General features: G+C 41.3%; 1 protein-coding gene, 1 long non-coding RNA gene and 1 pseudogene across 6 annotated transcripts; 1 reads left to right on the plus strand and 2 right to left on the minus strand.

The window, feature by feature from the left end:
• Positions 1-3017: 3017 nt before the first annotated feature.
• On the minus strand, positions 3018-50140 carry BEND4 (BEN domain containing 4). 4 transcript variants are annotated; one of them, XM_074324620.1, is made up of 7 exons: positions 49954-50140; positions 49078-49790; positions 40822-41388; positions 31310-31401; positions 24668-24908; positions 20830-21015; positions 3018-5672 (listed from the first exon to the last, which is right to left on the minus strand). In XM_074324620.1, the coding sequence occupies exons 2-7, from the start codon at positions 49550-49552 to the stop codon at positions 5623-5625; spliced, it is 1611 nt and encodes a 536-aa protein (XP_074180721.1). In that variant the 5' UTR covers positions 49553-49790; positions 49954-50140; the 3' UTR covers positions 3018-5622. The 4 variants fall into 4 exon arrangements, with proteins under 4 accessions (XP_074180721.1, XP_019609717.2, XP_019609718.2 ...); XM_019754158.2 differs by lacking the exon at positions 3018-5672 and having other exon boundaries at positions 14579-21015; positions 49954-50134; XM_019754159.2 differs by lacking the exon at positions 3018-5672 and having other exon boundaries at positions 14579-21015; positions 24739-24908; positions 49954-50133.
• On the plus strand, positions 49174-83208 carry LOC141569979 (uncharacterized). 2 transcript variants are annotated; one of them, XR_012493736.1, is made up of 4 exons: positions 49174-49294; positions 50348-50430; positions 81899-82261; positions 82711-83208. It is a non-coding gene; the product is annotated as an uncharacterized LOC141569979 (long non-coding RNA). The 2 variants fall into 2 exon arrangements; XR_012493735.1 differs by having other exon boundaries at positions 81899-83208.
• Positions 83209-140749: 57541 nt separating this feature from the next.
• Positions 140750-142087, minus strand: LOC109459582 (large ribosomal subunit protein uL4; annotated as a pseudogene).
• Positions 142088-144179: the final 2092 nt, after the last annotated feature.

The raw sequence follows: 144179 nt of genomic DNA on the forward strand, positions 1-144179 counted from the left end.
TTCACTTCGTCAGGACATTTAAAAATGGCGGGGGGCGGGGGGGGGCGGCCCAGCCCGGCCCAGTGGCTCAGGCGGTTGGAGCTCCGTGCTCCTAACTCTGAAGGCTGCTGGTTCAATTCCCACATGGGCCAGTGGACTCTCAACCACAAGGTTGCCAGTTTGATTCCTCGAGTCCCGCAAGGGATGGTGGGCTCTGCCCCCTGCAACTAAGATTGAACACGGAACCTTGAGCTGAGCTGCCAATGAGCTCCTGGATGGCTCGGTTGGAGCGCGTCCTCTCAACCATAAGGTTGCCGGTTTGACTCCCGCAAGGGATGGTGGGCTGCGCCCCCTGCAACTAGCAACGGCAACTGAACCTGGAGCTGAGCTGCGCCCTCCACAACTAAGACTGAAAGGACAACTTGACTTGGAAAAAAATCCTGAAAGTACACACTGTTCCCCAATGAAGTCCTGTTCCCTTTCCCCAATAAAATCTTTAAAAAAAAAATAAAAAAATGGGTGGGGATGATTTGAAAAAAGCTGTTAAGATAAGGGGTAACTTGTGGAACCTGTGGAATGTCCAGGGCACACCCAGATCCTGCTGCATTCATCACAACCTGTGTCCTGATCACAACCTGTGTCCTGGGAGAAACTGAGCCAGGTATGGTACCTGGAGGAGCCCACTTCCCTGTCTCAACAAGAGCAGCTCTTGCAGAGCCTATTGGTGAGAGCCCAGTGACAGCTGCAGCTGGTGTGAAAGGCGCCCAAGTGTCACCTGAAAAGATCATAATACTCTTCCTCCATATCCCATCTTTTTTCCGGTGATAGGGAACTGGAGACCCAAGGACAGGGCCCAGGACTGACCACTTACATAGTGCCTAGCAAATTAAACTCTTAATAAATGCTTAAGACAGAAAAAAAAAGGAAAAAAAAATATAAAATAAAATGGGTGTTTGTCTTCAGAGAGCTCAAAAGGGAGACGAGAACTAAAATTGGTTTTTGTTAGTTGTTGGCTAAGAACCAGAACAGGAAGAGACAAGAAACAATGATTTTAAAGTTACTTTGGAAAAGCACGATCGTTATCTGGTTACTTGTTAGTAAAAGTAGCTTCATTTTAGGAACAAATTTAAGTGGCCAGATTTCAAATATTCTCCCCAAGTATTTTCATGGCTAGGCACTTAGTACCTAGGCAACAGAAACATCTGCTTGCTGAACAGACATCATTGCACAGAGTAAAGGCACTCAAACAATTCCATTTGCTTTTCTGATTAGAGCAAAGGGGAAGGAGAGGAGGGCAGGAACATGCAGGGAATGGTGTGGGTGGCTGAGTCTGGGGTGTGTGCCTGCCTGTAATATAAATGGGTAGGCTTGTCTGGCTAACGAAATGGGAAGTATTGTTTCTAGACTGGAATAATTGTCGTTAAAAATGTTTCCTTATAAATATTTTTATTAGTATACCATAAAGATTTTAATATGAAAGAACCCACCAGATTAAGACTTGGCATAATTTTGAGAAATATATGCTCTAGTATTTAGGGGAGCAAAGATGCTTTGTTTCAATGATTGTAGCACAATGCTTTTTTAATAGTAAACTTTTCATTTTTCAGAACAGGCTCATCCATTTGTCTTTCCAATACCCTCTTTCTAGACTAATAATTTGAGCAATTCATTTTAACATTTTAAAGCAGTATATTATATTCCAAAACCTTTCTATGTAGCCAACAAATGCTATAAAAGAAACAAAACTAAGATAATCTGTCAGATAAAAAGTGATTCTGAGCAGAGGAGAAGTTTCCAGATTAGGAGTTCTTAACATGGGAACCCTGGATAAGCTTTAGGGAAATTTGAAATTTTGAAATTTTCTTGAAATTTTCTGGAAAATTCTGAGTGTATGTTCACCAAGGGAGAGTACACAGTTCTCATAAGACTCTCAAAGTGGTCTTGACCCAAAAGTTAGAATCGCTTCTGTAATATGGTCAATAATAGACTCAGTTATGCTGCGGTAACAAGTTAACTCCGAGACCTCAGTAACTTAAAACCACAGTTGCTTCTTACTCCTTAAATTACTTCCTCTTCCAACGCTTCTCAGATAACAGATATTTGTTCAGAGCTTGCTCTGCTCAAGGCTCCTGACTAAGATCCCAGAGAGGGAGGGGTCGGATGCCCTAGACATCTCATGAACTTACTTCTGGGCAAGTTCCTAAGTTTTCCTTATCCATCAGATTCTTATCTTCGCATAGACAAAGAGGAGATGGAACCCTGGTGGGGTTGAGAAGGTAGATTCCATATGTTGGACAAATAGCTTGAAATGTTTTTGTTGGTGTTGGGGAACGGGGGCGTAGGTGGCAGAGAGGGGTGAAGGAGATGTCTTATTTCTGAGGTTAGCTTTTGAACACTACAATTTATGTTCCGGGAAGCACTCTAATATACTTATTATCTGTACTTCACCTATTTCCAGGTAGAAATAGACAGCTCCTAATAATAAAGCACTATTACAATAAACTTTCAAGAATAAATGCAAAGACAAGAACAGAATGATGGTGGTAGAGAATAAGCATACCAGAAAAGATGAGCTAAGGGAAGCTGTAATTGAGATAGAACTTAACATTGAACTTCCTGCCAGCCAAGGAAAAAAGGGAGACACCAATAAGAAATTTGGACAAGTGGTTATAAAAACCTTATAGTTCTAGGGTACAGTACTTTTTTGATATCCATTTAGGTACTGTTAGTAAATAGCTTCATGAACTTGAGCAAGTTACTAGAATTTTCTGGGCCTTACTTTCCTGTAAGTGATGGTAATTGCCTGATGAATTAGAAGATCTTTAAATTCCTTTTATCCATAATTTCTCAATTATTAATGACACTTCAAAGTAATGGCTTCCTTTAAACCTTTCACTAAGATTGTACACTTTTTCATAATTGAATGTTTGTAGTTAACTGTAGATTCATGAGATTTCCCCCATTAAGTACACTTAAAGAGAAAGGTGACAGCATTACCCAATCAACCAATTTTTATTTTATCACGTGTTTCATACATCACATGTCTTGTTTTGGCTTTGACATTTTTCTGCAGTCACAGAAAAAATGGTCTATCCAAAAATATACCAGAAACTGAAAGGGTAATTATTTAGCTCAAAATGTTAATAGAAAACACAACACAATCAAACACAATTATGTTTTATCAATTGAATTGAAAATGCTTCTGCGTTGCCAGGAAGGAGAAAGAATTTTGTCACTGGCACAAAAAAAGAGACAGACTAGAAGACATTTTCATATCCCTGTTCCTCATATCTTGACAGGGCCTGAGTTTCTTTCTAGAATCTATGGAGTGTGAAAAGAGTTTGCATTTTTTTTTTAAACTTTTATTTATTTAAGTGTGTTTTGCCAGGACCCATCAGCTCCAAGTCAAGTAGTTGTTTCAATCTAGTTGTGGAGGGTGCAGCTCACAGTGGCCCAAGGGATCGAACCAGCAACCTTGTTAAGAGCATCACGCTCTAACCAACTGAGCTAACCAGCTCCCCCAAGAGTTTGTCTTTTAAGTCTTACTTATTGCTGGAAAGTGGATCCTAGGTTTTAAAAAATGTCTTTATTTATCATTACATTCCCTTTGCTTCTATTCATCCAAGCAGCCTACTCTTCATTATATTTCATTTTCATTTAGTGGTATTCTTAAATATTATTGAGCCATGATGAAATTTGATTTTTAATAGTAAAGATGGTAAAAAAAAAAATCAAGATTAACCTGAGCCCTAACATTTTTATGAAATGAGAATGAATGTTTATCTTTTTGTTTGTTTGTTTCAGATGTACAAAGCAATGTAATAGTTAGACATTTAAAACCCTCGTACAGTGATAACCCACCCCCAAAAGCTACTACCTCTCTGACATCTTATACAGCTGCTACAATACCATTGACTATATTCCCTATGCTGTGCTCCACATCCCGTGACTATACTTCACCTTTTCCCACCCTGCCCCCAAACCTCATTCCCATCTATCACTCTGATAGATCTAGTGCCTATCTGGCACCATACATAGTTATTACAATATTATTGACTATATTCCTTATGCTATACCCTACATCCCCATGACTACTGTACAACAACCAATTTGTACTTCTTAATCCCTTCCCCTTTCACCCATCCTTTACCCCCTCTCCCATCTTAAAGAAGTCCCTCTAAGATCCCTTGTAATACTGGTTTGGTGGTGATGAACTCCTTCAGCTTTTTCTTGTCTGGGAAGCTCCTTATCTGTCCTTCAATTCTAAATGACAGACTTCCTGGGTAGAGCAATCTTGGTTGTATGTTGTTGCTTTTCATCACTTGGAATATTTCCTGCCACTCCCTTCTTGCCAGCAAAGTTTCTGTTGAGACATCAGCTGATAGTCTTATGGGGGCTCCCTTGTAGGTAACTAACTGCCTTTCTCTTGCTGCTTTTAAGAGTCTCTCTTTGTATTTAATCTTTGACATTTTAATTGTGATGTGTCTTGGTGTTGGTGTCTTTGGATTTATCATGTTTGGGACTCTCTGTGCTTCCTGGGCTTGTATGTCTATTTCCTTCACCAGGTTAGAGAAGTTTTCTGTCATTATTTCTTCAAATAGGTTTTCAATTCCTTGCTCTCTCTCTTCTCCTTCTGGTACCCCTATAATGCAAATGTTGGTACGCTTGATAGAGTCCCGCAGGCCTCTTAAGCTCTCCTCAATTGTTTGGATTCTTTTTTCTTTTTGCTGTTCTGGTTGGGTGTTTTCTGCTACCTTATCTTCTACATCGCTGGTTGTATCCTCTGCTTCATCTAATCTGTTGATTCCCTGTAATATATTCTTCATTTCCATTATTATATCCTTTATTTCTGACTGGTCCTTTTTTTATGGTTTTCATCTCTCTGATGACATTCTCCCTGAGATCACTGAGCATTCTTATTACCAGGGTTTGGAACTCTTCATCTGATAGATTGCTTATCTCCGTTTTACACAGTTCTTTTTCTGAAGCTTTGTTCTGTTCTTTTATTTGGGACATGTTTTTTTTTGTCTCCCTATTTTCACTGCCCTGTGTTTGTTTCTGTGTATTAGGTAGGGCTGCCATGTCTTCCAGTCTTAGTAGAGTGGCCTTATGTAGTAGATGTGCTATGGGGTTCAGTGGCGCAGTCTTTCTGGTCACCGAAGCCATGTGCTCCAGGTGCATCCCCTGTGTGGGTTGTGTGTGCCCCCCTCTCATAGTTGAGCCTTGGTTGATAATTGTACATCAGTGTGGGGGACTGATCCTTGGGCTCACTGGTTGTTAGGACTGGCCTTGACTACAGTGGAAGAATTGTTGTGCAGGGGCTGATTCTACGGAGCAGGATCTGCCTCTGCAAGACCCTGGTGCCCGTCCAATCCACGCCTTGGTTGTGTTGTACTTGGAGACGGCTTGGTGATGCCCCAGCTCATTTTGAAGCTGGCCACTGGGGGCACCAGCCCCAGGATCACCTTGGAGAGGACCCACTATAAGTCTACTTCAGCCACAGCCTGTGCCCCACCTGGGGCCATCCAGTGGGAGCCAGAAAGAAATCCACAGATGTCTGCCATCCATGCTGTGCTTGGAAGAGCCTTGAGAGGCCAAGCCGCGAACCAAAGCTGCCTGCTGCTAGTGCTGACGTAGGGCTGCTCAGCCAGAAGTACAGGACACACTCAAGCCAGGTGCTGGTTGTCTGGGTCCTGCAAAACAGGAAAAGGAAAGTCTGCAGCTTGAGCCAAAGCAGGTGGTCTGCATGAAAAAGCCACTGAAAGCAGCCTGCATTGGCCCAAAAGTTGGGTGGGACCAGGTCTAAAATCGCCAGGGTGGGGGAACAAATGGCAGAGACTCAGAAATAGTGGCCACCTTTGTTCGCACACCGGGAAGGGGGGGTGGTTTAACAACAAAACAACGGCCTCCACCAGCTCCTCCATCCAGGAGAAAGCCGCCTCTCCAGCCCCCGTCCCAAGCCAGACCACTCAGTTCCCCACCATATGTCCCTGCCACCTTTCCAGTTGCTGCCCTAGTGCTGGCGCTCAGAGTGAGTGATTCTGTTGGTGGGTAAGTCCGCATGCGGTCCCTTTAAGAGGAGCCCCTGTGAGTGCAGCCACACTCAGTCTCACTCAGTCACAATGTCTGCTGGTTTTCACAACCAAAATTTATGGGAATGTCTTTCTCTGGCACTGGAACACTGGGCTGGGGTGAGGTTGGGATCTCTCGCTCCTCTAGAGGGTGCGGGGCGACACCCAAAGCCGAAATAGCTCTCCCAATCTTTAAAGGTCGCACGCGGGTGTGGGACCAGTCTGTTCCGTGTCTCTGACATTCCTACCAGTCTGGAGGTGGCTGCTTCTGCACGTCCTTAGTTGAAAAGCTTCAGTTCAGCTTGATTTTAGGCGATTCTCATTGATGGTTGTTTTGTAAATTAGTTGTAATTTTGATGTTGTTGTGAGAGAAGGTAAGCACAGCGTTTACCTACGGTGCCATCTTGGTTGTCTCCCAAGAATGCTTACCTTAAAACTATTTCAAAACCATGATTTAACAATTTCTTAAAATCTGATAATTGATAAGTACAAGGACCAAGATACTTTATTTTAGATGTATTTTATCCCACTTCATTCATTCATTCATTCATTCATTCACTCCTAGAAACAAGAATGTTTCTAAAAATCAAGACCAATGAATACAGAGCACTATTGGTGAGGGCATTGAGACTATATGTCTATGTGGAGCTTTAGGACTGAATCAGAACCAAGACTCACCTGGAACCCAGGAATTGCACTAATATTCATCTGTGCATTTTTTCAGGATTTTTAGCAGCAGTCTTCTCAGGCCAAATTGAGAGAAAAATTCTAGTTTTCTTAGCCAGAGCTGGGTAGACTTAAAAGATAGTAACTTCTTGAGCCTTGCCTTTGCTTGGGTCTGCTCCAAACCCTTTGGAATGTACTTTTTCCTCCTAATAATGCCACCTTGAGCCATTGAGCCCTTTGGCCCTTTTGAGCCTTGCTTTTGCTCAGGGCCTGCTCCAAACTCTTTGGAGTGTACTTTCTCTTGTAATAATGTTACCGGAGAGTGGGCCCTTCTCGGCACGATGTCCAGGTTCTTGGCGTCTCGAGCAAAGAATTGAACGAGATAATGAAGTAGTGAAAAAGCATTTTATTAGAAGAAAAAGTACACTTCAAGTACACTTCAGCCTCACTGTTGTAACTTTTCCTTCAGTCTTGAAAGTCTTATAGATAATGCCTTCAAACGTATGTTTTACTGGAGTGGATAAAACATGGGCTTTTCTCCTGGAATTGGACAACCTGGATTAGTATCTTGGCTTCAACCCTTCACCACTACTAGTACTAGCTCTGTGACCTTGGGCATGTGTCTAAGCATCAGTTTACTCATCTGTAGAGTGGGGATAATATTAGTTTATCTTCTTGGCTCATTAAGAAGATTCAATGCAATAATGACAGTGAAGCATTTAACCTACTGACTTAAATGTAAACTATTCAAGTTACTAAGAATTAAGAGGTCATTTATGTAAAGAAATCAACGCTCAGGATTTCAGGGAGGTGGAACCGCAGGTCATCTCCATGATCAGTTGTGCCTACTAGCTTCCCTCTTTCCCTTCTTCACCTTGCTCATGTCCTAGGGGGCTGACCTGTATGGACATCAGTGGGTTCTCTTGTCCTCTGGTTTCTGCTTGCTTTGGGCTAAAGGGGAGCATCAGAAGGAGATAGGAGGGAGGAGGGAAGTCAGAGTATTGATTGCCCTGGCTCCCTCCCTGCAGGCTCTGCAGTCTGTTCTTCACATGTGGATCTCATTTCCTGACAGGCAGCTGTCTCTAACTCCAGTGCTACCAACCACTCACTCACCTCACCCCTTCAGGCTGATGACAGTGCTTGCTGGCACTAGTCTGGATACTATACTCACCCTTATAGTTTCAGGCCACCCTGCCCACACCTTTGTTCCAAGTGTCTTTATTAAACTCTTCTCAAATCAACTGTGCCATCTGTTTCCTGACAAAGTGGCTGAGACACCAGGTATGTTTTCACTAACTGTGTCTATGGGACACAGACAACCATGGGAGGTCTGAACCACAGATTTAAGAGGGGGAAAACATGAAAAGAAAAATGTATGATTCAGCCAGGATTTAGGAGTACACAAAATCAGGTATGAATAATTCTTTTCCTGAACTGGCATGTACTTTTGATACGGGAGAGCTCCCTTACTACAGAAGTTTAAAGTCTCCATCATTAGAGAAATTTTAAGTCCCCTCAATATAACAATTTTAGGTCTCTGTTTCCCTTGTTTCTTAGCTCCTTAGCTCATGGTTTTAATTACTCTTCTAACCAGTGTCTCAATCCTAAACTCAAGATTACTCCTAGCCTGTATCACAAAATGTTTCTCACCCCTGCTTCAGATAACTACTTAAAAGCCTGTGACTGAAGCTTGTTAACTGTAATCATTGTAGCCCAACACTCCCCCAGCCATTCTGGACCTAACGCTCAGATAAACAAACCAAATGAGTTTTTAACACTCCTTCAGGCCAGTCCATACCTAACCCCTGGGTGAAATCAAGATAATTGGGCTTGAGTCCTACTCCTGGGGCCAGCGCTTTTAATTTATTAACTTACATCTGTTTCTACTCATCTAGGGGCCATCAGGATACAAGTTATGTCCCAGCGAGGCCTGCAGTGCACCCCGACCAAGGAAAAAGAGACCCCCTTTTTCCTTATTTAAGATCAGATAGGGTGAGAGTTCCATGAATCCCCAATAGGTAGGGACCGCTCCCTTTCTCAGCTTGAAGCAGATACAGAAGAGACCTCCTGTCCCTCAACTCCCCACAGAGATTTATGGGGATCACGTTTCTCAGGGAAAACTACGGCAGGCAGATAGATACAGGTAATGGGGTCTCTGCATTCCTGCATGTCCAACACAATCTATGGGAAGCACCTCCTGGAGACCTCCTGAATTTTTTTTTATCTGCCCTAAGCATTAGCCACTGGTAGAGGCCACCATGACCTCCATCTCACCCTAGCCTCATTACACCATCATTACAATATCATACATATGCCCAGTAGTTCATTAATATCATTATAACAGACTGAACTCTGGGAAGGGACATGAGCAGTCTAAGAGGTGAGGTAATAGCCCCTTATCAATCACAGGTGTCAATCAAGCATCCCACACCCAGAGGGCAACAGCCCATCCCAGAGAAATCAAAATAACACCCCAGGCTCCTGCAGCCACTGCTTTTTGAGCCTTGCCTTTGCTTGGGTCCATCCCAAACCCTTTGGAATGTACTTTTTCTCCTGATAATGCCACCTTGAGCCATTGAGCCCTTTGGCCCTTTTGAGCCTTGCTTTTGCTCAGGGCCTGCTCCAAACTCTTTGGAGTGTACTCTCTCTTCTAATAATGTTACCGGAGAGTGGGCCCTTCTCAGCGCGATGTCCAGGTTCTTGGTGTCTCGAGCAAAGAATTGAACGAGATACCGAAGTAAAGTAGTGAAAAAGCAGTTTATTAGAAGAAAAAGTACACTTCAAAGAGGTAGAAGTGAGCCCAAGCAGAAAACAGTGGCTCAAGGCCATTATTAGAAGGGAAAGTACACTCCACAGGGATTGGAGTGGGCCTGAGCAGAACAGGCTCAAAAGGCTCAAAGGTTCAAAGGCACTGACTGGCGAGAACTTGGAGTTTTTATCCCTTTTTTTCTCTAGAATGGGCTGTTCCTTTCCAGTCTTGGGACCACTTGATTGACACCTGTGATTGACAAGAGACTATTACCTCATCTCTTCAGACTGTGCATGTTCCTTCCCAGAGTTCAGTCTGTTACGATATTAATGAACTTCTGGGCATATGCATATTATAGTGATAGTATAATGAGGCCCAGGTGAAATGAAGGTAGTTGTGGCCTTGACTGTGCAGGTGTGAGTGACCGATTTAATCTAGTTGGGTATTTTGTACCCATTTGTTTTCCCTTAAGGGTAGATAATTACAGTGAAAAGGGGAAGATTTGGGAGGAGAGGGGAGGTCTTTTGGGTGGTTGCATACTGTGGGTTGTGTTGGACATGCAGGAATGCAGGGCCCGATGCCTATCTCTAACTGCTTTCTCCTTGAGAGACAGATGCCCATAAAATCTCTATGGGAAGTTGAGGGACAGGAGGTCTTCTTCTGTATCTGCTTCCTGCTGGGCAGGGGCGTACAGCTGTCCCTACCGTGTGTCCCCGAAAATAAGACCTAGCCAGACAATCAGCTCTAAATGTCTTTGGAGTAAAAATTAATAGAAGACCTGGTATATATTATTTTATATTATGTTATATGTTATATTAAAGACCCGGTCTTATAGTTTAGTAAAATAAGACCAGATCTTAAATTAATTTTTGCTCCAAAAGACATATTAGAACTGATTGTCCGGCTAGGTCTTATTTTCAGGGAAACTACCGATTGGGGGATTCATGGAACTCTAGCCCTGTCTGATCTTAGATGCAAGGAAGGGGTCTCGAGATCCGCCTGGAAGACCACGCTGGCTTCTTTGGTTGGTACTGGTAATCTTGCTGGGGTATCATTTGTATAAGGAATAAGGCCCTTGAATAAGGAAAAATAGATTTTGGTTAAACAGAGTTAAAAGTATTGGCCCAAGAAGCAGGACCCAATGCCATTGAAACAGGGTGGCTGTGTGATAGAAATTCTTTTTAGCTTCGTGGAGCCTGTGGTCTTTTCCTCTGGTTAATCTGGTCATTCAGGTGCCGGTGTTCACCCAGGAGCTGGGCCTGGAATGGCCTGGAGCAGGGGTAGGGGACTTCCTATGATTCAGGCTAGGATCAGTCTTCTGTTTAAGATTAAAAAGCTGATTAAGATCAGGAACTAGGGAGCTAAGAAACTTGTTTGGCCGTATCAATAATAATGCCACTTCGAGCCCTTGAGCCTCTTGACCCTTGCTTTTGCTTGGGTCCACTCCAAACCCTTTGGAGTGTACTTTTTCCCCTAATAATGCCTTGAGCCGCTTTTCTTTGTGCTCGGCCTGCTCCTAATTCTGTGGAGTATACTCTCTCTTCTAATCAACTTCTTTTTCACCACTTTACCTGTGTCTCATTCAATTCTTTGCTTGAGATGCTTGGACACCGTGTGGAGGGCCCTAGCCCTGGCAACGTAGCAGTTAGAATTCCCACTTCTTCTCCCCTAGGCCGGGGTACAACCCCTGGGTGTGGGAAGCTAGCCCAGACTCTGCCCGGTTTGACCCCTGGTGTGGAAACCAGCCTGGGCATCGCGCCGAGAAGGGCTCCACTCTCCGGTAACGTAACGCTTCGGCTGAGATGCTCAAATTGAATTGCCTTGGTATGATAGAGACTCAGTGGTACTTACTTCCTCTCATTTTATGCCTTATTCAGTTTTTTTTTTTTTTTTTAAGATTTTTTTTTATTGGGGAAGGGGAACAGGACTTTATTCGGGAACAGTGTGTACTTCCAGGACTTTTTTCCAAGTCAAGTTGTTGTCCTTTCAATCTTGGTTGTGGAGGGTGCCGTTCAGCTTCAAGTTGTTGTCCTTTCAGTCTTAGTTGTTGAGGGCGCAGCTCAGCTCCAAATCCAGTTGCCATTGCTAGTTGCAGGGGGCGCAGCCCACCATTCCCCAGTCGAGGAATCAAACTGGCAACCTTGTGGTTGAGAGGACGTGCTCCAACCGAGCCATCTGGGAGCTCAGTGGCAGCTCAGCTCAAGGTGCCGTGTTCAATCTTAGTTGCAGGGGGCAGTGCCCACCATCCCTTGCGGGACTCGAGGAATTGAACTGGCAACCTTGTGGTTGAGAGCCCACTGGCCCATGTGGGAATTGAACCAGCAGCCTTTGGAGTTAGAAGCATGGAGCTCTAACCACCTGAGCCACCGGGCCGGCCCCCTCATTGAGCTTTTTGAATACAACTTTATTTGGGGGAACAAGTTGCTCAGTGGAAGTTGGGGTTTTCTCACAATTTATAATAGGTCTTTGTTATTTTTCTTCATATAAGTACCAAGCGATTGGTTGTATTACTTTGATTCTCAGGACATGGTATGCACATACAGTGCTAAGCACATCAGGCTTTCAGTAAATATATTGCATGACTGTATAATTAACTTTATAGGGATTATATCATAATACATTTGGTTCCTTAATTATGTAAACTGTGTACTGAGCAATGTTTTCTAAAATTTGCCTATTTTGACTATTCTGGACATTTCATATAAATGGAAACATGAAATATGTGGCCTTGTTTTTTCTGGCTTCTTTCGTTTAGCACGTTTCAAGGTCCCTCAATGTAGTATGTATCAGTATTTCATTCTTTTTTATGGCTGAATAATATTCCGTTGTGTGGATATACATTTTATCTGTTCATCAACTAATGGACATCTGGATTAGTTCCACTTTTTTGAGTATTATAAATAATGTTCCTATAAACATTTGTGCACATTTTTGTGTAGACATGTTTTCAATTTTCTTGGGTCTATACTTACGAGTGGAATTGCTGGGTCAAATGATAACTCTATATTTAGCATTGCAAGGAACTGCCAAATTGTTTTTCAAAGTGACTGCACTATTTTACATTCCTACCAGCAATGTATGAAGGTTTCAATCTCTCCAGGTTCTAGCCAACATTTGGTAGTGTCTTTTTCATTTTAGCCATCCTAGTGAAGTGGTGTCTTATTGTAGTTTGATTTGCATTTCCCTAATGCCTAGTGATGTTGAGCATATTTTCTGTGCTTATTGGCCATTTTTGGATCTTCCTTGGAGAACGTATATTCAGACCCCTTACCCACTTTTAATTGGACTATTTGTTTTTATTGTCAACTTTAAGAGATCTCTATATGCTGGCTTTAAGTCTCTCATCAGATATGATTTCCAAGTATTTTCTCCCATTCTGTTTTTTGTTCTTCATGGTGTTCTTTGAAGCACATAAGGTTTTCATTTTGAAGTCTAATTTACCTATTGTTTTCTTTTGTTGCTTGTGCTTTTAGGTATCTTCGTGAAGAAATCATTGTCTACGGCAAGATCATGATGTATTCTCATGTCTTTTTCTAGGAGTTTTATAATTTTAGCTCTACCATTTAGGGTCTATTTTGAGTTATTTTTTGCATATGGTGTGAGGTAGGGGACCGCCTTCATTCTTTTGGTCTGTTGTCCCAGTAACATTTGGTGAAAAGACTATTCTTTGTCCATTGAGTTGTCTTGGCACCCTTGTTAAAAATCAACTGACCACAAATGTTAAGGATTTATTTTTGTCGACCATCTGAGTTCCTTGCATTTCCATATGAATTTTCTTTAAAGCTTTTTAAAATTTGAATGTTGTTCCAATCTAGTTGTGGAGGGCACAGCTCACACTGGCCTATGTGGGGATCCAGCTGGTAACCTTGTTGTTAGGAGCACTACGTTCTAACCAACTGACCTAACTGGCCACCCCCATTTTAGGATCAACTTGCCAATTTCTACAGAGAAGTCAGCTGAGATTTGGATAGGAACTGCAATAAACCTGTAGATCAAGTTGGGGAGTATTACCACCTTGACAATATTAATTCTCCCATTCCATTATCATGGGAGGTCCTGCCATTATTTTTAGATCTTTTGAAAATACTTCCAATGATGTGTTGCAGTTTTCACAGTGCATAAGTCTGGCACTTATTTTGTTAAATTTATCCCTGAGTATTTTATTCTTTCTGATATTATTGAAAATGAAATTGTTTTAGTTTCATTTTCAGATTGTTTATTGCTAGTGTACAGAAATACAATTGATTTCTGTATATTGATCCTGTATCCTGCAACCTTGCAGAATTTGTTCCTAATACTTTTTTGACTTGTAGTTTTACCTTGTGTGTCCTGCTACAAAATATTAAAAGAGCCAAGTCACTTAATAATCCCCTTTTACTGTTTAAGAATAACAAAATAATTTTAATTTAACTTTAATTGAGATCCCAATTCGAAGCCATATTATTTGGACTAAATTCTTGCTCTTTCATCCAAAACTACCAGTTAAAACATTGCATCTTCTAGTGCAAAAATAAAACATCTTTATATTTTTCCTAAGATGAAACTATGTGTTTTACCTTAGTTTTTACTTAGTCTGATTTATGAAATACTTTTTTCAATTTCGCTGTTCAATAGGAGTTGATATGTCACTTACATTTTATGCAATAACTGAAAGTGAGAAGCCACAACCACACTCCCTTATTCAGCCATAGCTACTTTGCTTTTGTACTCAGATCACTGCTGAAAACCCATAAACAACCAACATTTGTTTATTGTTAAAGGTCATGAGTAGCAGCTGTAGGGTCTCCCCCCTCCATATTAGAACGCTACTGTGAGTAGGAAGCATGTGTGTTTAAAGTGTGAATGTACAAAATTCTGGATGGAAATCTTGGATTACATGTCACTCCTGGATTAGCATTGGTTGTCCCTTTCATTCACTAAATCAAATGAATTTTTTCGACGATTTTTGGCCAGTTCCCTGACATAACTATCTTTCATTTGGGTATTAAGCATGTAACATTTTCTTGGCATTCAGAGACCAGCAAAAGCCTTAGTATCAGGGAGAAAAATGTAAAAAAAACCCCAAACAAACCCAGAAAATCACCTTCAAAGAATTGGAGAAAGATGCAAAAAGTTAAAACACTTAACAGAGACTTGACATTTATTGTGCAATTTTTATCTCCAACAGAACATGTGGCATTCTAGAGGTATATGAGGTAATAAAATCAATACTCCAATTAGAACACCTGAAATAATTGGCTCTAGTAACAAATGTTTCTTATAATTAAAAATATTGAATGTTTAAAAAACTCTTATAACATTTTAAGTTCCTAAAAGAAATGTGCCTAACACTTAAAAAACAACTTACTCTTCTATATAAATTGTTCACAAAAAAATCTTGCTATTCTATATTACACTATGCATTTATAGTTTTATTAACATATCCCTAGTGGGTATTAACTCTACACAGTACAATCAAATAGAAATTATTCATAGAGAATCAACAAGACTCCAACAATAAAAATATTAGGATCAATGGATTTGTCACAGTTTCTCCACAAGTGTTCATCATAGAAAATAGAGTAAAGGCAAGTTGGCCCCAGTGTTAGGCTGCTACATGAAGTTCCAGAGAGAAGAGACATAAAGGCAATGCTTAAATTGGGCAGGGTCAGGCTGGACCAGTGACCTTGAAAGTTTCAGGACCCATCTCTAGGTCTGGCATGCCCTGTTCCCAAGAAGCACAAGCTAGGCCCTCAAGGACGCGGCATGTTCTTGAACTTAAACACAGCCAGAGGTGTTAAAGCCACTACAGGGAAGAATCAACAGATTACTGTATTTTCCTACAAAATCTTCACAACAGTTCTCACAGTGACATCATAAAGTAAAACCCTCTCTTCCACATCTGACTCATCAATTCTAAGGCTACAAGTACAACGAATGTTAAAAGTGAATGGAACATTGGCTAACTGATGCCCAGTGCCACTTCTGATATCTAGGAGTTCCAAAAATATATCAATTCACTCAGTTCTAATTTTTGCTTTTATATCCCTGCGTGTTTGTACTGGGAAAAAATCTGAATATGTGATTTTAATATATTCACTGCTTTTAAAATTTTTTTCTACTCTTCATCATGGGATCTTACATAAGTCAAATCTTATGCAGAAACCTTGGCAGTTCCCAGAGGATATGATTTATATGCTCCTACTTAAGTGTCAACATACTTTAAAGGTGGTTTTTAGTAACACAAATAGCAACTTTCTCTTAAAGGCATAAAGAAAACAAATCCATTCCAAAGTGTTGACGGGCTTTGAGAACTTTGCTTTGACTACTGGGGAAAACTCAACTAGTCATTCTGCCTGCTGAGCCCAAATCGATCCTTTCATTAGCTGCGGACCTTGGGCAGCAGTCTTATCTATAAAATGGGAATAACAACAGTAACAGCCTCAGAGGGTGGTTGTAAAGTGCTTAGCAAAGTACCTGGCAGACAAGAACTCAATGAGTATTAGCTATAGTTACTACTCTTGTTGCTGTTAGTGGTTTTGGATGGGCCTAGTTTTCCAACATGGCTAAGGCCCATGTGCCTACTGGTATTGGTGCCATTATTGAGAATGAAGTGGTTCTTGAATGAGTCTCATTAGCAGATGTACTTTTATTACAACCTGGGGAATTTTGATTCAATGAACACCTAGTCAGCTATGGATGGTCATGAGGAAAATCAATCTGGTCAATTTTACCACAAAATTTGGTAATTTAGTGCTTTCAATAGCCAAGCTAAGCTGGTCATTAGATGAGCAAAGTACAGTCCTCTCAATGTTTCTTGCAATTGAATATACTGTGGAGGGTGAAGTCGTCTCCAATGTGTAAATGTATCAGTTCCAGTTTTGAATTTTACATATTAGGAGGCAAATACTAATGGGTTATTATTTTTGCACTCCATGTTGTCTGGTATCAATTCTTCACTCTCATCTAAAAAGCAACACAAACAGAAGAAGCAATGCCATTGGCTGGAAATGCAAGTAAATTTACAGAGGGCCATCAACTGGGTGACATTTTCCTGTATCATTCCAAGTGAAGTGGTTATTTTTATCCAGTACTTACACCAGTGAAAGAAGCCATCACTATGTTTACAAAAATATATCATAATGAGACATACTGCTGTTTAGACACATTTATGTTTGAGCTCTGACTCAAGCGTTCTGTGTGACATGTTTTGCCAAGCAGGTTTGGTAATGTCGCCACACACATCAGCAAGACTTGCACCATATGTGCAAAATCGTTTTCTATTACATTTCTAAAAATTTGTATATAAGAGCTGTCAAAAATTACACAGCTCTGTACTGTGAAATAACATAGCACCGAATGAGAGAAGTTAGACTTAAATCTTTTCTAAAAACTGAAGTTATCTAAGAGAGATTTTTAAAAATAACTGAAATCTAAGAAAAAACTAAGGAGGTAGTCAGCGGGTATTAGGTTAAGGTTCTAGAGTACAGAATGAATGACAGACTCCAGATGAGGGCAATGTCATGTGTGGTTTTCTGAAAACAGTGCATGTTTAACCTTCTATGACGCTCCATCCGTTTTTCTGACAGCAACAGAAGGGAGGAAAAGCCATTGAAGGTGGCAGGAAAATGTAGAAATCATGATGCTGAAGATCCCCAAGTCTGGATCATTGTCTAGACTTGGAAAAACATCTGATATTACAAGAATAATCAGTGAACTGGAAAAACCATTCTCTGACACAGGGAGTAGCTAGATCAAATAACAGAGTGTAATAAATTTTATCTCCCTGTAATCCTAATGAAGCTGTCTCTTAGCTCAATGTGTTTATGACTAATGAAGGGCTAAGAAAGATCCAGAATATAAAATCATCCACCCGCTCTATCGCTGTGAAGTAGCTACACACATCTCTCAATTCCCCTACCAAAGAGATGGTAACAATTTTCTACAGATGCTCTAATATCCTCTACATTCCTTGTGAAGCCTTATGAAATACAAATGGTGACAAGAACCTAAACGCTATGATGAAAATGAGGAACAAGAGTAATGCCTGGGTTAAGGGTTGGATGAAATATTTTCAAGTAAAACCGGATGGTACAAACCGTAATGTTTAGTTTTTTCCCCAAAGTACTTGACACTGAGGTTAACCATAGATTCTGAATGTGATTTCAGTACCCACTCGCAGGACAGAGCTCCCCTCCACAGTACAGATCACTGAAGGGTTATCCTGAGCCCCGTGGGACTGTGGTTGGAGCTTCAGTTCACTGTGAAAGCAGGTCTGCTCTCTGTGGTGAGATTCTAATTTGGGATCCATCAGGCACCTCACTGCTGTAGGCATGGGCTCTTCTGGGAGCTGGGATGCTGGCCACACCCAGTCACTGACAAAAAAGTCAGGTTTAGTCTTTGGTGTCAGGCCAGACCTGCGACCTCCTTCTTTCACCAATGAAGTGGAGCACAACTGCATCCTGAGCTGTTTTAATTCAATCTATCTTACACTAATGCTCAAATGGCTAAAGGAAGATCCTAAGAGCTGACACGAGTCTAAGTTTTTTGTCATGACAGCAATTTGTCCAATTGCAGAAAAAGATGGAGAAACTTAAATCAAGAAAATAAGCTACCTCTTCAGGTCTCCAAAGAGATCAACTGAAAGGCTGACAGAGGAGTGACAACATTCAATCTCCTTAGTTGTGAGCTTTTAACCTTGCTACACAAAGGCTGTACTATGTAGTTTTACCAAAAAAAAAAAAAATAAAAAATAAAAAAATAAAAAAATCAGTGAACAATCTTTGTAAGCCCTGATTTAAAAACTCAGGTGACTGTGCAGGCACCCACCACGAACCAGGTAACACCCAGCCTTACAGGTGAAGCCCCTATGGCGGCATGGGACACGAACTGCGGAGAGCAGACAGCAGAAAACCTAAGCAGATCCTGTGCAAAGCGCCTGCGTCGGGCGGTGGGCTCGGCTAAAGGAACATGGCTACACAGTGAAGAGTTCACGAACACTGGACCGGGGTCAGGGGGTCGTACGTCCTAGATCTAGGAGAGGCATTGGAACTGGCTGTGTGACACTAAGTCACTCATCTTTATGGGCCAACGTGTAGTAAGCAGTTCCAGCGTATTGCAATTTGTGAAATACTGGAAAACAGCTGGTAGAGAAATACTTCACCCGGAAAGTGGTGGGGAGGGGAATGTGAGAGGCGACCAGGTGTGCCTTTGGAGAACGTTAGTATGCAACCACGTGGTCTGAGCACAACAAGACGAAGCAGACCCGGTGATGCTTACATGTGAAGATGTGTGGTATTCTCAAGCTTCCAGGAAAATGTTTTGAGTTGCAAGTTTTTTGCTTTTTAAAGCAGTGGTCAAATACTGCTGCTACTGATCAAAAAAGGACACGTGCTCAGTCAGCAGTAAGGATAACTGAAGTCCAATGCAAAAAAAAAAAAAAAAAAAAAAAAGATGATAGATGAGATTATGGTATTTTCCTTCTGGCCAAGATTTAACGTCACCAAGAACCTTGTTAGATATTGACTTCCTAGACCTCTAAAGTCTTCAAGAAGTAGCTTTTCTCTTCCTCGGCTAGCCAAAGATTAGTTGCCCGGTTCCCATGCGCAATATCACATACCTGTAAGCAATATCCCATAAACAACATTTGCCTTTATTTCTTTTACCTCCAAATTTTAGATAACTTGCCCAAAACGGGATTGAAATATTTGTTCTCCCCACACCAATTAACAGATCTGACAAATGACCATCTCTATAAACATTAAATTTTTCAATGGTTCAACTAATAATCATTACAAAAACGAAAGAAGGACCTATTTCTAGGGGTGTACATATAATTGCTGCTAATTATTGAATGTAAAGGGTAATTAAAAATGGCAGAAAAAACCCTGCTTATAAATGGATGCTCATAAACTTTAAATGAATTTCCAACCAATTTCCAAAATCCTTAGTTACGTCTACAGATGACATTATAGCCTTCAATAAATGCTTCCCATGGAGCCCTTTGCTTCCAAAGAATGCAGTAATCTGGACTGGTCTCATAAATGACGCTTCTCCTGACATCCAAACCCGAAGCCCTCAGAAGTAGATTCTACCATCGCTACAGCATTTGTTGATAAGAACTGTTTCCAAAGACACTACTAATTTCACATATGGAACTCACATTAAAGCGGGGAAAGTGGGTAGGAGTGATCCAGTGTGAACTTAGCCAGAGCTTGCAGTTCAGGGGAGCGTAGGGGGAAGGAGGCACACAACAGTTGGGATGAAACATTTTCATCAGTGACAACGAGAAACATACGGTTTATGCAAATTCTAAAGATCAACTCAGCACAGGAAGGCCCTCAAATTTCAGAGAAATTTCAGAGAAACAGACAAGCCCATTGCATAGTTGTCAAAATGGCCTTGAAGCTATGTGTACACACTTCCAGAACATCTGGCCAATTCAGTGAATGCCATCAGTCACACTGCTTGTTTGGTCTTCAGTGCACCAAAAAACTAACTGAAATTCTCATTGTTCAACCCATCACTTTGGCACTGTGTCAACAAGTCTGATTGAAGGTTGTGGGAATTGTGGATCTAAGAATCTAGAAAAGCAAGCATTTGAAAATGGTTTTGGATCTTTGGATGTTTCTTGACTGACATAAAGAAAACTATTACTGTTTGTAAACTCCACAGATCACATAGTGTGCCTTCCTGATCAATAAGGTAGGATTTTTTTTTTTTTTTGGTAAAAAATAACTGAGAAAAACAGGTGACTTCTAATTAATTACTGTCTAGAGGTGGCCTCTATTCCCTAGTTTCTATTTAATAATAGGCTCTGTCAACGGATACACAGCATACTCGTATGACATCACCTATCCTATGTCTTTGCTGAGAAGTATGAATTCAAGTCTTTGGAAAACATAAAGACAACTTATTTGAATTAAGAGAACGCTTGTTCCTTGTCCCTTTAAATAATTCCACGTCTCCACCTTTGCCATGGCCAGGAACACTAACCCCATCTTCTGTGGGGACCAGCTCTGCTCAGGAAGCAGACTAGCTTACCTGAAGATTTCAGACAGGTGACCAGCTCACCTATATATTTTTTTCACCCTCACTGTCTAGCTAGTAATCATTTAAAGTCAATGGTAGTTTCTTCTTTTTATAATATTCTGAAAATCTGTTGTAGGCTTCACAGATGCCCCAAACAGCCCTGAAATGGATTTCTATTTGGGAACTGTGGCAGTAGGTTAAGGTTTCCGATGTGTAAAGTCTGACAGAATGACATGCTTTGGACTCTAAAGTGATGGTAACAGGACATTCACAATTGGAACTCTTGAGAGGACCGGCTGCTATAGTGGAAAGATTCTGTCCACTACTCCCCAGACCCATCCTGGGAATTCTTACTGAAGACTTCATCCTGGGAAGCCTGGTGATCGATCCCTTCATAAAACGAGCCGCCATTGTGCAGGAAAGTTCCCACCGCTCGCCCCTGCCGGGCATGTCCCACGGCATCGCTGAACACTTTGTTGATTTGTTCCTCTGAGGGCATCCACCAGTCGGGGTTGGAGGTACAGTGCATCCTAATGAATTCTGTGGGAATACATACAACAATAAAAAAAGAAAGAGAGAAAAAACAGCTGGTTTTTGCAGCAGGGGATAGGAGAGGCTGCTTAAACTTGAACAGAAGCTCTGTAAGAAAAGCTTTATGGGAAATCCAATGCAATGCCATGATGATGTCACTCATTAGACCCAACTTACTCCATATACATTTTCTACTCACGTGCAAAAGTAAAAGTCACGCAAGTGAGAGCAACATTTGCTACTGAAACGAAAGGTACACTTGATTTGTAAGACATGGTAGGCGCCATGCTTGGTGAAAGTTACAGAGTACATTTCAAAACCCCTGTTGTTACCGCCTCCCATTTTTAGAACATTAACGGTCTCCGGAAGCAGAGAAAGTGTCATTTGCATGGTATTCCTCAACCAGCTACTGGCTGGTAGGTGAAGGGCAATAAAATAAACTCTCAATGAGTAAGAAACTTCCTAAAGTTTAGTTCAGAAGAGATTTCCACATTCTTAAAATGTTATATGCTAGGCTACACTTGTATCTCTATTTCTGGTGTCTATACATGCACTGACAAATATTTTTAAAATGAGATTTCCTGTACATATTTAATTTCACCAGAAAGCAATTAGCATACCTGGAAGAGTGAATATACAAAAAGTAACTAAGACTCCAATGAAACAAACTGCGCCTCCTTTGGATTGAGCCCGTATTTCCCCTTTCTCTGTTTTCTTAGGGGGTTAGGGCACATACATAATTGTTATGTAGCTATTTTCATATGAAGAGTTGTAAAATGAAGTGAGCGTTTTGGGAAACGTTCTAAGTCAAACCGCGTTTTTTGTGCACAGCTGATAGCAAGTTCAGAATGACTGCCATTTACACACCATTTCCTCTCTAGCAGCGCTCTCTGTCTGACACAATCATTAATAGTGCTGATGACAGGACTGGATTTGTCTGAAACTTCTTGTAAAATTCTGGCTCTACCTACCCTTACGAGAAGCTAATGCTTTTAAGTCCCTGGACCAGAAAAATCTCAGGAACTGAAATGTCCCCATCGCAGGAGAATTTAGCTCAGCAGAGAAGCACGGAGTCAGTAGGCACCCCTTTCCATTTTGTGCCTGTCGTGAGAGACTCACTTGCCTCACCTCAGTCCCCGCGCTAGTGGCCTTCCTTGGGGGAAAGAATTGTGCTCGTCACCTCCTCAACCTGCAAAACTGCCAGGAACCAGACGGCTTATTCTGGGGTGCAGGCCTGGGACACACGGGAGGATAATCCTCAGACCTTGGTCACGGTCATTACCATGCTGGGCAGAGAGAAGAGACATATTCCGAGACCTCAATGGCTCAAATATTGAGTCCACTTTCTGTTATTCTCCCTGTGGTTGCAGCTATTCGGTTGTCCTCCAATCATCTCCAGCCAGACTGTCAGCTACAGAAGCCAGGGATTCTGTTTTCTATTCCTCTTCTGTCCTCTTCCAGTTCCTACTGTATTCACTAAGTATTCAGTGACTGTTTAAGAAGTTCCCCTATCTCTGTTCAGATCCCCAACTCTCATATGAACACAAGGAGAGGAAAGACTCATGGGATCAGCGAGAGGAAATAAAAGCTAATGGATGAGGACGCTGCAACCCTGCCACTCTGAGAATGTGCGGCTCTGTGACACCTCCCACCCCCACTGCCTCAGCAGTGCCCAGTGCAGTGACAGGAAGGTCCCTAACACCGTGGCAGACTATTAAAAGCCCAAAGCAGAGCTCATTCTGTTACACAAATATGAAGCATCTTCACAGGCCTTCTTCCCTCTAAGGTTAAACCACCTTCAGATTTGATTTCCTTCCCAGAAGCCCCTGCTTTCCACCACTAAAGTGTCCCACGGTCTGACGCTTCCCTGGCCGCTGTAATCTTGCTCAGCACAATGAGAACGTCTAACCCAGGAGTCGCCAGGCCTAAACCTTTAGGGAGGGAATCCCATGTAGGTCCCAGGAAAGCCCCAGGATTTCAGCCTTTGGGACAGACCTGCAAACGCTCTAGCCAGCTCCCCTGGACACAGCCAATCCCCATTTCTCGCCTATGTAGTCTTCACCCAGGGTTGGGTGGAACCCAAAGAGGCATGAGCTGGAGAACGCAGATCCTGGTGAGGCGCCTGGATTGCATCAGTGGCAGGGGCTCTGGCAGCATTCTCAGGGCGGCAGCACTGCTGCTCTGGGACGCATGTTAACCCCTCAGTTTTACCGACTTGCTACGTAACATGTAAAATGTTTAGTAAAAATTTCTGGAAAGGGATACCACTGAGGCCCATCATCCTGATCCCCTTAGAAGCCTGAGGGCAACTTCCAGGGCACCCTGAGAGTCCTTTCAGGGGATTCCCCAAACTCACCACTGCCTCTTGTCACTCTTGGTGAATAACTCTGTCAGCTCTGATGATGATGGAAAATAAGGAACCCTATCACTAGGTGACTCAGACAGATCTTGGAATTTTCCATCACACCCAGTCACTCTGAGTAAGTGAAAATTTTCGGACTGGCCAACAGGGGGGGCTCTGGAGCCCCTGGGACTAGTTAGTACTGGTGTTTTGTTCCAGGTGGTTTTCCGACATATGGGCCACCTGCGTCAGGGTCACCTGGGTGGTTGTGAGGTGCAGCAATGCATGTCTCCCCGTCCCTGCCCCAGACCTGCTGAATCAGAAGCTCAGGGTGGGCCTGGGAGTCTCGGCTGCTAACAAATACTACGCATGTGCCTTCGGTAGCCCAGGGGGAGTGCAGGAGTGAGTGTCCCATCCGATAACCAAGGCCTGATCGGTGATCATGTTTCTCACTGTTACTTCCTTGCCGGGAAATATTTTCATCCCTGTCCAGAGCAAATCATTACTAGGTCTTTCCAAACAATAAAATTACTACCGAATTATATAGGTTAATATTTGAGCTTTTTGACATGAATTTTTCAGGTGTGAGCGGTGTTTGTTGGCACTGTAATGTTTCTACTTGTTTATGTCTGTGTTTACTTGCACCTGTTCAATTAACTGCGGACCTCTTGATTCTTCCCCCTCACCCTCTGCCTAGTATACCAAGTGTGGATCAGCTGCAACACAGTCAGCTGTTAATACTGATGGAATGGTATTATCTAAGCAGTATTTTTAATACAAAAGCCCTTTTTTAAAAATAAAAATTGAAGGAAGGTTGACGGGGCAAAGAATACTCCAGATACTAAGGAAAATTAACTCTAAAGAAATTTAAGGAATTAGGGGCAAGTACTCCTCAGAAGGCAGCTAGGTGAAATGGGGGAGGGGGTGGGCCACAGGCTGCACATGGAAATGGGCTGTATCATTTTACTAATTTAAAAAACATACAACATCTTTCCTTCCTCTGTGCATTTCCCAACGCTCCAGTTTTGCTGGAGGTGGCCTTCCCTGGCAGCAAAGAAAAACTGGATTTGAAGCGTGAAACATGAGATGCTATGCAATGCTTATGTGTGCCATTCAGTGACAACACCAAGGCTAAAAAGCAAAGGGAGATTTTTCTAAAGAACTTCATGATCCCAAATAGATGGGCCACCTGAACCCTACACGGTCTCAGTGGACAAAAACCCCAAATACAGTAAAGGCTGAACACTTGCACGGGGGAGCCACAGCCAATGCGGTGAAATGAGATCACAGATGGTGACACTGAGCGGAAGGATGCAGTACCTCGGAGGCATGTTACTTTAACTGGATCCAGAGGGCGTCTTTCAGGACCTGTCTCTCCTGACTGCACTGACCTTTTCCTTTTCCCAAGGCCGCATGAGTACTTAAGCTCATCGGTTGTGAAAACAAATCTGATGAGGTATCGAAGGAGCCGTCGCCCATCTTTCTTTGAAGAGTTTACAGCCTCGTCCCACTGTTTGCTCGTTATGTAGACAGGATAGTTGTTCAACAGCTGCTTGCTTCCCTGGAAAAGTGAAATATTTTCTCATTACCTACTTAGCCAGCCAGCCAGCCAGCCAGCCAGCCAGCCAGCCAGCCAGCCAGCCAGCCAGCCAGCCAGCCGGCCGCAGAGGCCATCTCCATTTCAAAGGCTAGCATGCTTTCTAACCAAGTGGCTGATGCTGACAATAAACCAAGTATTGAAGAGCACAAGTAATTGCTCACACTCAGAATGGGCCCGGTTCAAATTACATTTGCATTTTCTGTAACAAGAGCCAATGAGGTATAATGAACACCTTTGAAAGAGGAGCTATTTATAACTTGCATTTTAACAGGTAGGTTAAAAGGTGTCAAGATCCAATGACAGGGAACAATATTTAAGTATAACCCGGAACTTTCTTTTTCAATCTATTAAAATATGTAGAAATGACTTTGAAGAGTGTGATCAAAAGGTCTCTGCACCCTTTGCTTGGCAGTTAAGTACTCTGAGAAACGACGCTGGTGGTCTGTTTTCCTTAAGGTATAATTTGTGTTTACGCACCTAACATCTGATAGCCATTGATCACATTACAGTGGAAACAACATTAAAAAGTAAATTTAAAAAAGGGAGAATTGCGAAAACTCAAAAGAAATCATTAATGATAATGCAAAACAGGTTTCTTCAAATTATAGCTTCTTCAAATGCCACTATGTCAACTGAAAATTTTTCTTACCTTTTCACCTTCATAATTTATGTCTGCTATAAAATTCCCTGGCTCAATAGCTGCAGTGGGACTAATTATGGGAATTTCTGTAACATTTATAAGTTGTGTTTAGTCAATTGCACCTGTACAACCATTACTTTAGTTCTGGTTGTCCATAAAATTCTACAGTCCAGGACAAATTAATTAACCCATGATCTCTGTTTTAATGTACTCCTTTCCCAGTAATTAAGGTGTACAAAATAAAGGAAAACACATTCAGTTTTTACAAGTCTGCAAATTTACTACAGGTTATAAATTTGGGTCTGATAGGGTTTTATTTCAAAAAGTGTTCTGTTCAGTTAAACACTGAGAAGGGTAAATGGCACAGGAGCCAACAGGAAGGAGGCAGCTAGATTTGGCTCTGACTCTGTCACCGAATTATACCCTTTAAGAAAGGCCTTTTAACGGTGTATGGCTTGTGACTGAATTTAGAGTCAGCTTGGGTTTGAACTGAATCTTGGTTCTGAGTCTTATTTGTTGTGTTTCTTTCTTTCTTTTTAAATTAGTTTCAGGTGTACAAAACAATGTAATAGACATTTCACCCCTCACAGTGATAACCTCCCTCCCCCAATAGATTACCCCTCTGACATCGTATATAGCTGTGACAATTCCATTGACTCTATTCCCTACAATGTGCTTCATATCCTGTGACTATATATATAAAATTATAGTTGACATTCATTATTGTTCAGCTTCAGCTTCAGGTGTACAGTGCAGTGATCAGGCATCTACATCATCCCTGAGGTGGTCTCCCTAACAAGACAAATGTCTATCTGACACCCTACAAAATCTTTACATTATTGATTACATTCCCCAAACTGTCTTTTGTATCCCAGTGGCCATCCTGTGGTTACCGACTGTGCTTTCTAATCCCCTCACCTTCTCCCTCATCCCATCCTCCTCCCATCGAGCAACCCTCACTTTTTCTCTGTATCTCTCAGACTATCTGTTTAGTTTGCTCACTTATTCAGTTCTTTACATTCCACATTTATTGTGTTTCTTGAGCAAGTTATTACTTCAACTTGTTGGACTCAAGTTCCCTGTTTGTAAATGGAAAGAACTAAATTATCAAGGGTTTAAGACACAAGTATTTGGGAGCACAAACCACCTCGGGCTCTGTGTACTATAGATAATCACATGGTCAGCAGGAGCCCAGACGTCCGACAGGGTCCCTCAACGCAGGCAATGGAGGGATGACTCGCGTGTGTGGCCAAGCAGATGGAGAAGCGAGCGTAAGATATGGAATCAAGGGGTCAGGCAACCAATTCAGTGAGTCGGGGTGTTTGTGGGAGACTGAGGAGTCAAGATGATTCCCAGGTGAAATGGTGGCGCCCTTCACAAAGATAAGGAACAGAGGGTGTGGCTGGGAGGAGGATGAGGCAGAGAGCAAGGGAGAGCATTCCACTGATTGCCTTGCACAGGGTGGGAAGGGGTTCCACGGGTTCTCATTAGTTGACTCCTCGGCCCTCAGGGCGGCCGGTGGGGCCTGGGGCACGGTGGGATCCAGGGCTGGCTGCCTCAGACGGTGAACTGTGTCAAAATATTTCTGTGGAAGAACCTTACTAGTTCCAGTTTGTAGGTCTGCGGTGAGGAGTCCAGCAATCTCCCCACCTGAACATAGTCCCATGAGGACTGGGGTTATCATCTGCTTTATTCAATGTCCTACTCCCAGGGCTGAAAACAGTGCCTGACACATAGTAGGTGCATACACATCTATCAAATGACTGATGCCGTAAACACTACATGGCTGGCACAAAGCAGACACTCAACAATGGTGCTACAATGAAGAGTTATTTTTTTGTGTGTTTTTTTTTAAACCGCTGTGGCACTGGGACATTTGAAGAGCTTCTCAATCATATAAATTGGCAAATTTAAAGAACTTTAAGGAGAGCATTAAAGACAAGGGGCTATTAAAAAGGGCTACTGAAGACAGAGGACTTCCACCATCCTTGATTTAAAATCATCCTCCCAGTTATGGCCCCTGTATGTACACTTGTCAGCCTTAGAAAAGGAGACTGTACAGCTAGTTTTCAATTCTTTTATTATTTAATGCTGTACAAGTTTTAAATCCTTTCCCAAGTTCTCACAAGTCAAAAGGCAGAGCTGGGAACCCTGTCTCCAGATCCAAGAGTTCACCCCTCAAACCAGAGTTCAGTCTATTTCAAGAGATAACTGAGATGAGGGAACTGATGATCCAAGGAGCTTTCTCAAACCCTTAAAAAAAAACACGCTACTCAGACAAAAGAGCTCTACAGGATTTTCTAAAACATAGTTCTCCATAAAATGTAGCCCTCGTACAATGTGGAAATACCATTTGGAGGTATTTTTTTCCCCCCAAAAAAGAAAAAAAGAAAGTAATTTACAGCTGAAAATAACTCAAAATGTTCTCTGTTGAGGATGAGATTTATCATATATAGTTAATAGAAATAAAATGTGATTAATACTAATGAGAAAATGCTCATATGCCTGATATGACAATAAACTAATATAGCAATAATGAAGATGATGGGTAATTACAGGGTAATAACCCTATCCAGAGGAAATGGAGGTACTTCCCCTAGTTTTATGCTTTTATAGAATTCTGATCTTCAATTAGCCACCAACAGGTTATTAAACTCTGACTTACTGTTGAGTCAATTTTGAGAAAACTAAGATGAACAGTGTTCTTTTTATGCCTTCACATACTCAGAACCAAATGGAAGATACAGGTATACATTGATTTTTAAGTAAGTTCTGAATCTTATGAACAACATGCTCTGTGAGCAGAGAGTGGGTATGACAATCAGGGAGAGCTTCTTGGAGGAAGTGTGCTTTCTGCACAATAGAAAAGTGAAGTTAAGAAATTGTAGACCCTATTCTAAGGAGCAAAGGATTTGAATCATGTGACATTTATTTTGGATCTGTATTTTAGAAAAATAACTTCAGTGGGGAGAATGGAGAAGACAGAATCTGGTGCAATCGTCCAGGTGAAAAGAGAGTGAACTAGAGAGAGGAGAAGCTATTCCACAGGCCTGTAAAATAAGTGGATGTCAGAAATGAGGAAGAGGAAAGAGTCCGTGATGCCTCAGAAGTTTCTGCCTGGGCTTGGTGCTGCTTTTATTGCAGAAGAGAGGAGTACGAATGGGTATTAAGAGGACGTGTCGTGAGTTCACGGGCACACGGACATTCCACAGCTGGCCAGGCAGTTGGACACACTAGCATTGAACCCTGGGGACTGGTGGTCTAGCTCTAGTTTGGGGGCTTGTTAACCTACATGTACTTGACGTTCAGAAAGAATGGAACTGACCAGAGAAAGGCAGTGGAAAGCAAGAGAAGGGGATGAAGGATAAAATTGTGGAGAACAGTAGGTGGAAAACTTCTTAAAGCATCCTGGTAAGAAAAGGATAGGGAACCAGCAGAGTCCTGACACAGCGGAGAGTCCTGACACTAAGGACAAGAGAAAGGTAGACCATGGAGGAGGGTGAGGGCTGGCAAAGCGGCCCCTGGGCTGACAGCTGGGAAAGCCAGCAGAGTCTGCTTACAGAGCATTCTGACAAGTAGGGGAGGTGGAGCCGGATTACAGGGGTGGAGGAGCAAACGGAAACTAAGAGGGTGGAGAAAACAGACAGACTAGTCTTTCAAGTGTTTAATCACTTAAAAAAAACGGGGTCACCATTCGGCAAGTGCCTTCAATGACAGGCACTGGGGATGCCAATGGGGATGAGACCTGGGCCTAACCTTCAAGCAGCGTGATGTACTGTGGTGTAGCAGGAAATGTGCTGACAGAGGATGCTTTGGGTAACAGAAGGAGAAAGAAAAGATAATAATTGAGAGAGGGAGCGAGGGAGAATCAAAGGGAGGCTTACTTTCAGGATGGGAAGACTTGAGTATATTTGGCACTCAGGAGAAATGACCCATTAACAGGAGAGAAATCAGTGCACAAGATGAGAAATAACTGATACCCAAAGTCCTAGAAGGGGAAGGGCAGTGCTGGGTGAAAGGACAGCTATGGACTAGCTGGCACTGGCCAAGGGGGAGTGGCACTGCTTCCCATGGGGCTGTAGGGTATGCAAAGGCTGAAATAGTGTGGCGGAACTCAGCAGATTGAATTCAATGTGGTATCTCTAACTTTTTTGCTGAATTCGAGAGAGGGAGGCTGGTAGGGCTTTGGGATAGGCTAGGGCTGGAGGAAAGGGGCAGATGCTGAAATCCCTACTCTAAATTACAGGGAAAGGGGGCAGCTTCCAAATAAGTCTCAGGCCCCCCCGAAGATGAGAGAGTCTGAATCTGCAGTGGATTGCCTCCACCTTTTTTATGTGCAGGGAACTAGAAAGTTGTGTGTTTTTGTATTTCTTCAGGAGACAGGCATGGGGTCAGGTGGGAACAAGTGTGTATTTGGATCTACCAAATGGTAAGCACAGGGATGGAACTTTGATGATTTTAACTAGACACAGGGAATGCCAATGGATATATGACCACAAGATGACAGAGGGTCCATTTCCTACCATTACTAGCATAAGTCACCTGTTTAAATAAAGAAAATTTAACTACTTAAATAAAGCATTATCTATTATTATCAATCCTAGACATTTATAACCCCAGTAAGGTACAGTGCAGTTGCTTCTTCCACTGGATTTAGGTTCTAAAGTCCCTACTGTGTTTCCCTGAAAATAAGACCTAACCGGCAAATAAGCACTAGCATGATTTTTCAGGATGCTTGTAAAATAAAATAAGCCCTAATGTGTCTTTTGGAGCAAAAATTAATACAAGACCCGGTCTTATTTTCAAGGAAATACGGTAGGGCTTATTTTCTATTACGAGCATCCTTGGGGAGGCTGGATGGCTCACTTAGTTAGAGCGCGAGCTCTCAGCAACAGCGTTGCCAGTTGGATTCCCACATGGGCCAGTGAGCTGTGCCCTCCACAACTAGATTGAAGGACGATGACTTGGAGCTGATGGACCCTGGAAAAACACTCTGTTCCCAATATTCCCCAATAAAGAAAAAAAGTATAAAATATGGTTTTTTAAAAAAGAGGTTTTTTTATATTACAAGCATCCTGAAAAATCATGTTAGAGCTTCTTTTCCAGTTAGGTCTTATTTTTGGGGAAACACGGTAACATGAAAATAACATACACTCAAAACTGAGCCTTGAAAATCCTGTAAAACCGTACCATGTTTTAACAGATATACCATTACCATCAAAACAGACCACGTCTACCTGTTGGAAGAGACAGGTGTAAGGTTTCTTCCATTGAGGGCCAGAGGAAGAAAATGCTCGTCTTCAGGGGCCCTAATGCATGGAAAACACCTATCTAAACACTTGAGAATCTCACTCAGCGTGGGAGATGCCCCAGAGAAAGGCATTCTGGAACACTGGCTCTGCCTGAGTGAAGGGCAGGTTGGTGGCTCCCATTTAAAGACCCCTCTGTGCCAAAAGAATGGTGGAAAAATTGCCCACACTATTTTCACTGCCATTTCTCTTTTATTCCCCTCAGAGTACACAGTTGAATCTTTGTGAGTTAAATACATGCACCATCTTTTGGCACAGTCTGTCTACTCAGGTAATAGACCCCAAAACCTCACAGAGTCCAAAATGTTATTTTGCTAGCCAATCTATTCCGGTATATACGGGTAAGCCATTAAGATGCTTCATCTGAAGGAAATCCCACATGGAACGTCTATCTTTTTATAGTAGAGACCTACCTCGGTTGGCTGGTCAGCTGGCTGTGGGGTCATGAGTTGGTTGTGATGCTGCAGCACTGTCTTCAAGTAATCTAAAACGGTCTGGCAGGGCACTGGGGGGAAGACATTGCAATGATTACACGTGAGCTCTTCTGTCACAAGAAGAAAAAACACTTTCAAGTCTAAAGATTTTTTGCTGTCATTTCTAAAAACAAGACTTACTTGCTAAAGGAAATAGTCTTCTTGCATTTGACATCCACAGTTATTTCAGTTTGCCAATACAAAACAGATGCTATGTTTTGGGGAGAACTTTCAAGTCAAACTTACTCTAGGATGGATCTGGGTCAACGATAGTGATCAATGAACAACTCACAGACTCACAGAAGAGACACGGCTTATCTTCCCTGACTCACGCGGTAACATTAGTCACCAATGATGGGTTTTAAAATGAAAGCACTGAAAACTAATGTTTGACTAGTTTTTAATCAATAATAAATACTCATTTTTAATGACAGATTTATGTTTAGTTCTTTAGGAAGCCAGAATGCCCTGCAATTTAGTCCTGTTTCCCAAAAGGAATATACTTGACCACACGGTTCTTACTGGAAGTGTCCCATTCTCTCTCCTTTTAAGAAACTCAATTTATTTGGTCCAATTCAGAGTTGGTTATTATGCATTTCATTAATTGTGGCACTATTTTTTTGAGGCTTAGTCTTATAAAATCATGAATAATTACAACAAAACTGAACAGCTAGTCATTCAACAGAGCCTGACACTTTTTGTGCCATTGCATAAATAATTCCTACATCTTGAAAAGATTCATATTAGAGCCCTTTCAGGAGTATTAACTAATTATTTTTAAATGTCTTGGTAGCTTAGTTAGTAACCTAATTTATACAAATTGATGCCACTCTCGTCTTAGCTATGTGTTTTCTTAAGATGTTTTTGTCAATTAAAGAAAATAATATTTAACCTGAGCCCCTATTTTAAAGTATCACCAGTGAGCTTTCTTCACTTTTTCCCATAACTTTTTTCAAAGATGGCAAACAGAAATTATCATCTTTATCCACTGCTAACAGCTTTGGTTTTTTTAGGCAATATCACATTGTGACAACAAATCAAAAACTGTATCAACATCTTTTTGAAGAATCTGAATGATGGGAAGTAGGAGTAGGTTAGGGAATTTTTCTTCTTGCCAAAAAAGTATCTTCTTAAATAACCATCCTTACAGACATGTGTCTTGCAGTCCTGTGTCACAGGCCACTCTTGAATAGTCATTTAAATATATTCTTCAAATTGGAGAAGGCTCTGCTCAACAACCACAAAAATCAACAAAAAGAAGGCATACCTGTATCACTCTGAAGTAGGCCTTTTGTTAAACCAAAGTTTAAAAATGTTTATTAAACCAAAGATTAATAAAACCTGTCAAGTAAGTACCTCTAATTCCACCAGTCTATTCAAAGTCTAACCCACTTTACTGATTCCATAGTAAGTGAGAATGAATCTTCTGGCGATGGGCACCAATTACAGGAAAAAAGCAGAAGACCTGAGAAGCTAGTGGAGACAGGAAAGAGGTTTGTATCTGAGTTCTGGTTTTCACTACCTGTGGCTCTGGGACCCCATTTAACTTCTGTGTCTAAGTCTCCTCTCTACAGGAGAGGTTTTTTTAGGCAATATCACATTGCCTCTACAGGAGACTTAGACACAGAAGTTAAATGGGGTCCCAGAGGCCACAGTTAGTGAGATCCCAACAGCAGGACTTTGTCCTCATAGTTTGTGGTTAGAATCAAACACAACTGTACATACGTCACTGCTTTGCCAAATGAACACGTGCAAGGCATTACTTTGGATTTAGTTTGGAAGTTTTGGTAAAATTTGTCAACACTCATTGATTGATTAGGATTTGAATGAAACTTCTTTTGATCCTTTACCCATATTTTAGTTATTAAGATATTTATGAAAAGAACGTTTAAATGAAGCACAAAAATGCTTACAAAACTCAGTATTTGGTAGGACTTGAATCATGTCAAAAATAATTACGTACATAGAGAAGAGAGTGGAAAGAAATAAGCTGAAGTGTTAATAATAACTAATCATGATATTTTAGTAGCAGAATTAAGGTAATTATTACCTTTATCCTTTACCATCCTTGTAAAAACCAGTTTTAAAAGATGTCTGTAGTGGGCATGTATTGTAATAATTTAAAAGTTGTCTGAAGAATGTCTATACAACTGCTGTCTCCCCTTCCTTTGCTGTACGCTCCCTTCAGGAGAATGGCTCAGAGGCCGACGCTGCCATTCTCTACACCCCCAACACTTAGGCGGCAGTGCACAGCCAGCAGCAAGGCCCGCTGACTCAAACGTGTGAGGAGAAAATGGCATTTCCGGCGTATTTACTGCCTGCAGGGGGCGCTATTTAAGGCAAATGGGTTGCACAGGTTGATATCTGGGCTTAAGGCTGAAGGCCAAGAAGACTGAAGAAAAGGTTCATACCGTATTTCCCCGAAAATAAGACCTAGCCGGACCATCAGCTCTAATGTGTCTTTGGAGCAAAAATTAATAGAAGACCTGGTATATATTATATATTACACCTTATATTATATACCTGTTCTTATATTAAAATAAGATCGGGTCTTATATTAATTTTTGCTCCAAAAGATGCATTAGAGCTGATGGTCCGGGTAGGTCTTATTTTCGGAGAAACACAGTACTTAGCCAATTGTTAAAAAACTGAAAGAGTCACGGCCCTGGGCCCTCTGAGTTTTGCGCAGTCCAGGCCAGACATTGCTCTTTTGGCCTCCAAGGAAAGAGAGTGAGGTCAGGGCTTGTGGCAGCAAAAAGATCTACAGGGTTGGTTCTCAAGGAGCTGATTATGCCCCAAAGGACTTTATATCTAATGTCTCCTCGTGCAAATTATGAATTTTAAGCGTCACTCTTGCTGATGGAGAAGCTACCACCTCAGACCTACTGGGCAGGTTTCATTTATTCACTTACACATTCTGCCAAAGGAAGTCAGATGTATCTAGTAAGTTTAATGAGAAAATAAATGAGGGACCCCAAACTGTAGTTACTTCTTATTAAAGGGAAGGGAGGATAGAATGGTACCCAAATGTCCTTAGCACCTATCCTGATATTGATATTTATCATTTTTCCCTCCTCTATGTAGTAACATTTTACAATGTGTATCAGACAATCCTGGAAAGAGTATAAAACACCTGCGAGGAAAAACAGCACAGTAGGAAGACCAACAAAGTAAAAATTGAGAGGAACGGGTTGCAAATACTCCACCTGGTACCTAAGTGGTCTACAGGAATGTGCTGCTCTCACAAACAAAGATGCCCTCTGGCCTGGATGGCTTGTTTCCGTCAGCGTAAGTTAGTTACATCCACACAGACAGGGGCTTTAAGACATTCTAAGATAATACTAGTACCTGAGTGCACTGACAAAAGACGGGGGATTGGTCCTTGGGTCATTCCTGGGAACTATTTTTTTTCTTAATGTATCGACTCTGGCACTTATGAACAGTGTGATCCTGGGCAAGTTACTTAGCCTCTGTTAGCGCACCTGTGAAATAGGAGTATTACCTACCACACAGTTATTGTGCGGATTAACTGAAATAATACATGTAAAGCAGAAGGCACCCAGTAAATATCTAATGTAAGCTATTGTTATTTTAGGACTAGGAGCCTCGTGAATCCTTGGAGAGGCCACTTAATGGACTTGCTGACTTGCATGTTGTATTGTCTGAGTGACTGTTAAGGTTCTTCCAAGGGAACTGTTCCAATTGTTTTTGCCCATATTCAGAGGGTCTCATTTTCACTGCTGATCACTGCTTGAAAGTCCTGGTCAGAGTTTCTCTTCTCATTCCTCAAGTCTCATTTACCTTGCTATATAACTGTTTTTAAAACTCAAACCATTTATCTCAAACACATACAATTTTATAGGGAGACTGAAATTACTAAGTTGGTGCAAAAGAAACTGTGGTTTAAAAGGTTGAAAATAATTGCAAAAACCGCGATTACTTTTGCACCAACCTAATATTTGTCCTCAGATGACCATGCCATCTGTGTGCTGATATCATCTTTAAGTGTCCTAGTCGCATCGTTTCTGTGAAGTATAAGCTCCTGAGCTGTAAATATCTAGAAATGAATGATGGGCTTTAAGTATCACTCAGCCTGCAGATGCACGGTTATGCTTTTGATAAAGACAAGGTTCTGTCTCTGCTTAATTTAACTGACGTGTAAATGCCACATACCTGACACTGGGCTAGGAACTGGGCTACAAAGATGACTTTGATTTAGACTCTGCCCTCAAGGGCCCTACCTGGACTGTCTCTCCTTGTATCAGGCCATGAGGAGAGACAGATCCACAAAAAGTAAAACCTTCCCGATACCAACTTCAAGAGAAATATGCTTGATATAATATGGAACGTGGTTACTTTGCCTGGGAATCGGCAGAAAGGTTTGTTACAGAAGAGAGTATCACCTGAACTAGGTCCTGAAGGGTGAGCAGGAGTTTCTCAAGTGGAGAGGAGAATATGACCTTGGATTGAAAGGAATAGCAGGAGTGAGTGAGGGAAGACCAGAGGCACAAAAGTGTATGGCTGCTCAGAAATCACAAACTATCCAGTGGGTTGGAAAACTTGGCGTACGGTGGGAACCAAGGGTCAAGTCTACAAAAATGGGCAGGCAAAGATCCACGCAGTGAAAGACCGAGGGTGCTGGGATTTATTTATTTCATAAACCATGTAAAGCAGTCAGAGGTTTTTTTGGCAGGGGGTGACCAGGGCCTTTTCAGTGGGGAGAGCCAGGTGTCTGGAAGAGTGGTTACTGCAGTAGCCCATGCTGTGAGATAAGCCCAGATGAAAGCAGTGGGGAAAAGGTGGACTCCAAACTGGTGGATATGTATGAGGTAGAATCCACAGGAGAAGAGAATGATTGGAAGTAAGGGAAAGACATGCTTTATGGATAGATCTGAGATTCTTAGCCTGGGTAACTAACTGAATGGTGACCTCTTTACAAGGTAAGAACGCCACTTATAATCTATGAAAACTACTTACAATTCCTGTATTACTAGGCACAGAACAGTCTCCCTCTCTGTTTCTTAAAGTCCCCATTTATTGAGTACCTACCAGAAGACCTCGTAGGCACTCAGTTGCTACTTAATTCCAACATTCCTGTAGTATTATTAACTTCAGTTCACAGAAAGGGGAAACTGAGGCTCCGAATGGTTAAGTGATTTGCCAAAAATCACAGCTAGCAAGTAGGGGCAGAAATCCAAACCCAGGTTTGACTCCAAATCCATTCTCTTCACGTCACGTTGTTCCATCTCCCTCCACCTCGCCAACAGCTATCGCAAGAGTTGTGATGACTTTTACCAGATTCTATGTAAAGGAACTCAGTTCTTTATTCCTCTCTGTTCCTATCATTTGCTCTAAGTTTCTATTCAGAACATATTTACATCTCTTCACTGTCCTTACACACCCCACCTAAAATATGATCAGTATGTTTCTCAGGACCAGAAGTTAATCTGAGCATTTTCCCACAGGCACTTCTGGGCGTGAGTTGGGAGGCGGTTGAGAACACTGGAGGGTATCAGCAAATTTATACTGCATTTACTCCAAGGGCTTTTTGTTCTGGCAAAATTACTACTATCCAAAAACTGACACTATTGATTTCTCTTTTTAAAAAAATCTTATTTAAAAAAATGACAACTGTGGACTAATAGGTTCAGAACTGCATTATCCAAAGTTAGTTCTCTAATTTGTAGCCTGTTGAGTTCGTATAGTCGATCTTCATTACTCACAGATTCCGAACGTGCAAATTTGACAACTCTCTAAAATATGTTTGTAACAATCAAATCCAGCTTCGTGGGGCTCTTGCCGTCTTTTGCAGACTTTTGCAGATCACTGAAAAATGTGAGCAGCCTGATGCACACATTCCCAGCTGAGGGTGAACAAGGTAATGCTCTGCCTTATTTCAGCTCTCATATTATAAACAAGTGTCCTTTTCATGGTCTATTTAGTGCCACATTTTGCACATTTTTGTGCTTATCGTTGGTGATTTTGATGTTTAAAATGTACTCCAAATGTAGAGGTGAGTGCCCTCCAGCGTTCCCAAGTGCAGAGTTGCTCAACAGATGACTCTGGAGAGGTAGAGAAGTGACTGCAGAACAATGTCTCGCTCTGACCTGCGGCAGGTGACCCCATCTCCATGTGAACCTTATTTCTTCTGCTAACTGCTGGGTGCTACTATCTGCTTTGTACTCATCCATCCTGCTTGGCTGTAAAAAAAAAAGTGATCCCACATCATAAAGGTAGATTGTACCAGGAGAAAGCGCCAGCTCCTTTCGTAGAAACAGACTGCCCCAGTACAGCACAGGCCTGCTGGGGCCAATGGGAAGCGGTGACACTACTTAGAGAAAATCGATCCCAAATTATACTGGAGTTACTGCTTGCAAAATAGTTTTATTACATGCAAAACCAGAGTATTACTTGCTGTATTTTTCTTTAAAGGGGTATCTAAAAATAACAGATTTTCCTCCTCAAAATGCATAGCTAATAGAGTGAAAAGTGGGTTCCTGGGTGATTACCTAGACTCCGATTTGTTGTTTAGCCAAAGATGGAGGTTGGGAGGTGAAGGCAGGAGGGCAGTGATTTCTCTTTTTGATTCAAGTTTTCATTTCTAAGTGACACTTTTAACTTGATGCTTAGTTAGTTCTAAGGTGTCCCTAGGTAGTGAGTACATGTGTTAAGTAATCCCAAATCAACTGTTATTTCCTGCATTTTAAACTGATTTTTTTTCCTATTCATAATCGAAAAACTGATTTTCATCTATATAATTGGGTTTCAGTATGGACCATTAAAGCAATAATGGCTAGTGGTTCAAGTTCATGGAGATTATCAACAGGGCTGAAATGTTTACACTAATAGTAATTAGCCTGTGTCATTTCATATCTGACCATCAAGAGGACTCAAGAAATTGCAGCATTTTCATCTTTCTGGGAAGTAGAGAAAGATAGCGAGTAGTGGCAGGCCAGTGATAAGTTATCCCTAACACAGACACTTCATCTGGTACGGATTCAGGAAGCTGGACTGAACCCCAAACGTGCGTAAGACTTACTAAGGACAGCTGGTTTGCCAAATAGTTAGGATTAGGAATTCAGCAATACTCCTTTACATTTGTCACACCTGTCCTTGCATGCGAATAAAACTCCATCCACAGTTCTGAATAGCTGATGTAAGTACGTATCTGTAGTTGGTTGAAAACAGTGTGCAGGGCACTATTTTCCTTCCCAATGAAAGGAAGAATGGGGAATACAATAGAAAATACCCCCTGGAGGGGGGTAAATCCCACACGGTGTTAGCTGCACCCACATCGCTCTGACTTGGAGAAACCAAGCACTCTGATTCTGTTGCACTTTTCTGGGTTCTACCCACTCTGTCTCCAGCAGTCAGTGCTGGCCTGGCTCGGGAAGGAAGAGACAGTGACTCCGCATCTAGCCCCAGGGCTCAAACGCAAAAGAAGAGAATGGATTTGCTTTTACCTCTTGCTTCTCCCCTATAAGACAACTGCACTAAATCTAATTCCAAAATATTCTGAAGCAAACCTTAGGTCTATTTGGGGAACTCTTTTATTTATTTATTTATTTATTTTATAGTGGTAAAGGGGTTGTGGATGATTTTATTTTTTAATACTTTCTGACTTTTCAAGAAAAGTCTATGCAGGGAGGTAGAAAGCCAGTGTAAATTCTCTCTGGCGAATTCTTTTAAATCAAAGGATGAAACGAAAACACATTTCTGATCTGGCAATTCTTAAGGCTTGTTTTTGCTTTCTATGTGTACTAATAACAAACAAGTGGGCACCTTCCTTCAACATTTCCTTCTTTCCAGATCAGGTGCCAAACTAGATGGTGCAAAGACACCGAGTTAGGAAAAGAATGTAAATTCCATTTGTATTGATGTATCATCCTTAAAAAATTTATATTTACTACGTATGCTTTGTTTTGAACATGATATATTCGTATAGTGAACCGTGTGTAATTAACCAATAAATGTGTATATTGGTGGATGCATGCTCAAAATTTTTTATCAATTGGCTGCATGATTAAAAAGGTTTGAAGATATTGTTCTAGCTAATGATCTTACTATCTTTTGTAAGCCACAGTCATGTAGTAATGAATTCAAAGATATAAGCAAAATCAGTACCTTTCCAAATAGTGAAAAAACGGCTTTGCAACCCAGAGAGTATCTTGCCATAATGATGACTTTTCTACTTTGCAAATCTAGTGTTTCTAAGAGTCAGGAAATGACTCTTATTTAGCCAGGGGCACAAATAGTTTGGGATCAGCCTAATTACTGGTCTGTTTTTCATCTATTCCTTTTAGTTTACAGTTGCTTATTAACTTTAAGGGGGCATTTGCATAGTAACAATAGACGACACATGTTGAAACTTGTCAAGAAAAGTGAGAAATCAATGGACTAGAAGAGACCATTTGTTCAGCACTAGTAGGGTCTGTCACTGAAGGTGTCATTTTATTTTAATATCTAGCACTGATTAATAAAACACATATATCAAAGTCTTTAAAAATACAAAAGCCATTTTAAATGAATGGGCATTTTTTGAGGGAAGCTCAGGAGCACAGCACTTGGCCTATTTCAAGCTCACTGCACCACATACAGGAATTGCTTTCCTACTGATAGAAACATCTTTTTTTTGATTCAACATAACTTATTTTAATATTTTACTCGAGTATCACCAATTTGTCATTGTGGAAACGTCTGTAGTGTGGGTGACAGTGGGAATGGATTCACAGTCTAGAGACCAATCTTTGCTTAGCATCGGTGGACTGTATTTTCTGAGATTGACTCGTATAGCAAACTCCTTGACTGGTTAATTTTGCTAATGAAAATGGGAACCAGGATTGGGAGAGAGAATTCATTCATTTAATAAATTATTATTCAGCACCTACTTTGTAACAATCACTATGGTAGATAATGGGTAAACAGCACCAGAACTTAAGGTATAATAGGGAAGCAAATTCAACAAATTGCAAGTAAGTAAACAATTATAACGAAAGGCATTGGATGCTATGACTGAAGTAAAGTTTAACAGACAAAGAACAATTTCAGTTCAGCTTCCCTTTGCAGTTGCTTTTCCATTATTGACGTTGGTAAATGTAAAGGTAGAAAATACTAGATTAAAACATTTGGCTGGGCTGGTGGATGACTGGAAGGATAGGAAGGGAAACACCCTTCAGATGCAGATAGAGACATCTTTTAACAGAACTATTAAATAGGTCTTCAGGCCTATACCCAAGAAGACTCTGGCTTAAACATAGCCAGGACAAGGCTAGTGGCTCATCTTGAAATTTGTTTGGTACTAGCAAGCTAAGGCTCCCCGTGTATGCCTGTTCTCCCACCTTTTCTACATGGCTGGCCAAAACCCCCCAAAAATATATACATGCACGCACACATACATACACGAGACGACAGAAAGGAGCCGCAGTTGGCGTGTAAATAACACGGCAGCATACCTGGGATGTTCTCTAATTTTCTTCTGAGCTCTTCATTTTCTTGCTGCAGTGAAATAACCTCCTGCTCCAGCTCTTGGCACCTAGGACAGTAGCCTTCGTCCTCCTCTTCTTCTTCCTCCTCTGGCAATGTGGAAGAGGACGGGTGACCGTGGGATTCGGACGTTGCCGGGGAGGTCCAGCCACCTAGGGTATGCACGGGGGAGGTTGACAGAGGATCCATGTCGGCCAGGTGGCCATACTCACTGACCGAGGAGGTGTTCGGCGTTGGAAAGCTCCCCGAGAGCAGGTAGTTTTGTAGGGAGTCAGTGAAAACTCTCAAAAAGGCAGAAGTCTGTTGTTTCCTTTGCATATATTGCATCTCCACGTCTACATTGTCTGAGGTCTGGCTGTGGACCCCTTTCCCAATGTGACACTGCTCCTGTCTTTCAGTGTAACTTGAGCCTTCCTGCTTTACGTAAGAAATCATGGACTGAGAATGGTTGGAGTCCAGAAGTTTTCCTCCGCAATTTAAGAGGCTAAGAACTCGACTGCACTGCTGGGCAAAGGCATCCAAGATCATACGACTCTCTGAAACACAGAAGAAGACACGTCAGAGACCCAAAGCCAACGAGACGGGAGAAGTAAGGTCCTCAATTTTGACATTCACAAATGTTAGAAACATGTATTTCTACTCTGCCACAAATCGAGGTGACATGGTGAACCCACTTTTAATAGGATGCATAGCTTCTTGTTGTTCTGTGACTGGTGGGGTGCCTGATGAGTTACCCCCAGTCCCTGACACTGGGAAATGGCTGGACTGTGGCTTTGGGCACCACATAGAGATTTCCCTCTTTATGGCCTTACCTGGCCTGTACAGGTCTGCACCCACACCTCTGGTTTCATTAATACCTTTCCCCTAATGAAGCCAGCCAGCCACTGCAGACTCAATTCCTCACTGACAGGAGGGCTTAGAGCAATCATTACTTCTATTTCTGGAGTGCCCGTGTGCCCTTGCTATTAATCAGCTGATACAATCCCTGCCAAGAGTACGTTGCTCCCAGATGCAAACGAGAGAAGACAGATAAGTCTTTTTGAAGAGCTCACTAAACATCTAAGGTAAAAAAAAAAAGAGTGGGCCTATAAGGCAGATGATGACAAGCCCAAAAGGAAACCTGTATGTGTCATCCAGTACCTGTGTTCACTATTCTTTTAATTTACCTGCCAAGCTGGATTTCTTGTCAAAGCCAATGTTTAGACTGATCTGTATCAGTATCAGCTGAAAAGCAGCAGTGCCTCTTCTTAAAGCCTCTCGCGTTAGATCTCTCCTAAAATGGCATGTACTATAGCATGCCAGTTACTTCACATACACGAATTCTAAAGCATATTAACTGTTAATCAGCGAAAAGCAAAAAGCAAACAGAAAGCAATCAATTCACTGCAAAAACAAAGAAAGAAAACAAACCCCTAATTGTGAAAATGTGATTTAATGTTGGCAGTCTGAGGGGTTTGAAAATTCACCCCAAATGTAAATGTCACAAGGTGAACTCTCTTCTTTCCTGACCACCACCCGGAATGGATCATTTATAAATACAGAGAGAGACACTTTTTAGGACTTAGACTGCTTTGAGGGTGCCTCTCGTTTCCTCCCCTCTCCCAGAATAAAGTCAACTAACAACATATCGTAGATTTTTGATGCCAATAACTATGGTTGACATATGGTAGAAATGTAACTAGCTACTTGCTGTCTCTGAAAATGCTTTTTTTCCCCCCCTGAAAACAAACAAACAAACCACAACTTTTAAAATGAAAAATGGTGAGATCCTCAAGGGTTTTTATGGGAACAATGAACCAGAACAGTTGTGATTAGAAATTGGTTTCTCCAGAAAACCCAGGTTGTAGGACCAATGAAACCACACTTCAGAAACCTCCACGGAGTACTACATGCTCCATTTTGTTCTTTTCTCTTAGTATTCTTAACTGAAGTAACTAAGGCACTTAGTTACTTAAGGTACTTAAGGGGGATGGGGGTCCAAGTCTCCTTTTTCAACTATTTAATAAGAATATATACATAAAGCCCAGAGCGCCGCGCCTGGCATATATGAAGCACCGTTCACATATCCCAAATCTATAAAATGCTACCATTCCTAAATCCCTCCGGAAAAAATACCCAAAACAAACAAACAAAAAACAAGACCAGTCAGAACACAGAAGCCAGTGCTCGTCAGTTCAGGAAAGGAATAGAGACAGACATTCCATGAGGCCAGTGCACTGGGGTTTCAGGGTCAGCATAGACCCTCAAGACATATTTACTGAATATCTGGAGGGACTCTTGTCAACAGAGGATCTTAGTTTCTAGCATTTTGAGGTCTTCCTGGCTGGGTCTAGGCAGGCTGAGAGGCCACAGGATTTTCTTCTAAGCAGAGCACTTCCTCACTCTTGGGAGTGGTACTGCCCTGGACAGAGGCAGGAGGGCCCCCGCCCAGACCTCCCCCTCCAGCCCTCCCGTTCCCCATGGTGAGGTACCCAAGACCCAGGAATTCAAACTGCTTTGAGGGCCTGTGCTGGTCTCTTCCCTGAGCCATCCTCCCAAAGACAGATCATGGTGCTAGAGCTTGGAAGTTTGAACTGGGGTACCCATATATGTATGTATGAGGTCCCTCCTAGAGGAAGAGGAAGCTGGGGGCGGGAAGAAAAGACCATGGGCTGGCTGTCAGGGTAGATGGACAGAAAGTATTGTAACAGTTTGTCAGGTGACTCATGCCTCTGTCTACATTTGTACTCTTGTCCTGAATCCCACCAATATTAGGCAAAGGCCTGTTATATTACAGCTACTTCAAGTGCTCACCAAGGAACCAGATGCCAGCTATAGTTTCAGGCTAGAATTGATTGATGGGCTGAGAACGTGGCTGAAGAAGCTGCCGACATAAAGTCCGTTTACTTCCTTGGAGAAAAAGGGATGTGGATATGGGAAGTGTCCTTTGCACACCCACCCAATACTGGAATTGATGACACTTTTGCCCCCTGCTAGGTAGAATGAAGAACTGAACTCATGATTTAAATCTGGAGAAGTTAATGGGGGGAAAGCCTCAAATACTGGGGTACCATTTCTTTACAATGACCAAAACCAAATAAACAAGACAGTACACAGTTGAGTCATATAAGTGGAGAGGTTTAAGATGTTGCAATCTCATTTCTTTACTTCGGGGTTTTTCTTTTCATTAGTAAAATCAAAGGATGATATTGATTGGGAATTTTCAATTCTAGCACACTAGCAGTTTTCATTCATTTTAATCCTATAATCCCATTCTAGACCTGAAGTTGTATTTACTGTTTGCATTTTAATCAGCATAGTCCCAATTGATTTCCAGCCTATACACTGTTAATATAACCTTGATGAAAGGAACAAAATATGAAAAGAAAGGCTAAAACAGAATTGTCTAGAAAGAATTGCTCAATATATTTGTTCAGTGTCCTAGAGAACACACAGTAGTTTTAATCATGTTGATAAATCACATTAGGGTATAGATTTTAAGGGGGAAAAATCTGACTTAGGGACAAGTATGATTTGTTTTCTTAATTGAAGGATAAGCTGATAAGATGCTGAGAAAAAATCATTATGTAATACCCTACATTATGAAGATAATGTATTGAAGTGCACTCAGAATATCAGAGAATAGCTAAATCATAAAGCAGTTCTTGCCTGCAGTTTTTAAAAAATGCTTCTCAGAATGGATATATGCAAAAACAACAACTATAACCCCTAAAATTGAATTTCTCCTCTTTTCAGTATCTTAAAATATTTGAATAGTATTTTCACATCAATACATTGAAGAGTGTGATGAAAAATATTACTACTACACTTGATAGAAAACAATGAATCTTTCCACTTAATACATATTGCAGCCAGCAATACTTTAGCTTTCCAGACAGAATATAATTAGAAATGCAAGTACTGTGCGATGCCCATTATTGCTAAGAGATGGAGAAAAGTTCTGTTTTCATATGAACACAATTGAATGGCCACTGATCCATGATTCTTAATTGAGCAAAGTGTGAATATGTATTTTGAAAATTTTTAACTGTTTTCCCCCCCCCGTAGTCACAGACTTGCTCTATTCAGAGCATGGTAGGGAAGAACAAAGTCAACATTTTATAAAGGGGCTTTAAAACTACTTACTTTATCCCTAACTTCACTAAAATTAAACACCATGAAATGTTAATAAATCACAATCACAAAGCACTCTAAAATGACCAGTTCTAATTTATTTTGTCTTACTGTGCAGTTTGTGAGGAGATAAAATCATGTTTCAAATTGTGCCTAGTCTGATTCTAAAATCTGAATCCATGATTTTTTTTAATTAAAAAAATTCATTTCTAGAAATTCTTCTGAATTTAAGTGGTTTAATCCATCCTAAATCTGATAAATGAGTAAGAAGAGGGATGGAACTCAGCAATCAAACACAAGCTCCCTACTTAAACGTCCTTCTTTGTAAGTAAAGCCTTGAATGGAATTTGCCCAGCACAGCATATCCCCAAGAGTACTCTGTTTCTATGAAGGCGATCACAGTAGTTGAGATTAGTGGTAACCTTTTGATTTTAGCCCAGCGAAGGGTGAAATATATTAATATTAAAAATGCAGAGCAGAAAAAATTTTTGTGACCTACTATCATGTATCCATATATTATATGTACCCAAAGGATTTCCAGCTAGTTCAAAATAGGTAATTTCCTTAAGACATTAACATAACTTCTTTTAAAGAAAAGATTTCACGACATAAAAAATAGAAGTTAGAAAATGAAAGCCTCTTTGGAAGCATCATTCTTGTCTTAAAGCAATGAACTATGTTATCTTTTTTAAAAAAACGCCATCCCATTTTTTTCATAATGGCAAACATCAACACAGCAAAACAGGATGCAATTTTTCTAAATAAATAAATCAATGATGTGTCAAAAATTAACAGATGAGTTAATATACTTGGTGCTATCAAAACCAGATGGTGCTTCCTAATACTTATCCTGCTCAGTCAATCCCTGAATATTTTCTGGACCATCGGTATATAAAATAGGATGCTGCTATTTGTGATGGCAAACAAAAGCAATCATGCCTGCCAAGCACATACTATAACAGGCAGCATTTCAGCTCTGCTAGACAGAAAGTAATTAGAATGCTTTTAATGTCCAAAAGAATGATGCTGATAGGCTGCCACAGATGTGTAGATTTATGAATATTTATATGGTGGTTTATAGCTGACACTTTTATCAGTTGAAGAAGATAAAATATCTGCCTGACTCAAAAGCTTGACAGTCAGGTTAATAAAATCTCATTAAAGAGAATGACCTATGCAATTATATAGGATTTATTGTAATTCATTTTTGATTGTACTCTGCTTAAAGATGCAATTTCCCATTTCCTGATGCCAAATTTAGGCTGCATATCAAGATCTACGTGGGTTTTAACTCTAAGCCTCCCACAGAGGAAAAATATGCTTTTAAAACCATGGTATACTACCTCTTTTAAGGAAATTATACTCTTGATGAGATTTTATAAGAATGTTGAAAAAAAATCTATTCTTAATCACGTATTTCTCTTCTCAATGGTTTATGGCCCTTAATGGCAAATAAGATTCACTTCAACCCTTTCATCTTTTCACTGCATTTACTCTGGACACTCAGTTATCTCTCTTCTTCTATCCTTGACTCATTTAATTACATCAATGTTCTGACTATTCTCGGTTTACTAGGTGGCCTGAGACATTGCAAAGACACTTCTATGAGTGTAACAAGCAAATCACCACCCTACCCTCACCCAGTATGCTGAAGTGGCCATCCCTCCAAGCACACGTGTTCATTGGCTCAAAGTGGAACCACTAGTTCCTCAAAGAACCAATCAGCTCTTCAGGTGACTGTCCCTCTGATGGCCACTCACATGACTGTCTGTTAAGAGATGGCTTTGTCCATCAATGATTATGGCCACAATTCATGATGTCTAGTACTATGAGCTTTTTTTTGCCCCAGACCATTTTCATCACCGCATGGAAGACACCTACCATTTAATTCACACCTTTCCAACAAGCATGTGGCATCCTGCCCTTGGTGCTATCAAGTTTATCTCTCTTAAAAAAACAAAAAAGCCTGACAGAAAACAGAAATAAGAAATATAGGCAATTTGAGGGGCATCAACAAGCCCATTTCACTCCTTTAGATTCAGTGATGTGATTTCCACTTGGGGACAGAAGACAAAGTAAACTAAACAGGACATTAAAAGAAACACTTAAAGAAACATTCAGAACAAGGTGAGAAGGGGAAAAAAACAACCCAAACTACTTATAATGACCAATAGGGAAACTTCCAGAGTAGGAAGGACCATGGACAGGACAGCAAGTGACTGGTGCAGAGAAAAGAAGGTAAAAGCAAGGTTAAAACTATGTATAGAAATGGAAATGAGAGGGGGGCAGATTTATAGTGTATAAAGGGAAGTAAAAGACTGAAAGTCAGCAAAGACTGAAGAGAGAAAGCAAGGTGAGATAAAAGACTGAACTGGGCAGAAGAGAGGGAAAAACTCCAATGAACATGGCAGAAATAAGGTTATGCAAAGGAGTAAGCAAAATATAGAAAATGGGAAAAGGATCCAAATTTCTGAAACAGCAAGTTTAAAATATAGAAAGTTAAAGCAGAGCTGGGAATAAAAATGGGCACGAACAAGTAGTATAGAAGAAAAGAAGACCACAAACCCCGAAAGAATACAAACCTCTTAAGAGGAGACAAACAGAAGAAAAATAAAGAGGAAAATGGAAGTAGGCGAGTAACCTAAGGATGAATATAAAAACACAATAGAGTATTGGGCCAAGAGCGACTGAAAAAGAAAACACACCCATAAACAATAAGGACACCCACATAAGAACCCCACTCAAAGCCGTCAAACATCTCCAAATCTGTGAGGGATGTGACAGAACACGTCTTCACTATAACCTGTAATTAGATTTTGTTTCTCAAAACCAATTCTTCATGTGTCAAAACATTGACAAACAACAGAACATTAGCTTAGGTATCTATAACTTTTACTGACAATGCTCATATTTTCATTTGAAATAGTCTTGAATTCATTGATATGCAGAATTGGGGGGGGGGGGGGGTTTGAAAGTGCCATAATAGGCCTGAGCAGGAACTTTAAGTTGCGAAGAGCGGGATGAACGTGGCTGGGCGTCCTCCGGGAGCAGAGCGCGCCCTTGAGCGCAGGCCCCAGGCTCTGGCCTTTCCACCAGCCCAGCTCCCTTCTTGCAGCCGAGCAGGAGAGCTGGCCCTTTCCCAGGGGCCCTCCTGCAGGCTCCTGGTATAGGAGAAGAATCTCGTACCCTGGGTGGAGGCGCCCCACGAGGCATTTCCGCAGACCCCGGGCCCAGACGCTCAGGGTCGCTGGACCCCGCCATACAGCAGGGGGTGTTGTGGGCGGAGGGCCCGAAGCACCCGGGTTCTCGGGGCTGGGGGGAGGGGTGGGATGTCTGCTTCCCCGAAGTCTGCCGCAGGGGCGAGCGCCAGTTCCATCGCGTGGCGGGTGCAGAGGAGCCAGGAGTCTTACACCCCCAGGCTGGAACTCTGGGGTGGGTGGGCAAAGAGGAGCCTAGAGAGAGGAACAGGCAAGGCGCGCGCACGACAGCCAACCGAGTACACGGCGACAGAGAGTGCATCAGAGGGGAAGAAAAAGAGGGAAGAGTAGGCAACGTTGGAAAGAAGGAAAAACAAATGAAGAGGGAGTTAAAGGGAAGTGGAAGGAAAAAAGTGAAGCAGCGGAGGCTAAGTGGAGGGCGTCCTCGGGAGCCGCAGGAGCAGTTCCAGCTTCTCCTGGGGCGGTCGCGACTCTCACCCTAGGGTGTCCGGCCCCAATCCTGGGCCGCGCGCGGCCTCGGGGTCAGGGTTGCCTCCCTGGTCCCCGCCCGAACGATCCCTGCCGCCGACTGCCCACCTCAGCGCTTCGAGGGCGCCAAACCGAATCCAGGTGGCTGAGCCACCTGTTAGGAGGCGCGCGCGCCGTCGGAAGCCCGGGATACGGCGGCTGCGCCACGGAATCCTCCAGAAGTTGCTCCCCGCGCGGGGAGGCCTCCGGGATGTGCTCGGACGCCCCGACTCTCCCTCCGCCAGGTATGCGCCCCCCTCCTCTCACGCCCCTCCGGCCAGGCCCATTGCGCGGGAGGGTGTCCTCGGTCCCCAGCTTCCCCTTCCCGGGTCTTCACCCCTCCCTCCGGCCGGAGCGAGAAGGAAAGTTGCGCCCAAGAGTTGGTACCTGCGCTGAGCTCCAGGCTGGCGCCGTCACTGCCCGCGCTGCTGCTGCCCGCGGCGGCCGCCGGGCCCGAGCCGTACCTGACGACGGCGGCGAAAGACGAGGACGAGGAGGCGGCGGGGGCCGCGGGCGGCGGCGCGGATGTCCTCAGGTGGCCCTGGGACGCGGCGGACGGAGACGACGATGAGGCGGTGGCGGCCGCCCGGCCGGGCCCGGAAGGGTAGGTGCTCTGCGCCTGGAACTGCTGCTGCGGCGGCGGCGGCGGCTCGCTGCTGCTGATGGAGACCGCGGCGTGCGGCGCGAAGGGCGGCGGGGGCGGCCGGACGTGCGGCAGCTCCACCAGGGTGGGTCTCTCGTAGCGCTTGGCCAGCGCCGGTCTCTTGCCGGGGAACGTCTTGAGGACGCTGTAGGGGCTGCGCTGCTTGTAGATTTTGGGGACGCTGGGCCCCTCCTCCGCCGGCTGCATTTCCTCCTCCATGCTGCGCCTCGGGGCCGGTCCCCGGCCGCACGTCCCCTCCCAGCGGGGCGCCGGGCTCTGAGGATGCCTCCGCCGCCCGCCCGCCGGCTCTGCCCGTGTGCGCGCGAGTGGGAGGGTGTGTGTCTGTGCCGTGGCCGCCGCCGCCGTCACTGCCGCCTGTCGCTAAGCCTGGCATCGCTGAGCCCCCGCGCGGGGGGCTGCCGCCCGAGAGCTGATTGACAGGCCGCCTCGCCAATGCCTGGAGGGAGAAGGGAAGTCAAGAGCAAGTGTTTAGGGTAATATCTGCTAATGATAATGGGGGCGGGGGCGGGGCCTGGGGCTGCTGCCGCCCGCGGGGTGGGGCCCACGGGGCGTGCGCCTTCGACGGGGAGAGGAAAGGAAGAAAGGGGAAAGAGGGCGACCTGGTAGGAGGGCGAGGTTCTTTCCAGGGCGAGACTTCGGGGTCCCAGGCGTGGACTCGAGGCTTCTGCTACTGGCGGCGTCCAGCTTTTGAGACGAGCTCCTAGCGCCCCCTACTCGACCCCAAACTCTCAGCCTTGCACTGCGTGGCTGGTGGTAGTGAGGACGGACGGGGCGGGGTGGCTAGAGTGCGTGCGTGCGTGCCTAGGGCAGGTATTACAGCCAGTTCTGAAGATTGGGAATTGCTCCCCCAACCGTCGAAAGGAAGATGTTGAAGGTCTTGACTCATGCTGATCATAAGAGCGCACGGGGATTTGGACTCCCACAATGTTTCATTTGTTCCTTATAGGAACTCTAAGAATGCATAACAGAATCTTATTTCCCCCCATTCTACAGATGAGACAACCGAGGCTTCTCGAGGAAATAGCCCAAAACCACACACTCGGGAGTGTATGGCAGAGCTGCACAGATGTATCCAGGTCATTTGAATTCAAATCCTCACTTCTCATAGCAGATAGACTCTGTGCTATTGAGGGGGAAATCTGACCGATACCTCCCTTTGGGATGGTGATTAGACACTTTAAACAATGTCATTATATAGTATATACTTGTAGGACCAAGGTGGCCGGAGAGGTCTCTCTCTGCATTGCCCTGCCAGTTTCTCTCTGTATCTGGGGCCACCAGGCCAGGGTTTCTGGAGGACACACAATTTCACTAGTGATTTGAATGAGAGAAACTCCTCTGTGGTTTGGAGGAGGATTCCTTTGGGGGTAGAGATGTCTCAAATCTAGAGGAGTGTCCTGGCCTCTCCCATCCACTTTTTAGAGCAAATCACCCCTCTAAGCCAACTCCAATACCAGCACTTCCCCTCCCAGGTTTGGTTTCCAACCTTCTGTCTTCATTCTCCAGGTTACAATTCTGGGTTTATCTCTTCCTTGATGTATGACCCTCATCTCGCCACTCTGAAGTTACATTCCTTTTCAGAGCTGTCCTTTTAGTCTTGGGAAAGTGATCCATTTTCTTTTCCTGGGAGTTCAGGTCCTTGGCTTTTCATTCCCCACATCTCCCTTCCTTTGGAAGCCTCCTCTCTTTTTCCTGGTTCAGCTTCTGTGTTCCACTATCCTAGATAGTCTCCCTCTCTCCTGCAGCCTCCTCAGATTGTGCTGTGGTTCCTCCCCAACCTCCATTTATTAGAGATGAAATAAATAATGCCATAAATAAAAGTATTTGGGAGTCCAGGAACTGTCAGGGCTGATTAGGGCATAGAGGACATTTTCTTTCTCATTATGCAAAAGCATTTCATGGGGAAATAAAAGAGGTTTCATTGTAACTCATGCATGTCATATTTCAAGGAATTCAAGATATTAATCATATTTAACATTACTTGCAACGTTTCTCCCTGGCTTCTGAAAACTGCTAAATGAGGACACGTGGATCACTAGGAAAAAGGGAGACAAGCATGAGAGGGACAGTTAAGAAATAATGAAATGCTGGTGAAAGACAGGGAGAGAGAATGAGATGCCAGGGAGATGTTTCTTAGGCACATAAGTGAGAAATGGTGGAGCTCCTTCTGAGATGTGAGACAGCTGAAATTGAATGATATATTGGAAGAAATAAATGATAGCAAACCTCCCCACACTTTTCTTTCTATAAAGCAGTTTTGAATTTTGCATTGAAATGTGTCCCTCCCACTTAACTCCCAGATAATTTGCCAATAAGTCCTGGCTTTTGAAAAGAAGCTGGGGTAGTGGCAATGTGTGTGTGTGTGTGTGTGTGTGTGTGTGTGTGTGTGTGTGTGTGTTGGGGGGTGGGGAAGGGAGAGAAATTCTTGAGTCTTTCTACTAAAGAAGTAATTTCCTATACCTGGGAGCTTTCTCTTTTGCTTATGTATTTTTAATTTGTATCATCCTCCCCACTTAAAACATCTTAAGAGACTGAGAACAATACTTCTGTTGTTATATTTTACCAACAGAAAGGACCTGCCATCCTGTACGTCAAAAACTGGTTGCTTCTGTAAAACCAAAGGCCAAAATTAGTGGTTTAGCTTTAACAAAAAAGGGGGTGGGGGCGGGGGAGAGAGGGCTCCTAGAGGGAAATATTATAAATTTAAAAATGATCAGCTTTCAGGTCCTCATGCTAGCAGTCACCTATTTCTGGATTCATAGAAAAATGAAGTGCTTAATAACACTCTTTAAAAAATAAAATGGGCATTTATTCCAACTGTGGAATTGAACTCAATTTAAAATTTGTAACTGACCCCCTGACTCCTGCCTGAGATTGTACTTAGGCGAGTATTGTACATAAATGTATGTATTGAAGTGTTTATAAAATCCCTGGTAGCACTTTGTAAGCTTCTTTCTGTAAGTTATAGTCCATCAGATGGTGGCTTTGCTGTTATCTTCTCTTTAGGGTCTTACCGGGGCTGATAGGATGGTAATTACACTCATGCTTTAAATCTCTTTAGATATTTACTCTTTATCTCAAAAAAAATAGATAGTGAACTTTTAAAAGTCAAGCAGCTATTTATGGACAGGGTGATTTTTTGATTGGCAGCATGTCAATTTCTTGAACCATCCAGAATACAATTTTTAAATAATGTCAGCCATGGGAAATGCTTTTTCTTGCACCAATTTCAATGATATTTAATGAACTTCTGATTGACTGTTTGATCTCCCAATGTTTTGTGCTACTTTTAATTCATTTCGTATAATAGGGAAAAAGAGTAATTGGAATAAAATTTTGTGACAAGATAATGACCTTCCACTTTGAAATTAAATGTCTGATTAGCTTCAACATTTTAATGCTGTGATGATATTGCGGTAGGAACAGGGGTGTGCATATTATCATTTGGTGGAAAGTGACTGAGGAATATTCCTTCGCGTTTCCCTTTGCATAGCAGAAAGGGTGTGGTGGCCACAGAATCATAGACTGATCGTTATAGAAGGGACCTTGACAGTCTTTTATTCTTGTGACTGCGCCTATGCCTATAACTTTTCTATGACCCTGTCAGGTGGTTGTCTCAGTGTTGGGAACCTCGCTACTTCTAGACGCATCATTCACCCAGGGATTTATTCAACAAATATTTGTTCAGTGCCTGCTATATTTAGTTACCTTTCTAAGCACTGGGGGATATAATAGAATCAGATTCCAAATTCCTACTATTATGAAATTGGGGTGAAGAGATGATAAAGTGGTAACTAACTGAACAATATTAATATAATATGTAATAAATATGTTTATGTAATTTATCAGAAATATGTATTATATAATAAAATATAAAGTATATACTACAGAATACTATTATTATTATTATATTACTTTAGATAGAAATAACTGATGAAAAAAATAGGGTGAGGTTGTTACTTTGGATACAGTAGTTTGAGAAGACCTCATTGAGGTGGAACCATTGAGCTGAGAGTTTACTCATGAAAAGAGCCATACAGAGCAGCCGGTTTGTTCGGTGGTTGGAGCGCAGTGCTCATAAGGCCAGGGTTGCAGGTTTGATTCCCACATGGGCCAATGAGCTGTGTTTCCCCCCGACCCCCCGCACCACACACACAGCTGGATTGAAGACAGTGACTTGACCTGGAGCTGAGCTGTGCCCCCCACAACTACATTGGGAAGGGTGACTTGACATGGAGCTGATGGGTCCTGGAAGAATATATTGTTCCCCAATATTCCCCAATAAAAATTAAAAAAAAAAAAAAGCCATGCATGAGAAAAGCAGTCCAGGCTGAGAGATGGCAGGTGCAGGAGCAATAAGTGGCAACATGCTTGATGTTCTCAGGTTGCTGAAAGAGGGGCAAGTGGTTGGATTGTCCTGGCATGGGGCAGAGAGAGGACAGGAGGCCCTAGAGGCCGGCTGGGCCCAGGCTGTGCAGGGGATTTATTCTAAATGCAAGGGGACGCTTGGAGGTGGTAACGCTGGGGAGTGACACGACTAGATTTATGTTCTTAAAAGATAATTTTCAGAAAAGGTAAAATCATGACTCAAACAGACATAAAAGTGAACAGATGTTAAAGATTTTATTTAACTTGCTCCATTCCCTCATAGTATTCAAAGGAAAAGTCAAAAAAAGCACAAATTGATATGGAATAAAGGAATGTTCAGTTGAATGCATAAATTTTTTTTTTAATGTATAATCTGTTTTTTTTTTTTTTTCAGTGAGGATTATGGGGTGTGGGGGGGAAGGGAACCTCTACCAGACAGGACAGTGGGCATGTCTGTCAGTTATCTAACCTTTCAAAGTTGTAAAAATAGTTCAAAGACAACAAAAGTGTAGAATCAGATAGCTGGGGGGGGGTGCTATATATAGACAATGCATATTTTTTATAAGTAAATAAAAAATGTATTTTCTACAACGCTTTCTTTAAAAAAAACCTTTTCTTTTGAAATTATTAGAGTCACAGGAAGTTGCTAAGATAATATAGAGAGGTCCCCAGTACCCTTTATCCATTTCCTCCAGTGGGTACATTTTTTTATAACTATAATTATGTACATGGAATCATGCAGTATGTGATCTTTTGAGATTTTCCAGTTAGTTTAATGCCCTTGAGATCCATCCTAGTTGTTGTGTGTATCAATAGTTTGTTCCTTCTTATTGCTGAGTAGTAGTTCATGCTGTGGATATCCCAGCTTGTTCAGCCATTCACCTATTGCAGGACATTTTGGTTGTTTTCAGTTCGGCACTATTACAAATAAAGCTGCTCTGAGCAGTTACGTACAGGTATTTGTGTGGATGTAAGTTTTATTTCTCTGGGAGTAAATGTCCAGGAGTGTGTTGCTGAGTTGTTCTACAGTGTTTTAAAAGATTCATTCTGCTTTGTGGACAGTGGACTACAGAGGATCAGGTTGGTAGCAGGGAGACAATTTATTTCCCAAACAGCGACTGAGTGACCCCTTTAAAATATAATCATGTGTCTCCACTGCCTTGTATTGTCTTCCTTCGCGGTAGGCTAGAATCCAGAGTCCACACATTTGTCTGCTCATGGCACCGCATGATGTTACCATCCCTTGCCTTTTGGACCTTGTTCCTTCTACCCTCTCCCTCCCTCACTCCACTCCAGCCTCACTGGTCTTGAATAGGCCCCAAATGTCCTGCTTCAGGATTCTTACTCTTAATAGTCCTTCTGCTTAAAATGTTCTTTCCCCAGATGTCTGTGTCACTTCCTACCTTATCTCCTTCCAGTCTTAGCTCTAGTATCTCTTTTTCAGTGAGGACTTCACTTGGTTACTGTATTTACAATTGCAGTCCAGTTCCCTCTAGCCTCCAGCAGGCCCTCAAATAACGTCTTTTCATTCAACCTCCTTTAGTTATAATGTTGATAAAGAAAAACAAATTGATTCTAGGCGAGGCTACTGTCTGTGTGTGGAGTCTGCATGTTCTCCCCATGTCGGCGTGGGTTTTCTCCAGGTTCTCCATTTCCTCCCATGTCGCAAAGATGTGCATGTGAGATGAATTTTTGCATGTACATTGTCCCAGGAGGAGTGAGTGTGGGTATAGGTGTGAGTGTGATTGTGCCTTGTTCCTGCCCAGGGAGAGGCTCCAACCACCTGTCACCCTGAACTGGAATAAGCAGTTTGAAAAATAATGGTTTTACTTGTTTTTAACTAATCTTTCTTAAATGTATGGATAGCCTACATTTATTTCAGTGTTTAATATTAGAAATGTTTTGGGTCTTTCTTTAGAAGTTTGGTGATGTTTTTGTGACAAGAAATATTCTGTAAGAATTTAACTCTTACTTATATCAAATAGCCTATGGTAACATTGGTTACGTTATATGCCATTTCGCCTAAAGTGGCAGTTTCTATGAACCTATCCATGACATAAGTAAAGACTTACTGTACTCCCCATCTTTTTTCCTGTCTAGCACCTATCACTATCTGTCATGCTACATAGTGTATTTGTGTATTGTTTGTTTTCCTGACTAGAATGCAAACTCCTCGAGGACAGGGATTTTTGTCTGTTCTGTTTCCTACTGAGTCCTCAGCATCTAGAATAGCACGTAGCGCAGAGTAGAGACTCAATAAACGTTTGTTAAATGCATGAATGATTGTAGGAGGCTCTGGCAATGACCCTTTAACTTATTATGGACAGTAGTTCACATGAGAGTTTAGACTGCTTGGATCAGTGTAACAATAGTGACAATGGAAGAAAGTAGACACAGGTAGAACATATTCAAGAGGTGGTCCATTCCATTTTATAAAGTCTGAACAGCAGGAAGTTTTTCCTTGTGTTGAACTCCAGTTTGCTTCTTTGCTTCTTCCAACTGTGGGCCATTGGGGCTATTCAGAGAAAGTTTAAACCCCTCCCCAATCTCTCTTTAGAATAAAATTACAACACTTTTTTCTTTCCTTCCTGTGATGGTTTCTAGGATCTTTTTGGAAGTGATACACCCTTTTAAAGAGTAGCAAAGGAAAGTCATCTTTGATCTAATTACTATTTTTCTCACTAATAGGATTCTATATTCATTAGGACTCTCTTAGTAACAAGTGACAGAAACCCATCGCAAATGGATTAAGCATTGAGATGCTTATGGCTCACATAACCCTGAAGACTAGAGCTACGTCTGGTGTAGAGCAGGTATGGTTGCTTATATGATGTTATTAGGAATCTCCCTCTCTCCCTGTCTCGCCTCCATTTTTGTTTGTGTTGATTCATTCTTTGGCAGGCTATTCCTTTGTGGTGCTCATCTGGCCGCCAGCAGTTGTTACCTATGTGGAAGGGGAGCCCGTCTTTCCCATTGGCTCTAGCAAAAGGACCAGAATTCACCATCATTGTCTAATTGGGTCTTGATAATGGATTAGTTTATTTGCTCATTGACCCTTCCCATATGATGATTTCGGGGCTGTTTCCCTTGAAGCAAAGATAACTAAAGAACAAGGAATTGAAGAAATTTCCCAAAGTCACAAAGCAAACCATTAAAGAATTTAACTCAAGTCAAGATTCTTCTGTTTAATCAAATTAGCAAATATTTCTTGTCAAGCTTAGTAAATTGAATCTTTTGTTCTCTATTCTTCACTGTCCTACAATTTCTAAAGAGTATTTTTCCCACAGACCTGAAAGCACCCTGGATGGATGTATAAGCTTCAGATATTTATGAGAATAAAGTTGGATATTAAGTTTGAGGGGAAAAGTCATTAGGAGAAAGTTGAGGAGCTATAGTAATGAGTCAAAGTGTGGGTATTCAGTTTCTAAGAAGAGTTGGCAGTCTCCACCAGCAAGGTTTCCATGTGTCCTTTCCTAATTTTTCTATACGAGTATTCTATTGCAACAGGAAATGATCAGTTTGTAATGTGAATTAGTGTTTAAGCCAACATTTTAATCCATGGTACCACAGAAGGACCAACTTCCATGGAGAAGGTTCTGAATTGAGTCAGTGAAATACAATCTTCAATATTGGCAACTTGAGGTTTTGTAACATCACACATTATATGCTTATTGTTTTTTATTCAAGAATTAATCCATGCCATGTGTGCTCAACCAAACAAGCAATTGGATTTGTCTGTTTTCCTGGTTGCTGTAGTATTTCATGGTTTGCTCATATATTATATATATTATGTATATAATATATGTATATATATTATATAAAGTATATAATATTATTATTATTTTAGATAGAAATAGCTGGTGAAAAAAATAGGGTGGGGATGTTACTCTTTTTTTTGGGGGGGGATGTTACTTTGGAGAGAGTAGTTTGAGAAGACCTCACTGAGGTGGAACAATTGAGATGAGAATTTACTCATGAGAAAGAGCCACGCATGAGAAGAACAGTCCAGCATGAAAGATGGCAGGTGCAGGAGCCATACGTGGGAACACGCTTGATTTGCTCAGGTTGCTGAAAGACGGGCAAGTGGTACAAAGCTTCTCTAAGTACCCGTTTTTAAAAAACCAATAGAAATATAGTTTTGCTACAAAAACTGTGATAATTTTCTAACTGACTTCTATATAATGTCCAGGCAGTCGGGCTTTTTGGATCTGTATTCTAGGCTAGGAAAGAGGAAAGTTTCATTTTTCTCTCTCTTCTTTTGTCTTCAAAAAGCTGCAGGTAATAAAATTCATGTGTTTCATGAAGATTAACAATTACCCTTTAACTTACTGTTTTTAATCTCCCCCCCAACTTCAGACAGCATCAAAGACAGAATCATAGACTTTTCTTTTCTGTACGGAACTATTTTAAAAGTTTCCTAGGGCTGTCGTAACAAAGTATGCGCCAAACTGGATGGCTTAAACCACAGAAATGGACTGTCTCACAGTTCTGGAGGTTGAAATTCTGAGATCAAGGTGTCAGCCAGATTGGTTCCTACTGAGGGCTGTGAGGCAGAATCTGTTTCATGACTCTCCCCTGGCGGCTGGTGGTTGCTTTGCTGACAGCCTCTGGTGTTCCTTGCCTTGTAGAAGAATCACCCCAGTCTCTGCCTTCACCTTCACTTGGTGTTCTCCCTGTGTGCCTGTCTTTGTGTCCAAACTTCTGTTTGTGATACTTTTCTTACCACAGCCCTAGCAAACGAATATATGTGCATACCATATAGGACCATATAGGTAGGTTGTATGATAATCTCTATTCAAGGTGAGTTATGTCAGAAAGCTCAAGTATTTGATTGCTTTAAAGCAAGTCTACCAGAATTGTATGATTTGATATATATGGACAGAAGACTTAAATGGGCACAACAGATGTGCACACTTGGGCACAAACAGTGGTTTCCCACGAGGCCACAGACCTCAGGGCTAATATGTAAGTGATGTTAAGAACAGGGACCTTTAATCATTCCCATAACACCTCTGGGGATGCCCAGTATGCTCTAATAAGTTCAAGCACATTCCCGGAAATGCTGAAGGAGAGTTACACAGGGCTAACACCTCCGTGCCTTTTCCAACCCCACCCCCAAAAGCTTGTTCAGAGAACATTATTCTAGTGGAATCAAACATAAAAATTATTGAAAAATTATATAAATATACATTTTAGTCAGCCAATCTTAACCTTGGCTGACTTAACCTTGGCTGGGAGAATTTTGAAAAATGCTGATGTCCATGCCCTTCCCTAGACAAATTAAAACAGTATATCTCGGGGGTGAGATTGTGGCAGTGGTGACTTTAAAATCTCTTCAGGTGATTTGAACATAGCAGCCATATTGAGAACCACTGCTTAAAGCAATGGCAGTGTGATTGGAATAAATGCCGCATGGTATCAAGGACTGCTTAGACGCAGTCCACATTGGGATGCCTGAGCATTTTGCTGTGCATGAGCAAACAGGTATCTCACTGTCTCCCCAAAGACAGACTAAGTTACTACAGTTAGAGAGCAATTACCTCGACCTGAAGTCCGGGCTAAGTGGGGAGTGAAAAAGAATGAAATGGATTGAGTGCCGAAGACGATGGAGACGAGCGAGATGACAAGTTTGTTGGGTATAAAAGAAACTCAGTCCTTTGTAAGAGAGGGAAATACCTTCAGTTCAGGCAGGCACCTTCTGTGAAAGGTCAAGGCAGTGATTTAAACTTTTAGTCTTTTATATTATGACTCTTGGTTGCAAGAGACAGAAATCCAACTCAAACCAGATTAAGCATAAAGGGAAATTTATTGGCTTATTCAATTCAGAAGATGCTAAGGTATCTCATAGGAAAGAAGAAAAGACTGCAGAAATTAGAGAAAAAGAGGCTCCCTGATTCCAGGATATTCTCTCTCCGTCTCTTATCTCTTCACGTTGCAGGAAAGACGGCCTCCAGCAGACGTAATGTGTCATCATTCTAGCTTAAAATCCACAGCAGAACGACAGTTGTTCACATGCCATCCCTGGGCCTGTCTTTATTGCTTGGAAAAGAGGGTTCTGTTATGGGTTAGGCCTGGGTCACTGGGCCACCCATGGAAACCGCACATTGGGGAGTGGTTTCCTAAGTAAAGGGTGCTGGGCAGACAAAAGCAGCTGTTCTCGGCTGTATCTTTGAGAATGAACTAATAGTGTCTCTTTCAACCTTGAATAAAAGCCATTTCTGTGGGATAAAAATGTTCCCTAAATCAAGGGGAAAGTCTTTGGAATTGTAAAAGAAAAATGAGATGGCAAAGGAAGACAATCTTAAATGTCAAAAGCAAGAGTCAGATGCTTTTATGCTTTGCTATCTCTCTTTTCTAGTTGGTGAAATTTAAGAGGATCGATCTGGACTTGTTTGTTCACAAACAGATATACCCGTGCAAACAATGTGCGCTCAACACACTCTACTCTGGAAAGCAAGTACTGTATTTTCTGTAATATGCATGACAACAGCTGTTTCTAGCGTTACTTTAATGAAAGAGTCTAGTGGTTTTGTTTTGTTTTGTTTTCTCCAAGTGGGACTACAGGCTTCAAAAGAAAGGTCATCCATGAATTCAGAAGGTAAGAAGAGACCCATCGGTGTGAACCCTGCTTTGGGGAGCACCCATCTTGAACCTGTGAGGGCATGTGGTTTCAACCTGTTGAAACTATTGTAGGTGTTTTGGATTTCCAAGAACATAGATATGCTTTCAAGTATAGATTTATTTTTCTATGGAGTAAAGTATTAGGTTGGTGCAAAAGTTATTGTGGTTTTGCAATTATTTTTTAACCTTTAAACCACAATTACTTTTGCACCAACCCAATAGCCGGAGATCCTATTTTTTCCTTTAAAATGTGTAAGCTGCTCCGTGTCCCAAGTGTCTCATTTTTACTAGTAGAAGGGTTGATCTGAATAAAAGTCTGAGTGGGACTATGTAGAATTACAGAGCTGTAGGCTGTGCTAACTAGCCATCATCCATGTGTCTGAGAAGCAGGGGAGTGTGGAAGTTAGGAGTATGAGCTCTGGAGCCAGTCGCTTGGGTGGTATGTTGGTTCTTCCACTTAGCAGCTGTGTGTCCTTGCACAACTTAACTCTCAGTACCTTGGTTTCCCTATCTATAAAATGGGGATAATAATAGTACCCAGTTGGCAGCATTGTTCTGCGGATGAAAGGCATTAATATATGGCACATAAACAGATCTTGGTACACAGAAAACACTAGATGAAGCTTAGCTCATATCATTATCTTCATCATTAGACAGAATCAAGTGAAGTCCTTTGTGTATATCTTAATTCCAAATGAGCAACTGCCCATGAGAGGGATCTTTGTAGCTTAGGCTCCTCTGCTGGCCTCACATTAAGCCGTGTGAAGAGCACAGACCTTGGAGCCAGGAGTCCTGGACCCAAATTTAGGCTCCATCACTTATTGGCTCCAACATGGTGGGCAAGTTGTGTGACTCTGGGCAGAATAGGCACGCCTCTGTACCCCATTTTCCTCAATTGTGAAACCGGGATAATCAGTGAATTCACTCTTCTGCTGGGTGGGCAGGTCAGGGAGACTGCGTTTGCCAGCTGCCCCCGGCCTGCGTCACAGCATCTGTGGGCGGCCACTGGCTCAGATACACTTCAGTCTCTCCTTACACCCCACTGGGAATGTTTCAGCAAATGAAAGACACCCTAAAAATGCATTATGACTTGTTTTTAACAGTCTCCCATTTTGTCCCTGTCTTGCTCTCAAGTTTTTGCTGTTCTGGATTTCAGAAAATAATTCCGTTGCCAAAATTGATTGAATGAGCTACTTTTAAAATTAGTCAAGTGATACAAAGTACTGCTTTGCAGAGTGGTTCTAGCAATTCCTGTTCACAGAACCATCATATAACAGAGTATTTTGACGAAAGGGGAGGATTTATAAAATTCACATTATGAGAACTCCTCTTACCATCCACACCCAAGAAAATCTGTCATATAAATCTCTTCCCTTCTTAAACCAGAGCATAAAGGTGAATCAAGACATGGATGGTCATCAAACAATTTTACATGGAGGTATCCAAAGATAAAACTTTAAATTTATTGTTATTACTCACTTCAACAGTGAGTTCCCTTCTTGGGCCACTGGTTTAGTCCTGATGGCTTCAGGTTTTAACCTTAGCTGTTTAATTTAAACTCAGTTCAGTAGCTCATGTTTATGGACAAATGAGCAAAACAGTAAAGATCAAAAGCAAAAAATAAAATTACTATGGAACTTAATATTTCAGAAACCAGAGTGGGGTAAACGTTAGTGAAGTGTGGTGGTCAGGACGAAAGGCCCGCATTTATGATAACGTGCCTAACAAGGAAATGAGATTGACACAGCAATGCTCTGTTTTTGTTGTCCCCTGAGGTTAGAGATTATGCAGCACATGTTTCTGTTTTTAGCTTCTTTGGTAATTCCTATGGTGAGAGACTACACTCTGCATATTTGTCAAGGTTGCACTCCTGTTAGGTGCCAGGTATTTGAGGTAACGCATTAACCACGTTCTTATCAGAGCCTTGAGCTCCATCCCTCCCCACCCCAGCTGCCCTGTGATGCCGAGGGCCCCCTTCCCCTTCCCGAGGCTGATTTCTTTATTTATGTTCAGTTGCCAGGGAATTCCACAGAGGAAAGGTAAGTCTATCTTAACAACATTGTTGCTATGAGAAATATTGAAATGGGTGGCCATGACAAATGTTTACATTCTTTATTTGATGTCTCATTGTAATCCTGGGGCCTTTTAACACCAATTGAAGGTAAACTAAGAACAGGAAACTGGAAGATCAGCATGGATTTGAATGAAAAATAAACTAGTCAGGCTACTTTTATGCCAAAGAAACAAGGGTTTGGATCCAGTGCATCTTTGATAATGGTTATTGTGGCTAAATCCTTGGGTTGAAGTGTCATCAGTAAACTCAGGGCAGCTGAAGGAGCAAAGGGCTGTATGGACTGACGTAGCTGGGAAGGTTGCAGGGGTACCAGGTTCACCACAGCCATCAAGGATATAGCAACTGGAATGAAGGCCTAGGTGCTGGAGGGACTTCTTTCCTCTCCACTCACCCCTCTTCCCTGCTTGTCTGCGTTTCTCTTTGCAAGTCGTCCCCATTCTGTTCTCTTGCAGATCCCCTGTCCACAAGCCAGAACAGCTACCCTCAGTCTTAGTGTAGTGCCCAGGAAAGAGCTTATTTACCCAGTGCTTGCTTATAAATCCCATGCAAGGACACTGATTCACTTTACTTTGGGACCTATGCCCACCCCCGTGGACCAATCAATCTCCGATGCCAAAGGTTGGGTATTACGATTGGTTGACCTGGGTCTGATGCTTACCACTGTAGCCAGGGACAGAGAGTATGTTCCCAGGAGAAGAGGGATGAGACAGTTGTCACTGGACTCCAGGACACTCCATCCCTTGGCTGCCTGACATACATATCACACAATCACAAGAATGCATTTATTTATCATAACTGTCCCATGTTCAAAGAAAACATAATCACGTACTCCCCATGAGAAAATCAACCAAATGTCACATCCAGTTATTACAGCTCACTCCGAGGGTACATTTCTGGGCAATGCCCTTTCCTCTAGGTCAAGTTCACCTATGCCTCTTTATAGTCTGGCAACCTATAACTAACAATCCCCCAAATACCCAAAATATATATATATAATAATGGAGGTAAAAAATTACTCCAGTTACAGAAAAAGGGAAAATGGAAAGCAAAGTGTAGCAATCACTGGTCTTCAGCCTCTTCCGTATCCTGCTAGACAGGGATAGTGTGAGTCCTGTTCCCAGCAGTGAAACCCCAAGACAAATCCCATCACTTGATTTGAGGCGTTTTGATTGGTAAACTCATGATTAAACAATAGAACGGGTATAGCACACTTCCTTGAAGAGACGTTGAAGATGTACTCTGATCTCTAACGTGCATGCCATCTTCAAACCTCTCTGTTTATGGGTTAGAAGATGTACTGGCCATATATTCCAGAACGCAAAATTGGGCTTCACTGACCAGTGATTCAGGAACTACTTCGGTTACCGTGCGAAAGTCCGGCTGCTCGCTGCACGAAACCCAAAACTTGAGAGGTGAGGTTGGTGGGATGAAAAGCAGGTTTATTCCAAAATGCCAGCATTAAGGGAAGACAGTGGACTCCCAGTCACAAAGACTGCCTTCCCGCTCCTAATACCACCAGAAGGTTTTATAGGCATGCAAGGAGGCAGAGCAAAGGAAGGAAAAGTTGGCCAGGCAACTCCAGGGGGAAAAAACCCCAAAAAAACACTTCCCAGAGGCTGGCCTGCCTCAGGGACAGGAGTGGATCCCACCCAGATGCAAAACCCTCTCCCAAATCCCAGAGCCAGGCCTGCCCTCAGGCCCAAAGCAAACAGAACCATTGAAACTGATATGCATAGTAAATGCTTAGCAAACAGAATCATTAATCTTTGGTGGGAGGGGAGGGAAGCAAAGAAAAGAAAAAAGGACTTTCAAAAAGTCCCAAACTAAACCACAGTCAAATCAAATTATACCAAAGGTTTAAATCTCAAAATAGAAGATACAGGGTCACCGTTATACTTCCATGTAAGTTTAGATGACGAAGCATTAGCGTTTCAGGGACTTGCTTTTTCATGTGAGCTACTTGTATTGGAAACCTTTCTACAATGTAATACATACTTCTCTGTCTCTAAAAAATTACGAGTAATCCATGTTTATTGTGGACAAGGAAGAGATACAGATGAACAACAACAAAAGCATTACCCATGATCCCACTATCCAGACATAGTGACCGTAGACACTTGACTGACATCCCTTTGCAGCATGGACTTGTGTGTTTGTGTGTGTTTAGCAAAAATGGAATTATATCATACTTGTGTAAAGCCCGCTTTTCTCTTCCTGCCTTCCTAAAACATGATAGGATGACTCAGAGAAGTGGGAAGAGAACTGGGCTTTCTGAGTGCCAGGGTGTATGCACATTGTGCCATTGAATTAGGATTATGAACCCAGGTATGTAAGAATGAATAGTGGTCCCAGTCCAGGACGCAACCACCGTGCACTACCTTAACCTCCGCGACCCGCTGCCTCATCACTCCTGTGAGGTAGCTCCCCGTGGTATCATCTCTTCTTCCAGCCTTCTCTCCTGTTTCTTCTCTCTGTGACAGAGACCCCTGATGTTTTCTGTTTGCAGCTTTGTGGGAAGTTCCTCAGGGGTATGTCAATGAATTGTGGGGCCAGTGGGATATAATATATGAAATCATGACTGTCCAGGTATCTCTAGGACCCAGGGTCACCATCAAACAGAGTGAGTGCCTGGCAGATAGGGCATACTTCAGTCAGGGGGCAGCAATCTGTGCTTGTTTCATCAAGACTTAATTTTAGGATTGGGGTCAGATACAGTCCTTTCGGTTTTTCCTTTCTTTCCCCCTCATGTTCTCCTTGGCCACTGTTCCCCCAAATATCTGACTGGACCAAAACTGAGTTCTCAGTGTGGTCCAGAAGCCATAGACTTGGGCACATGTATAAACTGATTTATTGTTGCGTGACATTCTATCCTGTAGTACCATGTTTCCCCAAAAATAAGACCTAGCCAGACCATCAGCTCTAATGGTGTCTTTTGGAGCAGAAATTCATATAAGACCGGGTCTTATATACATTATATAAGACCTGGTATAATATTTTACTATATTATACCCGGTATTAAATTATATTAATGTTATATTATGTTATATTAGATCTGGTCTTATATTATTGTAAAATAAGACCGGGTCTTATATTAATTTTTGCTCCAAAAGACGCATTAGAGCTGATGGTCTGGCTAGGTCTTATTTTCAGGGAAACACCATACCTTGTGTGTCTCCATAGTATGTTTAAAATGATAGAATTGCTGTTTTCTCCATTTTTGCAAAATGACCCCTCAGCCTGTTTTGAAAATCTCAGTGGGAATAGTGAAGTTGAATTGGTGGATGGATAGGAACTCTGGAAATTTAAGTCATAATTTTTGGGAGGGTTTCAGGTCAGCTATATTCTGTGTCTGTATTGCTGCTGCCAGAGTGATGCTTTCTAAAGTTAAGTCGGGTCATGTCACTTCTCTGCTCAGATGCACAGTGTTTCCCCGTCACTCAGGTCAAAGCTCACATAAAACCTGCAAAGGCCATTATTATCTGCCCCTCTTGTACCCCTCTCTGATCTCACCCCCTCGCCCCTCAATACTCCATCCACACCAGCCTAGCTGTTTCTGGGACACGTGAGGAGCAGCCCATTTCAGGGTCTTTCTGCTTGCTGTTCCCTCTGCCTGGAACTGTCTTCCCCCTAGATGCACACAACTTGCCCCTTCAGCTTCTTTAAGTCTTTGATGAAAATTTCAGTGTGAGTAAGCACGTCCCTGAGTGAGAGCAAAATCTTACCTTCTCACTGAGACCTGGCCTGCCCACATACTCACTGACCTCCCTGCTTCCTCGCCGACGACTGTGTATCTGGTACTCTTTCTGCTTTCTTCCTTTGCTTATGGTCTACCTCTCCTCACTAGGGTGTAAACTCTGGAGGCAGAGAGTTTTGTTCACTGCAGTATCCCCAACACCGAGAACAGTAAGTACCTAGCGCAATAAGTACTTGTACCTAGCTCAATAAGTACTTGTCGAATGAACCGAAGGCAGTCCTCAGAGGCTAGATGATCATCGCCAAGAACCCCTTCTTTTTATAAATACAGACGTCCACTCTGAGGACTAGATATCTTTTTGGAAGTTGGCTGTAAATCAGATCTATTTGCCTCTTGATTTTCATTACAAAATTACAGATGCATTTCTATGGGGAAAAAGAAATCTCCCAGGAGATTAAACAAGGATTAGGAAAACTTCCAAGCCTTTGGCATGGCAGGCATCATTGCCAGGCTATGCTGCTTGCTGCTCTGGCATTCACTCATCAGTTCCTGCTCCTTTGTAACATTGACAGCCCAGAGTGGTGGTTCTAATGCTGTCTTTCTCTCTCTCCAAGGAAGGATTTTTTTTTTTTTTTTAATGCTAGGATCCCCTCACTCTCTAGTCATAATATTCTGAACTTTTTTCTCTTTTCCTTCTCTGTATACCTAATGTGTCATGGTATTATCCAAAGGTTGCCAAGCACACAACCTTACAGATACAAGTGAAGTCCCAACAGCATCACTTTAGATTTCCTGTTCTTACCCTCACTTGCACTGCAGTCTCTTGCCCTGAAAACATTTCACCTAACAGATACTTCTTGGCATCCTCAAAGCGGAGCCCCACAACTTGGATGTCAGATATGGACACCATGTGGTGTCCGCCATGTTCTTTTTCTCTTGCTTTGGCTCTTGGAGTTGACACCCAGTGCCGAAGACACCCCTCGGGGACTCTCACCAACATCAGTGGTGCATCCATTGGGAGCTGCTGCTCCCTGATGTTCCCAAGCCTGCTAGCTCTCCGGCTGCGCGGGGAGTTCTTGCCTCTGAACTGGAGGAAGGACCCAATACCAGGGGTATTGCCGCATTTGGCATTGAAGAGTACTTGTTGGGTTTTTCTTTTTGGCTGCTGTTTATTTATTGTCTGTCTGAAGCTTTGGAATGATGGTTGACCTGACTTCTACCATTCCTACTAATGTTTCAAAAATTTTAAGGTTAAGTTTTGATCAGAATTCAAGCCCAAGATTCCATGAGCTTCCTGACCCTGTAGGTTCACCTGCAAGGATTTGAATTATCCCATTAGGGAGGTTTGGGAATGGAAGTCATGAGAAAATAACCCACATCCTCCTCCGAGGATCACTGCTTTTTCTTGTGTAGGGGAACCTATTACCCTAATAAAGTGGGGCTGTTTCAAGTATCCATGGTAATGTCAGCGCATAGTTCAGGCTGTGTCCCATCCATTCGTTTATTCACCAGATCGACTGAGCACTTACTCTGTGCTAGATGTTGGGGTTACAGCAGTGAGCAATACAAACATGGCTCCCTCCTGCCCACCTGGAGCTCTCCTGTGTCTAGTGAAGGAGACAAATAGTAAATGGAAGTGCTGCACACTGGTTACAGATAAGTTAAGAGCATTAAAGGAAAAGTCTAGATTTTCTGAGACTGCGTGGGAAGGGCAGTGGGACAGCCTCCTGGTGTGGAGAAAAGGAGTCAGAGACGGCCTCTCTGTGGGACTGATAGAAAGGGAAGCTGACACCTGGGTAGGAGTTATCTAGGAGTAAAGAGAAGAATGTTCTAGGCAGACAAAAAGAAGCAACAAAGTTTCTGAAGATCAGTGTTTCAGGGTTCTATGAAATATGTAAAGCATTAATTTATCAATAACAAAATGGCTGACTGCAGCATGTTAACTTCAATTTAAACATAGATTGTAGTAATGTCCAAAATAACCCACCTTGTTCCCAGTGACCTGGGCCATATCACTCTGCACCTGCTTGCTGCTCGGATAAAACCTGTGTTAAATGAATATTAATGAGAATGCCAGGACTTTTGGTCGAGCACTTTTTAAGGGTGCAGTTTTGTTTATCTAAATCAGTTCCAGAATCTAGTGTTTTGCTTTTGCCATGGGATTTTGTGTTCTCTAGGTCTGTCTTCAAAGTGGTTGTCGGCTTTGTGCTTTGATAGCCTGGGTCCGCAGATGGAAAGCCCCTGACTGTACATATAAGAGAAATCCCTGGATCCTGAGGTGCAGACGAAGTAAAAAGAGACATTTGAGTACAAAGGTGCAGCAAGAATTTCAGTATGAGACTTTGGACATCAGGCCTGGGTGATGTGGCTTGATGATAAGCACTGTTAATATCCTCTACATGGATATAAACTGTTTCTGGGAACTGACATGATTTTTCTGGAAGTGGGTGGTTAGAAGCAAGAAGTTAGGAACCCCCCCTTTGTGTGGAGACCTTTGGAGCTGGTGGACCACAACCCTGGGGGACGCCAGGAAGACACAAACAGCAAGGGCCTTTGTCACTGTTGTGGGGACAGCGTTTTTAATGTGATTGATTTAAAAAGACATAAATCCTTTAAAACGCAAAACCCTGGTGGAAGTATGTTATTTATAGGAAGCCTGCTTCCTGCTAGGCTCTGTATGCATTAACCCTTTTAATCCTCACAACCCTCCCCCTAAAAACTCTTTTATCCATGTCACAGATAAGGAAACCGAATCACAGAAAGTAAAGGGATTGACCCTGCGTCATAAGATGGAATGTGAGGTGGCCCTTGTGCTGCGGCCATCTCCCAGGGTGGGAAAGGTGGTTTATCTGGAATGCTTTAGATGGGGCCTAGATCTAGGTGGCAGAAGAGAACTTTCACATCCTCTGCACCTTTACAGAAGGCCCATCTTCCCGTGACCACATAAGAACTCTTCCTAATTCTCTAAGTTAATGGAATTTTAACTTACCAGCATTTTTGTATTCTTTTGGGGATGGATATTTACTGTTTGAAAACGGTTTTTTAAACATTACATAATAAAGTCTCAGAACTTTGATATCTCTAAAATAATATTAATAATGCTTGTTAGCAAATGGTGTCCCTGGATATGAATCACTGATACTTAGATAGGTTGGTCCAAGTCTTTCTCCTCAAGAAATTGAGAAATATAGGAGTATCGGTCCTTAGAATGTTCATTGCTCTAATATGTTTATTCCGTAGTCCTGAAAACATAGGCTTCTGCCTTGTTTATATTCTCTCGGCCTTAAAATGTAAAAGAAAAATGGAATTGATGAAAAGTTAGATATTGACACTAACGTGGAAGGAACTGCCATAATTTATATGAATGTGCTCTGGTCGCAATGTATTCATTACATGTTGATGGGATCTGGATTTCTTCAGCTAGAGTAAATCAGGCTTAGGAGGAGCTAAAATAGTTCTTAGAATCATTTCATCTTCAGTGTCTTTTCTCTACCTTCTCTTTCTCTCTCTGTCTCTATCTCTCTGCTGCCTTCCCTTCATCTGAAATAAAAAAAAAAAGGACTACACTGACCAACAAAATTTCAAAAAGGTAGGACGAAAAAAGGGGTCCTAGTTCAGTAGATTTTAAAACACACTGTAAGTTTACAAATATTGAAATAGTGCTTGGCCAGGAATTAGGCAGCAGGTAATGAATCAGACTAGAAAGTCAAGAAACAGACTCATTTTCAGTTTAGTAAAGGAAAACAGAATCACTGAGTGACTGAATGGATTATTCAAAAAATAATTTTCGTATAATTTTCTAATTCCTTAGAAAAAAGAATAACAAAGTGTTTTCTCATGGCTTACATCAGAATAAATTCCATTTGGAAAAGATTTTAATGTAAAAGCAAAAGGCCATAAAATATTAGAAAGAAAATGAATATCTTAGGATGGTAAAGGGTTTCTAAAGCATAACTTTAAAGCAGAAAAAAAGAAGTTAATCGATTTTATTAAATATTTAAGAACTTCTATATGATTAAAAATATAATACCCAATTGAAAGGCATATAAACTTGGGCCAAAATGTGCAATCATATAAAAGTTAATGTGTTTATTATATGTAGAGTCCCATAAATGGAAAAGATCACCACCCCAATATCATAATTTAAATTCGTGAACAGAAATTTCACTGAAGAAACAACTGTTTAGTAAGTGTTTCAAAAAATACCTTTAATGTCATGAGTAAACAAATATGTGTATAGTGAAACAAAGAAATTCATTTTTTTAAATTTCTCACTCTCAGAGATTGCAAAGCATAATGTCTTGTCCTGCCTGGGGTAGAGGGAAATTGGCACCATGAATGAGAGGGTTATATAACATTTCTGGTAAAATTGGTCAGTGTGCATCAGAAATTTTAAAGATGTCTATGGCTTTTAACCCAGTGATTTCACTTAAAGTATTTATGCTAAGGAAATAATTAAAAATGTGGATAACAATTTTTGTAGAGAAAGCGAAGGTCGTTGCAGCCCTGTGGGCCGGGAGGTTCCTGCTCAGGCAGCCCGGATGCAGGACTTACAGTCCCAGGAGGTAACGCTTGCTGAGTCCTCCGTGGGAGATAAGGGTGAGGTCAAGGTCATCCTTCACCCTAGGACAGCCCTGGAGAAATGACTATGTACTATGGGGAATTGCCTTCCATCCCTAATTTAATGGACTGCTTGACTGTTTGTTTGGGAACTGTTGTTAGTGGAACTGGGGGATATTTGCTTTTGTCTCTTGACTGGCCGCCATTGAGAATATGTAAGCACCTTGATTGTGAGTCGCTGTTGTTCCAGCAGGGTACCCTGAGAGGCACAGAGAGAGTGGCAGTGCCCTGAGAGCCCTGGCTGAGTCCAGGAAGTCTGGCTGTGCCCACAGAAAGTGGCAATGCCCTGAGAGCCCTGGCTGAGTCCAGGAAGTGTGGCTGTGCCCACAGAAAGTGGCAGTGCCCTTAGAGCCCTGGCTGAGTCCAGGAAGTCTGGCCGTGCCCAGAAGCACTGGTGGTGCCCTGAGAAACCCTGGCTGTGTCCGGGAAGACAGGTGGTACCCTAAGAAGTCCAGGAAGTCTGGCCGTGCCCAGAAGCACTGGTGGTGCCCTGAGAAACCCTGGCTGTGCCCAGAGAGCCTGGCTGTGTCCAGGATATTGCATTCACCCCCAGGCTCCTCGCACAGGGCCCCTCGAGGAAGATGCTTGTCGCGTAGATTGTGAGGCGAGAGCCTGTAGGGGTGGAGTGTGGGGACAGAGCCCCAGAAAGCAGTTTGCAGGCTCTCGGCCTCACATAGACAGGTGCTGGCTCAGGTAGTAAATGGCCATCAACTGTGATTGCATGTCCATCAGCTGTGGCTAGTTGGCCGTCAGCTGTAACCAGTGAGCCATTGGCCACTAATATAACTGCTGTGGCTACGCTAGCAGAGAAGAAAGGAGAGAAAAGAGAGAATGGGGCTAGCAAGAAGATGGCGGCTGGGCTGGCAAGTGTGGATGGCGGTTTGCGGACAGTGTGGATCCAGCCTTCAGTGAGAGTATAGTGCCGCCAGAGAGAATATAGTGGTATGACTCCCCCATCTATGGCTCCGTGGGTGTTCCTTTTTGGCCTCACCATATCCTGCGTTATGAGGGGAGCGGGAGCAGAGACCCAGCAGGCCTCCCTGCACGACAAATGGCGCAGCGAGCAGGGTCTCCCGCATGACAACTGTCATTCTCAAATCCTTTTTGATATTCCATGAAGCTTGCGATTAAAAATATTCTGCGTTCATGAGATTCATTTCCACCACTCACCGACCTCTGTTTCTCCTAAATCTAAGTTTAAGACACAAAATTTGGATGTCCAAACCACTTGTACTTTTGGGTGTTATGTTTGTGGCACCTTACGTGTCTCTTTTTATGCCATTTTTGACAGTTCCCATATTTGCGTATAGAATAATACTGACTTACATATCACAGAAGTTTAAATCTACTTAGTGCATAGGTATCTCATTCATTCAATCAGCACATATTTACTGAGCACCTACTATGTGTCAGGCGCTATTTTATGAACTAGAAGTGAATAAAACAAATTTTCTATCCTAATGAACTCACATTTAATTGAGAGATGCAGGCAATAAATAAGTATATACATCAATGGAGAAATATGTCAGTAATATGTAAGTGTTAAGAAAAATGACGGGTTAGAGAGTGATGGGCTGGAGAAAACTGCTTCGTTCGGGCAGCCAAGAAGACTTCTCTGAGGAGGTAACATTTTAGCAGAGACCTGGAAGAAATAAGGGAAGAAACCATGTGGTTTTGTGGGGGAAGAGCATTTCGAACAGAGGGAGCAGTAAATGTGAAGGAGCTGAGGGCCAAGTATGTTTAGCTTGTTCGAGGAATAGTGAGGACAGTAGCAGCAGTAGAGTGGGCCTCAAGCTGGTGGTAGGAGTGGGATGGTGGTGGGAGGGATGGAACTGCGCTGGGACATAAAGGACTGAGGTGACAGAAACCAGAACAAGTCGGGCCAGCTGTGGACCTCAGGGTTTAATCTCTATGTGACGGGCAGTTGTTCGAGGGCCTTCAGCATCATCTATGACATGACCTCACTTATGTTTTATTCAGGAGATCGTGGGGGTGGCAGAGACCTTGGGTGCTGGGCTGGGAGTGGTTGTTCCTAGAAGGGCTGCACACCGTCCCCCTCCTTTCAGCCAGGGCAACCTCACCTTGATCTGTCTCCATATTTAGCTTCTGGATAGATTTTTCTTTGTTGTTGTTTAAAGAAAGGTTCTTATTGTTTTAAAAACTTCTGAAAATTATTGTTTTGTATCGCCTATGGTATTTAAAAAAACGAGTGGCAAGTGGTAAATTAAATTGATAGGAAATGAATATCTCATAAATTTTATTCCATTAAGACAAAGATAGAAACCACTATGAAGGCGAGGGGGTCGTCAGTCTTCACCTCAGCCTGATCATCCACTTTTAGGCCTGTTCCTTTGTGTTAAGTACAAAGGAAAGGGGCAAAATTAACGGTGAGGATGATATAGGGAATTTATAATACTTTTTAGTTGGGAGAATAGAAGGAAGTAGGTTCAAAACGGGAAATACGTGTAGTCAAGTCAGGGATGTCTGTACAACCCAACACTGAGGTTTAAAAACGTATGCTGTAAATTAACATCACTTTTAGTAAAACTTGTTATTTATGCTTCTTTCCCTCTTCATTACCTTGGTGAATGGAAAAAAATATGTAATGTTTGAATTTTTAAAAATTGATGTTGTGAGGTTTTCATGAATTTTTAAATTCATTATCCTGCAGAGGTATTGCCTTATTAAATTGTTACCTGACATTTATTGAGTGACAACAATGTGCTAGGGCCTGCGTTTTTAATGTGATTGATTTAAAAAGACATAAATCCTTTAAAACGCAAAACCCTGGTGGAAGTATGTTATTTATAGGAAGCCTGCTTCCTGCTAGGCTCTGTATGCATTAACCCTTTTAATCCTCACAACCCTCCCCCTAAAAACTCTTTTATCCATGTCACAGATAAGGAAACCGAATCACAGAAAGTAAAGGGATTGACCCTGCGTCATAAGATGGAATATGAGGTGGCCCTTGTGCTGCGGCCATCTCCCAGGGTGGGAAAGGTGGTTTATCTGGAATGCTTTAGATGGGGCCTAGATCTAGGTGGCAGAAGAGAACTTTCACATCCTCTGCACCTTTACAGAAGGCCCATCTTCCCGTGACCACATAAGAACTCTTCCTAATTCTCTAAGTTAATGGAATTTTAACTTACCAGCATTTTTGTATTCTTTTGGGGATGGATATTTACTGTTTGAAAACGGTTTTTTAAACATTACATAATAAAGTCTCAGAACTTTGATATCTCTAAAATAATATTAATAATGCTTGTTAGCAAATGGTGTCCCTGGATATGAATCACTGATACTTAGATAGGTTGGTCCAAGTCTTTCTCCTCAAGAAATTGAGAAATATAGGAGTATCGGTCCTTAGAATGTTCATTGCTCTAATATGTTTATTCCGTAGTCCTGAAAACATAGGCTTCTGCCTTGTTTATATTCTCTCGGCCTTAAAATGTAAAAGAAAAATGGAATTGATGAAAAGTTAGATATTGACACTAACGTGGAAGGAACTGCCATAATTTATATGAATGTGCTCTGGTCGCAATGTATTCATTACATGTTGATGGGATCTGGATTTCTTCAGCTAGAGTAAATCAGGCTTAGGAGGAGCTAAAATAGTTCTTAGAATCATTTCATCTTCAGTGTCTTTTCTCTACCTTCTCTTTTTCTCTCTGTCTCTATCTCTCTGCTGCCTTCCCTTCATCTGAAATAAAAAAAAAAAAGGACTACACTGACCAACAAAATTTCAAAAAGGTAGGACGAAAAAAGGGGTCCTAGTTCAGTAGATTTTAAAACACACTGTAAGTTTACAAATATTGAAATAGTGCTTGGCCAGGAATTAGGCAGCAGGTAATGAATCAGACTAGAAAGTCAAGAAACAGACTCATTTTCAGTTTAGTAAAGGAAAACAGAATCACTGAGTGACTGAATGGATTATTCAAAAATAATTTTGTATAATTTTCTAATTCCTTAGAAAAAAGAATAACAAAGTGTTTTCTCATGGCTTACATCAGAATAAATTCCATTTGGAAAAGATTTTAATGTAAAAGCAAAAGGCCATAAAATATTAGAAAGAAAATGAATATCTTAGGATGGTAAAGGGTTTCTAAAGCATAACTTTAAAGCAGAAAAAAAGAAGTTAATCGATTTTATTAAATATTTAAGAACTTCTATATGATTAAAAATATAATACCCAATTGAAAGGCATATAAACTTGGGCCAAAATGTGCAATCATATAAAAGTTAATGTGTTTATTATATGTAGAGTCCCATAAATGGAAAAGATCACCACCCCAATATCATAATTTAAATTCGTGAACAGAAATTTCACTGAAGAAACAACTGTTTAGTAAGTGTTTCAAAAAATACCTTTAATGTCATGAGTAAACAAATATGTGTATAGTGAAACAAAGAAATTCATTTTTTTAAATTTCTCACTCTCAGAGATTGCAAAGCATAATGTCTTGTCCTGCCTGGGGTAGAGGGAAATTGGCACCATGAATGAGAGGGTTATATAACATTTCTGGTAAAATTGGTCAGTGTGCATCAGAAATTTTAAAGATGTCTATGGCTTTTAACCCAGTGATTTCACTTAAAGTATTTATGCTAAGGAAATAATTAAAAATGTGGATAACAATTTTTGTAGAAAAATACTAATTATGGCATTAAAAATCACAAATACTTAATGCTATAGGAAATTGCTCATGGCAAAATTACAAGTAAAAAACATATATATTATGCATACACACACGGATACTGGAAGAAAATATATCAGATTATTAATAGTGATTATCTCTGGCATTATAAGTAGTTTTTATTTCTGTCTTTAAACATTTGTGAGTTCTCTGAAATTTCTATAATGCTCATGTATTTCCTTTATACTTAAAAGGAGGATTACATATTTGTTTAAAAGTTCCTTCTCTTTGGCTTCAGACGAATTTGAAGCCAATCTTCCTTGGATGGCTGTGTAGTTAAATTACCAATCTTTGGTGCTGCAGTGTCAATTCATTTCTGTATCTTTTCCTTTGTGGCTAAGAGAAGAACCCTTGGCGAGGCGGCCAGAGAAGGAAGGCAGACCAAGGCAGGACACTTTATGCCCTCAGCACTTTTGCTTTTGTGGATCCCTTCTTCCTTAAAAAGTACACAAAATCGTATTTTGTGATTGCATTAGTATATACATAAATAGAATCCAGCGTGGGCGTGGTTTCTTGTTTTCTGACTTTAAAAGAAATTGAAACACATTTGTAGGCTCCTAAAAGGACCATAGTACTAGGCGTTGTGCTAACTGCCCAGTGGAGGAGTGCGGCCTGGGCCCAGGTGGGAGGCTCAGGGGTGCAGGAGCCCGGCATTGGGGTGGGTGCCCCATGGAGGAGTGGGATCCTAAGAGGTAGGGTGGGGCAGTGCTGTCCACTGCACTGAGTGGCCTATGGCAGCTCAACATGTTTTGTTTGTCCTTTTGAGCACAATCTAAATTTCAGGCTGCCAGGGGGTCCTCTGTCAGCCCTGCTCTGAATTGTGCATTTCACAACCAAGGCCCCTGACGGGAAGGCAGTGCTAGATTCTATGTGAATTTCCTTGGGGAGTAAGACTGGTTAACAAGAGGCAGGACGACTCCTAGATTTCTGACCGGGACTCGTGGCTCAGCAGTGGTGCCATTCTTTACTGTAGAGGTCACAGGAGGAGGAAGATTTCTATTATGTTGAATTTTAGGTGACTTGGGGCACACAGAAAGAGGTGGCAAGTATAGTCATTGGTTATGTCCTAGAACTCAGAGGGGAGATGTGCTAGATTCGTGGGCTTGAGACATCGGGACAGGAGGTGGATGGTTATGGAAGCGAAGGTGAGTGGCAAGAAGAGCGGTGAAAACAGAGGTGGTGGGAGAACAGAATTCGCAGAATACTTGCAGAGGATGAGGCAGAGGGCACCTGAGAGTAGGAAAGAGGAACATGTCAAGAAAGAATGCAGTCCCTGAAGGGGGACGGGATTCATGGTTTCAAAGGCCAGAGAGGTTTAGCAGGGTCAGGATGAAAAAGTAAGACGATTAGAAAATTAGGTGGTGGTTGGTGACCGTGCTGAGGACATACGGTGCCGGGCCCGATGAAAGTGCGTTTGGAATCAGTGGATGGAGAAATAAAGAAAGAGATTACTGTTTTTGAGAAGCGGCTGTGAAAAGGAAGAGAAAATTAAAACCATAATAAATGTTATTTTTAGTTTTATTTATTAGAAGGGAGATAATAAAGCATGTTTATATATTGAGACAATGTTACAGGTTGAATTGTGTCACTCAAAATTCATATACTGACGTCCTAACCCCTAGTACCTCAGAATGAGATGTATTTGGAAATAGGGTCTTTGCAGCTGTAATTAATCAGACGAGGTCATACTGGATTGTAGGGTGGGCTCCTAATCCAGTATGACTGGTGTCCTTATAAAAAAAGGAAAATTTGGACACAGACACTCATACGCAAACAGGGAGAATGCCATATGCACATAAAGGCAGAACTTGGTGTGATGTGTCTACAAGCCAAGGAACGCCAAAGATTGCCAGTAAAACACCAAAGCTAGGAGAGAGGCCTGGAATGGATTCTTCCCTAGCACTTTCAGAGGAGGCGTGGTCCTGGCAACAACTTAAATTCTAACTTCTAGCTTCCAGAACTGTGAGATAATACATTTCTGTTGTTTAAGCTACTCAGTTTGTGGTACTTTGTTATGGAATTCTGGGTGCGGGGAGGAAGAGAGAGAGAGAGAAAGAGAGAGAGAAAGAAAGAGTTTCTAAGAATCTGACTAAGTGGTATCGTTAATACAGCATTCCATAGGAAATGGATTGAAGAATACATGTAAAAGCCTCCAAACCAGGCTAGGTAACATTAAGATGGCTACATCCAGTGTTTTGGTTGTATTTCTTCAATCTAGAACTGAATTCTACATACTGCCTGCTGCAGACAAAAATCACTGAATTTTTTTAAATTGACCACTTCTCTATTACATAAGTTCAATAAAATCTATCATCACATGGCGTGATTCATAGTGCTCTCAGAGATAACAGTTACAGTAACTTGGCAATATAAATCTTGGTAGTATTGACAAAAAGTGTTTATATAGATATTTTCAAATGCCTCAACTTAAGTAGAAAAGTGGGAGTGAATAAGTAACAAATTGCACTTAACAATATTTTAAATTGATTTCCATTAAAATGAAAATGAAAAAAGATTCATATCTTGGCTGAATATTAATTCTTATGGTCTTTATAGAGGGGCAAATTAATCTTTAGGGTGAAATTCATAAGTCAACCAAATAAAAACTATATGTATCGAGAAGAGCTAGAAATTTATTCGATGAAATACAACTGTTGCTTATCTGAAACTTGATCTTCATTTATTTATTTTTTGGGAGCAAATACATTATCAGACAATTGCTACCTGATTTATTTTGTAAATGACTTGATAATGTTGATTATGATAAAAGGGATATAAATAATATGTTAAACAGGAGAAAGACTATTTTGTGTTTGCAGATTGCCTAGGAACAGCTGCATGTGAGAAGAGGGAACATTCAATTAATAGGTAAGGAGGGGGAGAAAGAGGCATTAATCAGACAGGTTACAACTTGCTAAGCTGTGTGGCCTTGGGCAAGTCACAACCTCTCTGGGTTCAGTTTTGTCATCTCTAACGAGAGTTAATAAGACCGACTTTGCCATTGTATGTAAACGCATCAAGCAACGTGTCTGAGGCTGAGTAAGAAAAATTGATATTAGTGGCGTCTGTTTTATACTAGGATTTGTACTGGGAGGTGGCGAGGTAGAGTGGAAACCTATAAATTTGGGGATAGGCTGATCGGGATACAAATTTCAGCTCAGCTTCTTACCAGCGTGTGGTGGAGTCTGACCAAGTTACTGAACTTCTCTGAGCCTCACTTTTTTTTTTTTTTTTTCCCATCTTAAAACTCTTATTTTGTGAAGTTGTATGTGATTAAATGGGGTAACGTAAAAGAAAGCATTTGGCATTGTAACTATCAGGGTCACTGCTGGCATCTTTATGTAAATTACAAGAAAGAAAAAAAAAAGAAATCAACCCCTTCCTCAAATGATTTTACTTCTACCTTTAGAAAAATTTCCTAATATACTAATAATTAGAACAAAAAATACTTTAATGCTTATATTAGTTTGCTAGAGCTGACATAAGAACATACTACAGACTGAGTGGCTTAAGCAACAAAAATTTATTTTTCACAGTTCTGGATCCTGGAAGGTCAAGAGCAAGGTGCTGGCAGGGTTGGTTTCTCCTTAGGCCTCTCTCCTTGGCTTGTGGATGGCTGCCGTCTCACGGTGTCCTCACATACGGCCTTTTCTCTGTGTGTACATGTTATTGGTCTCTCTCGCCCTCTTCTTATAAGGCCACAGTCCTATTGGCTTAGGGCTCCACCCTTAGGATCTCATTTAACTTTAATTACCTCCTTAAAGGCCCTGTCTCCAAATCCAGTCACATTGGGGGTTAGGGCTTCGACATATGTATTTGGTGGGGAGGACACAATTCCCTCCACAACACTCCATCTGCCAGAAAATTGTCAGAATAAATAGGCAAATCTGTGGCATCTGCACTTTGAATGTGGTGTCTTTGTGCTGTGTGCAGCTTACAGAGTCTTACACAGGTCTGGCACATCACAGGTGCTAATTTAATGTATATTTCCTCCAGTCTCTGTCTTCCCTTCTTGCTCCCAAGCAGGGCACTCGTATTAGTAGATCTCGCCAGCTTGCAGGTCTTCATCCTGAATGGAGTTGCCACAATCCATGATGAGGAGTCTCCACGGGGAGCAAAGGTTGTCAGCACTGTGCCCCATCAGTAACTTGATTATTCCAGCCCCACACAGACCTAGAGTCAGGGCTGACATTTCCACCCAATGTTTCTCTTTCTCCCACTACTTCCTCATCTCTTCAAGTCAATTTGGAGCAGGAAACTTGAGGAAATCAAGAGGAGAAAGACTTGGCCTGCAGTCTTTCTACTCACACCAAATGCCTGTCATCATCGATGACTTCTAAGAGTTAAGCCATCCAGCACCTGACCCAATGACTTTCGTCTCCGTTCCATTCCTTCTAAACGGTTGTCATCATCAAGTATCGCACCATTTCCAAAATTATTGCTCCATTCATCCCACTCTTCAGTTGAAACCTCCTGTCCTTCCAGTTGTCTTGCTCAATTTCTTGCTGTAACAATTTTTTGTGTGTTATTGAGATCTCTGGTCCACAAATCAAACTCTTTTTTATTGTATCTTACAGCTCCCTCCTTCCCTTTCCTTCCCTCATTATCCAACTTAGATTCCATGACAGTGCCTTGTAATCAGTGTCGTATAGGTATCCTGAATTCCCCTAATCCTTTCATCTTTTATCACATTTACCTGGCAAAATTCTGACCTTGGATGAACCCACGCGTGTGACTTCTCTGAACCTGCGCCTGAGGTCCTGGTCATGCCATGCTGTGCTGTGTGGCAGTCCCACGTCAAACTTGAGATATGCTTGCTTTTCCACTCTCTCAGCGACCATTTTATGACTTACTTGACGCCTCAGACCTCCCACCCTTTCCTTAATTTTTCTCAACTAGTTTTCAGCTGATGAAATTACCTTCTTTGAAAAAAGCCATTAGACTGGAGCACCTTTCTCTCTCCATCACCATAGCTGCAGACCTTCCTGTGTCTGCATCCATCCCCGTGCTCTTCTATCTCACCCTCGCTGCACATGTCGTCTTTATGCCTTCTCTCTCCTTATCTTGCTGTTTCCTCTCTCTTACTGGATCATGAGAGCGTCCTCAAATGCCTCCCTTGACCCAGTCATTTTTAGTAATTGCTCCATTTCTCTGCTTCTCATCATTGTCACACTTCTCAAAAGAGCTGTTTGTCTTCTGTTTCCTACATTTCCACAAGAAATACTTTGTCATTTTCATTGCCCAATATGATGGACTGTGGGGACAGAGCCCCAGAGAGCAGTTTCCAGGCTCTCGGCCTCACGTGGAAAGGTGCTGGCTCGAGTAATAGATGGCCGTCAGCTGTAATCATTGAGCCATTGGCCACTAACATAACTGCCGCAGCTACATTGGGGAGTGGAGTCGAGGGGAGTCGAGGAGAGTCGGTCGGTTGGCAGAAAAGCGGACAGCAGGTTGCACGTCCTGTGAACCCAGCCTCCAGTGAGACTATAGTGGTATGACTCCCCTACCTATGGCTCCGTAGGTGTTCCTTTTTGGCCTCACCATATCCTGTGTCCTTATGCAGGGAGCGGGACCAGAGGCCCCGCATGCCACCCCGCATGACTCCCTGCATGACATGGACCCTCTTCAGTCCTCATTTTATTTGGCAGTAGCAGCAGTGAAGAAAGTTGAAACCCTCTCCTCTTTAACACGTCCTTCTTTTGGCTTCTGGGGCAGCGCCCTCTCCTAGTTTAAGGTCTACTTCCCTGGATCTCCTCTCCTAGATCTGTTCTACCTCCAAATATCTGATTTCCTCAGGAATTGGCCATAGACCCTCTTTATTTGCTATGCGCTCTTCCTGGTCATCCTCTCTGTTCCCATGTTTAAAATACCACCTGTGTGATGATGATTCCAGCCTCAACTTCTCTCCTGAGCTACACATCTAACGGCTTCCTTGACAGCTCCACTTGGATGTTTTACAAATATCTTAGTCATGAAATGTCTAAAATTCTTTATAGCCACTCCTCAAAATGTTTATCTCAAAGCCTTTACTATTTAATAAATGGTATCACCCTATAGTCCAAGCCAGAAATCTGGGAGTCATTCCTGATTTTTTTCTCTCCCTTAACCCCACATCTAACCCATTACCAAGATTTTGGACTTTACTTCCAAAACACCTGTCCAGTTAATCCACTTCTCTTCGTTTCTACAGCCATCAGTCAGGTTCAACCAACACCATTTTTCTCCTTGAACACTGCTCCTAACCTGTGTTCCCATTGCTATTCTTGCAATTTCCACCCAGCAGCCATGGTGGTGGTTACACAATGTGGATTTCATCATGCCATCCCCCTGATGAAGGCTATTCAGAGACTTTCCATTGCTCTTAGAAAAAGCTGACCTCTATTCCATGTCCACACAAGCCTTCTCTGTGTGATTTAGCTCCTGCCATCTTGATCAACCTCATTTCACCACATTCACTTATTCACATTATCTCTTAGTTTTCTCCAGCGTGCCAGCTCCTTTCCTCCTGAACCGGGAATCAGGCTCTTACCTGACACTGAAGATGCCTGCACCTTGACCTTGGACTGCCCAGCCTCCAGAACTGTGAGAAATAAATTTCTGTTACTTATAAGCCACCCATTCAATGCTGTTTTGTTATAGTATCTCCAACTGACTGAGGCGCCTTCCTTGTAGTTTTGCTGTTGCCTCTGTCTGGTATTATCTTCCCTTCAGTCTTTGTAAGGCTGTTTCCTTCCCAACTTTGAAGTCACAACTGGAGTTTTATATTTATTTCTTTGTTCACTTGTTTTTGTGTCTGACTCTCCCACTAGATTGTCAGCCCCATGAAAGCAGGAGCCATGGTGAGTTGTCCTCCATTGTAAGCCCAACACTTAGCATAATGCTTGGCACCTAGTAGGCACATTTGTTGAATTTTTGATTGAATGAACCAACTGTTAGATTTTTGTTAAGTCTGTTATCATTACTGAATTTAAGAGTCCTCACCTGTGTTCCCTAAAGTTTTTAGATTTATAAAATGATTATGAGAAACATTATGAGTTGTTATATTTTTAAAACCACATGTTTTCATTTTAATTGGTATCTATTAATTCCCTGCTAGGAAAGATGAGGAAATTAACATGCCCACTTCCTTTCACTTTCTTCCCCCACTTCCTGGTTTTGCCAGTTATTTTATTATGTATTGGCAAAGTTTATAACATTTACTCCTGTTTTCTATCTCTAATTCCCTCAGTTACTTAATCTTAGTTTTCCATTTAAATGAATTAATTGCTTACCATCCGTATCAATTTAGGTTGGTGATTTCAAACAACAGAAATCAACTTTGGGGGCCGGCCCCGTGACTCAGGTGGTTAGAGCTCCGTGCTCCTAACTCCTAAGGCTGCCGGTTCGATTCCCACATGGGCCAGTGGGCTCTCAACCACAAGGTTGCCGGTTCAACTCCTCGAGTCCCGCAAGGGATGGTGGGCTCTGCCCCCTGCAACTAAGATTGAACACGGCATCTTGAGCTGAGCTGCCGCTGAGCTCCCGGATGGCTCAGTTGGTTGAAGTGCGTCCTCTCAACCACCAGGTTGCCGGTTCGACTCCCATAAGGGATGGTAGGCTGTGCCCCGTGCAACTAGAAACGGCAACTGCACCTGGAGCTGAGCTGTGTCCTCCACAACCTAAGACTGAAAGGACAACAACTTGAAGCTGAACAGCACCCTCCACAACTAAGATTGAAAGGACAGCAACTTGACTTGGAAAAAAAGGCCTGGAAGTACACACTGTTCCCCAATAAAGTTCTGTTCCCCTTCCCCAATAAAATCTTTAAAAAAAAATCAACTTTGGTTAATTGAAGCTGATAGGAATTGATCAGAAGGACGTTAAGTGACTCACAGGTGAGGATGCTAGGGAATCCTGCTCAAAAGTTGGGCAGGAAGCAAGGGAGAGTGAACAATGGGAAAACATAGCCAAGGTCCTGCCATGTGAGTGTCTGGTTACGATACATCCCAGGACCCCCCAGTGAATCCTTCTTTCCTTCCTTCTTCCTTCCTCCCTTTCTCCCTTCTTCTCTTGCACCTCTTCCATCTCCTTTGCTGTAGTGTGTTTGGATGGTTTTTTTGTCATCTGATTGTATGTTGCTTACGCTTACTGTAAGAATCTTCTCCAGTCTGTGTCTGCTCTCGTGTGGTGTGGATGAATCCCCTGGATCCTTCCACTGTATCTGAAATCTTAATCATTTCTCCCTATAAGTTGTTTGAAGACTGGATATTTTTTCTTTCCTTCCCCCCCACCCCCTTGGGAATGGGCAAAATGTGGCTGAAGCTGTGAGAACTCTTCACCAGAAGATCCAGTCATGCTCTGTTCTGTATTCGGATTTTGTCAAATGTTCTCAATGAGAATTCACCCCAGCTAGTTGGGGTAGCTCATACTCCTATGTGCTGGGGTCCCTGGGCTCCCAATTATGCTGCCTCCACCCCATTCCCACCCCAAGGCCCTACATTCCCTGAAGGGCCAGGAAGCCTTCATTTTGGCAGAGAAAATGGGCCATGGGTTTCTCCTGTTTTATTCATCCCTTCTTAGGAGCCATTTCTATTCTCTCCCAGAAGATGGGAAATAGTAATGCATACCTTCAATTTACTTCTTTCCGGACTGGAAATGAAGTGGTTGCCGTTTAGGATTTTTTTTTAATTTTTATTCCCTGCTACTGCATCTGGTGGCCTAGGGCTGGTTTGTGGTATATGGCTGGATGGGATGGGGGCCAAAGATCATACTCAGGAGCTATGCTAGGCTGGAAACTTTGGCTTCATTCCTTAGCTGTCTCTCCCCTTGTTTGGTTGCTATTGGTGAAATTTCTGCAAATTACTTGACTTTAAACATTGAAGGGGGAGAGTCTGTCTATCTTCATTGGTCCCAGTATCCTAGTAATAAACCCCCTATTTGATTAATCTGGTTCAAGTTGTATGTCTGTCACGTGTGAGCCAGACAGTCCTCACAAATGCAACGCCACAGATGCAGGAAGCAGCCTTCTCCGGTGAAAATGAGGGGCCCGACTTGCAGCTTAACTCCTCGACCCTCTTGGCACACAGGTGGGCCATAGGGGCCCTATGACCAGGAGCACCTTTTCTCAGTTTGTGATCCCATAAAACTATAATGTGAAGCATAAACAGACCCAGTTTAGACGGGATAATTCTGATGGTTAATTTTATGTGTCAACTTGGCTAGGCCACAGGACCCAAACACTTGGTCAAATACCAGTTTAGATGTTGCTGTATTTAGATGAAGGTATTTTTCAGATGTGATTAACATTTAAATCAGTAGACTTTGAGTAAAGCAGATTGCCCTCCTTAATGTGGGTGGGCCTTGTGCAATCAGTTGAAGGCCTTCAGAGAAAAAGGCTACATACAGGAAGAGGGAATTCCACCTTCAGACCACCTTTGGATTCAAGCTGTGACATCACATCTTCCTTAGGTCTCCAGCCTGCTGGTCTGCCTTGCAGATATGGGGATTTTGGATTTGCCAGCTCCCACAATTGCATGAGCCAATTCCTTAAAATAAATCTATCTATCTATCTATCTATCTATCTATCTATCTATCTATCTATCTACACACACACGTACACACATACACAAATATCCTATTGGTTCTGTTTCTTGAGAGAACCCTAAGTAATACAAGCAAAAATTCCTGAACATACCTCAGTGACTACTGATTTTTACTATGTCTCCTAAGGGGCAACTAATTTTGTTTGTTGCCAACTCCTGTAAAGATTCACCAAGATGAATTTGCTGCAAAGGAAGGAGATAGACTCTGGAGTCAGACTGCCCAGTTCCAGCCCCTAACTGTACCCCTTACTTGCTGTGTGACATGGGCAATTTACATACTTTCTGTGTGCCTCAATTTCCTCCTTTGTAAAAGGAGACAGATGTTTGCTTGTACCTCATAAGGTTATGTGGGGATTAACTGAGATAATAGATGCAAAGCATTTAGAATAGTTTCTGCTACATAGCAACTCCTCGGTAAGTTTGGGCAGTTATTACAGGCCCACTGTAGTCCCGTACCTGAGGCCTACAGAGCAGACGCTGTGACACCACTAGCAGGGCCTGGGCAGCACCCAGTGAGCAAGTGCAGTCAGAGTTCTGCAGGGAACGGTGCTGAGAGGAGTCAGTAAAGGCCATAAACAACCTCTTATTGGTGCAGATCAGGTTTTGCCACCCATGGCAGTGGGTTAGGGAAAAATACTTGGTTTTGCAGAGCTTTTTGGATTTGGAATTGTGGATAAGGGACTGCAGACCTGCAAAAACATTTGATAATGTTTTCAAGATACCGGAAAACAAGTTGGCTAGCTGGCTGAGCTTGCTTAATATTTTCCACTTGAACATTGGAGCATGTCTATCATAAAACAGTTTTTGTTTAGGCATTAATTGATAAACATCTATTTTTTAGACTCAACCAAGCATTGCTTTCAGTTCCTGCTGGAGACTCTCCTGGTTCCCCAGCCTAAAGCCATGACCTCGGGGTAGGAAGTTGGGTGACTCACAGGTTGGGTGACTCACTCACAGGTGCCTTCTTTTTGCCATGCTGTTTATCACGGCAGAGGATGTGCCTCCACTTCACACTGAGTCCTACTCATTCCTTAACCAAGCTGCTAGCCTGGCACTCTGCTGGAGGAAATCAGGGCCACAGGCTCTTGGAGGAATGTGGGGGAATTCGAATCATATTCCCTTATCCATTCAACATACATCTGTTGAGCACTTACTCTGTGCCAAATATTACGAGCTCTAACTGTGTAGCATTTTATTTATCAAGTGTTTTCACATTCATTACCTCTTACAGTAACCCTATGAGGAAGATGTGGTAAATGCTGTCATCCTTGTTTTACACTGAAGAAGCAGAGTCTTAGAAAGCTTTCGTGTCACTTTAAGGCACAGATGTACCTGGCCTGAGATATAAACCCACTACTTCACTTTCTTATGCACCGCAAGTAAAAGTGCTTCACATTTCATGGGGTGAATATACAGTTTTGAAGATTAAACTGTTTAGCAGTGGTTGGTGCCAACCACCAAAACAGAATTAAATAGCTTTGGCAAAATGTATTCTCATGGAACCTGTTTCAGCTTCAAGTGGTTAGTCAGATATTCCTTATGACAGGGGGTTACCTTGTGCTTTGGGTGATGTGCTTCATTGTCCAGACGTCCCCTTCAGGACTGAAGGACTTAGTCCCTTATCTACTGGGAAGGTTGTTGGCTGGTGTCTCTCTGGGAATGGCCATCAGGTGGAATGAGAGCCTTCTTCAAGGTCACACCCCCTTTGGGTGCAGCCTGCATCCCACGATGCTGAAACATAAAATCCCCATCCCCTTCTCCTGATTGGGGACAACTTTGAGGGCCAGTCTTACTCCAGACTATCCTGTGGGGTTGGCTGAGACCTTGTGCCGGCCCCTCTGCCCATTTTGTCTCTTTGCCCAATCCCACTTTCTTCCCTTTCTTCCACAGATATTGAACAATCCCCCTCACCCTCCCACCCTCCCCAACTGCCCCAATACACCTCTGCACCTAAATCATCTTCAGGTCTGCTTCCTGGGGAGTACACCTGTGAAAGCAGGTCTCAGTGGGAGGTGGAAAAACAATAGTGCTCAGGTCCTTACTGTGTGAGGTCCTTGCTGTGGGAGAAAATACTCACTTTAGAGATTTTCTGTTGTTGATTATTAAAAAGGAAAGAAAAAAAAAAAACCCTTTTGAAATTTGCCAGGTCTTTTCGCTGAACTAGACACTCAGCCATTTATTGTTTCCATTTATTTACTAACTTTCATCCTAGTTTTCATCTGTCTCAAAATATGAATAGCCAAGCCTACTTGAACCCATTTGGCAATTGAAATTAGTTACAGAACAGAAAATTACATGAGGAACGTGAGGGATAAGGTCTTTTTTGGAACAGGAAAGGCAGAACGTTATTACAGACTGGAGTCCTTTTGGTAATGATGCATGGGGTTGCAATGATGTGAATGAGAAGTCATTTAACCACGTAAATGAGCAAAGGAGAATTCCACGGCAATGACCTCAGGTCTCAGTTTTCAGGAAGAGAAAATGGTGGGCGTTGGAATGAGGTCACCCTGGCACATGTAACATTAGATCCATCAGTCCACTTGGGTTTGGAACCTGGTTCAATTGTCTGCCAGAACGTGACTTAGTTTTCCTTTCAACAGTCCTTATGCTTCTTTGAGGGTAAAACATAGGCCCATTTTATAGTTTACCAGAAGATATCTCAGGGAAAGAGCTATGTTAGGAAAGGGAGATTTTACCAAACAAATTGGTGACTCAGTTTGAACTGGAGTTTCCAGGTCAAACAGTTGCATTTGCTGGAGAAAGGGAGGAGGAAGGAGTGTTATTGTTGTCATTGTGTTTTCTGACATATCCTACCAAGTAACTGCTCTGGGATAATAACAAAATGATTTCACTATGGGGAAAAAAAAATGCAGAGAAAAGGCACTAGGGCTGTTTGATTGGCTAATAATGAACATAAAGGACTTCATGCTTGTTGAATGGCAGATTGAAATCCAGTGTGTATTCATGCAGATCTTATGGGGGTGGTATTGGATTGGACCACAAATTAGTGCTGGCATTAATGAGATGGAAGCTGTAAAATACAGAGAGTTCCAATAACCATGATCTCTGATAAGGCCTGATTGAGAGCACGCAGACCTTTCAGGCAAGTTCTGTGTGAGAGCAGAGCAATAAACAACAAAGAGACATTCAAAATGGGGGAAAACGGGGGCTTATATAATGGACTGAAGTGTTGTTAGAACGCTTGGTTAAAATGACACAGCACAGCTGAGTGACAAGCACATCCTTGCCTAGAATAATGATTTTTCGAAACAGACACTGTTTAGATCACTCTAATGTTCAGAAAGATTATGTCCTTTCATTGAACGGAAGTTAGTCTAAGTCAGGAACTGCTCTGTGCCAAGGCCACGACTGCTGCTGCTAATACTAATATACCTTATATGTGATATGTATTGTGACACAGCACTTATAAACCCTTAGCATTTGTTACCCTGTTCCGTCCTCACAAAGTTGCACACTGGTAGTCGAGTACATGTCTGCACCCAGTTAGCTTTTGAACTGCGTGACTGCAGGAACTGGGCGTACTTATCTTCTGAGGCTCCTCCTCCTTTTCCATTTAATTGTTCATGAATTCTCCTAGGTAATTTGTTTCAAAGGACACTGCCAGGTGGGGAAAAATTCCCCTTTCCCAGCATTTCTGAGATTATCTGGCATGTAGAACAAATGTTATTATAGCAAAATTATATCACGACATTAAGTTGATAAATGCACCGCCGATGCCGTGTGCATTAACACAGGTGGGTTGCATTTGCACACGGAATTCTTGGATAACTTCAGGCTGCAGAACTCACCCACAGCCACTGTCACTACGTTCTCTCTCCCAAGTAGACTAACGAGGTCTTGGTGAGCATGTGTGCATCTTTAGTGAACCTGCTGACGTCCTGGAACTCCATCAGTAAGTTTGCAGGAATTCCTCTCAGTTTGTTTCAGGCGAACAAGGTAGTACATCTCCTGTTAGTGCCACTCATGCTTAGTTGTGTTCAATCTCCTTCTGGTCTTTTATCTCCTGTCCTCCTAGGGGTTATGAAGTAACTATTGCCTGTCCAGCCTGATTGTTGTTCCAGGCACACACAGTGGGGACGGGATTGGGTGGGAGAATTTATTTCATTTCCCAGTGGTCACTGTCTTGGTTTTCTTTTTTTATATATATCCTCCTTTTTCACATAACCTGAGAGTTATTTCAGTGCCCTTAGGTCTTTCAGTTCCTTTTTGGGTACGCTGATCTTCAGCCTACCTTTTTGTAGTCTATCCTTTCTATTAAAGTTTGATGTATTTGTGTCCAGCACAGAGCCAGACATAGTATATGTTTATTTAGTTTATGTCAAAATGAATGGAACTGCCCTGGGTGAGAGAGACCCTTGTATATTCATAGTATATACCTATGAGGAACAATTAAACCAAGAGAAGTAATATCTACAATCTTAGTTAAAGATTTAAGGCTGAGAAGACCCTTAGAAATCAACTAAGCCTCCCCACTTCATCTCCGCTGTTTTTATTGATAAGACAATTAAATTAGAAGGGAATCGACCTTCCCAGTATTTAGTAGTTAGTGGGTGGTTTAGTAAAGACTAGAATTCTGAACCACAGTCAATGTCTGTCTCCCCACGTCTTTCTCAAGGGTAGAGACAGTAGACATAGAGATGCTCCGATCTGTATCACATAAATCATTTTCCAACATTTTCCCGCCAGGCATGGCCTGGCATTCACTTTTTATTTCCATTTCTTGATGACTTCTTGCTTTCCCTACCAAGAATTTAAGAAATATCAGGGAGGGAGAGGCTGGCTAACTCAGAAGTGGTTTTACGGGTTCCCTGGGCCAGTCATGCTCTGAAATTTGAATCTCCATCTACATCATTCTGACAAGTGGTCAGCCATACTGTCGGAACATTCCTGGCCTCTCCCTGTGCCCAGCCAGAGCTTACACTGAAGATTTGACTGAAATCCGTCTCCTGAAGCCTTCACTTGCGGTCCAAGGGCACCCCTGTGGGGACACTCAGAACAACTGAATTTCTAGCCCCCATGGTAGTTCTTCCGATTTGGTTTTCCACGATGTTTCTCCTTTAACAATTGATTTTTTTTACACCAGTGTTTCCCTAGCCTTTTGAACTCCAAGGCACCATGAGGTGAACCCGAGGAAAATTGGGGATGTCTCGCTGGGGATTGGTGAAAAATTTGTTACATGTTTTTCTTTAGAGTATATAATTATGATAAGAAAATAACATACAAAATAGTAGGGAATGTATCAAATTTGTGTGAAGCTTCCAAATGAAATCTTTTCCAAGGTTTGAAAGTCAAACTTAGCTTGATTCCATGAACATAACCTTTAATATCAGGTTTTATGTTTGAAATGGCGACATGTAATTCCTGACCAAGGCTAGTTAATGATGAGTTCTTTAAATTCTTGATAGTCGTGAAGCTGTGATTTAATCACAGAAGCTGTGATTAAAAATTTAATACAATTTTTGACAACCTTTCAAAAATGTATACTAGGTGAAATTATAGTTAAAGAATTTGATAGCTCTCTCTTTCATGGACAAATAATACAATGTTGAAATTTCTAATGTCGGTGAGAAAAGATTTCTAATCCAATTGAAGTTTTTCATACTAAGTATTTCAAAATATGCTGAAACTCTATTTTGTAGGATGCAAGTGCGTTGTTAGAGTAGCACCCACAAGGACAGATGCCTCCTGGAAGGGTACATCAGCTACCCACAGAGGGAGGTAGTTGTTATATGTGAAGAAGAAGGGTCAAGGACAGCACAGTGTCACATCCACTGAAGCATCTGCCAGGACACTTCCCCCATCCCCACCTCCAACGACAGCACTGAGGGTAACGCCTTGCTCTTTGGGCACCTGGAATACTAACTAATTCAGCAGCAGCTCCTCTGCTCCACTTTCCAGGATGGCCAGCAGGGCGCTCTGCCTCTGGCTGTGAAGGCAGATAGATGCAGAGCAAGCATCTTCTTGTCTCTGCTCAGTACACCAGGCTGAGCAGTGAGTGTCAAGTCCACTTTTGGTGCTTTCCCCCTGGGGGACCATGAAAGGCAGCCTCAGACTCAGACCCCACCGTGCTTGGACAGTGTTTTGCAGAGCTCCTACCAGTGCTCCCTGGGCCAGAGCTGGTTGGCATCGGTTCTTCAGCTGTCCTAGGTCCTGTGCTCCAGCTGCAGCATGGCTCCACACTATTCGGAGCATACTAGAATGCCAAGGCACACAGATTGGGAAGATCTGCTTTTGGCCATAGCTTCCGTGATGTGGATTCAAGTTCTTTCATCATCAGCCTCTCTCTGGTGGTCATGTCTGATTCATTTCTATCCTTTTTGCAGCGTGACGCCCACACCTGAACCCCAGGTCCAATCTAATCAGCAAAGGAGACACGTAAAGACCTTCACTTCTCTACACATAGAAAATGTACTTCCAAGATGATGTTTTTGGTGTCTCCGTCATATAGTTGGCTTGTATTAAACTTCTTGAATATTTTAGCCTTTAAGTGACTAAACTTACCTGCAAAAGGAGCCTCCTCCCCTGGCCACTGACATTCGGGCCGTTGATTTTTGTGTGAATTAAAGGCAAAACCTTGGTTGAATACAGGGAGACCAGCTGCCTCTGAGGTGACAAAACTCTGCCACATGGATGGTGACATCTGTCTCCTTGCCTTGGTGAAGGAGGGTGAGTACAAATGCTAATTAAATGAAGAGAAAGCATGTTACTCTTTGTGAACTTAACCTCTGATACTCCATGCTAAAGAGATTGAACGTTTTTCTATAGGCAATGGGGGCTGTTATAAGTGTTTGAGAAGGCAAGCAGCCTAATCCAATTGTGCACTTTTATTTTGCCTTGGTTTAGTTTTTTCTTGCAATTTCTGTTCCTCTTTTTAAATAAACCATTCATATTAGAATATGTATAAAGAAAAGTGCAGCAATCATAAATGTATACCTAAATGAATTATTACAAAATAAACACACAAGTCAAGAAATGGAACATTACTGGGAACCCAGAAGACCTTACTTCCCCTTCCCAACCATTCCCTGCTCCTCCTGTCCAGGATAACCACTGGGCTAACTTCTAATACACAGATTAATTTGGCCTGTTTTGAACTTTCTACGTGGACTCATGGGATATATATTCTTCTGTGTCTGGCTCTATTGTTCAACAATATAGCTGTGAGCTTCACTTATGTTGTTCAGTGTGGCCACAGTTTGTTCTTTTTTATCACTCTTTAGTATTTCTTTGTATGACTGTCCCATATTTCAGTTATCATTCTATTGTTATATGGATATTTGGGTTGCTTCCAGTATTTGGCTCTCATGAATAATGCTGCTAAGTGCATTTGTGTACATGTCAGTGGCTCATATTTATGATTTTAAGGGATTATTATGCTTTGTTGCCATTTGGAACTGATCTACCCTGGAGGAGAGCCTGGGCATTTTCTTTCTGGGCACAAAGGCAAGTAGTAGAGCTTCCTTCTTAATCCACTGGCAGAGATATTCTGGCACGATTCATATCCTGAAGTTGTCCTATGTGAAATAATGTCTTCGAATTTCTATTTTTAAAGGTGCTTTCCTTACTATTAATTCCAAATGTGAAACCATATCCATTCAAGAGAAAAAAACAACAACAACCAAAGACTCAAAATTGAGTCTGAATTGTGAAGCAGTTTCTTTTTTCTTTTCTTTTTTTAAAAAATTAAATTTATTGGGGTGACAATGGTTAACAAAATTACATAAGTTTTAAGTGTACATTTCTGTAATACATCATCTATATATCACATTGTGTGCTCACCACGCAGAGTCAGTTCTCCTTCCATCACCGTATATTTGACCCCCGTTACCCTCTTTTACCATCCTCCCTCTGCCCTTACTCTCTGGTAACCACTAAACTGTTGTCCATGTCCATGAGTTTTTGCTTGTTTGTCTTGTTCCTTTGTTGCTTTCAGTTTTATATACCACATATCAGTGAAATCGTGTGGTTCTCGACTTTTTCTGTCTGACTTATTTCGTTTAGCATAATAATCTCAGAGCCATCTATGTTGTCACAAATGGCAGTATTTCATCTTTTCTTATGACAGAGTAGTATTCTATTGTGTATATACTACATCTTCTTTATCTAATCATCTATCGAAGGACACTTCGATTGTTTCCACACTTGACCACCATGAATAATGCTGCTATAAACACAGGGGTACATATATCTTTATGAATAAATGTTTTCAGATTTTTTTTGGTAGATATCCAGAAGAGGGCTTGCTGGGTCATATGGTAATTTTATTCTTAATTTTTTTGAGGAATCTTCATACTGTTTCCCATAGTGTCTGTACCAATTTACATTCCCACCAACAGTGTATGAGGATTCCTTTTTCTCCACAGCCTCTCCAACACTTGTTATTTGTCTTGTTGATGATAGCCATTCTGACTGGGGTGAGGTGATATCTCATTGTGGTTTTGATTTGCATTTCCCTAATAGCTAGTGGAGTTGAACATTTTTTCATATATCTGTTGGCTGTTTGTATGTCTTCTTAGGAGAAGTGTCGTTCAGGTCCTCTGCCCATTTTTAATTGCATTTTTTTGTTGTTGTTGTTGACTTATATGAGAGTTCTTTATATATTTTGGATATTAGCCTTTTATTGGAGGTGTTGTTTGCAAATATCTTCTCCCATTCGGTTGGTTGCCTCTGTTTTGTTCATGGTTTCTTTTGCTGTGTGGAAGCTTTTTAGTTTGATATAGTCTCATTCATTTATTTTTGCTTTTACTTACCTTGCCTTTAAGGTCAAATTCATAAAATCCTCTCTGAACCCAAGGTCCATAATTTTAGTACCTATGTTTTCTTATGCAGTTTATTGTTTCAGGTCTTATGTTAAGATCTTTGATCCATTTTGAGTTAATTTTGATATAAGGTGACAGATAGCAGTCTAGTTTCATTCTTTTGCATGTGGCTTTCCAATTTTCCCAGTACCATTTATTGAAGAGGCTTTCTTTTCTCCAGTGTATGTTTTTGGCTCCTTTGTCGAAAATTACCTGCCCATGTATATGTAGGTTTATTTCTGGGTTTCTAATTCTGTTCCATTGGTCTGTGTGTCTGTTTTTCTGCCAATACCATGCTGTTTTTATTATTGTCACCTTGTAGTATAATTTGAAGTCAGAAAGTGTGTTATCTCCAGCCTCGTTCTTTTTTCTCAGGATAAGAAGCACAATCTTATAAGGTATTATCATCCCAATTCTCAGATTTTTAAATTAAAACTCCATCAGGTTAAGTAACTTATTTAAAGTTTCCCTACTTGAAGGGCAAAACCAGGATGGGAACCCAGGCAGTCTGGCTGCATAGTCCATATTATAACTATTGCTCTATGCTGTTCTGACCAAGAGATGCATAGGACAGAAATGTTGATTAGTTTTCAATGGGGATTATTCCCACCTTCAGGGACAGGACAATTTCCTATGTTAATAGTTCTCTGGATAAGTTCAAACATATTCCACGTGGAAGCCTTACATGACAGTTGCGTGCAGAATCCTAACCCATGGTGGAATGGCGAGAATATGGGCTCTGGAGACAGACACCATGGATTTGAATTCTTGCCCTGCCTCTTATTCTTTGGGATTCTGGCAATTTGCATAACTTCTCTGAGACCCAGTTTCCTTATGTGTAAATTAGGGATAGTCATTTTCACTTTTATAAAATTTTTGAAAATGAAAATATGTGTATAAAATACGTAGCATACTTGAAAAATAATAAATACTCAATAAATGATAGTAATAGTAGTAGTACTGGTATTGGTATTATTAGCTATGGCATCGTGAAGTCTACTCTTTCTAGGGATATTTCTTTTTGAAAAACTGTTCATCTCCAGCCCACTACAATCAGAACCTTTTGTCTCCTGGGCAACCTTAAGAGAAAACAGACTCCTTTTTCTTTGCATAACATACAATTTACCACTTTAACCATTTTTAAGTCTATAGTTCTTTGGCATGAAATACATTCACTTAGTTGTGCAACTATCACCATCCATCTCCAGAACCTTTTCACCTTCCCAATCAGAAATTCTGTGCCCATTTGCCCATAAGGCCCCATTTCCCCTTGCACGCAGCCCCTGGCAACCACCATTCTGCTTTCTTCCTATGAATTTGACTACTCTAGGAGCCTCATCTAAGTGGAATCATACAATATTTGTCCTTTTGTGATTGGCTTATTTCACTTAGCATAATGTTTTCAAGGTTCATCTATCTATGTTGTAGCCTGTGTCAGAATTTCCTTTTCTTTTAAGGCTGAATAATATTCCATTATATTATATCCTGCAGTTCTTTATCCATTCATCTGTCAATCAGTTGCTTCCACCTTTTTGGTTGTGGTGAATAATGCTGCTAAGAACACGTGTGTACAAATATCTATTTTATTGCCTGATTTCAAATATTTTGTTATATACCCAGAAGTGGAATTGCTGAATCATATTAATTCTATGTTTACTTTTTTGAGGAACTGCCATACTGTTTTCAACAGTGGCTACACCATTTTGCATTCCCACCAGCAATGTACAAGAGTTACTAATTTCTTCACATCCCTGCCAACATTTTTCAGTTTCTGTTTTGTTTTTCGTTTTGTTTTCTAATAACAGCCATCTTAATGGGTGTGAAGTGGTATCTCATGTGGTTTTGACTTGAATTTCCCTAATGGTTAGTGATGTTGAACATCTTTTCATGTGCTTATTGGCCATTTGTTCTCCAATATCCATTTTTTATTATTTATGAAAAGCACAGTGCTCCCACTCAACTCTAACACCCCACGTATTCATGCTCGGCAAGTCACAATACAATATAGCAGGTGGTGGTGTCCTTTATATTTTCATGGTACTATCTTCCTAGTCAGTGCTTTGCTGGACCATCTTACCGTGAGTTACTTGTGAGCTATGACTAGTCTCAGGTGACAGATGTTTATTTTTTTACCTTCAGTTTCAGAGGGTGCTTTTATATCTAATTGCCATATACTGATGGGCAAGAAAGCTTTCGGTAGGGATTACAGCAGTGTGAATGGTAGCCCTACGTGTTGAATGAACAAATGATGCTTTTCTTCTCAAAATAAATTTAATGGATGTATTTTGAGCAACCCTTGACAATGTTTACCACCCCATTGTTTTTGAACCTTTCTTCTCCTTTGTCTGTCTTGACACCATGCTCTTTGGTTCTCATCTTACGTCTTTAACATTCCTTCTAAGTCTCTTTCCCCTTTCCTTGTTCTTTGCCCAACTGTTAAATATTGGTGTTTTGCATTTCTTATTTAGTGCTCTGTTCATCTGCACCGTCTTTCTCCCACACCCACCATTTTTATCTTCATTCAATATGAGGACTTCCCAAATCTTTCTCCTCTCTAAAATCTCTGAACTCCAGATTCAATTATCCAGCTGTCCATTCTACCTGGAGGTTCCCTGAGCACCTCGACCTCAACATGTCTGAAATTGAACTCATGATATTTTCCCCAAATAATACTCTTCCTTAAATCTTTCCTGTTTTGATGAAAGACACTGACCTCTACAAGTCACAAAACAGGGGTCTCATCCTATGTTCCTCTCTCTACCTTCATTCTCCACACACTAAAGGTCACTCTTGATCCTGCCGCCTACATACCTTTCAATTCCACCCTCTTCTCCTGCCCTTCATCTCTGAATTCAGTAAGATAATGCTTGCAAAGTGTTGGCTCCGTGCCTGGCATGCACGATAGCTGATTCTATTAGTAGTAGTTGCTTCAAACTCTTGCTACTATTCACCAAGACTGTTACAATTGTCTCCTATTCTCCTGCATCCAGTCTTGTTCCCATGAAATGCGTCCCTTAAATTCTTTCAATCATTATTAGTTTTTCTCATAGCACATATCGTATCATCTTACTCCCTTGCTCAAAAACCCTTTAGTGGCTCCCTATTGCCCATTGGTTAAGTCTCTAGGCTTGCTACACAAGGTCCTCTGGGATCTGGTTTCTGGCTAAAGTCGAATCCACCTTTGGCTGCTTCTCCACTGTGCAACATACAGTTGCACAGGTTTATGGCTTTGCACACACTCCTCCCTACGTGTGTGCAAAAACGTGTTCTTACCTCTTTGTCCTCCAACCACAGCTCATCCTTGGACTCATCAAATGACTTCTCCTACCTGTTATCTTCCCTGCCCTCAGGTTTTTCAGGATGGTTGACCATCCTCTCATTTGTGCTACTGTCACTTGTACATTATTACATGCAACTTAGGTCTCCAATCAATAAGACAGAAACTGCAACCGTATTTTAGCTGGATGTTTTCCCAGCATTGGAAATAAAGTAAACTTGTAAGATCCAGTCTTCACTGGAAATCCTGTCACAGTACCATTTTTTTGTCCCAGATTGTTTTGTAATTTTTTTTTGAATGTCTGCCTCCTGAGTCACGTGGAACTCCTGGGTCAGAGTCTTCTTCGCCTTCTCAGTGTGTGGCATGGTGCCTGATAGTAAGTATTTACTGAGCACCATCTGTGTGCCAAGCGCTTTTCTAAGGGCTTCGGGAATCATAAGGAGCAAAAGTCCTGCCCTCCCCGACGGATGTCTGTGCACTGCCTGTCATTTCCCCGCATCCTTCCTACCCAAACGCTGATGTTATTCACTGGGTTTCCTGTGATTAGCAATATAAAGGGGGGAAAATCATTCAGAGAGAAAATATGAACTGTCAGATGAGAATGAAATTATAAGTGGTAAGAGGAGAATTAAATTAAGAGCAGTAAGCATCATGGATTTATAAAAACAAGTCATGTCAGACAAACTTAATTGCTTTTCCTGATAGAATTACCAAATTAGGAGATGGCAGTGTACAATATCCTGAGAGCAGTTTCCTTCAACGACCAGGTAATGAATATTATTTTTTGAAGTTAGCAGAGCCCTTTGAAATAGTATCTGTTGAAATTGTACAAAATGAATTCAAATTGACTTTGATGTGACTCTGGTTCGCTGACTTGACGGCAGATTAAACAGGAGAAAAGCTAAGGCAACTACAAACAATATGGCACTAAGCTTAGAAATACTGCCTAGCAGGAGCTTGGGGGTCTTTATTCAGATGTGTTTATCATGATCATTATCAGGTCAAAGTATGATTTTATGGCATTTAAAAGACATTGAGAGAAAAATCACAGTACTTGGTGGAAATCGTTGCATGGAGCACATTATTGTCATAATGGTATGGCCCTCGGAGTGAGAATACCCAATATTTTGCACAGCGCTTTAAACCCTTGCTACTCAAAGTGTGGTCTGCAGACAGAAGGAGCCTGGGGAGCATCTGGGAGCCTGTTTGTGCTTAGTTGTAGGGCTTCAGTTCAGCTAGACTTCAGGTGATTCTCAGTGGTGGCTGTTCTGTAGTTTAGTTGTAATTTTGGTGTGGTCTAGAGATGAGGCAAGCCCAGCATTTACCTGTTCCTCTATCTTGACCGGAAACCATCATCCAGCTATTAATGACAACCTTTAGCCAACCATTTTGCCTTTTTAGAATTTCTTCCAACCTTTGAAAGAACCTTATTGGGTCCTTAAAGAATTCTATTATTCAGTGTATGCTGGTGAGAGTTTTGGGGAAAAAAAGCGATGGAGGAGATTAAAATGCCATTAAAATGCTCCTTTATCACTGACCTCCGCCTAGTGTCTAGGTCACACTCTATTTTGGTATTTGAGGCTGAACTAAGACAAAGATAATTTGTTTTTGACGTGAATATGGCCTCCAGAAAACTACTGGGTGACAAGCATTACAGTCATACAGAGAATCCAAGAGTCCTTAGTTGGGAGATGGTCCATTGAGTAATGTGGGAGTAAGCATTGCTCAGCTTTTTTCCTAGTGAACTCTCCATTTCTCAAGTTTCAGCTGAAATACCTCTTTCTCAGGGAAGCCTTTTCTGATCCTGCAGGCCAGGGTAGGAGGATGATGTCTACTAAATGGTCCTTTATAGCTTTCAGTTTTTTTCAAAGTCCTCATCAAATTGTAATTTTTTTTATTTCTAGCTCTCCCCACTTGCTCTCGCCTCCATGGAGGTAGAGCATATGTCTCTTGTAATAAATATCCTCAGGACCTAGTAGAGTATGACTCAATAGTTGTTCTATTAAAATTTGAAAATCTGTGATTTTTAAAAAAATGTGGCCCCATTAATGTCATTGTTATTATCATGTTTTTGTGGTAACATATACATAACATAAAATTTATCATCTCAATCATTTTCGGTGTACAGTTCAGTGGCACTAAGTACATTTACATTGTTCTGCTGTCATCAACATCGTTTATCCACAGAACTCTTTTCATCTTCCCAAACGGAAACTCTATACCCATTAAACAGTAACTTCCCATTTGTTTCCTCCTCCCAGTTTCTGGTATCCATCACTGTACTTTCTGTATTTATGGATTTGACTACTCCAGGTACCTCATATAAGTGGGCTTATGCACTGTTTGTCCTTTGAAGACGCTTTTGCTTTTATCCTTTTGAATTAGCAAGAAACACAAACTTTGTGATAGTGTTTGTTAGAGTGAGCCTTTTCCACCTAATTTAAAGAGAAATATGCTTATTTTTGGACTATTTATATTGATAGAATCAGAGAATAATAGGGGGGGGAGAGAGAGAGAGAGAGAGAGACAGATCGTCTGCTTCAGGTTCCTGACTTTTAAGCCTCAAGTACAGTTTGTTGCTAGACTAAAAGTTCAAGTGGTGTGAGAAGGGTGGACCAAGTATTTTCTCCCAGTCTGTCAACATATTGAATGTGAAAATCCAAGGCAATGTAATTAAGATAGTGTTTCCCCAACCTTCCTTATTTTCACATTTTACACAGACTTACAGCATAATATTGGAGGGAAAGCACAGAATCAAATGAAGAAATGCAAATAAGAAACAAAAACAAAATGAATATGGAAGAGATTCTTGGGTGGCCATTTAATGCCGAATCTGGGGCACAGTAAAGGGACTGGCTCTGGTCTCTTTGATCTAACAAGGCTGGCTAAATTACGTGATTCCTGTCTATGCTTTGACTTGAAGATATTTACAAAAAAAAAAAAAGAATAATAATAAAAAAAATCTTGATGGTTTAGAGGGCTTGCAAAAAACATATCTACATATACAACATCTCTTAACAGGGCAATGAATTGACAACAAATAGCCAGTAAAGATGAGACCCATGTTTAGATTAGCTGCCTACACGACTCAAATTGGCCTCCCGAAGCGGGAGAGGGCGTGATGCTTGGTGGTGGCTCAGTTCCCTAAGCTGGGGCTGGAAATAGGATTCTCCCTGGAGGCTTTGAGCGTCATCGCATTCTGGGGAACGCACAGAGCTAAGAGCTGAATAAGTCACCAAAGTCCAATAAGGAATCTAGGAGGTCTGCAAGGGAGCAAAATGTTGGATTATCGGAACTAAGAACTTGAATGGTAAGGGAGTATCAAACAGCAGTTAAAGCATAAGTGGGCCCAGGTCTGGGGCAACAGCCACTGTGGGGTGCTTCCTGTGACCATGGCCCATAATGAGGACAATCTAGGCAAGTTTAAAGGGCTAGAAAAAGTACAGAGATATATTACCCAAATTGCTAAACAGGTCATTTTTTTTTTTTTTTTACTGTATAGACTTGTCCGTGTTGCTATCTCCTTTCCCTAAATCCTGCTTTTTCCACATCTTAGACATTAGGCAAAACTTTGTTGCCAGCTTCATATTCCTGTTACAGATCAATCACCCGGGTGCCAAACAATGTACTGGTGTAATAATTAGGAGGGGCTGCTGGCAAGATAAATTCTCTACCCCCAATGATTCTGCCTGGAATTGGAAATGTGCATCCCACTTTGAGAGCCCTACAGGCATCTGAGAAGCTTTGGGTCTTACACAAAATCATTTTTATGTCTTCAGTACAAATTTAGCTTCTACCTGTGCAGAGATCATAAGCCTCCATTTATTCTTTCACATTCCTTTGACTATTGAAAGAAGTAGTTCGAGTTTGCTGAGAATGTTTGCAGCCCAAGTGCAAGTAAAAATCCATATATCATGGGTAATATATAATAATATCTTATAATATTATATATATTATCCATGATATGTTGGCTTCAGAAATCAGTGGACAAATTTATCTTAGCTTTTGCAACGTTAGGTCCCACTGCCAGACCAGGTAATGCTTTTCTTCTTGGATCATATGGTATGTGCCTCAGTCTGAATAACATTAAAAATATTTCTCTAACAGGATGTGGTGGGGTTGTTTTCTTTTTTAATTTCAAATAACACCACTCCTTGAACTGGGAACAAACAATTCACTTGCAGCTTGGCTCTGCATTTATTTGTAATTTTCACATAGATCAACTTATATGAAAATGTATTCATAATTTGAGCTTTCTCTATAGCGATAAAATGTTTCTGCTTCTGTGGTAGAAAATAGCTTATTATGCAAACAACATTGCCACTCTTACATTATGCATGGGATTTACCTGGAGAACATCACAAAAGCTTCAAAAAAAAAAAAAAAGAAAAAAAGGAAGAAAGACCAGGGGAGGGTGTAGGGTGCTTCATTTACTGCACCATTTACCTATAATAATTAGCTGCAAATGAGCTAATATCTGTATTTAGCAACCTATTTAATATTGCTTTGGTTAAGTCAGTGAAACAATGGAGGAATAAGAAAAAAATACAAGGGCGGTTTCCTGACAAATAGTGCCTTTCAGTATGTCAGCCCAGTGAGGAATTAAATCTAGTGGTTTCAAACTTAGGCCAGTGGTGATGAGTAATTAATGGCCAATTCATTTGAACTTGTGTGCTTGATCTAATTTGGGATATTGAGAGTTCACAGTGATTTGCCTTTAAAAAGAATGTCACTGTCAAATAAGGTAATTATATAAGATTGATATGGAAAGCTCTGGCTTGGATGTATAGCACATTTGTATGTAGAGAGGCAGCAGCAAAGAGTGTTTCCTAAACTTGTATGTAGTGGGACCACCATATCTGGAGGGAAAGCTGGTGTCTTTTCTGTATAGGATTCAAGCAGGGATCACTTTAGGTGTAAGCGGTGGATGGTATTTATTTTTTTAATCACATAATGAATATGTTTTGAATGTCTTTTCACTGTGTTCAGGCCTGTGGATAAAACAGTAACACAGTGTGGCCTCTGCTCTTATGTTACTTCCATTGTAGTTGGAGAGCGGAATAGATATGCAAAGAACAAGTAACACAAATAAATAAAATAATTGCAATAAGAGTGCTAAATGCTATGAAGGCAACATACAGGGACTATGATTTATGGAGTTATGGGGTGGTCTATCACCTTTCAGATATAGAGTATAATCTCTTTTTTTACTGGGGGTGTTATTTTATTTTTATTTTTCAATTACAGTTGACATTCAATATTATTTATATTAGTTTCAGGTGTACAGCATAGTGGTTAAACATTTATATAATTTATGAAATGATCCCTCTCATTAGTTTAGCACCCACCTGGCACCATACATAATCATTACAGTATTATTGACTACATTCCTTATGCTGTACTTTACATCCCCTTGACTATTCTGCAACCACCAACTTGTACTTCTTACTTCCTTCACCTCTTTCTCCCAGCTGCCCAATGCCCCATCAGTTTGTTTTCTGTATCTATGAGTCTGTACCTATTTTGTTGGTTGGTTTATTTTGTTCTTTAGATTCTACATATAAGTGAGATCATATGGTATTTGTCTTTCTCTATCTGATGTATTTCACCTAGCATAATACCCTCTAAATCCACCCATGGTGTGGCAAATGGTAAGATTTCATTCATTTTTATGGCCGAGTAATATTCCATTGTATATATGTACCACCTCTTCTTTAGCCAATCGTCTGTTCATGGGCCCTTAGGTTGCTTCCATTCCTTGGCTATTGTAAATAGCACCGCAGTGAACACAGGGGTGCATATGTCTTTCAAATTACTGTGTAGGATTACTTCAGATAAAGACTCAGAAGTTGAATTGCTGGGTCATACGTTCTATTTTTAATTTTTTGAGAAACCTCCATACTGTTTTCCATAGTGGCTACACCAATTTGCAATCCCACCAACAGTGCATGAGTGTTCTCTTTTCTCCATATCATTGCTAGCACTTGTTTGTTGATTTATTGGTGATAGCTATTCTGACAGCTGTGAGGTGATAACTCATTGTGGGTTTTTAAAAATTATTATTAGTTTCAGATGTACAAAACAACATAATGATTCGACATTTACATACCTTACAATGTGGTAACCCCAGAAAGCCTGCTATCCATCTGACACACTACATAGCTATTATAATACCAATGATTATATTCCCTATGCTACACTTTACATCCCATGACTATATTTTTAAGTTATAATTGACATTCAATATTATTTTATATTAGTTTCAGGTGTACATCGCAGTGGTTAGGCATTTGTATCATTTATGAAGTGATCCCCTGATAAGTCTAGTATCCATCTGACACCATACATAGTTTTTACATTGTTGACTGTATTCCCCATACTGTATTTCACATCCCCATGACTATTCTCTGACTACCAATTTGTACTTCCTCATCCCTTTACCTTTCTCAGTCATCCTGCAACCCCCCTCCCATCTAGCAACCATCAGTTCGTTCTCTGTATCTACGAGTCTATTTCTGTTTTGTTTGTTCACTTATTATGTTCTTTATATTCCACATATAAGTGAGATCATATGGTATTTGTCTTTCTCAGTCTGACTTATTTCACTTAACATAATATCCTCTAAGCCAATCTATATTTTTGCAATTGTAAGGTTTCATTCTTTTTTATGGCAGAGTAATACTTCATTGTATAAATGTACCACAATTTTTTTGTCCAGTTGTCTATTGATGAGCATTTCGGTTGTTTCCATATCTTGGCTATTGTGAATAGTACTGCAATAAATATAGAGGTGCATATTATTTTTTCAAATTAGTGTTTTAGATGTTTTTGAATAAACACCCAGGAGTGGGATTGCTGGTCATGAGGTAGTTCTATTTTTAATTTTTTGAGGAACCTCCATAGTGTTTTTCATAGTGGCTGCACCAATTTGCAATCCCATTACTGTGGTTTTAATTTGTATTTCTCTGATGATTAGTGACATTGAACATCTTTTCACATGTCTATTGGCCATGTGTATGTCCTCTTTGGAGAAATATCTATAAGGTTCTCTGTCCATTTTTTAACTGGATTGTTTGTTCTTTTAGTGTTGAGTTGTATGAGTTCTTTATAAATTTTGGATATTAACCCCTTATCAAACATATCATTGGCAAATATTTTCTCCCATTCAGTAGGATGTCTTTCCATTATGTTGATAGTTTCCTTTGCTGTGCAAAATCTTTTTAGTTTAATGTAGTCCCATTTGTTTATTTTTTCTTTTGTTTCTCTTGCCTGAGGAGATATATCAGAAAAAATATTACTAAGAGCAGTGTCAGAGAGTTTACTGCCTATGTTTTCTTCTAGAAATTTTATGGTTTTGGGACATTTAAGTCTTTAATCCATTTTGAATGTATTCTTGTGTATGGTGTGAAAAAGGTGGTCCAGTTTCATTTTTCTTTTGCATATATCTGTCCAGTTTTCCCAACACCATATATTGAATAGACTGTCTTTACTTGTATATTCTTGCTTCCTTTGTCATAGATTAATTGACAGTGTAAGTGTGGGTTCATTTCTGGGCTCTCTATTCTGTTTCATTGATCTATGTGTTCATTTTTATGTCAGTACCATGCCGTTTTGATTACTATAGTCTTATAGTAATTAGTTTGACATCAGGTATTGTCATACCTCCAAGTTTATTCTTTCTCAAGATTGCCGTGTCTATTTGGGGTCTTTTGTGGTTCCATATAAATTTTAGGATTATTTGTTCTAGTTCTGAAAAATGCCATTGGTATTTTTATAGGGAGTGCATTGAATCTATAGATAGCTTTGGGTAGTATGGACATTTTAATAATGCTAATTCTTCCTATCCATGAGCACAGTATATGCTTCCATTTATTTGTATCTTCTTTAATTTCTTTTTTCAATATCTTTTTTAAAATAATTTTTTATTTTTCAACTAAGGTTGCACATAATATTATATTAGTTTCAGGAGTACAACATAGTGATTAGACATTTATATAACTTATGAAGTGATCACCCGATAAATCTAGTACTCATCTAACACCATACATAGTTATTACAATATTATTGACTATATTCTTATGCTATACTTTATATCTCCATGACTATTTTGTAACTACCAAATTGTAATTTGTACTTCTTAATCCTTTCCCGCTTCTCACCCATCCCCCCTGACCCCTCTTCTATCTGGTAACCATCAAAATGTTCTCTGTATCTCTGAGTTTATTTCTGTTTTGCTTATTCACTTAGTCTTTAGATTCCACATATAAGTGAAATCATGTGATATTTGTCTTTCTCTCTCTGACTCACTTCACCTAGCACAATAGCCTCTATGTCCATCTATGTTTTTGGAGATGGCAAGATTTCATTCCATTCTATGGCTGAGTAACATTCCACCGTATATAGAGGGTGCCAAAAAAATGTATACACATTTTAAGAAAGGAAAAAACTGTGTTAAAATTATGCTGATGGTAACCACTTTAAGCACCTCTTGTAATTGAGAAGTCAAACATGACTTGTATTTATCTTTTGTTATTGGTTTATATTGAGTATAACAATTTTAATACTGTTTTTTCCTTTCTTAAAATGTGCATACATTTTTTTGGCACCCTCTGTATATGTACCACTTCTTCTCCATCTATTCATCTATTGATGGACAGTTAGATTGCTTCCATATCTATTGGCTATTGTTAATAATGCTGCAATGAACACGTGGGTGCATGTGTCTTATTGAATTAGTGTTTGGGGTTTCTTCAAATAAATACGCAGAAGTGGGATTACTGGGTCCTTCTTTGTCTCTTGTTATGGCCTTTTTTAAAAACATCTATTTTGTCTGATGTTAAGTATTGCTACCCCAGCTTTTGTTTGTTTGTTTCCGTTTTCCTGAAATGTCTTTTCCTTCCCTTTACTTTCAGTCTGTGTATGTCTTGATCTGAAGTGAGTCTCTTGTAAGCAGTATATGGAAGGGTCTTGTCTCTTTTTTTTGGGGTCTTGTCTCTTTATCCATTCAACCACCATATGTTTTTTGATTAGAACATTTAATCCAGGGGTGTCCAAACTTTTTTCAACGTTTTTCACCAAGGGCCATATGCGGTAAAATACACAAACAGCCGGGCCACTCACTCAAGGTGAAGTACGTATTGCCTCACCTGGTTTATTTAAGTAAACTAAATATATTTTTGGAATTTGCTGTGGGCCAATTAACAATGGATCATGGGCCACAGTTGGCCCGCGGGCCGTAGTTTGGACACCTCTGATTTAATCTATTTAAATTTAAAGTAATTATTGATAAATACATAGTTATTTCTGTCTTATTATTCATATTTTTGATTCCTCCTCCTCCTCCTCCTCCTTCTTCTTAAAGAAGTCCCTTTAACATTCCTTGTAATACTGGTTTGGTGGTGATGAACTCCTTTAACTTTTTCTTGTGTGGGAAGCTCTTTATGTGTCCTTTGATTCTAAATGATAGCTTTGCTGGGTAAAGTAATCTTGATTGTACGTCCTTGCTTTTAATCTCTGAATATTTCATGCCAATCTAGCCTGCAAAGTTCCTGTTGAGAATCAGCCTACAGTCTTGTGGAAGCTCTCTTGTAGATAATTAACAGCTTTTCTCTTGCTGCTTTTAAGATTCTCTCTTTGTCTTTAACCTTTGGCATTTTAATTATGATGTATCTTGGTGTGGGCCTCTTTGGGTTCATCTTGTTTGGGACTCTCTGTGCTTGTATGTCTATTTCCTTTGCCAAGTTAGGGAAGTTTTTTATCCTTATTTCTTCAAATAAGTTCTCAGTCCCTTGCTCACTCTTTTCAACTTCTGGTACCCCTATCATGTGAATGTTGGTACACTTGATGTTATCTCAGAGGCCCTTGAAGGTATCCTCATTTTTTTTTTTTTATTCTTTTTTCTTTTATTGATGTTCTGATTGGGTGTTATCTGCTACCTTATCTTTCAAATTGCTGATTCAGCACTCTGCTTCATCTAACCTACTGTTGATTTCCTCTCATGTATTCTTCATTTTAGTTATTATATTCTTCATTTCCGACTGTTTCTTTTTAATGCTTTCTATCTCCATTTTTATGTTTCTAATCTCTTTGTTGAAGTTCTCCCTGAGATCATTGAGCATCCTTATAACTAGAGTTTTGAACTCTGCATCTGGTAGATTGCTTGTCTCCATTTTGTTTAGTTCTTTTTCTGGAGTTTTGTTTTGTTCTTTCATTTGGGACATGTTTCTTTGTCTCCCCATTTTGGCTGCCTCCCTGTGTTTGTTTCTATGCATTAGGTTGTGCTGCTCTGTCTCCCAGTCTTAGTAGAGTGGCCAATGTAGCAGGTGTCCTGTGGGTCAAGTGGTGCGGTCTTCCGTGTCACTTGAGCCAGGTGCTCCAGGTATGTCCTGTATGTTGGTTGTGTGTGCCCTCTTGTTGCATTAAGCATTGATTTCTGTTGGCTCACCAGTGGGTGAGATTGACCATCGGGCTGACTGGCTGTGAGGATTTGCTACACCCACAGCATATGAACTGTTGTATAGGGGTTGACCCCAGGGAGCGGATTTGCCCCAGTGGGCTCTTCATGCCCAACAGTGCTACTTGTGGGGCTAATCGTGTGATGCCCTGTTGTGGTCTGAAGCCAGCCTGCAGGTGTGTTGTTTTTGGTTCTTCTTCTTGGGAGGTGCTCTTGTGCAGGCCATGGTCAGCCACTGCCTGTGACTAGCCTGGGACTACCTGGTAGGAGCTACAAAGTGATCTGATGTTGGTCAACTTGTGCTGGACCTGGAGGCACATGGAGGAACCATGCTGTGTACCAAGTCCAGCTGCCCCCAGTACCTGGCCTACGCAGCTCAGGAAATTGTCCATGGCACTTCGAGGCCTGCTGCCTCCTTCCAGGTGCCCATAAGGCTCAGCTGCTGAAAGACCCTTGGGTGGAATGGGAGTTTGGTGACGTGGGCTCTTGGGGAGTCACCAGGGTGGGGCAAATGATATTCACCAGGTTAATGCAAATTCATGTTTGGCACCATTCCTAAGCCTGGGGTCACTCAGCCAAAGTCTCAGAGCACACCAAGGCCCAGCTGCCACCTGCCTGGGGCCTGTGTTTCCTGAGAGTTTTCCAAGAAAGATTGCAGGGTGAGCAGGGCTGGCTGTCTGCCAACGAAAGTGCCTTTGGTGCTCGAGTTGGGTGGGACAGAGTCCGAGGAACTCACTGTGTGGAGAAAGAAGATTCCACTAGGTCAATACAAATTCAGATTTGGCCCTGTGGGGGAGAGCTCGACACAGGAAATATGGTGCCCTTCCATAGGCTGCACAAGAAGAGGGCTCAACAAAAGTACAATAGCAACTATTTCTACAGCACTTGCACTGCCCCTACACAACTCAGTGTCTCCCTGTATGTTTCTGGCCCCTATTGAGCCACTTTTCCTCTGCTGGAGCCAAGGAAAAGAGCTTGGGAGCAAATCATGTTGTGCGTGATCCCTTTGAAAGGACAGCTGGGTTTCCAGGAGCCTTTTATCTCATTCAGACAGACAGAATCTCCGCTGATTTTCACAGCCAGATGTTGTAGGGGCTTCTCTTCCCAACACGGGTGCTCCGGGCTGGGGAGCCCAATGTAAGGCTGGGACCCCTTGCTCCTCAGGGGGCATCTCTGTAGCTGAGATGTCCTGCCCCATTCTCAATCACCACACATGGGTGTGGGGCCAGGCTGTTTCACGTCTCTGCCTCTCATACCAGTCTCTACCTTGCTGCTTCTTTATATTCTTAGTTATAGGACTTGTGTTCAGCTAGTGCTCAGATCATTCTGTAGGGTGACTGTTTTATAATTTAGTTGTAATTTTAATGTGGTAATGGGAGGAGGTAAGCACAGTGTTTACCTACTCCACCATCTTGACTGGACTCTGATGGGGGTCAGTATAATCTTTTTGGTAATTAAATTTATTCAGGTGACATTCATTAATAAGATTGTATAAGTTTTAAGTGTACGTTTCTATAATACATTATCTGTATGTTGCATTGTGTGCTCATCACCCACGGTTTAGTCTCCTTCCATCACCATATATTTGACCCCTTTTACCATCTTCAGCTTCACTAGAATATAATTTTGACAAATTTATTACCTCTGTAAACTTACTCTTTGCAGATTATAAAGGAGTATGTGTATGTGAATTATCATTACTTTACACAACTATATACAACCCTACACAGTTTCCCCTTGTGAATCCACCATCTTGAATTACTGTTAGTGGTCCATTTACTCCTTATGGGCAATCCCATTTCAAAGGAACAAATACCAAGAAGATCATTCTATGGTTGTGGCTCCCAGCAGTTCATAACTTCTTTACAAGCCTTGTGACAGCTCTATTGAGTTTTCTCCAAAAGGTGGCTTTCTTTTGTTGGTCCTGCTATGGGTTTCTGCTTACATTTGTTTAGGTCTGTGTTTCAGGCTCATGCCTGGAGAGATGAGGTGATATATGGTAGACCAAGATCCAGGCCCGGAATCAGAAGCCTGGTGTTTCAGTCCCAGCTTTGTCCCTTATTGGTTGCTTCAATTTTGTCAACTTATATACTTTTATTAACATTTACTCCTTGTCATGCTTAAAAGGTGTGTAACAACAATACCCTCTCTAATAAGATCTAGTAATATAATACCTTTCTATTATAAAGTAAAATGGAAATTTCTGTTATTTAAATAATTTTAGGCCATAGGAAAGAAATGAACAGTTCTTTACTTCATTTTACAAAGAGAATGTAATCTGATAATTATATATTAATTTATTTATGGATGTAAAATGTCCAACTAAAACATTAGTTGGCCAAATCTAGCCCTGTACAAAATGAATAATACACCATGACTACATAGGGTTTATTTCTGTAATGTAAAGGTGTTTTAATATCAGAAAGTCTACGTGACAGTTCTTCACATCAACAAGCTAAAAGTGGAGAAAATCATGGGATTAAATCATTAGACATTATAATATAATATTATAAAATTAAGTAGCATTCTTCACAGGACTATAAGCAAAATAGGAATATAGGGAAATTTACCTGCCCATGAAAAGACTATAAAATTCTTTTAGCAAATATAGTAAGCAGTTTAATCATGAAATTATTTTGTTTAAAATCAGGAACAAATTAAGGCTCTCCTCTATGACCACAGTTACTTATATTTATTTGGAGGTAGTAGCTAATACAACAAGATGAGAAAAGTAAACAATAGGTATAAATATTAAAAGAGATAAAATTGCTGTATTTGGAGATGATATGACTGGATACTTAGCAAACTCAGGAGACTAAAAAAAAGTACTAGATTTGATAAGAGCTTTTGATAAGGTGTTTGGATATTTGATAAATACACAAAATCTGTAACTTTTCTTTTTACTAGTGTCAGGTAGAAATAGACTTTAAGAAAACATCTCCTTTATAATAGCAACAAAAATTTAAAATACATAGGAATAATTTTATAAGATTTATACCCACTAAAAATTATTTTTAATCTTATTGAATAAATGGAGAGATGTAAAATCATCTATACAGAAGACAAAATTGTAAAATTTTTAGTTCTTTAAAAATCAATAAACATATTTGCAATTTCATTTAGAATCATAGTGGAATTTTTTGTGTGTGAATAAAATAAAGTTCAGATGGAAGAAAACATATCTTAAAATAGTGAAGAAAATTATTCAAAAGAAGAATAATAAGACATACTTAGTAGGTATTAAAATGAACTTTAGAGCCACTTTAATCAAATTTATTAGGTATTGGCATCAAATCAAATAAATAGATCAGCAAAACAGGATAGAAACTCCAGAAAAAGACCCAGGTATTTATATGAGATTTTACCATATATCAAAAGTAGCATTGCAACCTATTAAAAGGGTGGCTTATTTAATAAATGATGTGGGTAAAATTAGCTACATATGTGGAAAAAAAACAAAATTGTCATACAAAAAACAAGTCCAGACAGATTAAAGACAGTAATATGTCGGTATCTACTAAGATGAATAAAGTACTTAAGCTCTGACCTTGTAAAGTGACTGGGAATCTAGCCAATAGAAATAAAGCACTAATATATAAGGACATATATACCAATATTTATTGCAGTATTGCTTTTATTGGCAAACAAACAAGAAAACTGGAAACAACCTTACTTTCCATCAACAGAACTATTGAATAAGATGATCCATACACTGGTCCTTTAAAAGAATGAATTCCTCATGTATTTGTTGAGTTGGAGGAATACCCATAATGTAATTAAAGGGAGAAGAGCAAGCTTCAAAAGCATGTGAGGAGGGGGCCGGCTCGGTGGCTCAGGCAGTTAGAGCTCCATGCTCCTAAGTCCGAAGGCTGCTGGTTCGATTCCCACATGGGCTAGTGGGCTCTCAACCACAAGGTTGCCAGTTGAACTCCTCGAGTCCCTCAAGGGATGGTGGGCAGCGCGCCCTGCAACTAAAATTGAACACGGCACCTTGAGCTGAGCTGCTGCTGAGCTGCTGCTGAGCTGCTGCTGAGCTGCTGCTGAGCTGCTGCTGAGCTGCTGCTGAGCTGCTGCTGAGCTGCCAGATGGCTCAGTTGGTTGGAATGTGTCCTCTCAACCACAAGGTTGCCGGTTCGACTCCCGCAAGGAATGGTGGGCTGTGCCGCCTGCAACTAGAAAAACGGCAACTGGACCTGGAGCTGAGCTGCGCCCTCCACAACTAAGACAACAACTTGAAGCTGAACAGCACCCTCCACAAATAAGATTGAAAGGACAACCACTTAACTTGGAAAAAAAAGGCCTGAAAGTACACACTGTTCCCCAATAAAGTCCTGTTCCCCTTCCCCAATAAAATCTTTAAAAAAAAAAAAGCATGTGAAGAGTATGATTCTGTGTGTGTGTATGTGTATGTATATATATATAATATATATATGCTTATATATATATTATATATGTCGTGCGGTACAGCCTGCGGGGTCTCAGCTCCTGCTCCCCACATAAGAACGCAGGATGTGGTGAGGCCAAAAAGGAACACCCACGGAGCCATAGGTAGGGGAGTCATAGCACTATAGTCTCACTAGAGGCTGGATTCACACGACAACTGATTTTCTGCCAACCGACCAACTCCACTCGACACAACTCTTGCTAGCTGCAATTGCCTCTCTGCAATCCGCAATCCACACTCCGCCACTTGCTAGCTCAGCCACCATCTTCTTGCTAGCCCCCACTTTTTCTGCTAGTGTAGCCACAGCAGTTATATTAGTGGCCAATGGCTCACTGGTTACAGCTGACGGCCAACTAGTCACAGCTGATGGCCATCCAATCACAGTTGATGGCCGTTTACTACCTGAGTGAGCATCTTTCCACGTGAGGCTGAGAGCCTGGAAACTGCACTCCTGGCTCTGTTCCCACAATATATATACAGAATCATACTTTTCACATATGTATATATGTATATATATATTTTATATATATAGAAAAAGGTTTGAAAGTATACGTCTGGCTGTTAACATTCATTTTCTCTGGGAAGAGGGTGAGAATGGAGGGAATTGAAGGGTGCGATGCACAGCGTTTTCTTTATGCATTGCTACATTGCATCACTTCTAACAATGAACACATTATCCTTTCAAAAAAATCATTAAAAATATTAAAATGACCAAATGAGATAGTGGACATGAGGTACCTAGTCTGACATTATTTCTTGCCTCTGTCTAATTTGTATTTTTTTACCCAAGAATAGAAAATCAGCTTATTGAGAATGACCAATTCTCCTCTAATTAGATAATATTTTTCCAAATATACTCCAGGAGGTAAAATTTCCCAGAATCCTAAAAGCCCAGATCTTCAAATCCCAAGCACATCCCTTCAGATTTAAATTACCAATGTTCTCCCGCCCCCCAATTCCATTGGACAATAAGAACACTTTATGAAAGTTAGATTTAAAAGTCCTTTCTTTGGTTGGGAAATGATGTAGGTTAGCCTCCAGCAGGAAGAGGCTTGGGCCAGTGAAGTTCTTCAAGGACTCTGGTCCCATAGCCGGCAGTGCTAGGCTCCTGCTGTCACATCTGCCTTAGAATATGGTTCTTTCCACTGCCCCACACTGCCCCTCAATATGGGCAAAGGGCACCAAACCTCTTCCAAACGGAAATGTTTTTTTTCTCCCACCAATTTGAAGACTTGAGGGTTTCATTTGTGATGGTAATGAATCAGAAGTATCGTACAGCCCTGTGAGCGGTCTGTGTTGAACGCTTCAGTTTTCAAGGTACTGAGGAAACAGAAACTTTCATAGGCCAGCCGTAACCATTCCCTACTAGACCTGGAGTGACACCTCAGTCAAACCGATGCCAACTTCTACCTGTCTGTCTCGTTTTACATTTTACTTCCATCCCAGCAAAAACTAGAGATGGTTTGCAGTCCAGTGAGAAATGCGAGCCGCTTGATCCAATGCCGCTGTTCCCCAGGTGTCTGCCGGGGCGGGGAGACGCAAGCTGGCAAAATAGACAAAGCAGCTGCTCAGGAACTAGAAAGCATAGTAGCCCAGGCCTTTGTGTGTATGTGTTTGCGAGGCTTAGAATTGCCTCGATGATGATCACAGGCACTTTCTAATGTTTGCAACCTGTGAACACGTGCCAACAACTGACTGACTGACTGAGCTGGTTGAGTATTCTAGAGGCTAGGTCGCTGGCAGCTGTTCTTGGTGTATCTTCAAGGGTAGTTACTTGTGAGAGAAGAAATAAAATTGGAGCAAGAGAACAGCTTGGCTTCATTCCTTTGGTAGTGAGAAAGGGTTGTGACTTCAACTCATCTGTCTGAATCCTGACGTTCAGAGTAGCTCAGATGTAAATTTCAAATTAAATAAGAAAGTCTAAGAGCTCAGTGCTCAATGAACAAAATAAAAATGGTTTCAGCCAAGGGAGTTCCTTTTACTCTGGGGATGCGTTTATGTTTATCCTCTTTAAGCATGCTTGGAAGTCAGTCCGAGGGGGTCAAATATTGACATTTACAAGATGACTTCTTACACTGTACAGCAATGAGGACAAATACTGTAAGTATCCTCAACATTATCAACAAATCTCTCACAAACATAATGTTAATTAAGTACAAGAAGTCAGACACAAAAGAGTGCACGCTGATTGATTCACATAAAGTCCCAAAACAGGCAAAACTCAACAGAGGTATTAGAAGTGAGGACACTGGTTGCCCCTGGGCAGGAATGACAGGAAGGAGCTTGAAGGGGTGCTGGTCGTACTGAATTTCTTGATCTAGGTGCTGAGTACACGAGTGTGTTCAGTTTTTGAAAATTTCATTGACCTGTATATTTGCGGTAAGCATACTTTTCTTATGTATATGTCAATAAAAAGTAGCAGAAGAAATCAATCTGTGCCATTCCTACCTGCCCTTTCTTTAATTGGCCTGTTTAGTGTCCTTGGTAGATGGCAATTGTTCTTTTTCCTCCATTCCACTCCCATTGTACGGGTAAATCTTTAATAAGGGTTACAATTTATTAACATTAAGCCATTTTTGAGTCCTTGACTACTTAGAATAAGTTCATTTATTATAGTCTTTTACACTTGATATTTTACTGCGTGGGCAGCCTAATAGAAAGAACAGGTACCGTGTTTCCCCGAAAATAAGAACTAGCTGGACAATCAACTCTAATGCATCTTTTGGAGCAAAATTAATATAAGACCCGGTTTATGTTATATTATATTATATTACCCAGTATTATATTATATTATATTATATTATATTATATTATATTATATTATATTATATGATTTTACTATAAGACCGGGTCTTATATTAATTTTTGCTCCAAAAGACGCATTAGACCTGATTGTCTGGCTAGTTCTTATTTTCGGGGAAACACGGTAGAGACAAGTTGAAATAAATTGTAGGCACAAGGAAAATAGGGCCCAGTTACCTCACACAGTGAAGGATGCTATAATTGCAAGTAGAAAAGCAACTTACACCCTGTTCACAAATTTGCTTAGGGCCTGGTCATCTCCCAAAGCCTTTAATCTCTGTCCCACGTAGTTTGTTCATTTATGTTGCCTAGAGGAGGGACATTGATTGGGAAACCTCGGTTGATCTTTTCTAGCCTTTTTCAGAGAATGAAGTCTATCAGGGCCACTATACATGAAGGGCAAAGCAGTAGACTCTTTCAAGCATGGTTAGATGAGGACAATCCTCTCATGAGAGTAAGACCTCCTGCGTCTTGGGGCTGTGAGTGATTCCCAAGCAGGGATCACATGGGGATGAAGCTGGTGATGCAATCTGGTTGGCCTGCGGGTGAGGACGCCTTCCCTTCAGCTCAGTAGTATCTCTTTAGCTCCTGCACCAGCCCCTTCCTCCTGAGTTCACCCAAGCTACACATGGCTGCACTCACCTTTGTTTTGTTTGCAACTTGGTTATTTCATCCCTGCTTCTGTTGTGATCTCCTGGTACCCACCCCCTGCAATGACCCATCTCTTGCAACTGAACTATGTTCCCCGGCATAATTTTGAGTCTCTGTTCTCTGTAAGGGTCAGCTGCCCACCCGTTGGCACTCATCTAACATACTCATTCCTTTCTCCAAGAGGATTCCACCCCAGCTCAGCTTGGGATGTTTTCTTACCAGGGATTGTACTGCCCCTTCCTCATATGTCAGTGGCCCTTAGCTGGCACTCAATAGACAAAAAGAAGGAGGAGGAGGATGGGAAAAGGAAGAGGAGAAGGAAAAGGGAGGAGAAACTGGTAAAAGATCCTAGTCTGTCTTTAGGGTGCTTCAGTTCAAGTGTTACTTCCTTATAGAAACATTCTCTAACCTCCATTTCTAAAGTGACCCCATCATTTTCTGTCATATTACTCTCTTTCGTTTTTCTCATTACTACTGAAATTATCTTGTTTGCTGTCCGATTCTCTACTTCCCCACAACTGTGATCTCTGTAAAAACATCCGTATCTGTCAAGTTCACTGTGATACCCTGAGGTGGACAGTACTTGGCACCATGGTAGGACTCAACTAATATTGTTTGAATGAAAGAATAGATCGTTAAACACACTTTAAACCATGAAGAAAGCTTGAGTGACTACCACTCAGAGTATAATATATGAAAGTTAAAATAGCCTGAACCAGTGAGATAAAATCCTAGTAGTTTTGTCATGCAAAATCCAACTGGCCAAAAGCTATAGATCACTCACTCAGGTTAGTTACAATCTGGCGCTGAACAGACTTTCTTGGGATAATTGTAGATCATTGGCCTATGATGGAGATGTTGCTTCTAGAGTCTAGTTTCTGGTTTCTGCCTCTGGAGAGCAGGACGGCTTTAGTTAGAGTTGGGAAGGCATGCAAGATTAATTCTGAGTTAAGCTTTAGCATTTGACTCCCAGGGAGACCTAGCAATGGCTAAGATTGTACATTAATACGTAACCAAGACTTAAACTTATATTTCAGCAACAAGGAATAGTAAATAATGCATTGGTTCATGAAGATTTGCTTAGTTTATTTACATTATTTATAGGTTATGTTGGGAATAGACTTGGCCTGCTCTGCTTTGTTCACAGTAACATTCCATAAATATAACAGCAAGCCATAAAATAGCATTGATTCAGAAGTGAGCTTATAGCTTTGTATAACATCAAACATAAAAGCTATGTTACAATGATAAATACTAAATCTTTAAAATACCTTTAAAATATCATTGGCTTTTTACTGCCATTACGTATGCAGTACATATTTCAGATTTTCATATTCAGTATTGTACTTTTTACATGTGAGTTATGTCCAAGCTTTTGGTGCAATCTGTACAAAACTGGCATTTTGAAGCTTTGGATGGGTGGCAGGAGAACTTGATTCCGTTTCAAAAGACCATTCTACATTGTTCAGGAAGATCTCAAGAAGAGAACAAATGGCAAAATATATTGGCTTTTTTTTCGTCCATGAGAGTGAAGTTCAAGGAATTCAGACAAAAAAGTAAAGGTTTAACAGAAGTCTTTCATTCTTCCTGTGGCAGAAAGTGTTCTTTTCTCATTACTGTGTCCTTGAGTTTTCTCAAGATTCTGTAGTCTCTCCCTGGCCCCATGTCGGTCTGATGGAATCCAAGACGGTGCTTTGCAGACAATGGGCGATGGGTCTGTAGTGTTAAGATCTGGACTCTATAGTTCCTGTGTTTTTGGGCAAGTGACTTCACCATTGAGCCTCAATTTTCTTGTCTCTGGAATAGAGATAATACCATATCCCTAATAATGTAGTGAACATGCAACAAGATAATCTTTATGGAGCATAATGACCGATACATACTGAAGCGCCGCAGATGTTGCCTGGCCTTGTGAATGTGCTGATGAAGAGGCAATGAAGGCATCGTGGTCGTGCAACCAAAACAGAATTTGCAAATTACCTGAAATTTATGACAGCAATGAATTATATGAAATGGTCATAATTACACACTGAAACCTTACCTTAACACTGTTTGGCATACGGCGTGTCTGTCTTGAATCCTTTTCAAGGAAATTTTTGAAAAACTGCTGTAATAAAAAGGCCTGTTGTAAATTGGATGTATGCATATTTGTTTCCATGGCCGAGACCTGAGGGCAGTATGAATACATTTTAAAAACAAAATCTGTGATGTAGCTGAGTGTTGGATAAGTTTTTGATTTTTTAAAATGCCATGATGAAGGCACACTTGGGTGTTTCACATACTGATGGACTGAAATGGGGATGGAGGTGATGGAGGGAGCAAGACCAGGGAGGGACAGAAAGTGAGGAGGGCTGACTGATGGCCCCAGAATGAAACCAATCAGAGCAACCTCAGCCTGTGAGCCACCGCTTTGTACTTGGCACCATGGGTAGGTCTGCTTCTGCCATGCAGAACGGAAAGCAGTCACTCAGGCAGTGAGAGCCTCGGGTGAGGCGACCTAAATTACAGACTCAGCACACCTAGACGTGGGGGATTTGTTACAAAATGATTTTCTAGCTCTAATGGCATCCTCAAGACTTATTTCAACTTCTCTCAAAGTTTGAAGAATACGTAAGAATAATGGTATCTTGTTGGGTGTATCTTTTGAATTTATTTTAAATTTTACCTTTTAATTTGAAAAGTTTCATATCTACTGAAAAGTTCCAAGTGTAATACAATGAATTGTGTCTTCACCTAGGTCAACCTATTGTCACTATTTCCCCACATTTGTTCTATCTGTGCGCGGTATATGACGTGTTATTTATTTATTTATTTATTTATTTATTTATTTATTTTGCTGAACCCTTTGAGAATAAATTGCAGCGATCATGATGGTGGCAATGACTATTTCCTAAGAATGTAGGTCCATCGACATCATGAAGGCATCCAAATGAGGGAGTTTCACATTGATGCAAAGCTATTACCTAATAGACACTCCATATTCAGATTTTGCCAATTGTCCTGAAAGTGTCCTTTCTAGCAACTGTTTTTCCCACACCAGGGTCACATATTGCATTTAAGTATTATGTGTTGTTTTTTTTTAACCTCTTTCAATCTGCAACGTTCCTTGGTCTTTCTTTGTAATTCTCAACATTGACATTTTTGAAGAGTACCAGTCCCTTATTTTGTAAACTTCCCCCCAGTTTGTCTGATTGTTTCCTTCTGAGCTGTTTTAAGTTGCACATTTTTGTCAGGCATACCATGGAAGTGCTGTGGGCTTCTCAGTGCCGTGGGCTTCTCAGTGCCTTATCACAGGGGATATGCAATGCCAGTTTGAAATTTTTCATTGGCATCATTAAAATATATATGTTTAATCGTTTTCCTTCTCATTTGTTAAAATGAAGACTCTGAAGTATTACTTGGAAGAATCTCCTTGATAATCTTACTATATGAAACATTAAAGCCACAAGACTTGCCACCGTTTCTTGGAAACATTGTAAATTCATCTTTCTGGTCTTGATCACTGTTGTGCTAATGTGTTTGAATGTTTACATATCTTAGAGACTTCTCTAAGATACCTTGTTATCAGAATTAAATTGTATTGGAAGTCTGAGGGTGCTAATTAATCACCCTTGCACTTCTACAGGTTCTTAACCAATTGAGAACACAAGGAGTGAAATGCTGATCAATTTTATTACTAGTAAAGCTGGAGGATATGGCAAGGTCTTCTACCTCCTTCTCCAGAGCAGAACCATTGCTCTATCAGATAGGCCATAATCACCTAAGCTTCCTCACCCGTCCATCCCTCCTGTCATTCTTGGTCTCAGTCTTTTGATATGAAAGCCAGGTCCTGGAGAGGGGTCAGTAGTAGGTAGGGGGAAGATTCTAGGCATACGTCTACACATCTTTATATGCCTGCGTTTCAAAGTCAAATATAAACGATTTAAGAATTGCTCATTTCATTAATAAATCAGTCACATTATTATTTACTTATATTTATTATTTACTTGTGTGCCATGGATGGCACAAAGTGTACAAAGAATGGTCCTCTGAATTCAGAAATCTTCAGAGTTTAGTTGGGGAGGCAAAAATCAGTGAAACCATTTGCAAATAACTGCTGAGCTGTGTGACCTTAATTGTGGGTACTGAGGTTGTCCGGAGAAGTAAAAGACTAGAGTGACCTGTGGGATGTGGGGAGAGATTCACAGAGGAGCTAGGATTCAAGCTGGGCTTTGAAGGACAAGTGATGCTCTGTGAGTGCTGGGCAGGGAGTGCATTCTAGGCACAACTTTTTAAGTCACACAGGCCTCGTGACTGTTCCTCCAACATGCCAGGCTTGTTCCTGACCTAGGATCTTACTGTTCCGTCTGCCTGGAACACTATCCCGTAATCTGCTTAGCAAACGCCTCACCTCCGAGTCACTGCTTTACTGTCACCTGCCGGAGAGACCTACCCTGACTACCCTACTTAAATTCAGAATCCCTCTCCATGTTCTGAATGCCCCTTATTCTGTTCTGGTTTTTCCATAGATCTTACCAGTTTCTAAGAATTGTATCATTTAATTTTCAAACTTACGTTTGTTGTTTATTTTCTGCCTCCCCTCACTAGACAGTAAGTTCTGTAAGGGCAGAGAGTTTCTTTGTTTTCTTCCCTGATATACTGGTAACCTCAGCACCTAGGCACTGGCCCGTTGTAGCTACTGAGTCAATGTTTATTGAATACTTGAATGAATAAAGCCATCCCTTCCTTTCCTCCAGACAGAAATTGAGGACAGCCAGGGTCCATTAGAAACAATATAATCAGACCACCCCTATGAGTTCAAGCCTTCTCTTTGCATTACTAAAGGAACGGCTACGAAAAGCATATGGCTCAGAGCTGGGCCTCTTTCTTATTTTCTGGCCTGAAGGGACACAATTTGGAAGTAGGAAAAGAAGGAAATGTGACACACTGACTGTTGAGACAACAGCACTTTGCAATTTCTGCACAGTGAGAAATGATTTCTCTTCATCGTCCACTTGAGATGGCGCTGAGGGAAGTGCACTCCCTCCCTCGGCCAGCTTGCCCAGACCCCTGCATGCAGCCCCTCTCTATGTGCTGATGATGCCACATTTATGTTTCTTAGCCTGACATCTCTGCTTGCATGTCTTGTCTGAGCTCCACCTGCACGTCCAGTTCTCACCATCTATGTCAGTGACACCTGCACATACATAGTGGCGAAAGCCCCAAACTTCCCAGGGGTCCTTGACACATCTTTTCCCCTTGCTCCTCACATCTCCTCCTTTTGTGGGTTCTTCCTTCAAAATATATCCTGGCAATGTACTGTCCACCTGCACCTGTCCACCTGCACCGCCATCACCCTAATTCCCAGGATCCATCATCTCCTCTCTGGACGGCTGCCACAGACTCCAACTGATCTTCCTGCTTCCTCCGTTTCCCCAAGAACCTATTCTGAGGGAATTCTTTCAAAGATATGAATCCGATCACGTCACCGTCCTGCGTAAAAACCCTTCACTGTCTTTCCATTGCCTTTACAGTGAATTCTGAACTCCTCACCATGGCTCGGGCTCCATCTGCTGTGGCTCTTCCTGCTTCTCAAGACGGATCACACCACCTCCTCACTACCTTGGCCTCACTTTCCATCTTTGAATCTACAGAGCTCATTCCTACTTGGGCTCTTTTGCACTGGCCTTTCCTTGGTCTGGAACGCTGTGCCCATCATTGCTGAACTCGGCTCATCAGTCAGGTTACCTACTCAAGAGCCCTTTCTTCCCATTCCAAGTCTGCCGCCTTTTACAATCTGGGTTTTATAAGCAGTGTCAGGAATCATTTTGATTATTTCCCTGCATCAATGAGCTCCCAGCACAAAACATCCTGCTCAAATGGGATAGTTGAAGAGAGGTTAATAAAGGGACCACTTACAAAGATTTAGGCAAGTAAAAGGAACCCAGCAGGGATGGTGATGCTCCTTGTAGCAAAGGCAGGGAACTGTTATCTCCCCTAGGCCTGACTGAGGCAGGGGCGGAACGGCTACTCGGACCTGGAGAGATTAGCTATAGTTTATGGGAGAGGCCGTCTGGCAAGGACTGGGGTCCAATCCAGAGGGTGTTGGGGGAACAAACACTCATACCTCACTCTCCTCTTCCACCCAACGTTCTTTCTGATAGTGCTCCTCATTGGCCTGACCCACGCAGAAGCCAGAGGGCAAGGCTAATTGATGCAATCCATAAAGGTCAGTCTCCCAAGACACAGAGGTGGCTTGAAAAGCGTGGAGAGAGGTACTGGTGGGGAAAACAGTAGATATCCAGAACACTACTAGAATGCGAGTTTCATGAGAGGAGCAACTGTCCCCAAACTCAAGGAGAGTTCCTGACACACATAGGTGTCTAATAAATATTTGTAGAGTGAATGAATGAATGAGCTCTCTTTGTCTTTGGAGAATGTGTCTATTTAGCCCAACAATTATTAGCTGCAATATTAGGAGAATAGATGTGCCTTCAGTTTCACTGATGGAAGTGGGAGGTGATGAATGGACTGGTTTGGGCAGATGTGTGTCCTCCCTGTGTTGTGCAGGGGTGGGCAGCTGGCAGCCCACCTCTTTCACCCTCCTGCTGAAGCCCTGCTCAGACATGGAGAAATAGACCTGGGATTGGGGTGTGGGAGGGGATTGAGCCAATCTCCAAGAGGAGAGACTGGGGTTTCCCAAAAGATGGGTTGAGATTCATGAGGAGGAAGTACCAACTTTAATAGGAATGTACAAACCTGAAGGTAGGGGTTCCCTGGGAGGAATTTAACTTATCATGTTACCCTCTGGGTATGGCACCTGAAACCCCTTAGCTCTCTGTTACGTAATCTTTTCCCTTCAAGTCAGAAGAGAGGACACATGCTAACGATCTTGTATTAGGGAACAATAAATAATATATGCAGACTAGTTATTACCCTGTTTCCCCGAAAATAAGAACCTAGCTGGATCATCAGCTCTAATGCGTCTTTTGGAGCAAAAATTAATATAAGACCCGACTTTATATTATATTACAAAAGACCCAGTCTTATAGTAAAATAAGACCGGGTCTTATATTAATTTTTGCTGCAAAAGACGCATTAGGGCTTATGTTCAGGGGATGTCATCCTGAAAAATCAAGCTAGGGCTTGTTTTCTGGTTAGGTCTTATTTTCGGGGAAACGGTAATAAATTTAATGAAAGACTTGTCCTTTTGTTTAAGGAATTTACCTGGCCAATGTCTAATGGAGCTTTGTCATGGTCAGAGGCCTAGTGGGATTAGACCTTGGGGAAAGAAAGATCCATTGTGCCTTTCACATTCTTTGCCTAGTGAAAGGTTAGAGGAGAGAGGGGAGGGGAGAGGGGGAGAGGGGGCAGAGAGAGAGAAAGAGAGAGAGAGAGAGAGAGAGAGAGAGAGAGAGAGAGAGAGAGAGAGGTAAACGGCACTACCTTTTCAAGAAGTGGGGTAAATTTTAAATACCTTCTTTGAGCCATTTCACATGTATAATTTCATTTATTCCTATGACAGTCTTATAATGTCAGCAGAATTATGGTTTTCTTCCTACAGATAAGTAAACAGGTTAGCCAAGAGAGTTAAGTTGTCCAAGGTCTCATAGAGGAAGTAATTTTTGTCTTTTGGTCTTGTACTTCTCAAATCTATTCTTTCCACTGCTAGAGAGAATTAGAATGAAAGGTTGCTAGGAACTTAATCATGACACAGGGTTCCCCTTTGCTTCCTCTCTGTCTTGGTGTTTTTCTGCCGCAGTAGACTCTGCTCCAACCCAACTTCCAGGTGAGAATGAAGGACTGATGGAGCCAAAAGGGATGGGAGAAAGGGAGTTGGTACATTTATGTTTCCCACTCTTTCTAATACAGAGAACACAAAATCAGTTTTGGTTTCAGAAAAATCTTCCTCAAGAAAAGTTGCTTCTTTTAAAGAAGAGATAGTGAGTTAGAGTGAAAAAGTATTTTCCTAACCTGATGATGTCATCAACAATTTGGAAGCAAATTGGATAATGCACTGGTGGGTAAGCAAGGGTAAATATTGCAGGAGTCAGTGTGAGGGTCACTTCTTACATTTCAAGGAGAGCAGATAGAACCTTTTTAGACAACATGGAAATATTAGCTCAAAGGATTCTCCCCATGTTTTCACACTCAGAGAACACCCTTTGTGTAAAGGAAATTTGGGGTTGGGGAAAGACAGGAATATACTAACGCAAGACCTTTTTTCATTATTGGGTAAAAATAAGACAGAGAGCATGAGAGGAATAATTGTTGTGAGAAGGATTTGTGCAGGAAGAAACACAAAGCCACCCCTAGCAATATGTGGGCTATATCATGTTGAGGATGTATTTACCTTCAGACTGACCATGTCCACAAAGCATGAGGCAAAGCAAGCCAAGCCGTGCGTCATAATACTCTTGTCCTGTGCTCGATCACATTTTCTTTGAGGTGTAGAGAAGATTCCACTGTCCTGGTACCAAACTAAACCAACACTATGTGTTTGCTAGTTGTGGTAGACATTATTAATACCCACAGGTATTTCCAATTTTCCTCCCCTCAGACATGGAAAACTGCCTGCCCCTCCATTAGTTGGGTGGAATGATGCGACTAGTTCTAGCCAATAGGCTAGGAATAAAAATGACACCTGCTCCTTTTGGGAAAAGCATTTAAACGCTGGTGTGTTATTTTTCCATCTTCTTCGTCCTACCATGGTGAAGCGGGAAGCATGTTGAGATGGAGGTGGATAAGATCAAGCCACTGCATGAGGACAAATGTCCTGAAGAGCCGCCTAGACCTGCAGTGGATTTCATGCAAACAAGAAGCACGTGTTTTTTGTTGTTGTGTTAGTGTCCTGAGATATTTGGTGATGTTTATTACCACAGCCTAACCTAGCCTATCCTGACTAATATACCAATGGTGGATACACAGAGAGAAGTGAAAATATTAATAGTCCAAAATAGGTCATCGGTTCTCATTCTAGCTATATCTTCTAATTCATACCAACTATAGAGGATAAGGATTCAGGGGTGACTCTTCTCTTTTGCCTTTTGCCACCAGTTACTCAACTGGGGTACCTGTGACCTTGGCTCTCAGGGCCACCTCGTGTACTTGCTCTTCAGATAGTCATTGACCACACCCCACCTCTCTGTTCTAACTCCCCTTGCCCAGGGTCTGCACGGTTCTCCTTCCTAGCCTCTGCTGTGCATTTCAGTCATTCCATTTTGTTCTGAGGATTGGGCTGAAGGTACTTAGGATTCTGTGTGAGGATCCTCTTTAGGACAGCCAGAATTTTCCCCATCAAGATGCCTCCTCTAAACAGGAATTCTAAGAGTTTGGGGGCTGGAAGAATCCAGTATTCTGGGTTGTCTGTACATCGGTCTGTACTATGTCTCAGGATGAGGTGTTTGTATGCGTGAGGAGAGGTAGCCAGAGGACAGAAACAGACCGCCTTTCCTGCCAACTAAGAGACAAGAAAATGAGGCTCATCTCAGCTAGGATTCTCTGGGTGCCCAGTAAATGCCCATAATAATGAGGCCTGACTTTTCATTTATATGGTCTTTTTTTTTTCATTTCTGCCCTAACCTGAATGTGGTGTCAAGGGAACTATTAATGGCTGCTATTCAGAGACATGTGACTCGGTATTTATATATCACCTGCCCACTTCATAAAGTACTAATGAATGTTTGCAAAGCTCTTTGAAATCCCCTGGTGAAAGGTGCAACATTAAGTGAAAAATATTATTATTATTATTATTAGAAGGTAATAGACAGCTTTGAATAATCGGTCATAAGAATAATTGACAGTATTAAAAGAAGCATCAGAAATCATTCAGACGGTTTCAGTTCCTCCAGCCCCATCAGCTTCTACATTACATATATTACACTGTTTCCCTGACACCCATTCTAATAACCATATAATTCACACATTAAATCACCACTTCCAGGGAAAGGTTGAGCTCACTCACAGCTCTGTTGATAGGCTGCTGAGGGGGTTTTAAATGTTGAAAGCTCTAAAATGGAGGAGAAGTGCTCTCAGATGGAGAGGCCAGGTCTAGCCACTGAATGGCCACTGTGTTTAAGTGGATGCATCAGAAACACCTTGGAAACGGAGAGGAAACTTTAAAAAGATTGGAAAGCTATGAAAACAATCAAAATCTAAAGTGAGGTGGCTAATATATAGCAATATTCTTTACTGTCTGGTTTGAAAAATAGTGGCCCCCCAAACTGATTTTGGTCTCCTAATTCCTTTAACTTGGAGTTGTTTAGTATGTCTTTTGCATAAAATCCAGTCTTGGTCAGGGCTGGCAAGTTGCTGACTTTGGTTGGATGACAGCACCCGCCTAAAGTACAGCACTGACGGGCACATTTGGATTCGGCAGGATTGAGTGCTACGCTCCATCAGCAATCTCTGCCCCAGGAGAGAGAGGGGGAAAAATGGCACATATGTGAGCTCAGCCCGACCAGGTGTGAGGAGGGCTGGAAAAGGATGGCTAGGACTGAATTCAAGGCTGCTTTTACACTGACTTCTAACCAAGGCTATTGAAAAGCAGCCTGCAGGATTTACTCTTGGTCAGGGCATAGTGGGAAGAAATGCCGTCTCTCTCTGCTTCCCTTGTTTTTCTCATAGAGGACCACTTCAGTTTGGGGGCCTTGGCAGCCTGTGTGGAGGAAGATGACTCCCGGTCACTCAGAGGAAAAACAACTGTGGGATTGGTGTCTTTTATGCCAAGACATAACTTCTACTACCTACTAAGGCTGTAATTCTGCCACACGGAAGCCTCGTCTCCCGGGCTGAATGTCTGGGTTCCAGGGCGTCTGCCACAGGGTCTGGGAATTTTCCACTTTTGTCCACTACCTGTGGGCAGCCCTGACCATGGCTACTACAGTGCACCCCAGCATGTGTGTGTCACAGAGCAGTTCTCAGAGCAGTGTCTGGGGGATCAGAGAGCCTCCTTTGGATGACAAGCTGCTTCTTGAAGGCTTATTGTTTATCGTGAAGGGGTTTTGTATTTCAAACAGTTTTGCTTCTAGAAGTTTAGAATTGTCTGATTTCCATTTGGTTTGGAAAAATGGGATTGCCTCAACATTGCTTTATCAGTAGAGAACGGAGTCGGTGGGGCAGGCAGCTTTTGGGGATCATTTGCTCAATAACCTGTATTATAGTGATAGCTAGCATTTATTGAGCACCTACTATGCAAGAAGCATTACTCTAAGTATTCACTTTCATGACCTCATTTAATCCCCTCAGTGACTAGATAATAGTCCATTTTATGAACAAGGGCACTGAAGCTTCGACTTTCTCAAGGCCGCACACATAGAAAGTTAAGGTTGGATTCGAACCCAAGTCAGTTGAACTTTTACTCACTGCAGTGCACTCCTCCCTGTGTGCTGACCTGAATACTTGTTGTAGCAGATAAGGCCAACTCCTTTTGACCCCTCCTCGTGGTTTGTTAAACAGTCTCCATAGAGAACTAAAATAAAATATTTTGGTTTGTTGTCTTCATTTAAAAAATTCAATCTTGCGTGTAACCTTCAGCTATTACGACTGCTGCAGATGTCACATTTACAGCTCATCTTAAAGGACTTTGGTTTAAAATAATGATAACATTTCCCTTTGTTTTTTCAATATTTGGTTTAGAAAAAATCATAACAAGACTAAAGAAGAAATTGGTAACATCTAATATCAATCAGTTACTTGATGCTGTGTCGCTTTATTTGAGTTAATATATACCCCATTTCCCCTAAAATAAGACCTAACTGGACAATCAACTCTAATGCATCTTTTGGAGCAAAAATTAATATAAGACCCGGATTATATTATATTATATTATATTATATTATATTATATTATATTATATTAGACTTGGTCTTATAGTAAAATAAGACTGGGTCTTACATTAAATTTTGCTCCAAAAGACGCATTAGAGTTGATTGTCCGGCTAGGTCTTATTTTTGGGGACACACAGTAGAAGCAACATATATGTTAATTCTCTTCCTTCTTTAGGTGATGTATTCTCATTTAAACTACCATATAGTTCAATAGCCTCTCTTATTAGCATCTTAGATTCTTATGAATCAACTTTACTTTGTTGCTTCAGTGGGCAGACTCAGTGTTTGGGGGTTTTATACCTAGAAAAAGATTGAGCCCTTTTATAGCTTTACTATACATTCTTTTCAAGGCAAAGCTATTATGTATATACTGATATGCACTGAGTATGGGACATACCATTATAAATCAACTGGTCAGTGAGGAGCCAAAATCTGACACTAGAGTTGCTAATTTTTCAAGATTCTGGTGAGGATCATGAAACTACCATTAATAATTTCGAATTAGGATTATGGATGTCTTTTGGCTGGGTGAGGTTAAAATGGTTGAAATTTGATAGTGTAAAGTCATTGGTTTACTGAAAATTGGCAGGTTCCCTTGGGCCAGTTCTTCTAGAGAATCACTAGCACATTTGCATGACTATTTGCAAATTGCTAGCAGGTAATGTGGAGATCTTAATCCAGTTTTCTTTTTTTTAAGGTGGAACTTAAAATGTATTTCTAGATCAATTCTTATTTCCTTTTCTCTCATCCTCTATGCCTGCCCCATTTGTCTCCACCAGACAGAGCAAGAAGACAAAGGCAGAGGAGAAGAAAAGGAACCAGATTGTTCTTAGAAACCTTACCAGGCTGCAAAGAAGCTGCAATTCATAATGCAGAGAATAGAGTTAGCTGTTTGACTTAACTATTGTTACTAGAATCTGTGTAGCATCAAATAATTTAGAGCAGGAAATGATCTTAGAGTTCTGGAAAGATTCAAGGTGGTTAAGAGAGTGAGTGGCTACAGCTGGACCGCGCATTTCAGGTAAGGTCTGGGGAGTGACGTAAGTCCTTGCCAAGAGCTGTATGTCTCCTTCAGGCTCCTTGAAGACAAGGACCAGTTCCTGATCCTTTTTGCGTCTACAGTGAATTGTACACTACAACAGTGGGTGCTTCTTAAATATCTGTTGGATGATTGATAGCTCCTGATGTCACCAAAGGATGAGCCTGTCTGTTTCCACACAGCTGTGGTGCCCATGGATTCAATTGTTTGGTCCCTTTCAGTTCTTTCCAGACTTGACTTATTGCATGCTCTTAACTATATATTAATATATGAAACCCTCCTTTTCCTGCTTGCAGTGTCTCCTATAAGGACGTCACCAGATTCCATAACTTCTCAGCCACTTTCAATTCTAGAATAATTCCTATTATTCAAGACCCAGGCCTCTTCATTTAAAAAATTCCACTTGCATGTGATTCAGTTCTCGTGTTCTCCCGTCTCCAGCACAGCCTCACACTGTGGCTGTAGTGACTTGGAGTGTAAGTGTGTGTGTGTCTGTGTGTAAGTATGTGCGCTAGTGTGTAGATGTGTATACGTGTACATGTGAGTGTATGTGTGATAGCCATGATTGTGTGCAGGGGTGTGTGTGTGTGTATTTATGGAGGGTAGGTGGTCTTGCTCTTGCACATCTCCTCCTTCTAATAACTCACTTCTCCAAGGTGCTGTGGGGAAGGGGAGGGAAAGGCAAACATCTCTGCCATGTGGGCAAGTTTGCATCCTCTCCTTCCTTAGCTGTGGGCATCCTTCTTGCTCAGTGTTCATGTAGGAGTGACGTGGATGTGCTCACTTGTCACTGTCCACTGAGCAGGCGCTCACTCTCAGGTGGTTCCCTAAGCTTTAGCAGGTCCTTTCGGGATTCAGCTGCTCCTCCTAGCAGAGCCCCGGCTGCGGACATCCCACTGCATTTCTCTGATGGTTGTACCTTGTCCTTCATGCTGTGCTGGTCCCCAGTCTCTGCTACCCGGAGTGAGTTCTTCAGCAATGTAAGATGTACCTTCCATAGTGCCTCCCCCAGGGACTCAAGGTGGTGGTCTGGCTTCTTCTTCCATGACTGTCTCAGGCCCACCTCTCCTGCTCTGCCATGTCACCTTTCCATAACGCTCTTTTACAAGGCCACCAGCACTGGGGACAGACACCAACTTTCCTAGCGAAGCAGTCATCTAACTGGGGAACGAAAGGCTGGCCTCTTCTTCCTTCAGACACCCCTGTCTTGACCAGTGAGTCTCTTGAGACCCTGTTAGGATGAGCAGAGAGAACAGTCTCAAACACTTCACTTCCCCTAATGCTACTGTCTCACTCCCGATTCTCCCTTTTTGTTGACTGGGGTGATGTAAAGGGAGGCGGTCAGTGGCAGGACCAGTCCAAAGATACATCTTAGCAATTCTTGTGTGCCCTGGAGGAAGGAACCCATCCTTAAATAATGGCATATTTACAATGGGGTATATTGGGCCTTGACTGCAATTCTAGGACATTTTTATATAGACTTCAGAAAAGCATTCCAACTATTCATAGCTAAACTACCCTTACCTTTGAATTAAACAAGGAGCACAAGATAAGAACTAAAATAAGAGTCAAAAGGTAAAGAATAAAATCAAACAAATACAAAGTACAAAGCAAACTATTTAGTGCAAATACCGTAAACTCCCTTTAATAATAATAATAATAATTATAATAATAATACCACCAACAATAATAGTTTTACTATATGTCAAGCACTATTCTAAATTGATATGTATCATCTTATTTAGTCCTTGCAACAATGCTATGAGATAAGTTCTTTTATTACTAGCATTTTATAAATGAGAAAATATAGGTGCAGAGATAATCTGCACTTGTACACAAAAGAGTGCCTCACAGGCACTTGTCATTATAATATATTAAAAAGATATTGAGCTAATTTTTATAATTAGTATTCAATGTGTTCCAATTACAGAAATAGTTTTTTTAGGCCACTGTAGCAAAATCTAGAAATTTTAGGTGTTTAGCATCATATACTCCCAAGAGGCAGTGGAAGTATAGTGATTAAGCGCATAGATTCTAGAACCAGATTGTGTGAGTTCAGATCTTAGCATTCCTTTTACTATCTAGGGCCCCTGTGCCAGTTTCCAGTAAGTGGTATTTAGCCTTTAGGGTTGCTGCCAGAATTGAGACAGTTGGTATGTCTACAGCAGCACTGTCAAATTGAAATAGTATGTAAGCCATATATGTAATTTTAAATTTTCTAGTAGCCACATTAAAAAACGAGAGAGAGAGAGAGAGGAACAGGTGAAGTTAATTGTAATAATACATTTTACTTAATCTGATATATCCAAAATATCATTCCCACATGTAATTAATACAAAATTATTAATGAGATATTTTAAATTCTTTATTTTTTGTTCTGAGTCTTTGGAATCTGGAGTGTATGTTACACTGACAGCACACCCCAGTTTGGACTAGCCTCATTCCATGTGCTTAGTAGCCATACGTGGCTGGTGGCCACCATACTGGACAGTGCAACTGGAGAGTGCTTAGAGCAGTGCCAGGCACGTGGTATGTGTTATACAAGGGTTGTCGATTATTGTGCCTTCCAAGTATTTTTCAAATCAATCACTTCTCTCCTCCACTGGTATGCCTTAGACCGATTTGTCATCGTCTTTGCCAGGAAGATGGATTAGCCTGCTAACTTGGCCTCTTTGTATTCACTAGCCACAGAACTTTGCCATCTATTCTTCATGTTGAAGTCCAAGAAATCTTTTCAAAATACGTACCTGATCATGTCCTCTCTCCGTCACTCCTGAGCCTTCCCTGTACCACATTCCTACCTCTCTGTGCTTCAGCCACTAACTAACCTGTGTTCAGTGCCTTGGGCTGTCCTGCTGAGTCTTTGGACAAGCTGCCCTTTCCTCCAGCATCTCTATTTGTACGTCCTCCCTCCTTTTGGTCTTCCAAGGAAAGCCTTCTCTGGTGGCTTCCAGACTGTCAGATGACTTTGTTAAAATGATGTCATAGAATCATATTCTTTTTCCAAAGCTCTCATCTCTGTTTGTAATTTTGCTTTCATTAATGTGATAAATTTATTCACCTGCCTACTGCCCCAACTAGGCTGTAAATTCTTTCAGAGCAGCCACTGCATTTGTTTTGTTCACCATTTTGTTTCTTATACCTAACCTAATGCCTGGTACCGGTGGACCCTCATGACATATTTTTTAATAAATAATTGAACTAAATAATTATGCAACTATTGCTCTATAAGACCCTACAGAACCAGAATGAAGGGAATTTAAAATAAGGAAGAAAATGCCAGAAGGTCAGCTTTTAGTTTAATTTAAATTCTTAAAGGATAAGAACAGAGGGATTCTAGAATAGAGTAATGCACGATGTAATAAGATTGAGAAAACTTCACAAACATGGAAATACCAACATTTAAACTGACATGAGACAAAGACATGAGCAGACTGTGTCCTTAACCACCCCAAGCATATAAAACCAGCCAAGAATAGAGAAAAAAGGAGATGGGGAAGAGGAAAGAATATTGTGAGCCATGTTTTACTCATGTTTTACATGTTTGCCTGAAAAATTAAGTATGTGTCAGGCATGGAGAAGTATTGGTGGTAAGGAAAGCAAGGAGCCTGTATGACCCAGATTTTATGATAGTTCTGTACTATTTTCTCTGTAAATAGTTGCGCTATCATGGAAATTCCAGTATCTTAGCAAATAACAAATAAGTGGAGTTGGTCAATGAATCAACAAATATTTATGTCTTCCATATTCCATGTGCTGAAGATACAGTGGAAACATGACAGTTTAGGTTTGGGGATTTATCAATCTCTTACTTCCTTCCCTCTCAGTTCTATGAGTCAACTGAGCTCAGAACTAGATGAGGATTAAAGTACAGTGTCAGGACATGTAAAATAAGGGACCGTAAAGGTGGTTCAATGAAGCCCACGAATAAGGTAAGTAACTCTTTCTGCCCATATACCTACTAGGGGGTGGTGAAGAGACTGAGTCGAAGAGTTCTCCAGTATTGCTCCCTCCTGGAACGTAGAGTGGATGACTACTTCTCTCTAAAAAAACAACAACAACCATGAAAAACAGATGAGAATATCTACTCCCTGTTAAATTAAGTGTCTGGCTTTATTAGTTGAGTGGAGAAAGAATCCTAGAAAGAGGAACAGGTTAGAAATGGGAGGAAGCAAAAAGATCAGATGACTTCCAGTTTTTAAAAGATTTTTATTAAAAAATATAGCTAACATACAACATTATATCAGTTTCAACATTTATATGTTGAAAAAAGGAGATAGTTCAACATTTATATACCTAAAGAAGTGATCACCATGGTAAGTCCAGCACCCATCTAACACCATACTACACCATCACAATATTATTGACTATATTCCCCATGTTGTACATTACATTCTCATGACTTACTTGTTTTATACCTGGAAATTTTGACCTCTTACTGCCCTTCACCTTCCCCTCTTTTTAATTTTTCAATTACAGTTGACACTTAATATTATTTTATATTAATTTCAGGTGTACAGCATAGTGGTTAGACATTTGTATAATTGAAGTAGTGATCCCCCTGACTAATCTAGTATCCATCTAACACTATACATCATTATTACCGTATCATTGACTATATTTCCTATGCTTTACTTTACATCTCTATGATTACTTTGTAACACCAATTTGTACTTATTAATCTCTTCCCCTTTTTCACCCACCTCTTCAACCCCCCTCACATCTGGCAACCATCAATAGGCACACTGTGAACTGAGGATGGCTGACATCAGTACCAGTCTGGAATAGCTCTGCAAAAAGCCAGGACACTCCAAGGCCTGCTGCCAGCTCTCATATAGCCCAGCAGCTGAAAAAGCCTCCTGTGGTATGGCAATTCGGTGAGGTGGGGTCTCAGTGAGTCACCAGGTCTAGTGAACAGAGCTCACTAGACCAGTTCAGATTCAGATTTGCCCACGGATGTGGGGGAGGGCTCAACACAGAAAGATGGAGTCCGCCTGCTGGTTGCATGGGAGGAAGACTCCAAACAGGGCAAAAGGCAACTGTCCCTCCAGTGCTTGCCCTGAAGCCACACAATTTAGTCTTTCCCCTACACCTCTGATGCCCCCCATGTCCCTCCACAGGAGCCCAGGATGAGTGCCTGCTGGTGAGTAAGTCTGTGTGCAGGACCTCTAAGAGGATGTCTGGGTTTCCTACGACCTTCTGTCCCACCCAGACAGTCGGAATCACCACTGTTTTTCACAGCCAGATGTTGTGGGGACTCCTCCTCCCAGCACTCGTTCTCTCAGCTGGGGAGCCTGGTGTGGGGCTGGAGTTCTTTGCTCCTCCGCGAGAAACCTCCATGACTGAGATATCCCTCCCAATTTTCAACCTCCACTCGAAGGTATCGGAGCCACCTGTTTCATATCTCCGCTGCTTCTACAAGTCTTGACATGGCTTCTTCTTTATTTCTTGTAAAATTTCTGTTTAGCTAGACTACAGATAGTTCTTCAGGTTGATTGTTCTATAATTTAGCTGTGATTTTGATGTGTTTCACGGGATGAGGCAAGCACAGTGTTTCTCTACTCTGCCGTCTTAGATCTCTGCTGTTCCAGATGACTTCCATTTTGGAGAAGCTAAATTATGCTCCTATAATAAATTAATCACAAAGTCTCAGGGACTTCACCTAAAACTAATTTTTAAAAAAATCTTTGACTTAATCCAACATACATTTAATTTTTGATCACACAATATCTTTTGTGTGTTTGGCAGCTCTCTAGGGTAGCTACCTTCCAAGCAGTGAAAGAAATCCAGTTGCTTTCATCTTGTGGCTTTATTGTCTCACCATGACTTCCAGATTGCCAGGTGACTTCCAGGTTGCCAGGACAGTGGAAGAGAGATCCGCATTCACTGCCTCAGCCTACAGGTGACATACGTCACTTCTGTTCACCGTCCATCGTGCAGAACTCGCCATAGGACTGTGCCTAACTTCAAAGATGGCTGAGGTGTTGTCCTCCATGTGGACAGGAAGGAGAAAGACAACCGGATGTTAGTGAGCATTAAGAATGCCCATCATACAGATGATGCATTTAAGGTAACTGTAAAATAGGTAGTTGGATACTTGAGTCTGTAACTGTGAGTCTCAAACTTGTGCATAAGAACCTGGGGTAGATTGTTAAAAATTCAGATTCCTAGGTCCTACTCTCAGAGATTCTGTTTCAGTAGATCTGGAGTTAGGCTCTGGAATCCGAACTTTTAGGCTCTGCAGAGAGCGTAATTTTATAAACATTAGTCTAGAATATTAAAAATTCAGCAGCATGGGGATAGTACTTGCTGCCACTGGGGGATATAGATCACCTACAGAAAACATCGATGACGGTAGGATGAGAAAAAGAGAAAAAGATCCAGTCTAAAATCTCGGGAAATTGCAAAGAGAGAGACTGCTTTGAGAAAGTGAGGAGTAGAGGGGCCCATTTTTGGCAAATGCTGCTGAGAGATCACGTGGGATGAGGACAGAAAGGTTCATTGTGTTTAGGAAAAAGGAGGTTATCGATAATCTTAGCAAGAGCTGGTAGCCGACACCAGGTCTGTGTTTGTTGAAGAGTGACTAGGAATAGAAAAACAGTGTAGACCACTTTTTGAGGAAGTTTGTCTGCAAAGTACAGGAGAGAGGGTGGTAGCTTAAGGGGGTGGGCGTGATTACAGGGATTTTTAAAAAATGTAAGTGAGACTTGAACACGATTAAATGCTAATAAGAAGGAGCCAATAGAGAGGGTCAAGTAGAAGAAAGGGAAGATGAGAGCATCACTAGATTTCCTGAGAAGGAGGGAGGAAATGGAATATGGAAGAACGGTGAGGAAGGATTTGCCCTAGCTTTGCAGAGGGAGCACTCCTTCACTGTAACAGGAGGGAAAGAGGAAAAGATGGGCATATATTGGTTGTTAAGTTTGGGAGTTTACTGGAATCACTTAGGAACTTAAAAACATATACTGCTGTCCAGTCCCAGCTTTAAGACTCTGCTTTCATGGGTCTGCTGTACAGCCTGGCATCAGGATTTTAAATAAGCTCTCCCAGATGATTCTAATGCTCTAGGTGTTCATTGGGTTAGCATCAGGCATGCTTATGTCATGGTTCTTGTGGATTCTTCAGTTACAGCTTAGACAGCACTTCCTTAGAGAACTGTTCCAGACTCCCGTTAAGTTAGCACCCCGATGTATGTTCCTGTAGCACTGTGCTAACTTCTTTCAGTTTTAATTTCCCATTTAAAGCATATCTTCCTCACCAGATTGTACACAGGCAGCAGTGGGCACATCTGTCCTACTCACTGCTGAATTTCTAGCTGGCCGAAAGTGGACATTTCATAATGTTTTCTGAACAAATGCATCGATCAAACCTTGATGTGGCTGGAGAGGGCACAGGTTGACGGAACGCTGCGGTGAATCGGGAAGTTGTACCCCTGCTGAACCCCTGCTGACTGCGCTGCTGTTTGGCCCTGGCCGCGCAGGCGCTGTGTGTGATGTAAAACTTCCAGGTGGCGTTAATGTAAAAGCTCGTGTAATTGCAGCTGCCAAGGAAAGTTGATTGCAGTATAAGGTGATAACAATATTGAACGTTTCTTGTATAATTAAGCATAGTTATTTTGTCTGTAGTTTAAAGTGGTTTGACGTCCAGAATTACTTAATTATAAAATTCTAGTTCGTTTCCATGAGGGATTAGAAAAGAAAGGAGTTTTTATTTATATGAGATGAGTCAAAAGAATGTATCTCTTTAAGTATCGCAATCCATGTATGAGTTTTTATACCTACATGAGTACGATAAACTTTGTTATAGCAAGACATCTGTTATTTCTTCAGCTTTCATTCAATTATGTGCAACCACAGATTGACCCTTGTCATATAGTTGCAGTATGGTTGGTATGTGTGCTAATTATAGAACTCAGGGGTTTACTAGCTCTTTCTATAAATATTTTATGTTTTGTGGGCTTATGCAGTCTCTGTTTCAACTACTCAACTTCACCACTGTAGTCCCAAAGCACTCATGGACAGTAATTAAACAAACGAGCATGGCTATTGTATTGCTTTTATTGCTGTTCATAAATGACCACAAACGTGGTGGCTTAAAACAGCGTATTTATTATCATTTGATTTCCATGGGTCAGGAGTCAGCTTCGCTGGGTCCTCTGCTCGTGGTCTCTAAAGACCTCCATCAAGGTGTTGATATTTATAGGCTGCAGCCTCATCTGACACTTGGGATTCTCTTTCAAGTTCAAGTGCTTATTGGCAGAATTCATTTCCTTGCAGCTACCTAACTCATGGAAGCTTGCTTCTTCAAGACTAGCAGGAGAGTGCGGCCTGGCAGGAGACTCAGGAAAGGCCTAAACCAGCCTTAAGGGCTCACCTGATTAGGGCAGGTCCACCCAGGGTGATTTTCCTTTGGTTACCTCAAACTCAACTGATTAAAGACCTTAATTACATCTGAAAAATCCTTTCACTTCTGCCATCTAAGTTAACATAATCATGGGAGTGATTCCTCATATTCACAGGGTGCACTTATACTGAAGGGGGGGAGAGAGTGTACCAGGGCTACACCAGGGTGTGGAGATATTGGGGGCTGTCTTAGAATTCTGTCTGCCACATCTGTGTTCAAATAAAATAATACATGGACACTGAAATGTGACGATCAGATCTTTTCTCACCTGTCACAAAAATATTATTCTTTTGATTATGTTTTCAACCGTTAAAAATGCGAAAGCGCAATCTTATGCAATGCAAAAAGCAAAAAACAGAGAGTTGGCTGGGTTTGGCCTGTTCTTTGCTGATGTACTCTGTGAAATGGAGTAAGATAGCTTCGTAAGAAATGGTTCCCAGAATTAGATGTTAAGTCCACGTGAATGGCTTTGCAATATATGTGGGAGTAATGCTAGAGTTTAAGGGTCACCTGCAGGGGTGTAAGATCCCTTCTCTCAGAGTTTGCTCCCTGTGACCTAGCAGGATCTAACCCTGGACAGACTGAAAACCAGAGCCACTGCCCTAAGTGAATCTCCCATGTGAGGACGTAGGGAAATCTGAGAAGCTGTGCTCAGAAACACCCCCGCCCGATATATCCAGGTGTCTTTATGAAATTGTCTTCTTTGTGCTTATTGATGCAAACTGTAGCTTCTTAACTTTTATCTGTTCAAGTGCTTATTTTCCTCAAGCCTCCAATCGAATCCTCTATGGGGCTACTGCAGCCTCACATAGTCAATCAAAGACCAGCATGCTCTTTAGTTTCACTGAAAATGTAATTCTGCTGACATGGCATTTATGGCCAAGAAAACAACCATTCCTTTTCATATCACAAGGCACAATCATAGTTTCAGGTATTTGGATGGTACAACTACGCTAATTTTCATATTGTTTAAATTTTTGTCTGTACAAAGAAAAAGATTCACAACTGTGAAAAACATCCTTGTTCTAGGAGCTCAAGAAAACTATAATAGTATTGTGTGAATCATCAGATCTTAGAATCGGGATATACTCTTTTAGCCACAAATGTACTTAAATGTTTATATGGTGCTTACTATGTGCCAAGCACCGTTCTAAACATTCTATAAATATTAATTTATTTAATTCTCACAATAACTCTTTGTATTATTATTTCCATCACTGATAAGGAATCTGAGGCACAGAGCAAAGTTAAGTAACTTGACCAATCTCTTACTAATAACTGGCTGAACTGGGATTTGAACCCAGCAATTTCCTTCCAGAATCTATTCCCTCAGCCACTATTCATGCTATTTCGCCAGTATATAATATTTTAAAATGTTTCCTGAATATGCTCATGTTATTCATGGTGCACAAATAATTAATAAGATACTTTAATGAAAACACTGAAATTAGTGCGAAAGTTCTTGAAGGTGACATCCTGCCAGGTGACTGAAGTGGCCAATTAAATGACCATCTTTCCTTGAGTCTAAGCCTCAGCAGCCTTGTTGATTAGCTTGTCAGTGTGTCCTTCAATATTTCTAATGCCATCTTTGAGATTCCTGTCCAATAATGGCAACATCAGACTCTTCCTAAGGATCAGTTGCATGGCACACATTTGCAGCAGTTGTATTAATAATTCATCAGATTTTTTTCAATTGATGTAGGAGTTGTTATTGTAAAACTATTCAAAATTTGTTACATTTCTATAATACCAGTGAAGACACTGAAATAACCATGTGATTTTATCAGACAAATGTGGTCCTATTCAAACAATAAGATTTCTGATACAGATGCCTGTTCTTAGAAGAATACTAATAATGTTTCAATCATCACATGCTTAGTTTTTATCAGCTGAAAAAGTTCCATTGTCAAGACATTTTCCAAAGACCCTAAATCAAAACAATGCTATTGCAATTTTCCATGACACTTTTTCTGAAATGGAGTGGCAGAATGTTTCTCCATGTGAATCCTTGAATTTTAATCAGCATTGAAGAGAAAGAGAAAAGTGTGAATGGTTTCATTCTAAAAATAAAAATTTAAGAGGAAAATTGCTAATAATATTAAATATTCATTGTGATGTGGATTTAGTGAAACTAATAAGGGAATGGGGATTGAATTACCTACTTTTAGAAGGCATATATTGATATATTTAGCAATTTTGCTTTATTTGGAAAAAAACAGCAAAAGCTTGTTAAAAGACCCTGAAAAGGATGATCTGAAGAAAGCATGGAATGCTGTCTAGAATATTTTATTTTGTTACTATGAAGATTTTTCAAAATGAGAGCCTTATCTTAAATTAAATTATAACTTGAATACTTGTTTGCAAGTAGAAGCGGGAGAAAGCAAAATTCTCCAGAAAGAGTTTCATGGAAAAACAGATGACTATTCTAACATTTCACACCATCTTATGTGACTCTAGTTCATCAGATCACATTTGCTAACAACTTTTGGGAATTACTATAATAGTTGATGTAAAAATCTCTGTTGATAATCCAAATGAATTAGTCAGACTTTCCAAGAGATGTTTTAAAAATATAGAGAACAAATTCTAATTTCACAAGTTGAATTCCACAAATGAGCACAAAAGTGGAAAAGTCGGTCATCGGCTTCAAAAGGGATGATTGAAAATGGCAGAAATTGCATTAAACCCTCTATAGATTTTTGCAGAAGTTTGTATTCATCCTTGTGCACGTTTACTCTTGTCAATAAAAGATGATTGATTAAATGTGTAACACATAAAATTTAATTTTTCTAATTGTTGAGGCTTTCTAAAAATAAATTCACCAATGAAAAGCATCATTTATCAGAACATGAATTTAAATTTAGGGCTTGTAAATATGGTCACCATATGAATGTTCTGGGCTGGAAAGAATGTTCTGAGCCAGAAAGAATGAAGCAGAGAAGGAGTCATAGTAGATATGAATGAAAAAAAAAAAAGAAGTGTGGGTGATTTGAGGATTAATGGGGCCTTTTTTCCATCCAGAAGAAAAACATGGCAGACATAAGATGATTCTTGGTAAGGTAATAATAGCTTACTGTAATCGAACTCTAAGTAACTCAGCCAGAAACTACTGAGCACCAGTTATGAGCTGTTAGGCTTTGTTAAAGCAATTGATCACTCCCAAGTATTTGTATGGCTGGAATTTCATAATCAGAATTTATCACATTGCTTTATGAGGCCTGCTGAACTTCACAAATTTGGAGGGACAAATTGGCTAGATGATTATAAAACTGTAAGGCTATCATTTCTGAATTGAACATCAACAGAGTAAAGAAACATCATAATACATAAGCATTATCTAGGCACCTGTGTTAGGGTAATGGTTATAAATCTGACATCAGGCATGAAGAAAAGAAACAAATGGTCTAAAAGATCTGGTAGCTAGTGTTTTGGAACAACCAAAGGCTTCTGCCTGGGAGGGTGGAAAACACTCCTATTTCCTGATAGAAAGTTATGAAGTGATTCATTCATTCACCTAACAAATATTTATTATGTGTGTATGTGTACTATGTACCAGGCACCGTTCCAGGCATGAGGGATACACCAGTGAACAAGGTGACTCCCCTGGCTAAGGGCCCAGCACAACCACAGAGAGGGAGATAAAAGTACTGTGTGAAAGCTGGATGGACTCTACTGAAAAAAATACATTTTATGAAGAAGAAGTATTGCCACTATTACACGCTACTAGATGTCATGTAAATATAGTCAAACTTCTAATTAAAATTTCTTTTGCATGGAAGTTATATTTGATTGAGTAATACAGGTTATGCCAAGGAATTGCATGTGCTTCTTTTTTAAAAATGTAATATGTATTTAACTTTTGCACAGTCCCAGAATTCTGTTCATCTAGTTTTTCAAGAAAATTTAGGCCATAATACATGATCATCCAAATTATAACTGATTTGCAAAAAAGTGTATTTACCTAGCATGTATAACCTAGAAAAATTCCAACTTTGAAGAAAACACAAACTCCATATAGTACCACTTTATACCTCCTTTTTCTTTTTTCATGTTTCTCATTGTCTCTTTGATCAAGGTTTTATTCAGAATTAGCTGTCCAAAGGGATTTGACCTTTACAGAAGAAACAAATTTCAGTTTATGCGGCAGGCTTCTTTTCTTCTGTGGTGGGTTTCTTTTCTGCAGGCTTCTTCTCAGCTGTTGGTTTCTTGGTAGCGGCAGCCGTTTCCCCACCAAAGGCTTTTCTTCTGCTTTGTAACGCGACCAGCCATCTTTTCTTTCTTCCCTACGGCTGGCTTCTTGCCTGGAACCCCCTTCTCATCTGATGTGGCTTCTAGCACTGCTGCTGCTTTATCCGCTCGGAGCTTCTGATTCTTGGCCTGGTGAAGAATGGTGTCCCGTGCATGGTCTTTGACTATGGGTTTAGCTTCAACATAATTCTCAGCTTTTTCCGTGGATTCTTCTTCAGGACTCTGTGGCGAATCTTCGTGCATGGTGCTCGGAGGGCTCTTTGGATCTCTGGGCTTTTCCATACCCTGCTAAGGTCTGTGTTGAGCATCTTGTGCACGGAAATGTTATAGTTACTCTTGAGGGAGGCAGCTTTACGCCAAGTGCCATACAGACCATCCAACTTGTGGAAAGCGCTTTCCAAATGCAAAAATAGCCCACATGCCCACCAGGAGCAAGTTTCAAAGTGTCCAGTTTGTTTACATTAAGCTGAGTAATTCCAGGGATATTTCCGAAGGCTTTGATGATGCCATTGTCCTCTTTATAGATGATGCAAGGTCCCTGTGCTGGACACAACCATGGTTTCTCACTTTGCCCTTGCCACCTCTCATTCACTGAGAGGCGTAGACCTTTTTGATGTCATTCCTGTCCTTAAGCTTCTTAAGAAGCAAAACAGCCTCCTTGGTCTTCTTGTAGCCTTCAACTTTATCTTCAACCAGAAAGGAAGTTCAGGAACTTCCTCTATACGATAACCTTTACACATGACCAGCACTGGTAAGGCCGAGGCAGCCAGGGCAGAGCAGGTGGCATATCACTTCTGTGTTGTGTTTTCTTTGCGGTGCCAATGGCGTCAAGTTTTGGTTGGTGCACACATTGGCCCCCACCACACATATTGCCCAAAACACGCTGGCCAGAGGGATGAGCCCCACTGCCTGAACGCTGGGAATTGCAGCCACAGCTCTGCCAGGACCCACGGCTCAGCATTGGTTTGGTGACCTGCTAATTCACTGACAGCACAGGGCTATTGTGTTTGCATAAGTCGGTGTGAACAAAGTTCACAATATCTGGTCGAGTGGGAGCCTTGAACACAACAGGCAAAGTGACATCTTTGCCATATGATTCCCCCTTTTTGGAGTACACCGGTATCAGTGGACAAGCACACATCTTGGCAGGGATAGGAGACGGCCACGTTCCTCTCAACCCAGTGGCTCCCACAGGAAAAGCCACTTTCGACCTTCTTATAGTTAAAATTGTTCCCAAGGGATCCACAAATTATAAACATGTTTCTAATGTACTGAATTCTAGATGTTTGCATTATTTCTCAGATGTACCAGGAAAATATTCTGATAATTTTCTGTAAAGGATTAGCCCTGAAAAGCAAATAAAAATTTCTAAGCACTTTGCGCAGAGTGTGGCACATTAAGTACTTATTAAAGGTTTATAAATAAGAACAAGCAAATTGGGTACGGCAAGTTAGCATCACAATGACTAGGTAGTAGAAGCAGATCCAGTTTTGGAAGCTGAAGCTTATGCAATTTTAGGGTCCTTCTTTAACAAAAAGAAAACAAAATCATATATATATATATATATATATATATATATATATATATAATTATATATATGTGTATAGATATCTCTTTATACATATATAAAATTAGGTATGAGAGTGAATATTTAGGATGAGAAAATATTTAAAAGGATAGACAATGAACTTTGTTTTCATATTATGTTTTTGGCTTCCACCAGAATGTTTCATTTAGTAATATTTAATCAATAGTCTGCAAAGATGTACAAAATGAATCTTAAATTAAAGCATACAAAAGAAGAATACAAATGCATTTTTTAGAAGGCTGCTATGTTGAATTGAGCTCCATAATTGTGCAATCAAATTACTCATATTACACGCAGTGACTTATGAGTTTTGTCTTTGGAATACTTGTACTTGTTTTTCAGGCTCTTTTGTTGTGTTGGCGGCAAATTTGCATGCCGTGTCACCTGGAACTGCCAGACTTCATGAGGACAAGATGTATCATAAGGTAACGCGTGATACAGTGTACACTGGGATGCATAAAACATGTGACTTCACACACAGATGTACTCATTGGTTATTGTACTATAGGTTTGTATCCTACAAACAGGAATTCTGTAAATTCTATTTTATGAGATTCCATCAAAAAAATAGAAATAATGTACGAGTATGGTATATTTATAATTGTGTATGCTGTGTTATTGAGCATATGCCTAACAGAATGGAACTTCTATTTTGACTAGGCATTGTTTATTTTTGTTGTTTTGTTTTTTGTTTTATAAATTTTATTGGGGAATATATTGGGGAGCAGTGTGCTTCTCCAGGGCCCATCAGCTCCAAGTCATTGTCCTTCAATCTAGTTGTGGAGGGCGCAGCTCAGCTCCAAGTCCAGTCGCCATTTTCAATCTTAGTTGCAGGGGGTGCAGCCCATCATCCCATATGGGAATTGAACAGGCAACCTTGTTATTGAGAGCTCGCACTCTAACCAACTGAGCCATCTGGCTGCCCCATTGGCAGCTCACCGGCAGCTTGTTGTCTTCAATCTAGTTGTGGAGGGCTCAGCTCACCAGCCCATGTGGGAGTCTAACCGGCAACCCTGTTGTTTAGAGCTCGTGCTCTAACCAACTGAGCCATCCGGCTGCCCATTGACTAGGCATTGTTAAGCAATGAACCCTCACTGAAAGTGTCCATGTCTGGTAGTTGGAAGAATTTTCCACAGACTAGTTATATTTTAACTTTTGTTTTCCTTCCAGTAGCCACAATCTGCCAACGCTGGATACCACAGGACGTGTTCACATTGAAATTCTACCCCTGGCCCTGGACTTTCATGTGCTGACACAAGATGAGTCAGCGTAGTAGGGGCAGAGGTGGAAAGGGGTTGAGTAGCCTTTTGATTTTAGGTGGAACCACTTTAGTCATATGTTCCCAGACTTAGGGCCACGTGTAGTAAGTTTTCAATTAATGTCATTGGTAGGTTTTGCGACTTGAAGAGAAATAACATACGTGTAATGAAACCAATTTCACCATAGGCGAATCAATGTAAATAAGAATTAAGTTCCTACGGCATCTCATCAATGGTATAACAAAATGACATTGTTTGAGGACCTGCTGTACCCATGCGTGGGTTCCGTAGCATTGGGATAGCTGCCTGTGAGTATGCCATCTGTTCTGAGAATAGCTAGCACCCTTCCTCAGACCTCTCTGGCCAAGAGAACTTTACCAATGGGT

This window comes from Rhinolophus sinicus, linkage group LG02, assembly GCF_036562045.2.
Source record: "Rhinolophus sinicus isolate RSC01 linkage group LG02, ASM3656204v1, whole genome shotgun sequence".
NCBI classification, from domain to species: Eukaryota; Metazoa; Chordata; class Mammalia; order Chiroptera; family Rhinolophidae; genus Rhinolophus; species Rhinolophus sinicus.

Coding starts and splice junctions, on each gene's coding strand:
- BEND4 (XM_019754157.2), bottom strand. CDS start 49,552: ATGGAGGAGGAAATGCAGCCGGCGGAGGAGGGGCCCAGCGTCCCCAAA. Junction 41,389..49,077: donor CAGCCTGGAGCTCAGCGCAG/GTACCAACTCTT, acceptor TCTGTGTTTCAG/AGAGTCGTATGATCTTGGAT. Junction 31,402..40,821: donor AAAATTAGAGAACATCCCAG/GTATGCTGCCGT, acceptor TCTTCCCCCCAG/TGCCCTGCCAGACCGTTTTA.